Source organism: Pelobates fuscus, chromosome 1, assembly GCF_036172605.1.
Source record: "Pelobates fuscus isolate aPelFus1 chromosome 1, aPelFus1.pri, whole genome shotgun sequence".
In the NCBI taxonomy this organism is placed as follows: Eukaryota; Metazoa; Chordata; class Amphibia; order Anura; family Pelobatidae; genus Pelobates; species Pelobates fuscus.
Window position 1 is genome coordinate 395380039 of NC_086317.1, and position 144179 is coordinate 395524217.

General features: G+C 41.7%; 1 long non-coding RNA gene across 1 annotated transcript; it reads right to left on the reverse strand.

Annotated features, from left to right (window-relative positions):
* Positions 1–46501: 46501 nt before the first annotated feature.
* LOC134596433 (uncharacterized) lies at positions 46502–97799 on the reverse strand. The gene is made up of 4 exons (XR_010090334.1): positions 97698–97799; positions 57390–57478; positions 56645–56740; positions 46502–50026 (listed from the first exon to the last, which is right to left on the reverse strand). It is a non-coding gene; the product is annotated as an uncharacterized LOC134596433 (long non-coding RNA).
* Positions 97800–144179: the final 46380 nt, after the last annotated feature.

Consider the following 144179-nt stretch of genomic DNA (forward strand, 5'->3'; position numbering starts at 1 on the left):
TGGATCAAGAAGTTATTACCATACATTGAAATATGATAACCTTGAATATTCTGTTTTTGCAAGTATGCATCAAGTAGCTGTTTGAACATCTGTATGGACTCTGATAAAACCACTTCTTCAGGCAGAGAATGCCACATCCTGATTGTTCTTACAGTAAAAAAAAAACCTTTTCTCTGCCTTAGACGAAATCTTCTTTCTTCCAATCTAAAAGCATGACCTCGTGTCCTATGTAAAGTCCGGTTTGTGAATAGATTTACACATAATATGCCTAAGAAATATTTCAGTTTTATATTTTTAAGATGGTTGCTCAATGTATACCTAAATATAGACAACTTTGTTTTTATTGTGATTTTTTTAAAAATACATATTCTATTTACGTACTATATAGATTGAGGTGAGACCAAACGTGATAAAACTTCCTGCCGGATGATGTAAATTAAACACGTACTATTTTGCATAATCAACATATCTCAAGAAAATTTCTCATCGGCCACAGAAATTACAATAAATCCTGTTTCCACAATTCTCCCAGCATTCCCAGCTTGATATGCAAATGAGCGCAAGCATGCAACATATTACATAGTTACATAGTTACATAGCTGAAAAGAGACTTGCGTCCATCAAGTTCAGCCTTCCTCACATATGCTTTTGCTGTTGATCCAAAAGAAGGCAAAAAACCCAGTCTGAAGCGCTTCCAATTTTGCAACAAAGTAGGAAAAAATTCCTTCTTGACCCCAAAATAGTAGTCAGATGTCTCCTTGGATCAAGCAGCTATTAGCCCACTAATTAGAAATTATATCCCTGTATGTTATGTTTTTGCAAGTATTTATCCAATTGCAATTTAAACATCTGTATGGACTCTGATAAAACCACCTCTTCTGGCAATGAATTCCATTTCCTTATTGCTCTTACTGTAAAAAAAAAACATTTTCTTTGCCTTAGATGAAATCTCCTTTCTTCAAGCCTAAATGTGTGACCTCATGTCCTATGTATAGCCTTGTTTATGAATAGATTTCCAGATAATGGTTTGTACTGGCCCCGAATATATTTGTATAATGTTATCATATCCCCTCTAAGGCGCCATTTTTCCAAACTGAAGAGATTTAAATTTTTTAACATTTCTTCATAACTAAAATGCTCCATTCCTTTTATCAATTTTGTAGCTCGTCTCTGCACTTTTTCTAGTGCCATGATATCCTTCTTTAGAACAGGTGCCCAAAATTGCACAGCATATTCAAGGTGTGGTCTTACCAGCGATTTATAAAGAGGCTAAATTATATTTTCATCTCGAGAATTTATGCCCCTATTTATACATGACAAAACCTTACTGGCCTTAGCAACGGCAGATTGACATTGCATATTGCTACCTAATTTTTGTCTATAACAATTCACAAATCCTTCTCGTGTGTGGTTATCCCTAGTTCACTACCATTTAGGGTGTAAATTGCTTGTGCATTCTTAACCCCGAAGTGCATAACTTTGCATTTTTCTACGTTAAATTTCATCTGCCATTTTAGTGCCCAGTCCCCCAATCTATCCAAATCCCTCTGCAGCAAGGCAATATCCTGCTCACATTTTATTACTTTACAAAGTTTTGTGTCATCTGCAAACACTGATACATGGCTTTCAATGCCCATTTCAAGATCATTTATAAATATGTTAAATAGAAGCGGCCCCAAAACAGAACCCTGAGGGACACCACTTACCACTTTTGTCCAGGTTGAAAATTTACCATTTATGACAACTCGCTGTACTCTATCCTTAAGCCAATGTTCTACCCAAGAACAAGAATATTCATCTAGACCAATTTCTTTTAGTTTGAAGACTAACCTATTGTGAGGAACCGTATCAAATGCCTTGGCAAAATCCAAGTAGATCACATCCACTGCAGCACCCTAACCTATATTTCTACTTACTTCTTCGTAGAATGCATTTTAAGTGTATCTTTTTAACTAAGGAATATGTTTTGTGTATATATGTATCAGACATGGAATACAAATTCCCAAATTGCAACTAGAAATAGCCAAGCTTGGAATAATATATTTAATAAATCGGTATGTAAAATATAATCATGATAACAATATAGGATATTATAATAATATAATTGTTCATTAGTGCATATAAAAAGAAGTAGATATATTTACATTATTTATGTATGTATATTATTTTCTAGAGTAGTTATTAATTTTTTTGCCACAGCTCTCTGAGGTTTCAAAAAGCTTCAAAATGAATGTCCGATTTCATAAATCTTCTGGAATGATTGTCATTGTTTTCTTTTTTTCATTTGAGCATTTTTGATTGTAAGAGATCAGATAATAACACTTCAGCTAATCAATCTAATTCCGTTTGCCTGGTGTTTGTGCACCTTGTGAGCCTTTCTGGTGTTACCGGGTATTTGACATTTAGATCCATCTCTTGTTTTGGAGAAGATACCAGTACTTGGCACAGAGCCTCTGCTAATAGCTAAACGCCCAGATCTTATTTTACTGCACACATCTGGAAATAAAGTCACCTTGCTATAGTTCCAAAATGTTGAAAGTTTCATCTTCTTTAATATATAGAGAATGTCATGTATTCTCTTGCATAATGATGCAAGCAGTGATTAGTGTATAAGGATGCTGGTTTACAAATTGAAAATATGCTTATTAGGCACAGGCTTATGTTTTGAATCTGCAAAGCATAACAAACTGCTATTTTAATATTAAAGGAGCACTCTAAACCCTTTAAGCGGTTAAGCTTGCTGAAGTGCTATAGGGGTTAAAAGAGTGTCCCCGTCTCTCACACTCGGCATTTTTATAAAGCTGCTAAGTTGCAGTCTAGCAATTGAGTCCTTTCTCACATCTGCCATGCCTGTGTTGTTGGTTGCCAAGTCTGCTGGAGTCATCCAATATTTCCCCAATGTTAAGGAAATCCCACTGGTATGACGATAGTGACATGGCAAGATATTGCTTGTTTACCCATAAGAAAACAGATGACTGTAAATTGATGTAATAGCTGGATTCAAGCCATGCCACATTCATCCCTGTTTCATTTCCTTTCTATTCCTGTTATTATTAGGACATTTGAAGGTTTGTTGTGGGGCACAGGATCGAAGTATACAAAGCAGACACAGTATTGTTCTGTTAATATTATGCACAACACGGAATGGAACAACTGTAGTGGCAGGGATGATGGCAACTTTACCAATAGCAATGAAATAAGGTTAATTGAATTTGGTCAAATAATTGCTGCCAATCAGTTAAGATTAATCCCAGCAATATCACTGCTGCGTATTGATCTCCTATGGGACACACACTTCTGATCATTGGCTCTTTCCATCAATTCCAATAACAACATTAATCTTAATAATCTTAATAATTAGTGGTGAAAGGAATAAGGGAAAGAAATAAGATTCAGCTAGATGTACGCTTTGTTAAATGTGTACATACATGTATAGAGACACCTGGTGCAAGCAAGTAATGCAAGCTTTTTTTTATGCAAACTTTGTAGAATGACAGAGAATAGAAACGTTACAAAAAGAAAATTATATTTTCCACAGTGCCATAAAGAGCTTTTGTCTAAGCACCAAAATGACTTCCTCTTACTGAACGAGTTATCTCGTCCATGCTGATATCTTTTACTAGCCCAGCCTCCCTTGTTGTCAATCAGACAGCCACACTATATTCTTCCTAGCATTACATATCAGTTGTACCCATATTTTAAATTCATTGTCAACTCACATGGCAATTCCCTTCCTGCTCAAAGGCTCTTAATATCTCACATGAAAATGAGCTCTTTGTCATCTTGTGACGCACACTTGGACTTCTGTACGAGAAGTACTGGATTGTTCAATAATGTTGATCTCGTTGAATTGAAGGATGCTGCCAGGGAACTCCAGACATTATAAGCACTTCAGTGAGATGAATCAGTCAAAGTTTCTCCAGTGTCCATTTAACAGCTTTAGTAATTTGGTGCTATTTTCTAAATGAGAATATTCTTTAGAGGTCCATTTTGAAATTTTTTATTAATGAAATTGTATGCATATCTGGAAGGAAGAGTTTTAATCTATAGCCCAATGATAGATCATGTAGAAGTTTTTGCTCCGTAAACTGGCTCATCACGATTAGCCTTCCTCCTGCCGGACCCCAAGCTGATGAGCGGGTTGTTGATCCTGCAGCCCCTCAGGTCAGTCTGGTGGGGCTGAAGGAAGAATAGGAAGACGGTGACTACCACAGTCACAGGGGTCGCAGTTGCGACTGGGCTTGTCACTTAAAAGGGCCCAGCCTCCCTGTCAACCCCTGCTGATGAGTGAGGAATGTACAACTCCTGAACACACTGGGCACTCTCCCAGAAACTCTACTACACCCTGTTACCAGGAAAGATGGAGTGGAGTCCTCTGTGGATAGGGAGGGGGTCCCGTGTCCAGGGCCGGATTTTCCTAAAGGCTAACTAGGCTTCAGCCTAGGGCCTTAAAATCAAGATGGGCCTACATTCAAATTGTTAGCAAAATTAAAATTACACTATTCTAAAAACAGTGAACACTAAAACACTGAACCGAAAATAAGGAGAAATTCTACGCATATGATATGACCAGTGGCGTACTAAACAGGGGGTGGTCCGCCCCTGGGTGCCACTAGGGGGGTGCCTGGGCAGACTGCAATGCCCCTCCTGCCGCGATCGCCGAGACCGGCGGTCTGCAGCTCCACTGGACCACCAGGGATTTAAGGTAATTTTTTTAGTCACCCCCCCTCTCCTCATCACCCCCTCCCTCTCACAATCACACCCCTCTCCTCATCACCCCCCTCTCCTCATCACCCCTCCTCTCCTCATCACCCCCTCCCTCTTACAATCACCCCCTCTCTTACAATCACCCCCTCTCCTCATCACCCCCTCCCTCTCACAATCACCCCCACTCTCACAATCACCTCCCCTCTCCTCATCACCCCCTCCCTCTCACAATCACCCCCACTCTCACAATCACCTCCACTCTCCTCATCACCCCCTCCCTCTCACAATCACGCCCCCCCCCACCCCATCTCGACTTTTTTTTAATTTATTATCCGTGCCACAATTTATAAAGGTAAGTACCAATCACAAAATGTTTAATTTAACATATTGATATATATCACAGTAATGATGTATTTTATTGTCTCTCATGTAATTTACAAACTTAAAAATGGGAGGTGAAAGGGCCTCATAAGTGGAATAGCCTGGGGCCTTTTTTTCATCTAAATCCTGCCCTGCCTGTGTCCCAGGCTACTGTTGGGCCCCGCATGCAGAAATCTGTCTATCTTCTTCCTGCAGGACCCCAAGCTGATGAGCAGGCTGTTGATCCTGCAGCCCCTCAGGTCAGTCTGGTGGGGCTGGAGGAAGAACAGGAAGACGGTGGCGGCTGGAAGAAGCACCTAAGAACAGCGGCTGGGGGAACCTGGCCCCAGGGATTTCACTGCCTCCGAGAAGGAGAAGGACCCAGAGGATCAACATGTCAAACAGAAGAAGGACATGATCAAAGAGGTGGGCATTATAAACTGCTGTTACTTGTGTGTGCTGAGTGAGGACTGCACTTGTATAAAGTTATAAAGAGTATGTGTGTGTCAGTGTGAGTGTTTGTCAGTGTGTGTATCTGTCACTGACTGAGTGGGTGTCTCTCAGTCAGAGTGTGTCTGTCATTGAGTGTGTGTGACTGTCAGTGGGTGTGACTGTCAGTGAGTGTGACTGTCAGTGAGTGTATGTGACTGTCAGTGAGTGTGTGTGTGTCTTGTCAAAGTGTGTGTCTGTCAGTGAGTGTTTGTGCGTCTGTCAGTGAGTGTGTGTGTGTTCTCAGTGAGAGAGAGTGTATGTCAGTGAGTGTGTGTTTCTTGTCGAGAGTTTGTCAGTTGGAGTGTGTGTCTGTCAGCAATAGTGTGTATCTTGTCAGTGAGTGTGTGTGTGTGTGTCTGTCTGTGAGTGTGCGTGTCTTGTCAGTATGTGTGTCAGTGAGTGTATGTGTCTGTCAGTGTATGTTTGTATGTCAGTGTATGTCCGTCAGTAAGTGTGTGTGTTTCTGTCACTGAAAATGTGTGTTGGTTAAACATTTTGTGTGTCAATGAATCTGTCAGTGAGTGTATATCAGTGCATTTGTATTAGTGAGGGCATAAAAGGGGCCCTTCTAGGATTCTTGCACCGGGGCCCTGTGATTCCTTGTTACGCCCCTGTCCGTAAGCAGTGATGTATTCTGTCTTAGACTGACAAGGCGTATGGCTAGGACGGCAGCACAGATGGGAAAGGCAGAGTTTTCTTTATAATCAGCTGAAAAATTGTTTATTAAACTTTGCACCCCTTTGCCTTATCTCATTAGCAATACAGGCAGCTGGTGTGGAGTGATATCTCAGCTCTCGTTGCTTGTTATACAACCTGCTGCCCAGAGGAAGCATATAGGAGCATCTCCTGCTTCCTCACAACCAGACACCAGAGAGTTTAAAGGGAATCTCCAGTGCCAGGAAAACAATCAGTTTTCCTGGCACTGAAGGTTCCCTCTCCCTCCCACCCCCCAATTCCTGGTTACTGAAGGGGTGACAACCCCTTCAGTAACTTACCTGACGCTCCTCCTACTGACTCCGTCGGCCGGTGGGCAAGACTGATCCCGCCCACTGGCCGGGGAGACCTAATGCCGCGCATGCACATTAGCGCTCCCCATAGGAAAGCATTGAAAAAGATTTTCAATGCTTTCCTATAGGGAAATGAGCGACGCTGGAGGTCCTCACACAGCGTGAGGACGTCCAGCGACGCTCTAGCACAGATAATCTGTGCTATAATCCAGGAACTTCCCTCTAGTGGCTGTCTAGTAGACAGCCACTAGAGGTGGAGTTAACCCTGCAAGGTAATTATTGCAGTTTATAGAAAACTGCAATAATTACACTTGCAGGGTTAGGAGTAGTGGGAGTTGGCACCCAGACCACTCCAATGGGCAGAAGTAGTCCGGGTGCCTGGAGTGTCCCTTTAACAGCAGCTTTACCATATCCTTAAGTATCGGCAAGCATGTACGCTTTAGAGGAGAAGAGGGATCTTTAAATGTATTCTATATGTCTGTGAGTGGATGTATCTAACTGTGCTCTATTTTATATAAATGTAAATGTGCGTATGTGTATTTATGTTATTGGTCTGTGTGTGTGGTTGTGTGACAATACAGGTTTGTAGCTGTGTGTGATTTGGGTCTATGTTACTTTTTAACTTTTTGTGATTGTGTCTTTGTGCAGTGATTATCCACAATATTAAAACTACTGACAGGTGAAGTGAATAACATTGATTATAATGTTACAATAGCACCTGTCAAGGGGTGAGATATATTAGACAGCAAGTGAAAAGTCAGTCCTTGAATTTCATATGTTGGAAACAGGGAAAATGTGCAAGCAAAAAGGTCTGAGTGACTTTGACAAGGTCCAAATAGAAATGGCTACCCAATTGGGTCACAGCATTTCCAAAATGGAGAATATTGTGGGTTGTTCCTGGTATGTAGTGGTTAGTACCTACCAAAGGTGGTGCAAGGCAGGACAACCGGTGAACCAGTGTCATGGTCATGGGCACCCAAGACTCATTAATGTATATGGGGAATGAAGGCTAGCCCGTCTGGTCTGATTACTCAGAAGAACTACTGTAACTCATATTGCTGAAAATCTTAATGCTGGCCATGATAGAAAGGTATAGAACATATAGTACATCACCGTTTGCTGCATGGGTTTGTGCAGTGCTGCAGCCTCACCCAAGTGCCTATGGTGAACCCTGTCCACCGATGAAAACGCCTTTCATGTGACTATCAGAACTGGACAATGGAGCAATGGAAGAAGGTTGCCTGGTCTGTTGAATCATGCTTTCTATAAGATCAAGTAGATGGCTGGATGGGTGTGCGCTGTTTACCTGGGGAAGAGATGGCAGCAGGATTCACTGTGGGAAGAATGTATGCCGGTGGAGGCAGTGTTATGCTCTGGGCAATGTGCTGTTGGCAAACCTTGGGTCCTGGCATTCATGTGGATGCTACTTTGACATGTACCACCTACCTAGAGATTGTAGCAGACCACATATTTCTGTATGGCAATGGTGTTCCCTGATTGCAATGACCTCTTTCAGCAGGATAATACTGGATTATACACTCTGCCACACAGCAAAAATTATTCAGGATTGGTTTGAGGAACATGACAAAGAGTTTAAGGTGTTGCCTTTGCTTCCAAATTCTCCAGACCTCAGTCTGATTTAGCATCTATGGGACGTGCTGCAATAACAAGTTCAATACACGGAGGCCCCACCTTGCAACTTGCAGGATATAAAAGATCTGTTGCCAATGTCTTGTTGCCAAATACCACAGGACACGCCCAGAGGTTTTGTGGAGTCTATTCTTCGATGCATCCAAGCTGAATGAGGCAAAACAAGGGGGACATACACGATATTAGGCAGATGGTTTTAATGTTGTGGCTGATCAGTGTGTGTCTCTGTGTGCTTGGGTTTATGTATGTGACTGAGTGTGTTACTGTGCCTATGTGTATAATTCTGTATCTATGTATGACTCTGTGAGTGACTGTGTGTCTAGATATGTATGTGTCTGTGTGTATATATAGTCTGTGTGTGTCTATACATGTATTGATGTGAGGCATAAGGGAACAATATGTCTAGCCTTCACTGCCCTAGGGCAGTCAAAAACCTAAATACAACTCTGCCCCTAGGAGATCCTCTATGATGACAGTAACACTGAATCACTCACTCCGTGGAGAAGCCTAATATAAATCATTGCTAAGTAATAGTCATGAAAGGGTGATAAAGACAAACTTTTCCCACTAAAGCGGCAGCATGCACGAAGGCACGTTTCAAGGATCTTCACCATCTGCTTTGTGTCACTAACCTCTCCAGCTCTTTGAGTGGATTTAGCTCCCCTCCTGCCCTGAGCTCACTGTTTCAACATGGACAGCTGTTTGGAGCCTTCTGAGCCTTTGAGGTTCCTGGAATTATGGAAAGATTTTCATTGAATCCTTCCTTTAACTGTTTCCCCACCAGCCATTTTATATATATTTATGTAATATTGATGTATCCATGACGAAAGCATCCTTGGTTTTCTCACTAGTTATCTTCAAAGTTTATATAAATGTTTATATAAATAATTACAGGGTCTGAGACTTTATGTAGCTAGCAATAAAAGTCAACAAAGTAAAACAAATAATGGAATGAAATGGAATCAATAATAAAGCAAGAATTACACAGGAGAACTGCTAAATAAGTTGCAGCTAAAACTCCCAATAAAAGCAAGAATAATGAAAACAGTGATTTATGGAGTAGGTCGCAGACTCACAGTACCTTTTAGCATTCCTATGCTGCATATGGGATTTGTAATACAGAAATACGTTCTATGCCAGAGTTCCTGGTTCCCAGGCTCAGCAGGAACATCTCGTGTTTTTTTTTCTTTTTAATATAATTGTCCTTTTTTTATTTTTGTTTGGATGAAAAGCATACCAGGCTCTTATTTCCTTAAGAGGTCACAAAGTATTTTGTTTTGTCATGGGAAGCACAATTTGTACATAAATGGTTCGCTCATAAGGGAATACAATGTGTTCTGCTTGATAGGCAATATACGAAGACTATTCATGGGTCAAAAACCCTTCTGCTGTAAGAGTATTCACCATATGTTGCCCGTGGCAGATACAGATTGGTCCTGTTCCAGGCTAAAATCTTTTAGCTCTCTCAGGGACACACGTTTACAGACTTGTTCACTTTCTGTCACTATTATAGTCTGTTAACAATTGCTGCAAAGGGGGCACACCGTCACCATTTAAATCTGAATATCCACAAAGTTAAGGTGTTCACTATGGAAACTGTGAATCCCACAGGGTCTAACGCACACACTGACAATCTTAACGCAAGAGATTTTTTTTCTAATTCAATCCTCTTTTGGAAAATGCTGATTGCCGAAATGTGGGTGGGCTTTTTGTTTGGTATTAATTTTGCTCTACTCTAAATATTATTTGGTGTCCTAGCTTGCTGGTATGTATGCTTGCTGGTATGTCGACATACCAGCAAGATAGCAAGCATATATATTACAGATCTTCATACCAGTCAAGCCATACAATTTGCTTTTGCCACAGAAATCATATATTTCTTTTGTGCTTCGGAGAATTGGTAATATACATACCATTTTTAAAGAAAACATGGATGGGCAGGCAAAACACATTTATTTTATTTCTTATGGAATTTATATTCAACTGTAGGTTATAACAGCATGGCACAATCATAAAACAAAACATGGCAACAAAGAAAAATATTAAATGACTCCTGTTCAAAAGTCTGCATTCCCATAGTTCTTAATACTGTGTATTGACCGTCAAAGACAGCGTGCAGTTTTTTGCAATAGTTGTCTATGAGGCCCCTAATTCTTGAAGGCCGTATAGCTGCCCATTCTTCTTGGCAAAATTCCTCCAGGTCATGCAAGTCTTTTGTCGTCTTGCATGAACCGCACGTTTGAGATCTTCCCAGAGTGACTCGATGTTATTAAGGTCAGGTTACTGTAATGGCCACTCCAGAACCTTCACCTTTTTCTGCGGTAACCACTGGAGGGTCAACTTGGCCTTGTGCTTAGGGTTATTGTCATGCTGGAAAGTCAAAGAGCGTCCCATGCAAAGCCTTTGTGTAAAAGAATGTAAATTGTCTGACAGCATTTTCTGATAACATGCTGCATTCATCTTGCCATCAATTTTCACAAGATTTCCCAATGCGTTTAGAGGTCACACCTCCCCAAAACATTAGTGATCCACCACCATGCTTCACAGTGGGAAACCCTGTAACTATGTCCCATGTGTTAAAAAATACTGTTTGTGAAGCAGCACTTCGAACTCCCAAAGCGTTTCGAAGCAGCACTTCGAGCACGTGGCAGCGGCAATCTTAAGCCGAGTGTACAATGAGCAGTGTTTTGTCGTCGAGTTCATGGAACTCAAATCGAACACGCGACGGCACGAAAACCCCTAAATGTTTACCTTCCATGGATGTTCGGCTATTGGTACGGGAGTTGAACGGTGTTCGGTAAGAATAAACTCCCGAACAAGAGACATACACTGACTTCACTCATGAACAGCTATGTTCGGTATTTTGAATATTATTTCGAATTCCCGAAATAGACCGACCGCACAGCCTAATTCTCTGGAACTGTTTTGGGCATGGAACCATGCATGCAGTTGGTCAAAATGTGACTTCCATAAAATTCCTGAACCCCTGAACTGATCTGGGTGATATTTTGATATGCTAGTCACCCAGATTGGGGCTATAAGAGGATGTAACAGTTGTGGGGATTTTATGTATTTTGGGGTACTTTTGGGGTTCTATAAAAATATGTTTTTTTTTTGCCTGGAGATAATTGGGTTAATACAGTATCTGAAGACAAGAAAGGAGAAATTCAAGATGGAACAAGTCTATCTCAAAAAATACTCCCAATGGGTTACAGAGATATCAGAAGGGCATGAACCCCATATATGTTAAACGAAAAAAGACTAAAAGTGAAGTCGGGTGTTCCATTCAAGTTGGAAAAGAAATGGACCCCTGTTTCACTGAAAGATATCTCTATAAAAATTAAATAAATGTACGGTATAACCTTTATTTGGCCGCTTACGGACAACACACAAAAAAATATGTACAGTGAAGTGATAGTGACACACTCGTGAAAATACAAGTGAATTAAAAGCTGAGTAACTGCAATGTGGATATTGTCCACAGGTATTGGGAATGGCAGTGGTATCTAGATTGTAGTTAGAGTATAGAGTACAGTATATAGTACAATATAAATTTAAATCAGATGTCACATACACCAAATTCCTCTAGAGTTAAATATCCACAGTCTGTAAGACTTAACAAATATTTCGGCTAGAAGAGGTGGGATTGCACCGTTAGGCTGAGGTGAATTGTCTATCAGTACTATTGTTTGTTACAATCAAAAGTAGTACATAGGAGACTGTTTGGTCACTGAAGACCGTGATAGCAGCCCCTATGTATATACTCATATATACACAATCACACAAACTAGGTCAGTGAATACTGTCTAATATCCAAAGTTCTCCTTGTAATAGTATACACTAGACGGGAGATACATTTGGTAGTAGGTAGATAGCGTTACACTGGGTCAGCACAGTAGTGAGGGGGAGTATCTCAGAACAGACAGTAGGGGTATATCGTGCATAGGTATAAGTTTAGGGGTAAAGGGATGGTATAGCCAGGTCTATCCAAAAATAAGTTCAAGTAACTGGTTAGGCAGAGAGTCCCATACACAGGCTGAAACTTGCCAGCCACCCCACTAATCCCCAGATATAAAGGTCATATAGTCACATAAACCACCTAGATAAGTTATAAATAATACAAAAATAAGTTCCTCACATACTGCTGCTTCAAGGCAGCCTAGCGCTTATAAAGACAGCTATCTAGCTAACTAAAGAAAGTAGCTAATTATAAGGCATCCAGTATCAAAAAGGCTTGCATTAATACTGCTGTTAAAAGGAGTATCTCGTTCTGTCTCCTGTCAGTATTCAGTGTTACTGCTATAACCAGCACTGAAAGGGTGTAGATCTAGTGCTGAGCTGGCTCCAAGGCACAGTTCAATCTGTCTCCCCTATTCCCTCAGTGCTGCTGCTGCAAGCCCTATCGTGCAGGCAGTATAATACTGCATATATCTGAATGTCCAAATGAAAAGATAGCTATAAACAGTGTTAAATCCCCCACAACCCCCAAAGGGTAGCCGTTTGCATTTCTCAGCATTAAAATAACCGGCAAACGCTCGACGCGCGTTTCGGCGTGATCACACGCCTTTATCAAGAGCTCCTGGTACAGCTGTAGGGAGGTGAGTATATACCGGGTGGAAGTCCGCCCAGCGCCAGTTTACTCCAATCGGCGTTAGCTGGGGAGTGGCTAAGGGCGGGATTACAGCCCGGTCAGATCTGTTCAGGGACAGTTATCCGGATGTCGGGTAGCTCGTTATTGTTTGGCCATCACCATGGTGATGTAGCCGGTCGTACACTGTGCGCGCGCAGAATAAATCATGCGCCTGTGCAGGGACTTAAGTTCAGCAGCCCGATCTATGAACTGAATACAATGGAACAACACAAATCAGCATACTATGCATATGTCATAAGTAAATGTATAACTAAATGCTATATAGATTTACTGACTTTTTTATATATATATGATATATATTTCCTTAGATGCAGGGGGTCCGTCCATTTAAAGGGACAGGAGGGTATATGGAAAAACAAACATATATAGTTTCATACAGAACCTAGTCATTCCACTAAACCCTCCCTAATTGTTGTCAAATCGTCCCTGTTTGGACCGATGTTCTATCGTTGAATAGTATACACGATATTTATGATTATACCTTGATCCTTTTTGTAATATTTTTATGGTATTTATACCTTAACCTGGTACTGGTCTAATCCAATGGGGATTATGACCATAGAATTAAGGTGTACATTCCTCTGTTCATTAATGAAATTAGTGTGTCCGGATGGTCTACTTTAAGACTATACATGGTGGATCCGTGATCTATTGGGTCCCCTTCAACCGAATCAACTTCATGGAACATACAAAAACTGGGGGCCATACTATACTATTCAACGATAGAACATCGGTCCAAACAGGGACGATTTGACAACAATTAGGGAGGGTTTAGTGGAATGACTAGGTTCTGTATGAAACTATATATGTTTGTTTTTCCATATACCCTCCTGTCCCTTTAAATGGACGGACCCCCTGCATCTAAGGAAATATATATCATATATATATAAAAAAGTCAGTAAATCTATATAGCATTTAGTTATACATTTACTTATGACATATGCATAGTATGCTGATTTGTGTTGTTCCATTGTATTCAGTTCATAGATCGGGCTGCTGAACTTAAGTCTCTGCACAGGCGCATGATTTATTCTGCGCGCGCACAGTGTACGACCGGCTACATCACCATGGTGATGGCCAAACAATAACGAGCTACCCGACATCCGGATAACTGTCCCTGAACAGATCTGACCGGGCTGTAATCCCGCCCTTAGCCACTCCCCAGCTAACGCCGATTGGAGTAAACTGGCGCTGGGCGGACTTCCACCCGGTATATACTCACCTCCCTACAGCTGTACCAGGAGCTCTTGATAAAGGCGTGTGATCACGCCGAAACGCGCGTCGAGCGTTTGCCGGTTATTTTAATGCTGAGAAATGCAAACGGCTACCCTTTGGGGGTTGTGGGGGATTTAACACTGTTTATAGCTATCTTTTCATTTGGACATTCAGATATATGCAGTATTATACTGCCTGCACGATAGGGCTTGCAGCAGCAGCACTGAGGGAATAGGGGAGACAGATTGAACTGTGCCTTGGAGCCAGCTCAGCACTAGATCTACACCCTTTCAGTGCTGGTTATAGCAGTAACACTGAATACTGACAGGAGACAGAACGAGATACTCCTTTTAACAGCAGTATTAATGCAAGCCTTTTTGATACTGGATGCCTTATAATTAGCTACTTTCTTTAGTTAGCTAGATAGCTGTCTTTATAAGCGCTAGGCTGCCTTGAAGCAGCAGTATGTGAGGAACTTATTTTTGTATTATTTATAACTTATCTAGGTGGTTTATGTGACTATATGACCTTTATATCTGGGGATTAGTGGGGTGGCTGGCAAGTTTCAGCCTGTGTATGGGACTCTCTGCCTAACCAGTTACTTGAACTTATTTTTGGATAGACCTGGCTATACCATCCCTTTACCCCTAAACTTATACCTATGCACGATATACCCCTACTGTCTGTTCTGAGATACTCCCCCTCACTACTGTGCTGACCCAGTGTAACGCTATCTACCTACTACCAAATGTATCTCCCGTCTAGTGTATACTATTACAAGGAGAACTTTGGATATTAGACAGTATTCACTGACCTAGTTTGTGTGATTGTGTATATATGAGTATATACATAGGGGCTGCTATCACGGTCTTCAGTGACCAAACAGTCTCCTATGTACTACTTTTGATTGTAACAAACAATAGTACTGATAGACAATTCACCTCAGCCTAACGGTGCAATCCCACCTCTTCTAGCCGAAATATTTGTTAAGTCTTACAGACTGTGGATATTTAACTCTAGAGGAATTTGGTGTATGTGACATCTGATTTAAATTTATATTGTACTATATACTGTACTCTATACTCTAACTACAATCTAGATACCACTGCCATTCCCAATACCTGTGGACAATATCCACATTGCAGTTACTCAGCTTTTAATTCACTTGTATTTTCACGAGTGTGTCACTATCACTTCACTGTACATATTTTTTTGTGTGTTGTCCGTAAGCGGCCAAATAAAGGTTATACCGTACATTTATTTAATTTTTATAGAGATATCTTTCAGTGAAACAGGGGTCCATTTCTTTTCCAACTTGAATGGAACACCCGACTTCACTTTTAGTCTTTTTTCGTAATACAGTATCTGGTTCAATTATCTCCCAGGCAGAGGGGAGGGATTGTATGTTTGTTATGGGAGTGTCATGCGTTTAAACACTGTTATGATTGGTCTGTGACTTTGTGTTGCAGTGCCCAACAAGGTCCATGTTGACGTACCCCTTGCATGGGGATTGTCATATAAAGGCCAAGTGTGACACCATTAAAACCAGTTCCTGTTTACACTCCACACAGAGACTCGTCTCGTGCTTGTAGGGGAAATCTTTACAAGCTCTAAACCCTGCTCTTGGGATTGATATTTGGATTACTATAATCACTAGCTCGTTTAAGAGCTGTTGCTTCTCTGCTCTACAGCATCCCTCCTACTAGGGGGAAAAGAACATCTCTGGCGGAGATGGTATTCTTTTCACTATAAGCCTTGTTGACCCCTCTCCAAACTTAGCACTTATAGTTGTGACCGTAAGGCTCTATTTTGGTCTTGTCACTCCAAATTACAGTGTGCCAGAAGCAGTGAGGCATTTCAAGGTGTTGTCGGGCATATTGTAACCAGACATTTTTTGTGGCATTGGTGCAGTAAAGGCTTCTTTCTGGCAACTCGACCATGCAGCTGATTTGTGTTCAAGTATCGTCGTATTGTGCTCCTTGAAACAACCACACCATCTTTTTCCAGAGCAGCCTGTATTTCTCCTGAGGTTACCTGTGGGTTTTTCTTTGTATCTTGAACAATTCCTCTGGCAGTTGTGGCTAAAATCTTTCTTGGTCTACCTGACCTTGGCTTGGTATCATGAGATCCCTGTATTTTCCACTTCTTAAGGGATTGAACAGTACTGACTGGCATTTTCAAGGCTTTGAATATATTTTGTATATCATTTTCCATCTTTATAAAGCTCTTGTTATGCAGGTCTTTTTTTTAATTATTTTTTATTGATGTGCATGAAAATAACAGAGTGTCTTGCTATGCCTCATCAGCTACAGCAAGGTGTTGTAAATACACAGTATAAGAACAAAAAGGTATACACGAATAACTGCACTTTTTAAAAATAAGATAGATCAATCGCAGCACCGGCTAACAGATTACTAGAGATAGACTGTCATAGATTTACTGATATGTAGAGTGAGAATCATGCTTAAAAACAATTATGGTATATATTGTTGTGTACGGAGCAAGGCAAGAGAAACTGAACATAACATAAAGTATAAAATATGAATGGCAATCTTACACGACAATACTTCCTAGGATAATAAACCTAGGTAAACCTACACCGTGCACATTAAGGACACCACCCTGGCACTCAGAGTGACCCATGTCTCACTTGTCTGTACCCCACCAGCCCCAGGCCTCAACGCAGCCCAGAACACCAAGCGTACAAGTCCTAGCATGGGTTCCGACCAGGACATGGTCTTTATGGTCTCCACCAGGCTGCTTGTGCACAATAGTAGTAGTGGCCTTCTGTGGGAGTGAGTGGCGGGTAGGGGAATGTCCCTGCCCAGGCTGCTTCCCAGTAAGATGATGGTCCCTAGCAGGACTGAGACTCCGCCACGAAGCACTTTCTGAATCACCTGCCTCCGTTTCTTGACCTTTGCTGTCAGCCACTAGGTGTTGTTCCTCTGTCTCATTTGTTCTTATGTCGAGTCCAGTCAAATAATCAGACAGTGGTGGCTGATAGATTGTCATCGGTCTCTGGGCCTTCAACCTAGCTATGCCTCCCAGTAGCATCCTGTTTGCCCGTTCCCCTTAGTCTGTGGGGTATGTGCGATCGCAAGGGCTATCTGAGTCATGCGCTATTTCGACTGTTCGGGTGTTAAGTTTACGTTACGGTGCTTAGGTGCGGTCCGCCCCAGGCTTATATTGATATAGCGGCCGGAAGTGGGGGAGAGAAGAAAGAAAAAAGGAGGGGGTAAGAGGGGGTGGGGGTAGAAAGGGGAGGGTTGGGTCGTTTCAGTGTTTCTGTTTTAAGGGGCACGGCGTCTTCCCTCCATGGTGTCTGGGCGAGGCTACCTGTGCTCTGTCTTTAATTTTTGTAATTTGGCACAGTCGGCGTTGCTTTTGAAGCGTCCGGGCCAGAAGGCGGCCACATTTGCCCGAGTATTCGTAAAAAAAAGATGTGATTTACGTATAGTGTATTGCAGTTTATGGTGCAGGATGTCTCTCAGTGCTTGTCTGGCTTCCAGTAGAGCTTTGTAGTCGCCGTCTGACTGGGTGGACTTGTGAGTGTTTTCCAGCGCTGAGATCTGCATGGTCAGTTCAGTCACTCGATGTCGCTGTATTTTCTGCCGATGGGTACATATCTTAATCAGTTGCCCTCGGATAACGCATTTATGTGTTTCCCATATCGTCAGGGCTGGTATCTCCGCGGTTTCGTTCTCCTTAAAAAATGTGGTTAGCGTCGGAGTTCCATCGTCACCGGTGCATCATTGAGTACTGACTCGTTCATCCGCCATTGGTGGTCTCTCGGTCGATACAGGGGGATCTAAGTGTTGCTGACACCAGGGAGTGGTCAGACCATCCCATGGGTCATATCTCTGCTGAGAGTAGCAGAGGTAGAAATTCTTGGGCCACAAATATATAGTCCAGCCTGCTGTAAGATTTGTGTAATGTGGAATAGTAGGTGAAGTCTTTATCACCTGGGTGAAGCACCCTCCAGCTATCCATGAGACCGGAGCCTCGTAGCGCCACTCGTATGGCCTCAGGACGGGAAGGAGTTAGTCCCCCTAGAGGTGTCAGTTCTTGGTTCTAGGGCAACATCCAGGTTGCCTGCCACTATGAGGAAGCCTTCCCGGAATGCCTCAAGCTTATGTAGTGTCTTTCTGATGAATCTAGATTGCCGGGTGTTGGGCGCATATATGCTAGCGAAGGTGTAAGAGCAGCCAGCTATAGTGCCTTTTACAAACAGATAACGTCCCATGGTGTCCGCCATAGTAGCTGAGCATTCAAACGGTATCGTGTTCGCGAACAGGATCGCCACTCCAGCCTTCTTGGCCGTCTGGTGATTTGAAAAAAAAAAACATCGGGTATCGTGTGTCTTTCAGTTGTGGGCTCACGTCGCCTCGGAAGTGGGTCTCCTGTAGGAATGCCACTGACACCCGTTCGGCCCATAAGGAGTGCAACAGATGGGATCTTCGCTCGGGCATATTCAGTCCCCGGACGTTATTCGACCAGGCATGGAGGGGCGCAGGCGCGAACCCCGTCCCCATGGTATCGTATGACCAGAGGAGGGAAAGGGAGGGGAGTGGGGAGAGGGGGCACTTCATCCACTCGCTGCTCTAGCGCTGTCAGATCAGAGCGGAGGCCACCAAGTTCTCGGAGTTCCTGCACCAGGGAGCCCGTGTCCGCCTTGGATAACATATTGGCAGAAATTTGGGTAAGTTCTGCTCGAATTTGGGCTAAGTCACTTGCCTGGGTATCCCCTGCCAGGGATTCTCCCGCGCTCTCCGCGCTCGGAGATGCGGACGCCATCTTGGACACATGCTGCGGTCCTCTGAAATCTGACGGTGTGGCTATAAAATCGTCCATCGGTCCCATGCACCGGCGAGAGTAGCTGACTCCTGCTGATTCTGGGGCTGAGTGCCTTTTAGTCCGGACCATTATCGCTCGGTTTGTAGATATTTTCTTGCTATATTTCGGCCAGGGGTGTAGAGCTCGTTCACTATGCGTCCTGCACCATGCTCGTCCAGGCCACGCCCCCCGGTATGCAAACTTTTGAGCATAACTATATATATACACATGTTTATATATATTTCTCCTATGACACTATTGTAATGGATCCCCTATACTCCGACTGAGTATATCCGCTGTAGTTCTCCCAAGTCCCAAGTGAAGCAGTGATTAAAGCTCTGAGCTACCCAAACATCAGCCTAGACTTGATGAAGGGTACAACAGGAATAATTGATTCTGGACAGATGGCCTGCTTTTATACACATCAGGGTTACAGTCAAAGACGTCCATAACACACCCATAACACTCCCACAACACGCCCATGAATTTCTGAGTCAAAATTACTAAGCATAAAACATAAAAATGTCCAAAAACATCATACAAATATATAATAACCCCACAAAAATTGCATCCTTAAATAGAACTGATCTGAGCACCCAAGTTCTCCAACTAGTGCTCACATCCATGCAGTATAGGGGAAACACCACTGTGTCAAAGTTCTGACTGGCCATACACATGGTCCTATGCCCAAAACAGTTCCAGGGCATTTGGTGCTTTGGCTGGTCAACTTTCGGGAGCTCCTGTGGCCGCAATACGGGGTGCTCCGCCTGGGTCTCTGAAAGCGTTTGTTCTACTTAGTCTCAGGCACCTTCCCTCCATAAAGCACTCTCCTGGCGGATTTTAAAGTTGTTCAAAACCCCGGACCAAGTTGTCCGGGAGCCACGCGGTCACCTCATGCCGAAAACAGTTCCATAACATTAGCGGCTAAGTCCCGCTGAGAAGACCGGGAACCCACAAAGTCCTCATGCCAGCTAGTGTTCGGTTCCATTCAATGAAGGGAAAGTGCCGAAGCAAGGGCACCCAGCTAATGGAGGCTGGGGAGATTTAACTCCCGAACAGGTTCTTTGTATGTGGCCCATAGTCCTTGGGCAGGAGGCTAGCTAGCAGGCTCCTCCAGGAGTTTGTGACAAACGTCCAGGGTAAGGAGCGTTTGTCACAACTATATTTCAAGTATTGTCTTGATTTTTCTGATATGCTTAATTTAATTGTAAATTAAATATCAGATCATGTATTTTTTTTCTATAATATTTAGTTTGGTCTTGTATATGTTATATTGATAGCTATTTTTAAAAGTGTGTTCCTGTGTTTAGATTGTCACTTTAATAACTGTTGTCCACGGGGGATAGAAGCCATATGCCATTAAGACAAGTTACTACCAACGGATACATTTTCTTTTGATTTGTATTATTGTGGTTATAGTATTGCATGGTGTATAAAAATTATGGAACATTATTTTATGTATTTCTGAAAAATTTATTTTTGTCTAGGTGTATTTTGCTTACTAAAGGAAAATATCTATTTTCTATTTATAAAGCTTTCAGGTTGATGGAAATGAGGCAATCTCGCATAGGGCTCCATTATAGTGCAACTGATGTACAATAAATTTCATCTAAATTATCATCTGTTTTACTATTCGGTTGATTCTGTTGTGACCAATAAAATCATTTATATTTATCCCATATAGAAACCTATGGGAGCAGTAAAAAAAATTACTATCCTATTGCTAGTCATAAGATTTCATGCACAGAATAAAGGTATATTAATGATGATAATTTTTATGAGCAGATGTATCCGATGCTTAGCAGGTTTAAAATCTTTGTATTAAATGTGTCTAACCCTGAATGTTTTAGTTAATTCAACTAATTAGTTATTAATAAGGAATTAACATAGACTTGTATGATGACTGATGTATTTATAAAAAAATATCCATAAAATGATTACGTTCCCAATGAAATAATTAGTTAAAAAATAAATTGTTTTAAAAAGGGTGTTCAAGGATGCCCAGTTACAAAAGGGACCCATTGATATGTCTCCTATTTTGTTGAACAGTCTTAAGTAGAATTTAATCTTGATAATTTGTTAAATCAGGAAATGCCACCATAGTGGTGGAGAATGGCTTTGGTGAAATGGAGAGAACCCATGCAATGGTCCTCTTCTTCCTTTCACACATGAGCAGTAAGTGAAATGCTAATAGTCCAATTGAGCCGTGGAATTGAACAGGGAGAACAGATTACTACGTCACTCTTCTTAATAGAGCCTTTTTATAGGTAAGGTAAGTTTCTCATGATACGATCAGTGTAGATTAGAAAGGCAAAGAACTCAGAATTAGTGAGCTCTGGTGAAAGGGACAGTCAATCAGACAACTAGCTCTGTTACTTCCTGGTTTTAACTCAGTGAAGCTAAACTCAAGAGGCAGCAATTTGATAAAATTGTACATTTTTAATTTAGCTTCACAAGCTCTTGTTTTGTGCAGAGAGAATTAAGTATTGAAACTTGAGAGAGATGTAGGGGTACAAAACGTGTGTGGACAGGCTGAATATGAAATTAGTTAAGCTAAAACTGACCTTGCATGCTATGCAAATGCTTGTGCTGCTTATATCTCTCACAACACTGTAGCATGTCCACTTTCTTGTACACTCACTACATCCACCTTTTCTCTGTTCCAGACTGCCTGCGGATGAAGTAAATAATTAGTCGGATTTGCACCAAGCTCATGGTTCTGAAACAGCCAAGTCCCCTAGTTGGCCAGCCTGCATGATTGGCAGGCATCCTTATTTGAACCCGCGCCAGGCTGACCTTCCAATTCTTCGGGCAGACATGCCCTCTTGCATCAGTGCCCCATCCTTTTACTCCACCCACCAACGTCTTGCTTCACTGGACGCTACTGTTAGGAGGTATAGATTTGCTAAAGAGATGAAAGCAATAAATTGGCTATGGAGGATGCTCAGGTCTTGCCAGATCCTCAATAGACACCAGTTTTACACTATCAATACTGATTGGACCTTGGCATTTGCTTGTGCCCTCTGGACCCTGCACCTGCACCTGCCACCCCCGCCTCACTCCCTGGCATGCAATAAAGCCCTCCACCCAACGCAGTGACTGACTAAACTACAAATAGCCCAGGTGCTAGAATTTTTTTGGGCCCCTTAATTGCAAGGGTGGCCAGAAGGTAGATCCTGTTTGAATGCAAGCATGCATTTATGTGTAGTGTTGGTTTTTGAATGTAGGGGTGTGTTTATATATTATTGGTGTTTGACACCAAAATGTGTGTGTTTGTATGTAGTGTTGATGTTTCAATGCAGGAGTGCGTTTGTATGTTTTGTTGAAGTTTGAATGCAGCGGTGTATTTGTATGTTGTGTTGGTGTATCAATGCTGAAATGTATGCACATATGCACATACACACTGTGATACACATACACACAGATACACACTGATACACTGAAACACATGCAGATACGCAGATATACACACTGACACACTTGCAGATATACAGGCACATATGCACACACTGACACACATGCAGAAACAGACAAATAAACTGAAGCGGATACAGACATCAGATACACAACCTGACACACATGCAGATGCTCAGACACTCAGGTATACACACTGACTACATACAGATACTACAGATACACACATTGATAACATACAGATACACACACATAAAGATGCACAGACACATACAGATACAGAGACACATATACTGTCAGACATAGAAACACACAGACACATACACTGATACATACAATGCAGACATACTGACAAACACACATACACTGACAGACATACTGGCACACACACATACACTGACAGACATACCGTCTGTCAGTGTATGTATATGTGTATGTGTATCTGACACACATGCAGATACACACACTGACTACATACAGATACATACACTGACAACATACTGACACACACAAATACATACACTGACAGACATACTGACACACACAGATACATACACTGACAGACATACTGATACTTACTGACTTACACACACACAGGCCCTCTGACATACACAGATACACTGACAGACATACTGACACACACACAGACACATACACTGATAGACATACAGACACACACTGATAGACATGCTGACACAAACACACACACACAATGCTTTCCTATGCACTGTTTGAATGCGCGCGCAGCACTTGTCGCGCATGCGCATTTCGCTCCACTCTGGAGCTGACGTTGGCAGGGGAGGAGAGGTCACCAGCACCGAGGGAGCCTGGCGCTGGATTAAGGTAAGTAGCTGAAGGGGTTTTAACCTTCAGCCCCAAGGGAGGGGGACCCTGAGGGTGGGGGCACCCTTAGGGCACTATAGTGTCAGAAAAAATGGTCTGTTTTCCTGACACTATAGTCAGGGCCGGCCTTAGGGGTGTGCGAGCTGTGCGGCCGCACAGGGCGCCATGGAGCAGGGGGCGCCGTGCGGCCGCACAGCCAGCCGGGATTTTTTTTTAATTTGCAGCGGGGGCGGAGCTTACCGTGCGGCGGGGGCGGAGCTAAAAGCACCGGAAAACTGCTGCAGGGGAAGCAGGAAGGAGTCCCTGCTTCCCCACCAAACAGTCACCAGGAGCTGCACTGCCTCCACAATGAACTCCACAGGTAACTGTGTGCTTGTCATGTGAGTGTGACTCTCTGCCTGTGTGTATTACTGTCTGTGTGTGTGTATATGACTGTCTGCCTCTGTGTGTCTGTGTGTATTACTGTCTGTGTGTGTGTATATGACTGTCTGCCTCTGTGTGTCTGTGTGTATTACTGTCTGTGTGTGTGTGTATATGACTGTCTGTCTCTGTGTGTCTGTGTGTATTACTGTCTGTGTGTGTGTGTATATGACTCTCTGCCTGTGTGTATTACTGTCTGTGTGTATCACTGTCTGCCTATGTGTGTCTGTGTGTATGACTGTCTGCCTGTGTGTGTGTATTACTGTCTGTGTATGTGTGTGTGTCACTGTCTGCCTCTGTGTGTCTGTGTGTATTACTGTCTGTGTGTGTGTATATGACTGTCTGCCTCTGTGTGTCTGTGTGTATTACTGTCTGTGTGTGTGTGTATATGACTGTCTGTCTCTGTGTGTCTGTGTGTATTACTGTCTGTGTGTGTGTGTATATGACTCTCTGCCTGTGTGTATTACTGTCTGTGTGTATCACTGTCTGCCTATGTGTGTCTGTGTGTATGACTGTCTGCCTGTGTGTGTGTATTACTGTCTGTGTGTGTGTGTATGACTGTCTGCCTCTGTGTGTATGACTGTCTGCCTGTGTGTGTGTATTACTGTCTGCCTGTGTGTGTGTATTACTGTCTGTGTGTGTATGACTGTCTGCCTGTGTGTGTGTATTACTGTCTGTGTGTGTATGACTGTCTGCCTGTGTGTGTGTGTGGATGTCTTCCTGTGTGTGTGTGTATGGCCGTCTGACTCTGTGTGTGTGTGTGTGTGTCACATACAACCAATACACGCATATCACACACTGTTAATACACCCATTACAAATATCACACATAGCATACATATCACACACAGTCATCACACCTACTATCACATATACAGACAACACAAACATTACAGCATACATGGATGACGAGGGAAGGGGGGGGGGTGGCGCTGTGAAGATTTTTCGCACAGGGCGTCTAAATGCCTAAGGCCGGCCCTGACTATAGTGATCCTTTAAAGGAATCCAGGAGATTGGGAATTCCAGGAACGGAATAAAGGAATGAACCCAGAAAACCCAGCATAAAGAACACCAGACATAAAATAGAAAACCAGAAAAACCAAGAAAAATTAAACAAGAATTGTAAAAAGAGTACTGGATACCAGAAGCCAGAACAGGATGTGACAATATCTTAAAATACACTTATAATGAAATCATATATATGCATTATATATGTGTAATATATTATAAAATGCTTTACTTATATTATATTATATATATATATATATATATATATATATATATATATATATATATATATATATATACACACACGTATTATATACACACGTATTATATAATATTATATTATTATATTATTCCATCCTTGTGTTTAAGGACTTTTCAGGGAAGTTCCCACCCTACCTGAGCAGAATGCTCTCCTCGGCTGGTCCCACCTCCTATAACCTCCGATCCAGTACCAGCACTTTATTTAGTCTACCACATAATTATTTGATTTTATGAATTATAATTAGAGGGACCTGTCTGACAACCCAGGCAGACAGTTTTTAATTGGCAAGCCCTATATTTAACCTCGTAACTTTCCAAAACACCATTTAACCTTTACATGGGGGGTATTGTTATACTTGGGAGACTTCGCTGAACACAAATTTGAGTATTTTAAAATGTAAAAATCATGACGATGATATCACCAGTAAAAGCGCAGTTTTTGTTTAAAAAAATGCAAAAAACTAATAAAAACACTAACTTTGGCCAGTATTTGTAACTAAGTGGCTACTACAAAAGACTGGAAATACCACATTTTGAATACCCTGGGTTGTCTACATTTGAAAATGATATGCAATGATGGGATTAATTCACATTCCTGGGCTACCATCAAAAGGCAACACAGACCCAGCAAATCAATCTGGCAAACTGAATTGAGCAAGCCCTATATTGACCCTGTAACTTTTCAAAACACCATAAAACCTGTACATGGGGGGTATTGTTATACTCGGGAGACTTCGCTGAACACAAATATTAGTGTTAACAAATGGAGATTTGGTATCAGATATTACTGTAGGTGAAAGTTTAGGATCCAGTGATCATCAGTCAGTGTGGTTTAATATAAGAACAGTGACTGAGTCACACCACACAAAAACAAAAGTTTTAAAAGTTTTAGACTTTAGAAAAACAGACTTTTCTAAAATTAGAATATGTGTAAAGGAGTCATTATCAGACTGGAGCAATTTAAATGGAGTCCAAAAGAAATGTGATTATTTAAAAGTTGCACTACTGAAGGCAACAGAAAATTGCATTAGGCTTGTCAGTAAAAGCAAAAAATTCAAGAAACCACTGTGGTACTCCGCAGATGTGGCCAAAATAGTAAAAAACAAAAAGTTAGCATTTAGTAATTATAAAAAAAAAACAGAGTGAGGAAGACAGAATGACCTATAAGATTAGGCAGAAAGAGGCTAAGCAAGTTATAAGAGCTTCCAAATCACACACAGAAGAGAAAATAGCACAGTCAGTAAAAAAGGGGGACAAAACTTTTTTTAGATACATAAATGAGAAAAGAAAAGTAAAACAAGGATTAGTTAGATTAAAAACAAAAGAAGGAAGGTATATAGATGAGGATAAAGGTCTAGCTGACTGCCTCAATGAATATTTTTGTTCGGTATTTATGAAAATGAAGGAAAGGGACCTCAGTTAAGAAAAAGGATAAATGAGTCATTTATTACACGTGAGTTTACAGAGGAAGAGGTTCTATTTCAACTGTCAAAAGTAAAGACAAATAAGTCAATGGGACCTGATGGAATACACCCAAAGCTATCAAAAGAGATTAGTGGTGTACTAGCAAAACCATTAACATATTTATTTAACCAATCATTGATAACAGGAGTAGTCCCAGAAGATTGGAAGTTAGCGAATGTTGTGCCCATTCACAAGAAAGGTAATAAGGAGGAGTCGGGCAACTATAGGCCAGTAAGCCTTACTTCAGTAGTGGGGAAAGTGATGGAAACCATGTTAAAGGATAGGATTGTTGAACATCTAAAAACACATGGATTTTAAGATCATGGGTTTACTTCAGGGAGATCATGCCAAACTAATCTTATTGATTTTTTTGATTGGGTAACTAAAATTATAGATCAGGGTGGTGCAGTAGACATTGCTTACCTAGATTTCAGTAAGGCTTTTGACACTGTTGCACATAGAAGGCTTATCAATAAACTACAATCTTTGAGTTTGGATTCCAATATTGTTGAATGGGTAAGGCAGTGGCTGAGTGACAGGCAACAGAGGGTTGTAGTCAATGGAGTATATTCGAAGCTTGGGCTTGTCACCAGTGGGGTACCTCAGGGATCTGTACTTGGACCCATTCTCTTTATTATTTTTATTAGTGATATTGCAGAAGGTCTTGGTGGTAAGGTGTGTATTTTTGCGGATGATACTAAGATATGTAACAGGGTTGATGTTCCAGGAGGGATAAGCCAAATGGAAAATGATTTAGGTAAACTAGAAAAATGGTCAGAGTTGTGGCAACTGACATTTAATGTGGATAAGTGCAAGATAATGCATCTTGGACGTAAAAACCCAAGGGCAGAGTACAGAATATTTGATAGAGTCCTAACCTCAACATCTGAGGAAAGGGATTTAGGGGTGATTATATCTGATGACTTAAAGGTAGGCAGACAATGTAATAGAGCAGCAGGAAATGCTAGCAGAATGCTTGGTTGTATAGGGAGAGGTATTAGCAGTAGAAAGAGGGAAGTGCTCATGCCATTGTACAGAACACTGGTGAGACCTCACTTGGAGTACTGTACACAGTACTGGAGACCCTATCTTCAGAAGGATATTGATACCTTAGAGAGAGTTCAAAGAAGGGCTACTAAACTGGTTCATGGATTACAGGATAAAACTTACCATGAAAGGTTAAAGGATCTTAACATGTATAGCTTGGAGGAAAGACGAGACAGGGGGGATATGATAGAAACATTTAAATACATAAAGGGAATCAACACAGTAAAGGAGGAGACTATATTTAAAAGAAGAAAAACTACTACAACAAGAGGACATAGTCTTAAATTAGAGGGACAAAGGTTTAAAAATAATATCAGGAAGTATTACTTTACTGAGAGGGTAGTGGATGCATGGAATAGCCTTCCAGCTGAAGTGGTAGAGGTTAACACAGTAAAGGAGTTTAAGCATGCGTGGGATAGGCATAAGGCTATCCTAACTATAAGATAAGGCCAGGGACTAATGAAAGAATTTAGAAAACTGGGCAGACTAGATGGGCCGAATGGTTCTTATCTGCCGTCACATTCTATGTTTCTATGTTTCTAAATATGAGTGTTTAAAACAGTAAAACTTATCGACAATGAAATCACCAGTAAAAGTGCAATTTTTGTGTTAAAAAAAACAAATATGAACGCTAACTTTAGGAAGCATTTGTGACTAAGTGGCTACAACAAAGGACTGGACATACCCCATTTTGAATACCCTGAGTTGTCTACTTTTCAAATGGTAAAAACAAAAGAAAGCTAGACATGTGTTTCGGCGTGTCAGCACGCGGTCGTCATGAGCATATAACTGTTGGCAGCTTGTCTGTCAGTTTATATGTCATTATCATTAACTAACAAGTCCCATCAGCTTTTCTCCATGGGAGGACACGGAGAAGGGCATACCGACAGGGCCGGCGCGTCCATAAGGCGGCACAGGCGGCCGCATTAGGGCGCCAGAGGAGGGGGGGCGCAAAAATCCGAATCCCCTGCCTCTGGCTGGAGACTCTGATTTGTAAACTCACCTCTCTCCCTGCATCCAGCACAGGGCAGTAAAGTCAGCCGTCCTCCTCTGATGATGTCAGAAGGGGGCGGGACTTCTACTGCTCCCAGACTCCCCAGCGGTCCTGACTCTATCTGCAGCTCCAGCCTCCAGTGCAGCCTGTCCCAGCCGACCACCAGGGGTAAGGCTCTCCCTCCTGGCCCAAGGTAAGCCCCTGGGAGTGGAGGAGGAGGGGAAGGGGAATAACTTTCAGTATGTTTACTTTTATTTTATTTTTTAAATCAAAACGTTTTTTTTTTTTGCAGCCCCTCTCTACTGCCCCTGCCCCCACTATACTACCCCTGCCCCCACTATACTACCCCTGCCCCTACCATACTACCCCTGCCCCCACCATACTGCCCCTGCCCCACTATACTGCCCCTGCCCCACTATACTGCCCCTGCCCCACTATACTGCCCCTGCCCCTACCATACTATCCCTGCCCCCACCATACTGCCCCTGCCCCACAATACTGCCCCTGCCCCACTATACTGCCCCTGCCCCACTATACTGCCCCTGCCCCACCATACTACCCCTGCCCCCACTATACACTATACTGCCCCCACCATACTGCCCCTGCCCCCACCATACTACCCCTGCCCCCACCATACTACCCCTGCCCCCACCATACTACCCCTGCCCCACCATACTACCCCTGCCCCCACCTTACTACCCCTACCCCCACCATACTACCCCTGCCCCCACCATACTACCCCTGCCCCCACTATACACTATACTGCCCCTGCCCCACTATACTACCCCTGCCCCCACTATACTACCCCTGCCCCACCATACTACCCCTGCCCCCACTATACACTAAACTGCCCCTGCCCCCACCATACTGCCCCTGCCCCCACCATACTGCCCCTGCCCCACCATACTACCCCTGCCCCCACCATACTGCCCCTGCCCCAATCATACTGCCCCTGCCCCACCATACTGCCCCTGCCCCTGCCATACTCCCCCTGCCCCCGCTATATTCCCCCTCCCCCCATAGTGCCCCTGCCCCTCTACAGCACTTCTATTTCCCTCTATAGCCCCTGCCCCCACCATACTGCCCCCTTTACAGCCCTTCTATAGCCCCTGCCCCACCATACTGCCCCTGCCCCCTCTACAGCCCCTCTATGCGTCTGCCCCCACTATACTGCCCCTGCCCCCTCTATAGCCCCTGCCCCACCATACTACCCCTGCCCCCTCTACAGCCCCTCTATGCTCCTGCCCCCTCTATAGCCCCTGCCCCACCATACTGCCCCTGCCCCCACCATACTACCCCTGCCCCCTCTACAGCCCCTGCCCCACCATACTACCCCTGCCCCCTCTACAGCCCCTGCCCCACCATACTACCCCTGCCCCTTAACAGCCCCTCTATAGCCTCTGTCCCCACCATACTGCCCCAGCCCCCCCTCTACTGCCCCATGTGCCCCTCTCCAGCACTTCTACTTCTCTCTATAGCCCCTGCCCCCACCATTCTGCCCATGCCCCCTCTACGTCCCTCTATAGCACCTGCCCCCACCATACTGCCCCATGTGCCCCTCTACAGCACCTCTAAAGCCCCTGCCCCCACCATACTGACCCTGTCCTCCTCTACTGCCCCATGTGCCACTCTACAGCACCTCTATTTACCTCCATAACCCCTGCCCCACCATACTGCCCCTCTACAGTCCCTCTATTTCCATCTACAGCCCCTGCCCTGTCTACAGCCCCTCTATTTCCCTCTAAAGCCTCTACCCCACCATACTGCCCATGCGCCCCCTATACAGCCCATGCCCCCTCTACAGCCCCTGTCCCCACTATACTGCCCATGTCCCCCTCTATTGCTTCTGTGACCCCCTCTTTATCCCCTGTGCCTCCTCTATTTCCCTCTACAGACCCTGCCTCTGCCCCCCTTTCACACGCCTCTACTGCCCCTGTCTCCCCCCTCTACTTCCCCTACCCCCTATACAGCCCCTGTTCCCCCCTGTCCCCCCCTCTAATTCCCATTTACCCCCACCATACTGTTCCTGTGACACCACTTTATTGCCTCAGTGTCCCTCGTTACAGCCTGTGCCCACACCATACTGCCCCTGTGTCCCCCTCTACTGCCCGTTTCCAACCACATTGCCCATTTGCTCCCACCACAGCCCCTATACTCCCTTCTACAGCCCCTAACTCCCTTACTTCACATCCCTTCCACTCCCTTGTACAGCCCCTATTCCCTTACTACAGTCCTTACCCCCACTAGAGCCCCTCTCCTCCAATTGCTGCCCATATCCCCCACACTACAGCCCCTGTTCCCACTTGCAGCCATCAACCTACTTCAGTCCCTAACCCCCTACTACAGCCCCAATTCCCCACTACATTTACTAAGCCCCCAATTACATCCCCTAACTCTCAACTACAGCCCCTGTCCCCCTACTACAGCCCCTAACTACTCAATTGCTACTCAAATGCTGTAGAGGTTGAAGGGGTGGGGGCTCAGCCTGTCAGTGCTCAGACCATACGCTGCACACGGCATCAAATTGATCTGCATGGCTGTCATTCCAGAAGGAAGCCACTTCGAAAGATGATGCACAAAAAAGCCTGCAAACAGTTTGCTGAAGACAAGCAGACTAAGGACATGGATTACTGGAACTACGTCCTGTGGTCCGATTAGACCAAGATAAACTTATTTGGTTCAAAAGTTGTCAAGCGTGTGGGGTGGCAACCAGATGAGGAGTGCAAAGACAAGTGTGTCTTGCCTACAGTCAAGCATGGTGGTGCGAATGTCATGGTCTGGGCCTACATGAGTGCTGCGGCACTGGGGAGCTGCAGTTCATTGAGGGAACCATAAATGCCAACATTTTCGGTTTGGTTCGGCATTCTGAAATTCTGAATTTTCGCAATTCGGGACTTCGGCAATTCGGCACTTCGGCAACTTCGGAAACTTCGGAAACTTCGGAACTTCGGCACTTCAGCACTTCGGGACTTTGGCACTTCGGCAGTTCAACACTTCGGAAATTTGGCATCTTCGGAACTTCGCAACTTCGACACTTCGGAACTTCGACACTTCGGAACTTCGGCATTTCGGAACTTCGGCATTTCGGGACTTCGGCACTTTTATTGCAGCCGCTTAGTAGATAACTCCCTAATTCCCACGGTATTAGGGAGTTATCTACCAAAAGGCTGAAAGACCTAAATTGGTCTTTCAGACAAATTTACTAATACTAAGTAAAAATGACTTCGTATTAGTAAATTATGCCCCTACTCGCTATACCGCAAGTAGGGGCATGTCTAGTAAACAGTGAGCAGCCTGTGGCTGCTCACTGTTTAAAAAAAAAATCAGGCCCCCCCCGGCGGGGAGGGGGGCCCTAAAGTAAAACGATGGGGGGGACCTATTGTCCTCCCCCCCGGCCCCCACCCCTGAGCGATGGGTGGGGGCCCTAAATTAGTATAAGGGGGACCAAATGTCCTCCCCCCTGGCCCCCACCCCTGAGCGGCGGGTGGGGGCCCTAAATACTAATAAGGGGGGGACCTAATGTCCTCCCACCTGGCCCCCACCCCTGAGTGTCGGGTGGGGGCCCTAAATTGGTATAAGGGGGGGACCTAATATCCTCCCCCCTGGCCCCCACCCCTGAGCGGCGGGTGGGGGCCCTAAATACTAATAAGGGGGGGGACCTAATGTCCTCCCCCCTGGCCCCCACCCCTGAGCAGTGGGTGGAGGCCCTAAATAGTAATAGGGAAGGGGGACCTAATGTCTTCCCCCCTGGCCCCCACCCCTGAGCAGTGGGTGGGGGCCCTACAGTAAAATAAGGGGGGGACCTAATGTCCTCCCCCCTGACTGTTTAAAAAAAAAAAATCAGGCCCCCCCCGGTGAGCGGTGGGTGGGGGCCCTAAATTAGTATAAGGGGGACCAAATGTCCTCCCCCCTGGCCCCCACCCCTGAGCGGTGGGTGGGGGCCCTAAATCCTAAAAAGGGGAGGGACCTAAGGTCCTAGCCCCCACCCCTGAGCGGTGGGTGGGGGCCCTAAATACTAATAAAGGGGGGGGGGACCTAATGTCCTCTCCCCTGGCCCCCACCCCTGAGCGGCGGGTGTGGGCCCTAAATACCAATAGGGGGGGGACCTATTGTCCTCCCCCACGGCCCCCACCCCTGAGCGGCGGGTGGGGGCCCTAAATACTAATAAAGGGGGGACCTAATGTCCTCCCCCTGGCCCCCACCCCTGAGTAGCGGGTGGGGGCCCTAAAAAAAATGCCCCCCAGGTGACTAGGGGTCACCCCTCCCCCCCCCAAAAAAAATTATCCCCCTACCTACCCCCATCACCCTAAAAATAATGAGGGGGGGACATTTAACTAAGAACTAGTGATGTCGCGAACATAAAATTTTCCGTTCGCGAATGGCGAACGCGAACTTCCGCAAATGTTCGCGACGGGCGAACCTGGCGAACCGCCATAGACTTCAATGGGCAGGCGAATTTTAAAACCCACAGGGACTCTTTCTGGCCACAATAGTGATGGAAAAGTTGTTTCAATTGGACTAACACCTGGACTGTGGCATGCAAAACTCCCATGGAAAATTACATAGTTGATGCAGAGTCTGGTTTTAATCCATAAAGGGCATAAATCACCTAACATTCCTAAATTGTTTGGAATGACGTGCTTTAAAAGATCAGGTATGATGTTGTATCGATCAGGTAGTGTAAGGGTTACGCCCGCTTCACAGTGACAGACCAAACTCCCCGTTTAGCGCACCGCAAACAACCGCAAACAGTCCATTTGCACAACCGCAAACTCCCCATTTGCACAAGGTTGGATACCAAGCTAGCCATGTCCCGTTCCTTGTCCTCACTGATGTCATTGAAGGTCTCTTCCTCCACCCAGCCACGTACAACACCAAGGGTCCCCGAAAGGTGACAACAAGCCCCATGTGTTTTTTTTTTAAATGTACACTACTGTTACACCAGATATGAGATGCACTGGTGTGACACTGTGCCCTGGCAGGCCCTGAAACGCACACGTGTGAAGGAAACTGACTGCTATTATATTACAGTCAAAATTGTTTGTTTGTTTTTTAAATGCAAGCTATTGTGACACCAGATATGAGTGGTGGCACTGGGACCACCTTAAAAATATTGGATATCGCTAAAAGTCATGATCCCTATATACTTTCTCTACAAACCTCTAAAACGTACTCATCCATCCGCCATACCACTTTATCCCACCTAGAACTAGTGCCCAGTTAAAATACTTGACTCTTACTTACCCACACTCAGTCATGCCACACACATTTCACCACTACTCTCACTGAATCCCTCTGACTACGGCTAAATTCATCTTCTACATCAGAACACTACTTCTAAGATTGGGTTGTATCAATGTCTCGGGTCTTTCATTTAGAATAGGGGCAGCTTCGGTCTCCTTTAACACTGACACTCCAGTGCATATTATTAAAAGATTGGGCAGATGGAAATCCTCAGTCTACAACCAATATATTCTTCATCCCGAGAAAGAAATGAGGAAAGCTTTTAAAAGTTTGGCTTTGTAAATTTGATGCAATAAGTGTGTTTTTCTTTAATACCTTTTCACCCTCTTTGCATGAACCCGATTTACATATATTACTAATATGTTTCTGAACATATATATTATATTATTCACTCACTCACTCTCTGGGCCGGCCTAAGACATCATGCTGCCTAGGTCCAACGATAAATGACTATGGGGGATAATGTATAATAAACACAGGTTACTGGTTGTGGGGGGATAATGTATAATAAACACAGGTTACTGGTTGTGGGGGGATAATGTATAATAAACACAGGTTACTGGTTGTGGGGGGATAATGTATAATAAACACAGGTTACTGGCTATGGGAGGATCATGTATAATAAACACAGGTTACTGGCTATGGGGGATAATATATAATAAACACAGGTTACTGGCTATGGGAGGATAATGTATAATAAACACAGTTTACTGGCTATGGGAGGATAATGTATAATAAACACAGTTTACTGGCTATGGGAGGGATAATGTATAATAAACACAGGTTACTGCAGTGATGGCGAACCTATGGCATGCGTGCCACAGGTGGCACGCCGGGCTCTTTCTGTGGGCACGCGGCCATAGGTTTGCCATCATGCAGAGTAGGCACCTGCCTGCCCAAAAGGGCAGGCGCCTACTCTGCTTCCGGGTCGGGAGGACTGGGGAAGGGATCTGTGAAGCAGCTCCCCTGTCCTCCCGCGCGATGCTGTGTGGAGCACACAGCATCGCGCGGGAGGACAGGGGAGCTGCTTCACAGATCCCTGCCCCAGTCCTCCCGACCCGGAAGCAGTGCTTGCCACCACCGGACCACCAGGATGGCTGTGTCCCCCCCCCCTCCTTCATTAAAGGTAAGAAGGAGGGAGGGAGGGAGGGAGGGGGGGGGGAAATACTGATTTACCATATTTTTTTATTTTTAAACACCTTTACCCCTGCACCCCTACCCCCCACAGCACCCCTACCCCCCACACACAGTACCCCTACCCCCACAGCAACCCTACACCCACACACAGTACCCCTACCCCCCACATCACCCCTACCCCCACACAGTACCCCTACCCCCCACAGCACCCCTACCCCCCACACAGTAGCCCTACCCCCCACAGCACCATTACCCCTCACAGCACCCCTACCCCCACACACAGTACCCCTACCCCCCACAGTACCCCTTACCCCCACACACAGTACCCCTACCCCCCACAGCACCCCTACCCCCACACACAGTACCCCTACCCCCACAGCACCCCTTCCCCCCACACAGTACCCCTACCCCCCCACACAGTACCCCTACCCCCCCACACAGCACCCCTACCCCCCCCACACAGCACCCCTACCCCCCACACACAGCACTCCTACCCCCCACACACAGCACCCCTCCCCCCACCAGCTTCCCTTCCCCCCTACACCCAGCATCCCTCCCCACCCCTACACCCACACACACAGCAGCCCTACCCCCCACACAGCACCCCCACAACACACAGCACCCCCATCACACACACACACACACCACCCTTCATACACACACACACCACCCCTCATACACACACACACACCACCCCTCATACACACACACACCACCCCTCATACACAATCACCACCCCAAACACACACACACACACACCACCCCAAACACACACAGCACCCCTCACACACACACAGCACCCCTCACACACACACAGCAACCCTCACACACACACAGCAACTATCACACACACAGCAACCCTCAGACACACAGCAACCCTCAGACACACACAGCACCCCACACACAAACACATACACTACGCCCCTCAATGCAGTATGTGTGTGTATTCAGCAGTCTGTGTGTGCGCGCGTGTATTCAGCAGTCTGTGTGTGTGTGTACTCAGCAGTGTGTGTATTCAGCGGACTGTATGTGTGTGTGTATTCAGCGGACTGTATGTGTGTGTGTGTATTCAGCGGACTGTATGTGTGTGTATTCAGTGGACTATGTGTGTGTGTGTACTCAGCAGTCTGTGTGTGTGTACTCAGCAGTCTGTGTGTGTGTACTCAGCAGTCTGTGTGTGTATGTATTCAGCGGACTGTGTGCTGAGTACACACACACAGTCTGCTGAATACACATACAGACAGACTGCTGAGTACACACACACAGACTGCTGAGTACACAGTCTGTCTGTATGTGTATTCAGCAGACTGTGTGTATGTATTCAGCAGTCTGTGTGTGTATGTATTGCATTTGTTGGAGATACTTGTAAATATAAGCTTAATTTTATCTATTTATATAATTATTTAAAATTTGTATCATTGAAATCTCTGTTGTTGTGTTCTTTTAAAACAAAAGTTGTTAATTAGTTCGGACAACAGTACGAGTTGTTTTTTCTAAACTTAAACCTCAGTATTAAGGTTTAATTGCCGTGTTGGCACTTTAAGGAAAAAAAAGTTGGCATGTATTGCGGTTTGGGCACTCGGACTCAAAAAGGTTCGCCATCACTGGGTTACTGGCTATGGGAGGATAATGTATAATAAACACAGGTTACTGGCTATGGAGGATAATGTATAATAAACACAGGTTACTAGCTATGGGGGGATAATGTATAATAAACGCAGGTTACTGGCTATGGAAGGATAATGTAAATAAGCACAGGTTACTGGCTATGGGGGGATAATGTATAATAAACACAGGTTACTGGTTGTGGGGGGATAATGTATAATAAACACAGGTTACTGGCTATGGGAGGGATAATGTATAATAAACACAGGTTACTGGCTATGGGAGGATAATGTATAATAAACACAGGTTACTGGCTATGGGAGAGATAATGTATAATAAACATAGGTTACTGGCTATGGGGGATAATGTATAATAAACACAGGTTACTGGCTAGGGAGGATAATGTATAATAAACACAAACACAAAAAAAATAAAAAAAAAATAAATGCAGCTTCAGAATTAAGCTAAATTGTATGCTGTCTAGGAGGTGGGATTGCAGGGAGGGAGGGTCTGCTGTTGATTGGCTGGGATGTGTCTGCTGACTGTGAGGTACAGGGTCAAAGTTTACTCAATGATGACGAATAGGGGGCGGACCGAACATCGCATATGTTCGCCATCTGTGGCGAACGCGAACAAGCTATGTTCGCCTGGAACTATTTGCCAGCGAACCGTTCGGGACATCACTACTAAGAACCTGTAAAAAAAATAAAAAATAACTTACCATTCGATGTTTTCTTTCTTCTAAAATCTTCTTTTTTCAGCCCCAAAAAAGGGCAAATAAAAAACCATAATAACCGACGCAATAAAAAAAAAAAAAAAACGAGCGCCAAAATAAAATCCTTCTTCACCCATGGAGGGCTCCGCGCAGACTGAGCTCTGCAGGGTGGGGGAAGGCTTATAAAGCCTTGCCCCGCCCTGCAATTAGGTTTAGAGCACTCTGATTGGTGGGTTTAAGCCATCCAATCAGAGTGCTCTGACAGGTAAATGAAGAGACTGACAGGTAAGTCTCTACATTTACCTGTCACAGCACTCTGATTGGTTGGTTTGAAATCCACCAATCGGAGTGCTCTGTGTCATTTTACACAGCGTGGGAAAGTTCTTTGGAATTTTCCCACGCTGTGTAATTTGACTCATAACTCTCTGATTGGTGGATTAAGTAACCAATCAGAGAGTTATGAGTCAAATTACACAGCGTGGGTGGGGGCCAGGGGGGAGGACATTAGGTCGCCCCCCCGTATTATAATTTAGGGCCTCCACCCGCCACTCAGGGGTGGGGGCTCGGGAAGGGGGACTTTTTTTTTTTTTACAGTGAGAAGCCACAGGCTGCTCACTGTTTAATAGACATGCCCCTACTCGCGGTATAGAGAGTAGGGGCATAATTTACAAATACTAAGTAATCTTTACTTAGTATTAGTAAATTTGGCTGAAAGTCCAATTTAGGTCTTTCAGCCTTTTAGTAGATAGATCATTACATTGACTGGCCAACTAACTTACATTTTATATGAATGTATGTTACTTGATTGTTGTAAGTGTTGCAAATGCTTACAGCTGAATCCTGGCTATGTTTGTATACTTTTTATTTAAAATTGTATTCAATGTAAAATTTTTCTTCTTTCACTGGGTAAGTATATTAGTACTTAGGCAATACTGTGCTTCAGAACTTCGGCACTTTGACACTTCGGCAACTTCGGAACTTCGACACTTCGGAAATTTGGTAATTTCGGAACTTCGGGACCTCGGCAATTCGGCACTTCGGCAATTCAGCACTTCAGCAATTCGGACATTGGGAAGTACCCGAATGTCCGAATTGCCCGAAAATCGTCTGAATTCATATTCGGACCGAAATGAATTGCACATGTCTATACTTTACATTGTAGCAGAGTGTAATTTCCTCAGTGTTGTCACTTGAAAAGATATAATAAAATATTTTAAAAAATGTGAGAGGTGTACTCACTTTTGTGAGATATGACAAAGTTAGATAGCTGAAAAGAGACTTGCGTCCATCAAGTTCAGCCTTCCTCACATTTGTTTTTTGCTGTTGATACAAAAGAAGGGAAAAAAATCCTTCTTGACCCCAGAATGGCAGCCAGATTTGTCCTTGGATCAAGCAGTTATTACCCTACATTGAAAGATTATATCCTTGCATATTCTGTTTTTGCAAGTATGCATCTAGTAGCTGTTTGAACATCTGTATGGACTCTGATAAAACCACTTCTTCAGGCAGAGAATTCCACATCCTTATTGTTCTTACAGTAAAACAAACCTTTCCTTTGCCTTAGACAAAATCTTCTTTCTTCCAGTCTAAACACATGACCTTGTGTCCTATGTAAAGTCCGGTTTGTGAATAGATTTCCACACAATGGTTTGTATTGGCCCCGAATATATTTGTATAATGTTATCATATCCCCTCTCAGACGACGTTTTTCTAAACTAAATAGGTTTAAATTTGTTAACCTTTCTTCATAGCTGAAATGTTCCATTCCTTTTATTAATTTTGTAGCCCGCCTCTGCACTTTTTCTAGTGCCATAATATCCTTCTTTAGAACAGGTGCTCAAAATTGCACAGCATATTCAATATGTGGTCTTACCAGTGATTTATAAAGAGGCAAAATGATATTCTCATCCCGAGAATGAATGCCCTTTTTCATGCATGACAATACCTTACTGGCTTTGGCCACTGCTGATTGACATTGCACATTGTTGCATAGTTTGTTGTCTATAACAATTCCCAAGTCCTTTTCGTGTGTTAGATACTGTATATAGATTTGCAATATTCCTTCTCAATCAACCAAATAAACAGATTTAGGGATCTCCTAAATGCATATGATTAGTGTTTTCATTTCTTGTACTACAAAATTAAATGATAAGCTTTTACTTTTTATGTGGCTTTATTCACATTATTTCTGCTTGATGTTGGTTTTGAAAGAAATGTCTTGTTTGCCTCATGAAAGGTTAACTTATTTTCCCATAATTTACCAGTTCTTTCTACAGGTTGGGAAGTTAGAGATAATATATCATTATTGCCCCAAGAATGTCATCTGCAAATAAATGTATATATGTATGTATTTATTTTGATGAACTAATCCTTGAACTTCTTTACTCAGGTTATATAGTTTCTCATCCTATGTTTTTGTATTGTTCTCTATTAACAAGTATATTGCAAGTTTTGAGCCAAAAGGTGGTCGGCCTTGTTACTTTTAGCATATTTAGCTTTTTTAGCTATTTAATCACATATTATGTTTTTGCTAGTTGCAGTGTGCATAATTCTTCTCTAATTATTTTAATATTGGCTCTTAATTCTCTTGTTGTCTTGAGATTATTCAATTTTATTATATTGTCTAACACCACATGTAGCTTATTAAAGGGACTCTCCAGTGCCAGCAAAACAAACCCGTTTTCCTGGCACTGCAGTGCCCCCTCCCTCCCATCCCCCATTCCCTGTTGCTGAAGGGGTTAAGACCCCTTCAGTTACTTACCTGAATCCAGCGCCAATGTCCCTCGGAGCTAAGTCAGACTCCGTTCCACACTCCTCCAACGTCAGCTGGCGGGGGTGAGCTAATGCAAATGGCCGGTGATGACAGCAGCCGCATTAGACCTCCCCTTAGGAATGCTTTATTCAATGCTTTCCTATGGGGATTCCGGCGACACTGGAGGTCCTCACGCATAGTGTGAAGACGTCCAGCGTCATTTAAAACACTTTTCGTGTTCTAACAAGCTGGACGTCCCTCTAGTGTCTGTCTGATAGACAGCCACTAGAGGAGGACTTAACTCTGCATGGTAATTATTGCAGTTCATAAAAACTGCAATAATTACACTTGCAGGGTTAAGGGTGATGGGAGTTGGCACCCAGACCACTCCATTGGGCAGAAATGGTCTGGGTGCCTGGAGGGTCCCTTTAAATTTTGTATTGTTTATTTTCTTTAAGTGTTAGTGTTGTGTCCCCTGATTACGGCCTTATTGGTTGTTTTCATACCTTGTCATTCATTATCCACACTCCTGTAACCCTAGATAGGTAATGTTTTGCTAGTGTTAAAAAACACTCCACTACCCAATAAAAAATAAGTAAATACATTTAGTAGACATACCCCAAATATAAACATGCATGCCTTTCATTATGCATTTTGTCATTGATGTTTTCTTCTAAAAGTTCATAATTTGTCTTAAAAGGCATCCACACATTGTTGGTTCAATATGTACGCTAGGTTACAGTTAGTCCTACTGTGTGTTTTTTTATTATTCTTCTATAGATTTTTTTTATTAATAATAATAATTAGTTGTACTACATAAGCTCAATCTATCTGTAAATACCCCTCAACTTCTTTCGATATGATCCTTCTTGCAACAAAAACACTGCTGTACTTAATGTCATGTCTAGGGTCAGGGGTAGACAACATTTGACACTCCAGGTGTTGTGGACTTCATCACCCATAATGCTCTTACAGCCATAATGCTTTGTTTGTTTTCAGGATAGATGTAGTTCACAAAATCTTGAGTATCAAAGGTTGCCTACCCCTGTTTTAGGATGAACTAATTAATATATATTTTTTAAATAGAGTGGTTTTGGGGGCTAGATTTGTGACTAAATTTACCCTAAAGCTGCCTCCTCACCAATAATTGCAATGAGTGAGAAAGAGACGTGACGACACACGTTGCTCATTGACAAAGATGTTAAAGATGAGGTTGAAAGTATTTATTGCAGCGAATTGGAGCCCATCAAAATATAAATAAACCACTTGATCATTGTCTGATACAGTGAGTATTTTTTATAAAGAGTGTCTCTCTCTATAATAGGCTTAAAGCCCCCCTTCTCACTTGCAGTCATACAATTACTAATGCTGTTTGTCATGTCCATGCATTGCTCTCTCAGAGTGATTTCATTTTCGGAAATAGAGTGTAAGTGGTTGATACCAACGGTCCTAGTCCCAGATTTGTCAGTATCATTGTTTATTATAAAACTAGCATATTTTCATGCTACAATCTACATGCACTGAGTGACATGTCAGGACAGTCACTTATTCGCTAACGACATTTTTTGACTGTCACTGAAATGTCTCTCATTGTGAATGAGTTCAAGTATAAAAGGTGTAAAATCTACAGGCAACTGTATAGGATCTCAAGAGCATGTGACCCCCACTTCACTGTTATCCGAACAGCAATCTCTACAGATCCTCAATATAAACACTATACCATCTTTCAACTTTAAACCCACGGGAGCCTCTGTGGCTGCATCCGTAATCTTACCTAACAGAGAGATAAGCTTTTTTAATATATAAAGAAGGAAAGTTGAATATTGTGAATTTATGTTTGGCTGTTGAGTTTTATTAGAAATGAGCAGGTATGCTTTTGAACTTATTACATGTTTTTATTTCCTTAGTTTTCCTATCTAACACACAATCAGATCATAATACACTTGGCATTTGCATTTATTGGCCTTATTCTTGCAGCTGTGAAAAGTTAATGCATGTGGTTGATATCCTGGACTAGTATATGTGAGATCATCACAGCAGCAAAAACATTTTCATAGATATTAAAATATGTCACTTTGGTGTTATACCTTCAATGCATTTTATACGTATTATAGTGAAAAATACCTAATTGTGTAACAAAAATAAAAAACAAGAGAGGAAAATGGAATGAAAAGGGAAATGTCATTTCTAGCATTGAATAAAACATTTAAATTACATTCATGAGATGCTTAATTTTCTTGGAGACTTACATACATTTAATTTAGAAGATATAGCAAGTGGCATCGCAATTGAGATAAGCCATGGCAAAGTCAGTGCAAAGATTGCAAATGAGGAGGAGACACAGATAACAATTTCACTCCACCTTTTCTCCTATTCTTTTAGTTAGCCATTGCAAGATAGAAATGTCAAGAATAGATCTTGCCAGCAGTCATATTGGAACAAGTCAAAATTCAAACCAACAAACAACAATATGCTGAATATTTTCCATATGTTAACAGTTACGAGTAAGCATTGCTAGCCCCTTAAAGACACATGACAGAAATATTCCCTTTTATTTCAGTGGTTGGGTCCTTAAGGTGTTGATAACTGAACTTTGTTGTTATTCAATTATTGCGCTAACAGTGTGAAACGCAGAAAGTCGAGTTTTGTTTGTCGATTTGTATTGTACTACTAATAATAAATACCCAATATATATTTTCAAAGGAAAACACAAAAAATATGTTCAACTTCTTGAAATCTTGTAAACTTTTTCCATTTACACCCACATGTTTTTTTTTGTTTTTTGTTTTTATCAAACATCCACTTTCCATCTCATATACACTCTTTCCTTTACAAACCCTATTCATGTTCTCCTTCCTTCTCACTTTCTGTTGCTAATAGCCCCTCTTATTTCCTGAGACCACTATATTTTACATTAACACCTTCCCCTTATTACACTCACCTCTTTAACTGGTTTTCTTTCACAAATCCTTAAACTGGACTTTTCTTTACCAGCTCTTTTCATGATCAGACCCAGCCTAGCGTCTTTCCCAGATATTCTTCATCTTTACCCTTTTTCCACCCAGATTACCATTTTTTTGTCTGGACACATGTAGATTATACTAGGCTATTCATTGAGCACTTTTCTTCCTGGTTTCCCCACTTCCTCTCATCTAGCACTCCTGCCCTTATACTTGGGGATTTCAATATCCCAATCAACATCCCCAACTGTACTGATGCCTCTCGTCTGCACTTTGTAACCTCGTCCTTTGGCCTTACGCAATGGTCCAATTTAGCAACCCATACAGTGGGAAACAGTCTTGATTCTTTCCTTCACCAATCTCTGTACCGCCTCTAATTTCTCCAATATTCTTTTTCCTGTATCTGACCACCAACTGCTGACTTTTTACATCGGCATACCTAAGACCTTATTGACACCACCATCTGAACATCAATCTCACAGAAATCTCCCATGTCTTGACCTAAAGCATTTCTCCACTAATCTCTAAACTCTCCTTTTACCTATCTCAAACCTCACCTGTCCTAGCTCTGCAACCTCCTTCTACAATTCCACCCTCTCCTCTCAACTAGACATCATGGCACCTCCTACATTTAAATGCAGCAAGCGCAGCCAAACACACACATTGGCACACCAAGCTGACTCGATACCTCCAAAAATGCCCCAGAACTGCTGAATGCTGTTGGAGAAAGTCTGACTTTATCAACTATAAATTTATGCTGCGCTCATACAGCTTGACTCTTTCCTCTGCAAAGTAAATTACTTCAATACCCTCATAACCACACTCCCCTGTGAACCCAAATTACTATTTCACACATTTAACTCTCTTCTTTAACCTATTGTTCCTCATCCACATACTAACTTGACCGCCTCAGACTTTGCAACTCACTTCACTGACAAGATCTCTACAATCAGGGATCTTCTTCCCCTTACGATACTTCCCCTAGCCTCACTCCCTCTGCTGTTCTATGTTCATTCGCACCCGCTACAGTGGAAGAGGTTTCTGCTCTGCTCCACCTGCTCCCTAGATCCAATTCCCTTGCATGTCATCCGTACTCTGTCTTCTTCTCTTTTCTCTACCTCTCACTAAAATTCTTAATCTCTCTCTCTTCTCTGGCATATTTCCATCGCCCTTCAAATATGCACCTATAACCCCAATTCTAAAGAAGCCCAACCTTGACCCTAACTCCCCATCCAACTACCGTCCTATCTTGCTACTACCTTTTGCATACAAGATCCTTGAAAGAGTTGTGTATGCGAGACTGACAGACTTCCTCGAGTACAACTCTCTGCTAGAACCACTTCAGTCTGGTTTCCGCGCAAAGCAGTCTGTGGAAATGGCACTGACCAAAGTATCCAATGATCTACTCGCTGCAAAATCTCATTGTCACTACTCTATCCTAATTCTCCTTGACCTTTCTGCAACTTTTGACACTGTTGATCATCAACAGCTTTTTCTCATCCTACAAGATTCTCATATCTTCTACAAGATATGTCTCTCTCCTCCTACCTCCCAGTGCTCTTTCAGGGTTTCTTTCTCTGGTTCTGCTTCTTCTCCCCAACTCCACTCTGTTGGTGTCCCCCAAGGTTTAGTCCTTGGTCCCCTACTGTTCTCCATCTATACTGCCTCCCTTGGTAAACTCATTAGCTTCTTTGGCTTCCAATATAATTTCTAAGCGGATGAAACGCAAATCTATCTGTCCTCTCCTGATCTCTCCCCGTTCCTATTGACTAGTGTCTCTGACTGCCTCTTTGCTATTTCTAACTGGATGGCTGCCCACTTCATTAAACTCAACTTAACCAAAACTGAAATTATGGTCTTTCCTCCCTCAAGTGTTGCTACTCCTGTGTCTGTCTCCCTCCAAGTCAACGGTGCTACCATCAACTCCAGCACTTAGTCTCGCAGCCTAGGTGTTCTCTTTGACTCCGACCTCTCTTTCATGCCTCATGTTCTGTCTATAGCCAAATCCTGCCGCTTCTATCTCAAAAATATTGTATGCATCCGACCCTACTTAACGCTAAAAGCAAATAAGTTGCTGGTCCATTCCACTGTCCTTTCTTGCTATTTGACTACTGTAATCCGCTTCTCGGTGGTCGTATGTGTTCCCAACTTGCACCGTTACAGTCCATAATGAATGCGGAGGCGAGGCTCATCTTCCTGTCCGCCCACACCTCCCACGCCTCTCCCTTCTGTCAGTCCCTACATTGGCTTCCTGTAAGATATAGAGCTCAATTTAAAATTCTGGTTCTTGCTTTCAAATCTCTACATAATGCTCCTCCCACTATCTATCCTCCCTAATACACAAGTATGTCCCGTCTAGGCCCTTACGCTCTGCTGAAGACTTTCGTCTATCTTCTGTCCGTACTCCCACCTCTGATGCTTGCCTTCAAGACTTCTCAAGGGCTGCACTGTTCCTGTGGAACTCACTTCCCTCCTCCGTTAGATGCTCACCCAGTCACCACTCCTTCAAAAAATCATTAAAAACCAACTTATTCATAAAAACATATCAATTAAACTTGTAATAGCGCCCGAATGATTTCTCTCTTGCAACTGTCATTAGTGTAATACTATCCTTACCTTTTGTGTCACTTTACCCCACTCCCTCTAGCATGTAAGCTCATTGAGCAGGGCCCTCAACCCATCTGTTCCTGTGTGTCCAACTTGTCTGGTTACAACTACATGCTTGTTCGTCCACCCACTGTAAAGCGCTGCGGAATTTGTTGGGGCTATATAAATAATAACATAATTACATACTAATAATACTACTGAATAAAATATTTTTAAAAAAACACCTATTATTTGTCTTTACTATTGTTTCATGTGATGCTCCATTTTCTTTTAAATGCATATTACATATTTGGCATTTAACATCAGAAGCAGAGCTTATAGCATTAATATACAAGAAGCTAAGCTGGAGCTGTATAGCAAAGTAAAGTGGTTTGGACTTCTACATTTCATGTTATTGTTTAGTCCTCATAAACACATATTTGTTAAATATAGGATATATGTTACATCCCCTTCAACTTAAAGAAATACAGTATTAACATCATAAAGTAGTAAAAGCCATAAAGCTCCTCTGGGTTCCAATACATCACTGTAGTATGCACTTTATTTGTCCTGCAAATGGCTAGCCCTTTAACTCAAACTACATGTAGGCCCATTATCTATGTATATTCAACAACTTGTTTTCTACATTAAAGCTTATAAAATATGAATGAATTTTTTTTTAGCATTTAAGATATAACTAATAAAGTGTTGAGCTAGTACACCTTTGTCCCATTATGTCATTCTTATATTGTTAGATCTTTTCATGAGGCTTTTCCCTTATTATCATCTCTTCTATCTAATTACATTCACAAAACTCAGCCCTGAGATGGTGACTGGAGAACAATGTAAATGTCATCCTGTGCTAGTGAAAAACACCAACCCTTGGTCCTCGTGAAGATCAGGGCACAGTCCATACTCAAACATTGAAAAATAAGAGAAAGCTTTACGTTTTTTTTATTAAGAGTGTATATACAAACAGAGACATAAATAACAGTACATAAACTACAACTGTTTTTTTTTTTTTAATAACTGCTATAATCTTAAATAAAGGTTTCATATACGGAACATGGAGACAAATTCTTCATATTTGACTTCCTGATGTTTTAGACTTATGGATGTCACCTTACATTTGGTGTCTTTCTTGGTGATGGTTTGCCAGACTTATGCTACAGTAATCTTCAGCTCCTGTTCCTTTTGGGTCACTTTAGTTGTGTCTTCAACGAGGAAAACACAGACTCAGCTAACATGTGGTTGGATGATTGATACTCAGACACAGTCAATGTATAGCCTTTCCTGGATGCTTAAGCAACATGTATGCTACTGGCCTGTTCAAACATGACATGCCTCCCAATAGACTTGGATTTTTTTTGTTAAATCTAAGCTGATAAAATGTTTCTGGAGGCCTCAGAGTTCATCCTGGTGCTGCTGCGAGAAGCCATATAAAAAATAAATGACATTGAGTCATTTATAGTCTCTAACACATCCATGACCCATAACATTACCCACAACATATTTCATAGATCTCATCACACATTCGTTTTTTCTTTACCAAGGTTCAAACAAATCTCAATCTAAACTGTCCATAACACATGTCCCTGTATGCATTGGATCAAGTGCATTTCATTCCTTTCATAAATTTTTGTCGTTCCATTACTATGGTACAGGTCAATATTCATTTTGTTGATCCATACTTTGTTCCAAAACATCTTTTGTTTTCAACTGTAACTTGTCAGGTCGCTTTTAAGGTTCACCAATGGGCTGCATCTTGAAGTAACACCTCTATAATATAGCACTTGTGTTCATGTCTCTAATGTTATGATAGCATAGGAGCTGTTTTCTAAAACGTCTATGCCTTCTATACAGTCTTTAGAGGATCCTTAATCTGTCTGACATTTGAAAAGGGTTTCTACCTTCACAACCACAAGTATTTTCCCATTATCAGCTACAGTGAATTCCACATTCTAACACTGCACAGTCCATTTTGTTCTACTCAGTGGTTTTGCTATGTCTCTGATCAATTTGTATAAATTTCTAGCAATATGATAGCCATCTTTACTGATATGCTCCTTGCGTTAAGATACAATACACAATGGTCCAAGTTCGATTACTTTTTGTCTCCTAAAATTGAAGAACTATACATACACTAACTAAGCTGTTATTTGTACATGATTTATGGTTTATGAACGCAAAACACCCTCAATTTAAAGGTGACAGCCTGCACTTTAATTGTGCCACTGTCAAAATACTCATAGACTCTGCTGCAAATAATGTTTATTGTTGAATTAGTTTAGTCTGCAAATCTCACATTATATCTCATATGTATTACAATTTCACGTGTTACTGCTCTTTGTGAATCAAAATCAATAGATCTCTCTGGTGGTGGAACTAGAGAGAGCCCTGGTTCAATAATTTTTGGGAGCCCCCATATTGCAAGGATGTCCAAAAGATAGATGCTCATCTCTTGTACAACTCCCACAAAGTTTTGTCAGCTGACACACACTGACACACATCCAGATACACAGACACATAGATACACACACTGACACACATACAGACACAAACACTGAGACACATACAGATACACTGGTACAGTCATGCAGATACTCATAGAGATACATAGACACACAGACTCACATTGACATATATGCAAATACACAGACACACTCACACAGATACAGATACACATACACACAAATACACACATGCATAAACACAGATACACACACTAACACACATAGAGATAGAAACACTGACAGATACAAAGACGCTCACGGTGAAACTCATACAGGTACACTGATACCCGTAGAGATACACAGGGGCACACAATGACATACATGCAGATACACAGATAAATGCACAGATACACAAACTGACACTTATACAGATACACAGACACACGGGGGCACACACATGTGTCAAAATTTAAATTTTTTAGCCACAGTCCTGTTTCCTACCATTTGGGTACAGGAGCGTGGCTTCTGCTGGCTGAGGTTGTTGGAAGTTAGGAGCTGGCTCTCCTATTCTGTGCTCCCTCCTGGCTGTCCTCTCTTCCTCCTATATGGCTCTGTATTAGGGAGAAATTTACCAGCTCTCACTTCCTCCTAGCACTGGCAGCCATTATTAAAGGGGCAGGATCTTGTTGTGCAGGTGCCGCAGCGCATGACCACACCCCTAAGGATTGCCTTCAGCTGGCTCTAGTTGCATAGGTCACCCCATTCGTCCCCTCAGCATGTGCATGATTTAAAAAAAGACAGTTGCCTTGCCACCTCTCGGGCTCCATATCTAAAAACTAGATCCCTGCCGGGCTTACTTAATGGTAGCACATTTAAAAAATATATATCTCACACAATGGAATATGTATTTTCTTCCAGGTGATGAAGAAGATCTGATCATGTGGAGAAGTATATCTTATTTCATGGCAGAGCTTTGATTTTGTGTGAGAATTTTCCCAATGTTGGTGTTTTGGATTTGTTTTGAATCTCCTTATAATACATAATTCCCAACACTGGGAGGTAAGAAACACAAGAAAGGTGGGCAGGCCTAAAAGCATGCCAATTACACCACATGGGTGATGAGAGCCTCCAAAAGAAAGGTGCATGTCAGTCTGGATGACAGCCTCTCTTCTCTGCCTGGCCACACACAGTGCAGACCTTGCACAGAGTGCTGCTGAAGTGCTGCATCGTCCTAAGGTCCTGAGCATAGAATGAGTGTGTCCAATGTGTGTGCTTGGGATAGTTCCCTGGTTTCCTCAGATGTGGTACATGAAGAAACCAACCAAAGATGGTGGTCTAGGAGCTCGGAATCAGACAATCTTGCCAGATCAGGCACCGTTTGGGGGTATCTAATCAATTCTGATTAGTGATCAATTCTAGTGTAAAGAACAGTCTTATTATGTTTGATAGAAATTAATAGAATAGATGTTTATACTTTTTTTATGTACTTAAGGTCCAAGTGATTTGAATTGCAAAATAATGATCTATGATGAAGATGTTAATGGTCCAATGAATGTATAATGTCCTGAGGTTATTATGCTTCTGTTAAATCTAATAACAATGCTTCATATGTAGGTGCTTCTAATGCTTCTAATGCTTCATATGCAGGTAGCACATAGATAGTACACCACATTGCTCATGTCCATGTATACCAGCTATACAATATCATGTGATTAAAATGATACACACTAAATTAGTTTGGGCTTTCTTGCTACAATTTCATTACAGAAAAATTGAGGCAACATCAATTCATATTGTCACATCAAACATGTTGCTGAAAAAATAATCACAGAGATGTCACTCATCCAAAACAGCTTATTCTGTATATATATAGATATATCCAAAATGTCAAGCTCGAGGACAAAAAAAAAGAAGCAATATCTAAAGAAAACAATGATAAGTATTACTCCCTAATTAAACCCCCGTGAATTGCTCCAGGCATCGTGCAACTGGTAAGAAACTTTACTACTCTGCATGTAATATCCGTAAATAAATGTTGGGCAGTTCTTTAGAACACTCAGACCTTTGTAGCATAGAAGGGAACGAAACGATAAAAACATTTTGAGGCAAACTACAGATAATCAGAGAGTGACATTGATATATGGTAAATATACAGTCCTGCACCGTGATAGGAATGGTCCAATCCTTAATCTGGAAAAGTTTTCATACTCTGAAAAAGTAAAAGAGGAAATTTAGATTACACAAAATAAAGCAGCAACATCTAAAAAAGAGAGGTTGAAAATTTAGAAATGTGAACTGTTCAGGAACAACTGTTACTCGACAGTTGTATAGTAAGTACGTAGTGTTGTCTACACTTGCTGATGTAGAAAAAACAGCAACCATGCCATTCCAACAAAGAGCAAGTCATTTATTGTTCCAGTATAAATACCAATCTGGATACCGCACTCTCCTGGATCCCAGGGTGCAAACGGGCCTGAGGTTGGCCAACCCTCACAATGTGAGTTGCAAAAAAGTTCAATCTAGTGGGCAGATTTATTGGAGCTAAGTAGAAACAAGCTTGACAAAAGCCCTGTTGTGGGCCAAAATGTTGTTTCTACTTTGCTCCAATACATTTTTTGCAAATTAATTGTCCCAGTGTCCTGCATGGGAAGACAGTGTTTACACTAATATAATATATATCATTCATTTGCCTTTATGGGTATGAATTAAATCTGTTGAAAATCATTCACCACCAGATTCTGTTTTAATATTTTGAAAAGAAAGGACAAAACTGTTTGTATTAGCAGTCAATTGAATTTTATTTGTGTTGATTTTTTCATTTTATTTGCTTCTAGCATAAATGTTATTTCATTTTGTCTCCAGGTAATACAATGCCCTTTTTCTGTGTTTTTCTGCTATTCAAGGGACAGTAGGGAGCCATGTTAACTATTAATGCAAAGCATCAGTAAGTCTGATGACTATTTACACAATGTTCTTCACATTTTCCCTCACGATCATTGTTGATTGGGAATGTTACACTGCTTGACCATTCTGGATCATGTGTTTAAGGTGAGATCAGAACAATGTTGTCATTGCTTGGTATATAAAAAAAATAAAAATCACTATTCAGACAAAAAACTTTTCTATAATTGTTTTTATCAAAATACAATTATAAGTCAATAGTCAAATGTAGCAATTTTGTACAAGTTTATATCAAACTTATTGGTAGTTCAACATGTTGATATTACTTTTTATTGTATTTATACCATAAAATATATCTATTCATTTAATACTTATACTTTTAATATATTTCTTTGTTGTGATTGTCCTTTTTTTTGTAAATATGGCCACTTTACAAGGCACTTTTTTATATCGTAATGTTTTACATTTCATAAATATTTGCATTTTCTTTTTTTAACTTGTTCTTTATTAAGTTCTTTGTAATATTAAGACAACAACAACATATCAAAAATTTAACGTTACAAGATACAGTGTTTTCTTTTTTTATATTGCAGTTACAAAATTGTTTCACAGATCTAATGTATGCATTTTCCACATTGTTAGGAAAACCATCTATATTTCATTGTTAAATATCATGTTTAGTATTGCATAGCATATACTGACAGATGCAACAATTAATATTGTGAAATACAAGAACAATCCATGTACAATTCCAGCAACACAATAACACTAAGAGGGTTATTCACTCCCATTCATCATTGACCCCATGTGGGACACAAAGTATACTTACAGTAGCACTGAAGCCTGTTAAACAGACTATAGGGCTGCTTCTTAGATAGAGACAGATTGAGCCACCTGGGAATACGATGTATTTTCATCTATGGATAGTCACTTTAGAGTATCTTTAAGGCTAAATGTGCTGGATTACGTGCAGAATTGTACATATTTCTTACAAAAATGATATAGGATATGCTTGTAAATATTCATTTCCTTTCCAGTATAAAAATGATTGTTGTGTATTTTTTATAGATGTTGATGTATTGTTTAATGATTGTTTTACTTAACAAATGTCAATCCTTATTTTACATATGTTGACCTTTATCTGCCATGTAATGTCACATGTCACTGATGAGTATAAACATCCTGCTAAGCTTTGCACTATTTACTGTAGACTTTTAGACTTATTTGCAAAACATCAGACATAGTTTACATTACGATTCTACTTTAAAATGGCGCTGTCATAGGGAAATGTATTTACATTTATTCAATAAAAATATTTCAAAATTAATTTATACGATTTCTATCAAACCGATATATTTATGGGGAGTTACCATTGAAACTGCTTAATGAAAACATCCAAAACATCTGAATATATTAGCATCAATGTCCATCCATGCTAAAACACTTCTATAACAAGAAGCAGGGCAAATGGTGACCAACTAGTCTCATCGAATAGAGCATGAGAAAGGACTGTGCATGTCTACTGTAATGCCTAGTGTTGATGTTATTTGCAAAAATGAAAAGCTTTGTTGTTTCAGTATTCCAAGTGACAAAGTCTAATAATGATGTACTGTAACATCTTAATTACAAAATTCCTAAATGATAAACATAGTTTTTATTTGAAACATTGGATGAATATTTACAATATAAAATTGGGACAATCCAGAAAATCTGCAGACTGCTGTTCAGGGATAGCTAAAGCTAAAATTGCACATAGTGACAGGATTTTTTTTTCATCTATTTTCCTTTGACTATATATAGTGATTCAAACTATGTGAGATTCTATGGCATCCCTGTCTATTCTTCAAATCAGTGGTTCCCATCCTAGTTCTCCAAAAAGCACAAACTGTGTTTCGTAAGTATCCTCAAAACAACAAAACTGGGTATGGGAACTGCTTCTTTAGATAACACATAGCCCATACGGCCATGTTTATTGCACCGTGTAGAGGGTTCTCATCTTTAAGACTAGATAGGTTCGACTCGGAATCCTGTCATTAGACAGTTTCCTCTTCATGACTTTTGGAAAAATTCCCATATTATTTTATTATTTATATAGCACCATCAGATTCCGTAGCGCTGTACAATGGGATATATACCGTATATACTAGAGTATAAGCCGACCCGAATATAAGCCGAGGCCCCTAATTTTAACCAAAAAAACTGGGAAAACTTATTGACTTGAGTATAAGACTAGGGTGAGAAATGCAGCAGCTACTGGTAAATTTCTAAATAAAATTAGATCTTAAAAAAAATATATTAATTGAATATTTATTTACAGTGTGTGTATAATGAATGCAGTGTGTGTATATGAATGCAGTGTGTGTATATGAATGAAGTGTGTGTGTATGAGTGCAGCGTGTGTGTGTATGAGTGCAGCGTGTGTGTATGAGTGCAGCGTGTGTGTATGAGTGCAGCGTGTGTGTATGAGTGCAGCGTGTGTGTATGAGTGCAGCGTGTGTGTGTATGAATGCAGCGTGTGTGTGTATGAGTGCAGCGTGTGTGTGTATCAGTGCAGTGTGTGTGTGTATGAGTGCAGTGTGTGTGTATGAATGTGGTGTGTGTGTGTGTGTGTGTGTGTGTGTTGCAGAGCCTTGGTGGGGGTGGGCAATTTTTTTTTATTATTTTAAATTTGTTGTATTATTATTTTTTATTTTTTTTATTTAATTTAATTATTATTATTTTTGTATTATTATTTATTATTTAATTAATATTTGTTTTTATTATTACTAATTATTTTGTTTTCGTCCCCCCTCCCTGCTTGCTAGCTGGCCAGGGAGGGGGGCTCTCCTTCCCTGGTGGTCCAGTGGCATTGGCAGTTCAGTGGGGGGAGAGGGGGGCTGGCAGAGCTGTAACTTACCTGTCCTGCAGCTCCTGTCAGCTCTCTCCTCCTCCGCGCCGTCCGTGCAGCTCCCTCGGTCAGCTCACAGTGTAAGTCTCGCGAGAGCCGCGGCTCTCGCTAGACTTACACTGGGAGCTGACCGAGGTGCTGAACGGACGGTGCGGAGGAGGAGAGAGCTGACAGGAGCTGCAGGACAGGTAAGTAACGCTCTCTGCAGCCTCCACAGCCCCTGTCTGTATTATGGCAATGCAAATTGCCATAATACAGACTATTGACTCGAGTATAAGCCGAGTTGGGGTTTTTTAGCACAAAAAATGTGCTGAAAAACTCGGCTTATACTCGAGTATATACGGTAGGTATAACTCCCAAACCAGCATCAGTAACTGAGCAATCAGGTGTTTTTTGACATTCGGACAGTATCATGTGACAGTTGTCAAAGCAATCTCATTCCAAAAGTCACTAACCTGTGTTCTGCTGGTAACACCACTAAAGGAAACATTGTCTTGAAAAACTGAACTTAAATCATAGTTTTATCATTAAACAAGAACTGACACTTCTTTACAAATTATACTAATGTATAAAACAGTGAAAATAAGCTATAACGTGTGTGAATTTTTTTTTTTCATGTAACACTGCTCTTTTTTTTAACGTTATACTAAAGCTTAAGCAAATTACATCACAGTACACAGTGCAAATTAGGAAAATAAAGAGTGACAGATTTCTACGTTAATTTTATTTTTCACTCAAATACATTGTACCTAAATACAAGGGACAATTAAACATTAAACACAAATATAAAAAATCTTGGAAAATATCAGTTCCCATTTAATATTGTGATGTCAAGCTTGACTGGCCAGTATAGTAAGTTTAGCATCAGCCAAAAAAAAATAAATTTAATTGCTCCTTCTGAAGTTTTCCACTCTATTACATATTGAAGGTTATGGAGAGCCAGGTGCTCTGATTAAGTTATTCTGTTTCAGATGGACATTGCTTTGTGTGTGTTTCTGTTAATAACTTCAACCGTCATTAGATTGGTGATGAATTGTTATTTAAAGTTGCTTATTCAAGCCATCTAAGATGTTTGTGGTGTTCGTTCTGTTCATGTGTAAACACTTACAAATATTTTAATGCATTGATTATTTGTTAGAAAAGTATTTTCAGGTCAATGGAGTTCTCTAATTTTTTTATGGTCTTTTTAAAGTATTGCTAGCTCTAAAACTTGAGTTCTTAGCATAAGGTAAATGGCTACGTTTTACAGATACAATAATGGTAAATGTGCTGGCAAGTATTGGAACAGTGGGATTATAATTGTTTTGACATGGGTTAGGGTTGCCAGAATTGTCTTCCTAAAAATCGGGATAGGTATACATATTGAGTTGTGTCTCTTTTCAGTACCCCAGTCCCCTAGTAGCAAATCTCTCCATTATCACAGCCTCAAATTGTGTCTCTTCCCTGTACTGCAGTCTCCCCATTGTGTCACTGACCTTTTATCCAAGTCTCTTAGTTCTCTCCCTTTTATCATAGTTCTTAAATTGTACCTCTCTCCCCTTTTTTCTCTTCCCTTATCTTTGCTCCAGTCGATCGGGGGATCGGCGGGGACCTGGTATGTCCCCTGGACGGCGGGGACGTTCTATGCCGCCCTCTGGCATTTAGATCCATCCTAAAAAGGACGGCATAGAACGCACGCCATCCTTAAGGGGTTAAATTGGAGAAAATGGGACATACTCTTCACACATAAAAATTTTCAGCAATCTGAAGTGATTTAGGGGTCCAGAGTGTCCCTTTAATTCTGAGAAACCCTTGTTCTCTTTGTACATACCACCACAAAGTGTATAAATTAACCACATTACAGACCAAAAAAAATTACCATTTGTTGAAATACTTGGATTGTGAATATCCTTATATTTGAAAGCAAATGATGACGATATGTTATGCAGAATCTTCATGTAATACAGGGCAGAATGAAGTTATAGTATAACTAAGACAACAAATGCATGGGAATAAATGCACTAAGAGTAAGTACAAGTCACTAAAAGTCAGTAAAAATATGAATTATCGCTGAACACGGAATTGTGTTGAACTGGTTGAATATTGAACTGAAAACTGTATTGCAAAATTAAGTCCAAAGTAGCTGCTTTTGGTGAAATTCTCCAACTCAGCTTTACTCACAGTTTGGCTATTTTTGTCTAAAGTTTGCAATTTGGTTTGCAGTACACTATAGTAAAATGTTAACTAAAAAACATCAATCTAATCAATTTGTGTCACTTGCACTTTTCTGATTAAAATGACCTATATTTGTGACATTTTCCATGCAAAAAATAATAATTGCAAGAGTTTATCACTAAAATATAACACTTATTTGTAATTAAATGTTGTTCTTGAGTCAATTGCATTAATCCCTTGAGAATGACATCCTTTTATTTCAATGAATTAGTTATAAAATCTAGAGTTGTATTTATTGGCAATATCTGTTGGCAAATCGAAGCAAACTAAATATGTACTTGTTACCTACCACTACATGAAATATTGATACCGAAAGCAAATTTTCCGTAAAAAAATCAATTTCTTTTATTGCTCTCAAGAGTGCGTTGTGAGTATTACTGTTGTCATCCTAAACTTTAAAAAATAATTATGCGGAATATGTCATTCAAAATACGTCGGTTGTTTTTTTTGTAGCAGCAGATAGTTTTTTCGTTTTTTTTTCACCCATAACTACTTATAAAAGAGGCATGAAACAGAGATTCCTGCTGTAACCAAATGGTTAAACAGATTTCAGATTCCTCTACAGAATTTTTTTTTTTTTTTTTTTTTAGATCAGCAAGGTTAATCTCTATCACGATGAGTAAAAACAAAGAAGAAAACACAGAGATTACTAGTTGCCAGTAATGTGCCCTTGCTTGGTAAAACAGCATCATAACGACATCTTCTTAAACTGCTTGGCAGCCACTCAGCTCCAAATGCACAGATTGTATCCCCTCTGGTGACCTCTGTGGAATCTAGAACAACAGTTTATATAGCTATCATAATTGGGAATTGAAGGTTTTGTACCTGTCTCATTATCAAAACATCCTTTGGTGTTAACCTCTTCTCTAGAGGTCTGGATCTCATTTATACCATGGCTCTGGCTCTTTCTTCTTTGCCCAACTGTTTGAGAAAAAAAGAAATACAATTAGAGCATTATTTAGAACATTGTGGAAAGTGAAAGTGATGTCTCTTGGTTTATTCTACAGTGCTTGGAATGCTAATTACAGCATCGTCATTCAATACCCTACCTTTATATACATATAATTGAAAGGATGTATAGAAGTATATACAGTTCAGTCTAGTTCTGATTCTTAACTCATGTTGCATACTATGATATTTTAATATGATTTTATATATAAGGTTTATCTGATTTATCTGAATGTAACAAACTATAAAGATAAACTTTTCAAAGTGACTGCCTATCACTCGTTCTTTATAATACCAATTATAGAAACAGTAGAAATACAGTAGACTACTCTGTATAGGGGGGCCCAATTTATTTGAAAATTTATGGCTAGATAGGAGATGAAAAAACAGGTTCATAAATGTTTGGCAATTAATTAAATTGGAATATTTGGGACAGTATGGCAATTTATTCATTCTCATGCCTTTCAACCAATAGGAGCACAGGAAAACACTTTAAGACAATTTCAGTGTTTTTCAGAAGAAATTAGACATGTTTGCTAATTTTTTGTTCCAATTCACCCCCTAAACTTACCACGTTATCATCCTTGCTGCGTTAGTTCCTCACGTAAAATTGCTTCCTTACCTTACTTCTGGGTTGAAAAGAGTAAGCTTCACCAGGTAGATGGTAGCATTAGTAATTCCCAGTCCAGTAAAGCCAATCAGAGGTACCAGCTGTAGCAATTAAAGAAAAGTATTAAGACTTTTCAATTAAAAAGTGCTAATTGCATTTTAAACTTAAAATGTTCATGTATCACCCTCAGTTCCATGCAGTACTTTGCTCAATCTCACCATTTAGGTGAAAATAAACTTAGTTACTAAAATGAAAACTGTTGGGAATTCAAAGTGAATTTCAGATTTATGGCCAAAACAGAAAGTGTTCTCCAAATCAGCACTGCTTCCAGTGCGCCTTCTTTGGCCTTAAATTAGAAATTTACTTAGAATTGACTTTGAATTCCCAGCAATTTTTACTTTAGTAAACAATCCTGTTAAAGGGACAGTCTAGGCAGCATAAGGCACTATAACTATGCCATCTAAATTATGTTGTTATGGTGCAAGGAGGCACCCGGATGCATTCTTTCCTTCAGAGGTTTTACAGTTTTTGAATGGTTTAACCCCAAAGTTGCTTCCAGCACTGATTTCAACTTCCCCTGTCAGACCAGGGGAAATTTCTAGACATGTGTAATTCGTTTAGTTCCAAATGTCAATTCGGACAAATTTCAGGCAATTCGGACATTCGGATACTTCCGTATTTCTGAATTGCCGAATTGGCGAAGTTCAGAATTGCCGAAGTTCTGAAATTGCTGAAGTGCCGTAGATCCGAAGCACAGAATTGCCGAAATACTAATATACCCAGTGGAAAAATGAAGAATGTTACAATGTATATGAGTTTAAAAAAAAGTATACAAACATAGTCAGTTTTCAGCTGTAAGCATTTGCAACACTTACAACAATCAAGTAATACATTCATATAAAATGTAAGTTACTTAGCCAGTCAATGGATGGGAATGAGTAAGTAGATAACTACCTAATTCCCACGGTATTAGGGAGTTATCTACTAAAAAGCTGAAAGACCTAAATTGGTCTTTCAGCCAAATTTACTAATATTAAGTAAAGATTACTTAGTATTAGTAAATTCGGCCCCTACTTGCTATACCGCGAGTAGAGGCATGTCTGGTAAAAAAAAAAAAAAAAAAGATTGACTCATAACAACACTCTGATTGGTTGATTGAAAGTAACCAATCAGAGAGTTATGAGTCAGTCAAATTACACTGCGTGGGAAAATTCCAAAGAACATTCCCATGCTGTGTAAAATGACACAGAGCACTCTGATTGGCTGGATTTCAAGCTAACCAATCAGAGTTTTGTGACCGGTAAATATAGAGACTTATCGGTCAGTCCCATCATTTACCTGTAAGAGCACTCTGATTAGATTGTTTAAACCAACCAACCAGGGTGCTCTGAGCCTAATTGCAGAGCAGGACAAGGCTTTTTAAGCCTTCCCCCACCCTGGGGAGCTCAGTCTGCGTGGTGCCCTCCATGGGTGAAGATGGATTACTTTTTTTGCGGTCGGGTTTTTTTTTTCAAAGTGCAACGGTTATTATGGATTTTTATTTGGCCTTTTTTTGCGGCTGAAAAAATAACATTTTAGAAAAAAGAAGACATCAAATGGTAAGTTTTTTTTTTTACAGGCACCTAGTTATTGGTCCCCCTCACTATTTTAAGGGTGATGGGGCTAGGTAGGGGTTCATTCATTTTTTGTGAGGGGGGCTACTAGGGGTTTGGGTGGTAACAGTTTTTATTTAGGGCCCACACCCACCACTCAGGGGTGGGGGCCAGGGGGAGGACAATAGGTCCCCCCTTATTCTAATTTAGGGCCCCCACCCACTGCTCAGGGTTGGGGGCAAGGGGGGAGGACAATAGGTCACCCCCCCTTGAAATTTCAGAAACCGGATGCTGCTTGAGGTGGAGTTGAGATCAGTGCTGGATGCAACTTTGGTGTTATCCTCTGAAGGAAAAAGTGTGATTAAGTTGTTTTTGTGCCTGGAGTGTTCCTCTAATGTTTGCTTGATTTCCTCAATACTATATTTCCATGGGAAGGCCCATACATTTTGACTCCATAGTGGAGTTCCAGACTCCATAGTGGAGTTCCAATTCAGATATAAACATTACAATATTCCTTCTTACAAACAATGGTATCAGTTCTTTGGCGAAGAACTGACACTTATTGTGCCTATTATTTTAACTGTTACATGTTGTCACTTTATTCAACATCTTTGGTTCAACAGAAAATTCTTTAATTTTAAATCCGCATTCTCCACGAGCAGTAAGCAGACCTGGATATTGCCATCATCCAGCTGTTACTGGAGAACAATTCTCTCCTACAAAATAAATCTAGCTGTAGACGCTGAGATTTTTATGATAGTAACAGCTGTACAGCCACTGGTTCATAAACTCTTGGTTATTCCATCTTATTGACTGTCTTGAGAAAAATAGTCCGAATTGCCAAGCTACTATTACTTTTTGTTAGTATGGTTGTGCAATGTCCTAATTAATTTTTTTATTTTTTTGTTATGTTTATTTTTAGGTTTTTATTTTTAATCTATTATTCAGTCTTACGTATACTGTTTTTAAATAAAATTGCAATAACTAATGGTAAACTACAAACAGTTGATAAATTTAAACACATGACACTCTTTTCAGTAGACATATTTACTAGACTTGGAGATTTGATCATTACAAACCCCAGTTTATCCGAAATTGTTGCAAACTGGGTGATTGTACAAATTCACAATTCCTAAACTACCATTTGGACTGATCAAAAAACAAACAACTTGATCAATGGACGAGCTTGTTCGTTTGATCCATCATATCAAATTCGGTGCCTGTCAGTGGTGCCAAAAAAGAAAAGATTAAGGGGATAAAAAGATGATTGATAGCTAGGAGACAGCCACTAAAAGTTGATTTTATTCACAGATCAAGTGATAATTTTTTGTACCCTTTCGGTTTGTCTGATTTGTTTTCTCAAATCTTTTTCGTTTAGCGAAATTCAGAGGAACCAAACCGCCATCTGGCTTAAGTTTGGCTGTCCCAAAAATTTTATTTTTTTCAGGCAAAGTTGTTCAGACTAAATTATGTTTGATCACTGAAGATGGGGCACCAGTGGTAACATTTTCCCATCCAAATCTACAATTCTGAAACTTCTCTATCTTTGAAATGATAGAAAATTTAAAGGATATTAAATTTATACAGAACCTTCCAATCTGCAATATATTTTAAAACATTTTTTGTTCCCATAAATGACAAAGTTCTAACTACTGTTACCAGGGGAATCTCTGTTAGAGAATTACAACAGTCAAATGTGTGATGAGATTAAAAAAAAAAGCTTAAATAAATACATAAGATCAAACATGCAAAATGTGAAAAATAAATAGTCGATAAAAGAGTAACCAAAATTATAAATAGTGTAAAGATTGCAACAACAAAGGACTTAATGCCTGTAAGCTCTAATTTACCCTTTCTAATTAGAATCTGCTGTAGGCATTTGCCTGTACAGTATTGAAGAGGAAATAAAAAATAATTTAAATTGCACAATCAGATTCCCTGGCATCAGGAATATGTGCCTATAACCTTTAGAAAAGTATGTTCTTTTTGATGAAACTCTGCTGCTCTGTGGGAAGGCTAATATTAATTTTCTTCCCACTGCGTGACCCAAGTAATTGTGATACTCATTGTCATGATGTCACATTTTTGAATACTAATTTTGCAAAGCCATAGGTGTTAAAATAACTACATATGACCTCTACTATGATATGGGATGTTGGAGATTGGAAATCTCACTATTTGAACTCTCCAGGAAGACAATGAACTGATTTTGTATAAGAACAAGAATATTGTACCAGCACCGAATTAAAATGATTAAAACAGATAGCAACTATAATTTTAATTTGTAGTTAAGATGTTTTTAGATTTTTTTTTGTCTTTTATGCTTTATAGGTAAGTGGTATACATGTTTTATAGTGTGTATTTAAGATATGATATAGCTGTATTTAAAGGGTCACTTTTATCTACATAGCGCACATTGACTGTTCCAAGAGTAGCTTTAACTTAAGTACTTTGTCAAAAATTGATGTAGCTACGAAACAGCCTTTTGAGCTATACATAAGGCGGACAGACTTCTTACAAGGTTATTTACTAAAGTGAGAATTCAAAGTGAATTAAAAATTTAAGTCCAGTGTAGTAGAACTGAAACCCATAGCTGACTTATAGATTTTGTTCAGTTTTGGCTACTTTGACCTTAAATACGAAATGCACTTTTAATTCACCTTGGATTCTCATTTTAGTGAATAGCCTTTTTTATACTTTTGCAAACGCTTTTCAAATTATTTAATGTTTGAATAATTCTTTAAAAAATTTCCTTTTTCCAAAATATTAAAAAATCATGTACAAAAACATCAATATTTGAAAAAAAAAAGCTTGTCTAAAAATATTAAAACAAACAAGGCCTATGTTGATCAATACAAAGACCAGGGACTTGATGGTCTTATCTCTGATTATTAAAAATGACTTTTACTTCTGCTCACTCCATAGCTTCATGAGCTTAATAAAAAAAAATTGTCATTAGAGTCCTCACTGTCAGATGTAAGGTAATGGGAATTAAAGTTCTTCCCAAGACCAGAACTACTGTCCTCCTACAGAACAATCACACTTCTCAATGCTGATTTTAAAATTCTGTCCAAATGTATGGAACCAGACTACAGATGTCAGTACAGCTTACTTCATATTTAGTCAACCATCACTACTTATAATGGTCAAGTATTCCTCAATTTAGGTGAAGAGTGTTACTAAACCTGAGGATTTCTGAATAATGGCATACTCTAAGTCTCTCCCATTTCTTTTAGAGAGGGATTGGAGTGTTTTCTATCCACCTAATGCTTTTAAATTTCAACTGAAGCCATTGACAATATTATTTGCAGTTGAAGTATTGCATTTTTTTATATTAGATCCTACATTTTTCTATTACTGATGCTCCTAGACCTGACATATTACTCACAATTAACTAGAATGAAACTGAAATCCCCCCAACAAAAACTAAAACCAAAAGTATAACAAAACAAAATCTTATTTGGGGTAACATTATTTCCCTCCCACACAAAGGCACAGGGAAACTGTCACCACTAACATGGCCATTTTCTCTTTTCAGAGGTTAGTGTTACACTTCTGTAACAAACACGTTCAGTCTACCTGAGCAACACCTTTGCTGTTTGCAGATTTGCCCTGCTTGGTTCTGTTGGTTTAACCCTGCAATGGTAATTATTGCAGCTATTGAGAAACTGCAATATTCATCTTGCAGTGTTAGCTTCACCTACCAGACAGCCACTAGAGGCGCTTCTGGGAGGTTAGGTAACTTTTGGTAATCACACTATGCATGAGGACATCCAGAGGCAGCTAAAATCCCATAGGAAAGCTTTGAATCAATGGAGTTGACTTCATGCGATTGTGGTGCTCGCTGTGCATGCGCATTAGGTCTTTGACCGACATCAAGAATAAGCAAAGGCGCAGCCTGACCTAGCGCCGAGAGATATCGGCATTGGATTTAGGCTAGTGACAAAATATTTTTTTTAACCCTTTCTGTGCTGCGGGGATGGGGAGTGAGAGTGAAGAGGGTACTATTGGCTAGGAATTCAATTTTGTATTCTGAGCTTATAGTTTCTTTTTAAGCAATGTGTTCTCTTTAAATACATCTCCATTACTAATTCAAACCTCCAACGCTCTTCAAAAATTAAAGAAGTCCCATTCTGTTTTATAGAATGCTCTCCATATCCCAAAATGGAATTGTTCAGTAAATTACTTCACCTAATTTAAACACTCCCTTAATCTTAAAGTGCAAGGATGTTAAACTGCTAAAGAGATCTGTTCCTTTATAATGGGTGTATGTAAGATTGACACAGATTTTTTTTGTTTCACAAACTATTAGATCAGGAAAATGCTGTGTATGGGTGGTAGAGAGGGCCTTTATTACATCGTGGAGAAGACAGAGCTTGGTCACAACTCACCTTTTGTATTCCGTAGAAGGCCATTGAAATGTCGGATCATTGTGTTAGCTTATTAAGTAAAATTATTAAAATATTTGGTTCAGTGCTTAACAAAATAAAATTATCCAGCCTCAAATAAATTTCCCAAATGTTTTCTACACAATTTCGACAATATTTTACTAATGTAGTATACACTGAGTAACTAAATGACCTCCATTTGTTTAAAAATACACAGGGATTTAGGAGAGAGCACAGGTCACTTTTTCTTTGGTTTTTACTGTATATATTGGGCCTGATGTGTACTGTGGTCGTTGCTGCCACCCAGGAGTGATGGGAGTGAGCGCAGGACTTATCTTTTTATATTTGTATTCACTTTTTGTATCACACAGCTTTGTTACAATGCTGCCGCCCATCCCATGTGTTCCCTATTAAGGGTTAATAATTATATAGGGGTGTGTATAAAAAATACTCCTCTCTGTCTCATTAGAGATATGCCTTTGCCAGAAGTTTAACCCCTTAAGGACACATGACATGTGTGACATGTCATGATTCCCTTTTATTCCAGAAGTTTGGTCCTTAAGGGGTTAAGGAAGCAAGGTGAAGGGTCAGTGTAGGACCCGCCAAAGGGGGTCTGCCTTGACGTTGGCAGGTGGGCAATCCTTCCAATGGCTTTTGGAGTAACTAAATGACCTCCATTTGTTTAAATATATATAGGGATTTAGGAGAGAGTGCCGGTCACTTTTTCTTTGGTTTTTATAGTATCCACAGGGACAAAAAACTTTCTTACACTAAATATGGTTCATACCATTCCAATATTGAAAATGATAACAGTATAAAAATGCCAGTGTGTTCAAATTAGATGCAACTGTCTTATTCCTTGAGACCTAGGGCAATGGTAGAATGGAAAAAAAGGAGGTGTGAATCAACGCTATTAACTTAACAATTTAGGCAGCAATGCTTTAAAAAGGGGAATCCCTCCTAACCTTTCAGAAGATAAAACAGAAATATAGAAAACAAAAGCTGTGCCAAGTACAAGTATAAAATTAACAATATGTATAATAGTCCCAATAATAGTCCCAAAAATAGTTGATACCTCTGAAAACAGAGGTAGATATTGTATAGGTAGGTATACTTTACAACTGGGGTTGTCTTCTTGGTTCCTTTTAGATGTATATGGGATACAAAAAATAAAAGGAAATCAAATGGTACAGTATATCAAGCAGGATAGGTGCAATAAAATAAATAATAAAATTCCCACTCACAATTTGTAGAGCTTAAGCCAGCTCTAGCGTGTAGCGCCTGAAGTGATACAATCCCCACTCAAGGATATAACGTGAGTGTTCCTCAATTATGAGATGGTATCAGGAGCTCAATGGGAAAAATATAAAAAGGCAAGAATAGTGCTCTCGGTATAATCCACATATGGCGAAACCGACCTCGCCACTGGGCATTGGAGAAGACTGTTTGCCAGCCTCCTGCCATGTGACTATGGCCCCTGGGATGTATTGCCCTTTAAAGACATTATTTGGGCTTATTGGATTTTGAAACACTTTTCTGCCCCTTTGAATACATGAGAAGGTGTGCCCCTCCCCCGTTTCCTGTCTATTGTTCTCCAGCAGGGCGTTGTCCCAGGGACACTGCCAGACTAGTTGGAACTTGTTGCTATGGTTTAACCCCATGGCGATTTGACCGTGTTTGTGGTATCTGATCGCTGTTCGGATATAGTGAGCACTCAGATCCAAGCTATCTGGGGATAGGTTGAATGTGGGGGTTCTGTTAAGTATAATAGGAATTATGTATTATGATTGCCAGCCTCCTGCCATGTGACTATGGCCACTGGGATGTATTGCCCTTTAAAGACATTATTTGGGCTTATTGGATTTTGAAACACTTTTTCTGCCCCTTTGAATACATGAGAAGGTGTACCCCTCCCCCGTTTCCTGTCTATTGTTCTCCAGCAGGGCGTTGTCCCAGGGACACTGCCAGACCAGTTGGAACTTGTTGCTATGGTTTAACCCCATGACGATTTGACTGTGTTTGTGGTATCTGATCGCTGTTCGGATATAGTGAGCGCTCAGACCAAGCTATCTGGGGATAGGTGGGGGTTCTGTTAAGTATAATAGGAATTATGAAACATTATACAAATATATTCGGGGCCAATAAAAACCATTGTGTGGAAATCTATTCACAAACCGGACTTTACATAGGACACAAGGCCATGCGTTTAGACTGGAAGAAAGAAGATTTTGTCGAAGGCAAAGGAAAGGATTTTTTACTGTAAGAACAATCAGGATGTGGAATTCTCTGCCTGAAGAAGTGGTTTTATCAGAGTCCATACAGATGTTCAGCTACTAGATGCATACTTGCAAAAACAGAATATTCAAGGATATAATCTTTCAATGTAGGGTAATAACTGCTTGATCCAAGGATAAATCTGACTGCCATTCTGGGGTCAAGAAGGATTCTTTTTCCTAGCTTGTTGCAAAATTGTGCTTCAAACTGTTTTGTTTTTTTGCCTTCTTTTGGATCAACAGCAAAAAAACAAATGTGAGGAAGGCTGAACTTGATGGACGCAAGTCTCTTTTCAGCTATGTAACTAAGTAACTATGTATTTGTTTTTACTGTTGTTGTGAATATAGCTATTTTCTGTATGCTGGAGGTAATTGGCTTACCACACCCAAGCCATGCTTGCAGTTGGTCACAAAGGGACTTCCAACTAATTTTTGACCCCCTGGACCAATTTGTATGATTTTTGACGTATGTTTGTATTTGGAGTATGCTGATTCTGAAAATGTAAGTTTTATGTGAATGTGATGTATACTTTTAGCGTTATGAATATTGTGTAAAACTGTGTATTTTCACGCCTGTGCTAATTACATTAGACCATTGTGTTCAGTAATTATATCACAGGCAGAGGGGAGGATTTTGTGTGGGAGTGTATTGTACGTATTGATGTTTTTTTCTGCAAAACCCTGTGGGCAGTACTATGTGTGTAAAATGTGGATAAAAGCAGAGTGTTTGATTAAAAGCTACAGCGTTGGTGGAATAATCACCACCTAGGATTTCTTTGGAGTAAAGATGTTTAAAATAGATGTAGACAGGAAGTAGTTGAAATGATAATAAAGGTGATAATAAAGGTAACTGGCACGAATACAAGTGTCAAAAATGTAAATCCTTTATTACTAAAAATCAATTTATATTTATAACGCGTTTCGTCTGATCAGACTTTTTCAAATGGAATGTGACATACTACCTGGCTAACAGGCTTTATATAGGAGTAAAATCAATTAAAATTGGCAACAAAATGTGTCCACCAATCAGAAACAGGCATCTATATATAATAATAAAATCATTAAATCAATCTAATTTATTGCTCTATAATACTTGGCAAGTCATTTATGTTTAAAATACTTTAAAAACGAGGGTGGAAAGGGGATGAATAAAAATAAATTTAGTAAGCACGTGACACGCGGTGCTCATATGGCCACCCGACGTCGGCTTGTGTGTATTATAAGCTGACGTAGATGAAAACTACATTTCCCATAAGGCTAAGGTCCGATGACGCGGAAATGCCACGTGTCACATGCTTACTAATTTATTACTTTGCCACTACGGGGTTAAAATATTTTAGATTGCATCTTGTTATACGCCATAATATTATGTACAATGCATAATTATTTTATTTTAAAAATCCCCTTATTTTTTTTATTCTCTGATGTCCTGTATAGTTTGTTACTAATACTTAGAAAAAAAATCTATGTTTTAGAGGGCAAGAATAGGATCCTATTAAATGAATAGCTGTGTCTCTCTATCTTGGTATCATTGAATTACAATGACAGATTCCATTCATTTGAAAGTAACCAGTGACAGATGTAACTATGTAACAACATTGCATTAATCCATGCTTAGAAGAAAACAGGGGTTTGCTGCTAGATTTGCTATGCACTTTAGAACTTGGTGTCCAGAGAGGCTTTATCTGATGAAAGTTTCTGCTGCAGAAGCTATCAGCATATGCAATTTACAAAGGTCAGTCTTGATAAGCTTGCTATAGTGTGGAGTCTAGATAAAGCCTTGTAAGCTGAGATCTCGTTCTTGTTAGCCAGCTGCCTACCATCAGGAAAGAGCAGTTCATTAACTTTAAAATGCGTCAGGGAAAGATAAAATTAAACCATGGTGAGGATTTTCTGTAATATAAAATAATAAGCAATCAATTCCAAACTAAAGTAAAAAAGAAAGACTGTATTATTATTATTACAATTAACATTTTATCTAGCAAATCATTTCTTTTTTTTTTTTTTTAAGTTAGCATAGCGTTTGTTTGAAAACATGGATGAATAGGTGGTGCCTATAAATGTATAAATTGCTGTATACGAGATACAGGGAATACATTGCGGTACATAGATGCCTGCAATACGATACGGTATATAAATGTGGTGGTTAAATTAATAAATTGAGTCTTTTATCTTGCCGTACTTGAGGCAGGGTCTGAATTATTAGCACAAAGAAGAAATACAATTGTTCTCACATTGTGGATATTTTACCAAAGTTAAACGAACACTATAGGCACCAAACAACTTAAGCTTATTAATGCAGTTTTGGTGTACATATTATGCTCCTGTAGCCTCACTGCTCAGTTCTCAGCCATTTAGGAGTTAAATCAGTTTATACATTCCTAATCACACCTCCCTGCATGTGACTTGCACATCATTCTTAAAGGGACACTCCAGGCACCCAGACCACTTCTGCCCATTGGAGTGGTCTGGGTGCCATCTCCCACTACTCTTAACCCTGAAAGTGTAATTATTGCAGTTTTTATAAACTGCAATAAATACCTTGCAGGGTTAACTCCAACTCTAGTGGCTGTCTACTAGACAGCCACTAGAGGGCACTTCCTGGTTCCGAGCACAGGAAACCTGTGCTAGAGCGTCGCTGGACGTCCTCACGCTGTGTGAGGACCTCCAGCGTCGCTCATTTCCCCATAGGAAAGCATTGAAATGCATTTTCAATGCTTTCCTATGGGGAGAGCTAATGCGCATGCGCATTAGGTCTCCCCGGCCGGTGGGCGGGATCAGTCTCGCCCACCGGCCAACACAGTCAGAAGGAGGAGCGGCGATGTGGGACATCGTCGCTGCCTCAGGTAAGTTACTGAAGGGTTTTTCACCCCTTCAGCAACCGGGGATTGAGGGGTGGGAGGGAGAGGGAACCTGCAGTGCCAGGAAAACGGATTGTTTTCCTGGCACTGGAGTTTCCCTTTAAACATTTCCTGTAAAATGACATCTAATGTTTAAACGTCCTTTATTGCACATTCTGTTTCATTAAAATTGTCTTATCCCTTGCTTTGTTAATAACCTTCTAGACCCTGCAGGAGCTTCCTGTCTTTGATTAAACTTAATTTTGCAAAGCAGGACAAACAAATATATAAAGCAAGTTAACATCTAATTGAAAATAGAACCATATTTTCATGCAGGCTGTGTGAGTCACAGCCACGGGAGGTGTGGCTAGGGCTCCACAAAGAGAAACAAAAGTGATTTAACTCCTAAATGACAGAACAATGTGCAGTGAGACTGCAGGGGCATGATCTGTACATTAAAACTGCTTCATTAAGTTAAAGCAGCACTATAGGGCAGGGATAGGCATCCTTTGGCACCCCAGGTGTTGTGGACTATATTCCCCATAATGCTCTTACAACCATAATGCTGGCAAAGCATCATGGTAGATGTAGTCCAAAACATCTGGAGTGCTGAAGGTTGCCTATGCCTGCTATAGGGTCAGGAACACAAACATGTATTCCTGACCCTATAGTGTTAAAAACACTATCTACCCCTCTAAATATATTACAATCTTGCCTTATTCCAGTCTGCCAGCACTGGCTCTGCTCCTGATCTTCTCCTTGACTGACATAATCTGAAGTGATAATCTCAGCCAATCCCAATGCTTTCCCATAGGAAAGCATTGCATTAGCTGAAATTGTCAATTCTATTTCTGATGATCTCAATAAAGGAGGAGGGTCGGGGCTGAGCCAAATGCCGCCCTGGCCAATTACCATCTCCTAATAGAAATGCAGTGTGTCAATGCATTTCTATGAGGGGTGTTCAGTGTCTTCATGCAGAGAGTGGAGATACTGTGCAGCACTGCCCCAGAAAACACCTCTAGTAACCATCTAAGGATGGGCCACTGGAGGTGTCCCTAGGCTGTAATGTAAACACTGCCTTTTCTCTGAAACAAACAATGTTTACAACAAAAAGCCTGCAAGGACTGCCTATACTGACCAGAAAAAAACTACATTAAGCTGCAGCTGTTCTGGTGACTATAGTGTCCCTTTAAAGTTGTTTTGATGTATCCATTTAATGGTATTAGTGGTAATGCATGTAGTTCACAGAGTTTCAATTCACTACAAGTCACTTACCAAACTCTAGTAAATACTAGAATATTCATACGAAGACCTAATTGTGAAGCTTAGCGTAAAACCCAATTTCTTTTCACTTGCCCAACAAAATGTGCTCCTTGTTTGAATCATACTCTTTATTTTACGAATGCAAATGTCAAATTGTAAATATATTTATGTGGTTCATTACGTCGTACAGACAGGTGCAGATGAAATGTATTGTTCCTGTGGCTATGAGAACTCTATTCACTAAAGAAGGTTTTTAATTACAGTAAACAAATAAGGCTTGTTTTCCATTCATGAATATTAACGAGCTTGATGAACCCATTGTAGGCAGGCAAAGTGTTTGTAGTCTGCCGTAAGTGAAAAATCTGCTTATTTTGGGGATAAAATACTCCAAAGTATTGTTTTGCAAACTTCCTCCTCTGCAAATGTACTCTTAAAGTGAACCTGTCATTACAGTTTCACTTCAACTGATATTATCTTATACAATTAATATATCAGCTATCATAGTGAATACTATATATTTTACTGAGAATGACATATCCTTTTCCAGCATGTGCAGACATACCTGCGGCTTTGTGGGTCATCTAGGGTTGCCCTACTTGGGAGACTTCTGCAACTATCAGAATGAAGTGTCATCTGTCACTCCATTCCTATATGTCCCCAATGAGTACAAGGTGTGCATGAGAAATAACACTAAGATTTAGAGCAGGCGACCTGCAAGTAATAGGGTTCTCCTGTTCACTCCTGTCATTTACCTTGACATATAAGTCATTTTGATAGTGTCTTTACCTCCTCTAAATATACTAGGCAGTGAGTAAGAGCCATTTGCAAAGGCACAGGAAGGCATATTATGTAGACACACTGTTACTCCGATTACTCTTTGTGTGGGTAAGTTTAAAGTTCTTCACTGGAATAATAAGCATTAAAGGAACACTATAGTCACCTAAATTACTTTAGCTAAATAAAGCAGTTTTAGTGTATAGATCATTCCTCTGCTATTTCACTGCTCAATTCACAGTCATTTAGGAGTTAAATCACTTTGTTTCTGTTTATGCAGCCCTAGCCACACCTCCCCTGGCTATGATTGACAGAGCCTGCATGAAAAAAAACTGGTTTCACTTTCAAACAGATGTAATTTACCTTAAATAATTGTATCTCAATCTCTAAATTGAACTTTAATCACATACAGGAGGCTCTTGCAGGGTCTAGCAAGCTATCAACATAGCTGGGGATAAGAAAATCTTAATTTAACAGAACTTGCAATAAGGAAAGCCTAAATAGGGCTCTCTTTACAGGAAGTGTTTATGGAAAGCTGTGCAAGTCATATGCAGGGAGGTGTGACTAGGGTTCATAAACAAAGGGATTTAACTCCTAAATGGCAGAGGATTGAGCAGTGAGGCTGCAGGGGCATGTTCTATACACCAAAACTGCTTCATTAAGCTAAAGTTGTTCAGGTGACTATAGTGTCCCTTTAACTCAATTATAAGTTAAGCATGATCACACATTATGGCGGTGTCTAAAATATGCAGATTTTTATATATATACCTCTGCAGCCTTTTAATATCTAATTATACGTACACTCCATCTGACAGTTTATAGATCCCAGATTCCAAAAACCATGGACTTTTAAGCAGAATTCTATAATATTTTCTGTTTTTGTAAAAAGTGTGCACTGGTTTACAGGAGGTTATAGGTAGAGTTAGACTTTCGAGGGTTTTGATGTTAAAGGGTTTCAGGTTAGAATTGGGTTAAATCGGAGAGTTAGCAGGAGTTAAGAAGTTTTCTGGGTTACAGAGTGATTAAAGTTAGGGTATCGGGATGTTCAGGATTAAAGGGGATAAGACTAGTGGGGTATAGGGATTGCTTAAAATTCACTCTGCATTTGTTGTGATTTTGGTACAGAGCTATCACTGCTGCTCCTTCCCACATCGCATTTGCTGCTTGAGAGATGGTCTAAGATATGGGTTGCCTTTAAACATTTTATTTTCTGTTTAATATATAGACATATGCATTTGTGGAGGTTTAGTGTGTAATAAACTCTCTGGTTTCACAATGAAATGTCATTTACATATCAAAAGAGGTTGTCATCAAGGGGTACAGCATAGATGACAAGCCTTTCCAGTATTAAAGATATGTAAGAAATATTGTGTACATCATTACTTTCATAGGCGTGCGCACGGGGTGTGCCGGGTGTGCCTGGGCACACCCTAATCACACCTCCGTGCTGCACTGCCTCTGGGCAGACTGACATGTCGGGTCCTCGGTCTATGACCGAGGACCCGACACAGGAGGGGGCCGGCGGCGTGCACACAATGTCGCCGGGTGAGAGGCCCCTCCTGTCCGTCTGCCCTAATCCTCAGTCTGCAGCTCCGCTGGGAGTGAGCTGCAGACTGAAGTATCTCGCGATCTCCAGCCTGTCAGAGTGTTGCCCCGGCAACGCTCTGCCTGGAGATCGCGAGACTCACCATGTGGTCTGCAGCTCACTCCCGGCGGAGCTGCAGACTGAAGAGAGAGGGCGCCCACTGGACCACCAGGGCAGGTATTTAAACCCCCCTCTGCCCCCTGTCACTCACTGCCCCCCCACCCTGCCTCTGCACCCATACCCCCCTAACCCCTGTCCCTAGCCCTCTAACCCCCTAACCCCTGTCACTCACTGCCCCCACCCCCCTAACCCCTGTCCCTACCCCTCTAACCCCTGTCACTACCCCTCTAACCCCTGCCACTACCCCTCTAACCCCTGTCCCTAACCCCTGTCACTACCCCCAACCCCATGTCCCTAACCCCTGTCACTACCCCCCAACCCCTGTCACTACCCCTCTAACCCCCTAACCCCTGTCACTACCCCCTTAACCCCTGTCACTACCCCTCTAACCCCTTTCACTACCCCTAACCCCTTTCACTACCCCTCTAACCCCTGTCACTACCCCTCTACCTCCCTAACCCCTGTCACTACCCCCCTAACACCTGTCACTACACCTCTAACCCCCTAACCCCTGTCACTACCCCCTAACCCCTGTCACTACCCCCTAACCCCCTAACCCCTGTCACTACCCCCTAACCCCGTCACTACCCCCCTAACCCCGTCACTACTCCCTCTAACCCCTGTCACTACCCCCCCAACCCCTGTCACTACCCCTCTACCCCCCTAACCCTTGTCACTACCCCCCTAACCCCTGTCACTACCCCCTAACTCCTGTCACTACCCCCTAACTCCTGTCACTACCCCCCTAACTCCTGTCACTACCCCCTAACTCCTGTCACTACCCCCTAACCCCTGTCACTTTCCCTCTACTCCCCTAACCCATGTCACTGCCTCTCCACCCCCCAACCCCTGTCACCGCCCCTCTACCCCCTAACTCCTGTCTCTATCCCCCCAACCCCTGTCACTACCCCTCTACCCCAACCCCGTTCACTGCCCCTCTACCCCCTAACCCCTGTCACTACCCCTCTACCCCGCAACCCCTGTCACACCACTCTACCCCCTAACCCCTGTCACTGCTCCTTTACCCCCCTAACCCATGTCACTGCCTCTCCAACCCCCTTAACCCCTGTTACTGCCCATCCACTCCCCCACCCCCTGTCACTGCCCCTCTACCCCAACCCCTGTCATTACCCCTCTATCCCCCTAACCCGTCACTACCCCTCTACCACCCCTAACCCCTGTTACTACCCCCTAACCCCTGTCACTAACCGTCTACCCCCGCTACCTCCTGTCACTGCCCCTCCACCCCCCCACCTCCTGTCCCTCTACCCCCCCAACCCCTGTTGCTGCCCCTCCACCCTCCTAACCCCTGTCACCCACACAGTGCACCCCTCACAATCATACACACTGTACCCAACACACACACTTAATCCCTCACAATTACACAAACTGTACCCCTTACAATCACACACACTGCACCCTTCACAATTACACCACACTGTACCCCTCGCAATCACACACACTGTACCCCTTACACACTGCACCTACGTATACTTGTATTTGTGTGTGTGTGTATATATATATATATATATATATATATGCGGCGTGTGTGTTTGTGCTTTAGGGTGCACACCCTAATGCAACAGGCTGTGCACGCCTATGATTACTTTAAAAGGTTGCAAGAGTCATGTTATCAGATAATCAGAACATCAGAGTAATTAACATCTAGGTGAAACCATGCAAGTATGCGTTTTCCCAAGCCATCCTGTCTCTAAATCAGCCGAGGTCTGCTCCCAACATATAAAAAAAACATCCTCCCCCAGAGCTATATTGGTTGAGCACAAATCAGAAGCTAGAGTAATTCTTATAAGCAAAACAACGTACCTGCACAAACAGGCACGACAATAACTAAAGTGGCAGAAGGAACTGTACCACCTGAATGCCCAAAACCAGATTAACTCATCACAAGACTTAAAATCTAAAATTGTCCACGTATCTAGGAATCTGCATCAACATGCCATAGATAGAACAGGGCTCTACCTACGAAAACTAAAAGCTACCTCGAAATAAGGCTGGCAAATTGCTCACGCAAAGCCTCAAAGCAAAACAAGTACAAGAAAAAATAGTGCACATTGTATAAAAAAAACGGGGACAAAAATCATGATCCCCACAAAGATTAGTGACAATATCTCTAGTTATTATGCCAACCTCTACAACTTAAAAGATAACCCTAACACACATCAACCAATAACAGACACCATTGACGCTTATATGGACACCGTCAATCTACCTGAACTAACACTGCAACACCGTGCAAAACTAACTAACGAAATCACAGAGGATGAGGTGTCAACAGTGATAAACACCATGTGCTTGCGGCACATATTATAACTTTACCAAAGCCAGACAAACCCCCTACCCACCCCCAAAACTTTAGAACCATATCATTACTGAACACTGATGCCAATTTTTTGCATAAATACTGGCCACAAGATTAGGAGCCCTCATTCCTCACATAATCCATAATGACCAGATTGGCTTTGTGGCTGAGAGACAAGCACCAGAAAACACAGGCAAAGTTCTAGACATAATGTATAGCCTTAACCAGCTCAATATTGTCACAATAGTGACCCCTTCTCACAGAGTGTAACCCAGAACAGAACATGTACCAGACCTTAGAATGGCCGGACTAACGTTTAGAGTAGGAATAGCCAGAGATCAAGGGAGTACGGAAGATGGATAAACGATAACCTAGCCAAAGTATGGGGAACCAGAGGATAGAGTAGTCAATAAGGAAAGCCAATAGTCAAAAACCAGGAAACAATCAATAAAGTAGCTTAAGAGCACTAGAGTGTAACGAAAATATACCCCAACTCGCAGGATTCAACTCGACAAAAGACAACACAGAGGAGAGGTACGTCTACCGGACCTTAGAATGGCCGGACTCGACGTATGTGAGAGGAGACAGAGTCAGAAACAATCCAAGGTCAAGGGCACGGAGAGACAGCATAAACTAGGACTAGCCGGGGTCTGGTACACAGTAAACAGCAAGCCGGCAAACAGAACAGATAAGGATAAAGAGATAATGCAGTCAGAAACAGAGCCAAGGTCAATACGAAGGAACACAACTGAACACAACAAGCGCTAAAGGGAACTAAAACAGAAACCACGATAGGGTAGGGAGTAAAGGGAGAGGTAAGTTTAAATAGCTTCTAAACTAATGTGATTGGCTCCTGTCATATCCACACCCCCAAAAGGTAAGTGTATGGGGAGTGTGGCATGACATGGGCCAATGGGAGCCTTTTGACAATTTAGGCTCCCACTGTCTCTTTAAGAGCGCGCCCGAGACCCGCGGCGCGCTCTTAGATTCAGGCGGGACACGTGACCGCCTCTCGCGGTCACTGCCCGCCTTCCTATTGAAGCCGTCGGATGAGCCGCGCGCGGCTCGTGCAGCAGCAGGACTGCGCGCGGCTCGAAGAGAGGACCGCGGCCGGCCCCTGGATAAGGTAAGTAACGCTACATAGAGGAACCAACAAGAACCACACTAGGGCCCCTTACCACTGTCAGGGGCTCCCTTTTATAGTGTGGGGTATATTGCTTTAAAACCACGCCCCCAAAAGGTCCGGGGGCGTGGCCACGTACAAATCACGTCGGCATTTACTTGCCGGCTATGGTGCGCATGCGCCGTATCATAAGAAGACGAGCGGTGTGAACGGCCGGCGTCAGAAGGGCTGTGCTGCTCACCGGAAGAGAATGCCTTGCTGCGCGGGTCCGAGGAGGAAAGGTAAGGTATCGTTACAGTACCCCCCCCCTAGAACCGCCCCCAAGGCGGGCAGAACGTCTCCTTTTAAATAAACGAACCAGGTGAGAGGCGTGAACATCAGATGCATTCACCCATGAACGCTCTTCTGGACCGTAACCCTTCCAATCCAAGAGATATTGAAGTTTCCCTCTAGAAATACGGGAATCTAAAATGGCCTTCACCTCGTATTCGTTTTGCTCCTCGACAACAGCAGGAAGAGGTGTCGAGGGTCTTCGAGTAAAACAAATACATATTAAAGGTTTGAGAAGGGAAACATGAAAGGAATTAGGAATCTTCATGGTAGATGGCAAACGCAGTCTATAACATACAGGGTTGATGCGTTTAACCACCTGGAATGGTTCAAGAAAACGTGGTGCAAACTTCATGGACGGGACCTTAAGTTTTATGTTACGAGTACTCAGCCATACTCTATCTCCGACCACAAATGTGGGGGCAGCCCTTCGATGCCTGTCCGCATTAATTTTTTGAATCTTGGCCCTTTGAATCAAAATATGTTTAACCCCTAACCAAGTCTCCTTCATATTCCGGACAGTGTTGTCAACACTTGGCACTCCCGTAGAAGAAAAAGAACTCGGAAGGGTTACTACACTACAACACTGTCAACACTGTCACTGTCAATTAAAACCGTAATTGATAAAAAAAAAAAGGGGCTATGTTGAGTAGACTCGTGCACCTGATGGTCTGGGCAAATTCTGCCCATGGTAGCAACTCCACCCAATCATCTTGATGAATTGAAGTAAAACAGTGGATATACTGTTCTAGACATTGATTCATCCTTTCCGTAAACCCATTAGATTGGGGATGGTAGGAAGATGAAAAATTAAGGTTGATACCTAATTTTATTACAAAATGCTTTCCAAAACCGTGAAACAAATTGAGGGCCTCTGTCAGAAACAATATCTTGGGGTATGCCATGTAAACGGACAACCGCCCTTATAAACACAGAATCCAGTTCGGAAGAAGAAGGTAATTTGGTAACTGGGACCAGATGGGACATTTTAGAAAATCTGTCTATAACAGTCAATATGACGCTGTGATTCTTAAAACGAGGCAGGTCCACTACAAAATCCAGGGCAATACTCGACCAGGTGTATCTGGAATAGGCAATGGCATGAGAAGACCAAAAGGTCGGCCTTTGGGAGATTTAGTCGAGGAACAGATATTACAGGCAAGAACGAATTCACAAACATCCTTCTTGTATGAAGGCCACCAGAATTGCTCTTCAAGCAACGATTCAGTTTTATGTATTCCTGGATGCCCTGCCAATTTGGAATCATGCATAAGGGATAGGACTCTATTCCGATAGGCCAAGGGCACGTACAATTTACCTTGGGGAACAGTCAATGAAGTCCGATCCTGGAATTTAGAAAGTTCTTCCATCAACCACGAAGAGATTTTAGCATGTAAAGTGGCTACTATGAGATCAGTAGGGATTATGGAGGACAATACGTCTTCGGGGGGATGATAAGTGTTCATATTAGCGATTTAGTATTTTTCGCCCCCGGTCTATATGTTACAATGTAATTGAAATGGGTTAGAAATAGGGACCATCGGATTTGCCTGTCGGACATTTTTTTTGCTTCTCCGAAATAAGAAAGGTTCTTATGGTCAGTAAGAATGGTAATAGGGTTGGGTGACCCCTCGAGCAAATGACGCCATTCCTTAAGAGCAGAAATAATAGCCAACAATTCCGTATCCCCTATATAATCTTTTTTCCGTTTCAGTTAACTTTTTCGAAAAGAATCCACAGGGGTGTAGAGGTCTTTGAGATAGTACAGCTCCTATACCTGTTTCGGATTCATCTACCTCGAGTAGAAAAGTACGGGAAGGATTAGGATGTCTTTACACCGGGGCTGGAGAAAAAGCCTCTTTTAACCTCTCAAAAGCTCTTTTAGCATCTAGACCCCATTCCATATGATTCCTTCCTTTTTTAGTCATGGCAGTAATAGGGGCGGTTATGGAGGAAAACCCCTTAATAAATTTCCGGTAATAATTAGCAAACCCCAGGAAGCGTTGGATGGCTTTAAGTCCAACGGGTAAGGGCCATTGCTGAATGGCTTCTAGCTTGTTTGGTTCAATTTGAAAACCAGTTCCTGATATGATGTAACCCAGGAAATGCACTTCGTCTTTGTGAAACAAGCATTTCTCCAGCTTACAATAGAGTCTATTTTTTTATAATTTAGAAAGAACTAACCTGACGTGTGTATAGTGTTCTTTCATGTTTTTAGAGTAGATCAGTATATCATCCAAATAGACTATTACAAACATCTGTAAATAATATCTTAAAACATCATTAATGAAGTCTTGGAAGACTGCAGGGGTGTTACATAACCCGAAGGGCATAACCCGGTACTCGTAGTGACCATAGCGAGTATTAAATGCAGTCTTCCATTCATGCCCTTTCTTAATCCTGATTAAATTATATGCTCCCCGCAAGTCCAATTTAGAAAAGACAGTTGCTCCTTTCAACCTGTCAAAGAGTTCTGTAACTAAGGGTATAGGATAAACGTTCCGTATAGTTATCTTATTTAATCCCCTGTAATCAATACAGGGTCTTAAATCTCCCTCCTTTTTGGAAACAAAGAAAAAACCAGCGCCCGCTGGAGATGAAGATTTAGTAATAAACCCTTTTCTTAAATTTTCTGTAATGTATTCCTCTAATACCTTATTCTCAGCTATAGAAAGGGGATATACAGTGCCTCGAGGGGGCATAGTGCCGGGTAACAAGTCGATAGCGCAATCATATGCACGGTGAGTAGGTAATTTTTCTGCCTCTCGTGGTTCAAAGACAGCTTTAAGATCAGAATATTGTTTGGGTATCTGGGTGGTCAAAGTTCCATAGTAGGTATATTAATCAGACCTACTGGTTTGATTGGGGGGATACATTTTCTGAGACAAGAATCTCCCCATTTTAGAATTTCTTTTCTTTCCCAGTCTATTGAAGGATTATGCTGGGAGAGCCAAGGGAAACCAAGAATAACAGGAAAGATTGGAGGAATTATCTGTTGCAGGGTAATAACCTCCTTATGAAGGAAACCTATGGACAATACCAGTGGAATAGTTTCCTGAGTAATTAGAGGTACCGACAGTGGTCTACCATCTATGGCCTCAACGGCCAAGTGTGCGGCTCTATTTTGAAATGGGAGAGCATGTTTCTGACCGAATTTGTGATCCACAAAATTCTCGGCTGCCCCAGAATCTATTAAAGCAATGGTTGATACCTTTTTTCTTTCCCATTCTATAGTCACAGGTAGAAGAAGCCCAAGATCTTTCTTATCATTGAAGGAGGACATACACATAACACCCAAGGCCTGTCCTCCTTGAGGGCTTAGGTGCGGGAGTTTTCTGGCCGGTTAGGACATGTAAAGCGGGAATGTCCTTTCTTGCCACAATACAAGCATAAGCCCTCCCTTCTACGGTATTGTCTCTCTGTCTTAGACAATCATGTAACTCCCAATTGCATTGGCTCTGGAGGAGTAACTGTTGCTGTCTCAGACGAGGGGAATGCAGTACATTAGTCCACGATATCCGTTGGTATCCTCAGGAAATCCACAGTCAGAACAGAAAGCACGGCAATATTCCCCATCCTCCCAATAACCGGACGAAACACAGTTTGGGAGTCAACTAACTTGCTTTATTCACAGACTTCCATATTTATGCAGTTCCCCTTGTAAGGGGTTTCCGTACAGAGTTTACAGGGGATTTCTCCCATCAGGCATTGTAATTATCCCAACAGGCATTGCTACACGAGAGGGATACTCCCACTAAAATGGACGATTAAGTGGATTATCCCCTCGTGGAGCAAAACCGACAATTTACACAGAAATCCATATTTTATACAGTTTTACTCGCTTTTAGACGAATGACCGTTCGGTAGATAGCTGGGGTCGGCGGGCACAATTAGTGAGAATACCGCTCTGATCCCAGCTAAACTAACCGAACGCCGCACAAAATACATTAAAACATTGAGTTCGGTTTAAAAGTACCGAACATCTATGGGGAACAGAATGTGCCGAACGCGGAACTCCCGAACGCTCTGGAAGTCCAGCGGTGTTCGGATCATTGAGTAGCCGTTTTCAGTTCCAGGCTCTCGATGACCGAACACCGCTGCAGAGACAAAGGATCCAAGATGGCCGACCGCCGCATGGTCGGTAGCCGAACGGCGGCCACCTAGGAGAGCCCTTAATTACCGATTGCAACATTGTTGCAATCGGTTAATTGGTGCCACACGACTGGTGAGTGGGTGGTCTACCTGGGGAGTCCTCATTCGTATGGCGAACGGCCTGGATAGCCGGGTTTCGTCAAACGAAAGGGATTTGTATGCTGGCAGCGTACGGCTGCCAGCATGCGAACGGCCACAATACGGTACATACACAGGTTAAAATACACAGTACATATTCAGCCTGTAGACAACCTTTAATAACTACAGTCCAGAAGTGGCTAGGTTTGCCACAGAGGGATAAGTCAAGGCTAGGCGTTCCGGCACCCTTCTAGGTCTCTCCCTAGTGTTTTGCTTATGCCGGAGACGTTCGTCAATGTGAGCCAGATAAGTGATTAATTCCTCCAGAGTATTAGGTAAATCTCTGGTGGCTACTTCATCTAAGAGTTTGTCAGATAATCCATTCATAAATACATCTACGAACGCTTGTTTGTTCCATCTAACCTCAGCAGCAAGAATACGGAATTCCAGAGCATAGTCAACTAGGGAACGTGGGCCTTGTCTCAAACGTAACAAAGTTTTGGCAGCGTTAGTCCTTCTCCCTGGGGGATCAAAGGTTCTCCTAAAAGCTGCGACAAATTCAGTATAGTAAAAAACTATCGGGTTGTCGTTTTCCCACAAGGGATTAGCCCAGACTAATGCTCGATCTACTAATAGGGTGATTATATAACCAATTTTAGCCCTGTCCGTAGGATATGCTCTTGGATGGAGATCAAAATAAATGCTGACTTGGTTAAAGAAACCTCGACATCCCTTAGGATCACTCCCATATCGAAGAGGAGACGAAGCCTGATTGGAAGTGCTTGCAGCAAGCAGTTCCATAGGGTTTTCCTGAGGTCTGTGGGTAGGGATTTGCTCCTCCGGTTGGAGATGAGCAGTACGGGTTAGTAAAGTTTGTACGGCTAGAGCAATCTGGTTCATACGATGATCCAGTTCCTCGAACCGATTGTCAGGTACTGGCCCAAGAGGGATAACACCTGCAGGGTCCATGGCACTAGTGTAATGTCAGGATAGTGACCCCTTCTCCCAGAGTGTAACCCAGAATAGAACGTATACCGGACCTTAGAATGGCCGGACTAACGTTTAGAGTAGTCAAAAGGAATAGCCAGATATCAAGGGAGTACGGAAGATGGATAAACGATAACCTAGCCAAAGTATGGGGAACCAGAGGGTAGAGTAGTCAATAAGGAAAGCCAATAGTCAATAACCAGGAAACAATCAATAAAGTAGCTTAAGAGCACTAGAGGAACCAACAAGAACCACACTAGGGTGCCTTACCACTGTCAGGGGCTCCCTTTTATAGTGTGGGGTATATTGCTTTAAAACCACGCCCCCAAAAGGTCCGGGGGTGTGGCTGCGTACGAATCACGTCGGCATTTACTTGCCGGCTATGGCGCGCATGAGCCGTATCATAAGAAGACGAGCGGTGTGAGCGGCCGGAGTCAGAAGGGCTGTGCCACTCACCGGAAGAGGATGCCCTGCTGCGCGGGTCCGAGGAGGAAAGGTAAGGTATCGTTACAAATATAGGGGCAGGTCTCCTTGTATCCCAAGATGCTGAGAAAGCATTTGACCTCCTGCATTGGAAATTCCTGGAGGTGGTCATGCGCAGATTCAGTATAGCTCACCGAGGGCCCAAGTACTGAACACCAGGTTTCTCTCAGAAACACTCCAAATAACTAACAGACAGGGATGTCCACTCTCACCACTGTTGTACGTAATGGCACACCACATTAGATATAATGAATCCATACAGGGTATACGTAGTGGAGACAAGGAATATAACGAAAACCTCTTTGTCGATGACATACTGCTAAACCTAACACAGCCCAAAATATCCCTCCCAAATCTACTAAATGAAATTGCGGTTTCATATTATAAACTAAACTTGATAAAAACCCAGGCCATGGGGGTTGGAATGAAAGCGGACACCCTAAAAAACCTAAAACAAGCCTTTTCTTCAGACTGGAGGGATGACTACATCACCTTCCTGGGAATAAAAGTTACAAAAAATTTAGACAACCTATACCAATCTAACTATGAAGCATAAAAAACAGAGCTGACTAACACATTACAAAACTGGGAAGACAAATACTTGACATGGAGAGGCAGAATTGCGGCAGTAAAAATGCCTCTTTTGCCAAAACTCTAATACCTCTTCAGAACCTTACAAATTAAACTACCCATAACTTTTCTAGACAATGTTCAGAGGCAGATAGTACAATTAATCTGGGCCAATAAGAAAATTAGTGTAGTGACGAAAATTTTACATAGCCCGGTTGACAAGGGAAGACTGGGATTACCCAACATTAGATTATACTAAAGGGCTGCCATACTGTCCTCTATCCTGACATCCCATAACGAGCAGCGACCACCACAATGGGTGGTGATAGAGTCTCATTGGACACGACGAACAGAGCTGAAATATCTGTTCTGGATTCCAAAGCAGCAAAGACCAAAGTTGGAATCAATACTACCAACCACAGACTTGTTGCTTAAAACCTGGGACTCGGTTCGAGACTTGATGGGCTGTAGCACACCCTGGTCACACGCAACACCTATTTAAAGTGAACAGATAGCACATACAACATTTGACCACCGCCTGTGGGGAAAGGGAGGATGTAAACACATACAACAATTGTACTCAAGGTGGACATTGTTACAATTGCCAGATTTAGTAACTTTATCTAATTTCCCACAAAGAGCAATCTTTCCCTAAATCAATATTACACAACCAAACCAATTGGCGACCCAACTGGTACCATAACTCCCTTTGAAAAATTATGTATGGCCCACGCTACTCCAAAGAAGGCAAGGTCCCTCTGCTACAACACGCTACTTAACTGCACCACAACCCCACCATACGCACATCAACAGGCCTGGCAGGCGGACCTCCAGTGCACTATTGACAAAAGGCAATAAAGACAGTCCTTCATAGCCCAAAGAGGTAGGACAACATGCACCACACACTTAGAACAAATCAGGAAAATAGGCTACAGATGGTACATGGTGCCTGAAAGGCTGACATGCATATACCCTGAAACAACAGACAGGTCTTGGAGATGCAGCATAGCCAGGGGTACGATGCACCACATTTGGTGGATGTGCACACACCTCCAACCAAACTGGCATAAGGTGGAGGAACTAATCGCAGACCTAGTACAGACAGACTTTACACTTAAACCTGAACTCGGACTCCTATTTATGGGACTTCCAACATGATGACTCCATATTGGTATTCCATATCTTAATAGCAGACATCACATTAATAGCAAGACCATGGAGAGAGGCAGATACCCCATCGTGGAGCGCCCTTATACAGCAAATCACAGTTAACTTAGATTATAAACATATGGCAAGAACGCATCTTAGATCGGGGAAACATATATTAAACGTTAAAGTGAAATGGGGACATTACCTAGCACAACCCAGGACCCACGAACCAACTGGAAGTTGAAAAAAAAATACCCTACGCCTGTAGACACCCTCTCCGCAGTGGAAATGCACAGCATATTTCTGCTTATAAAACTTTTCGCTGATACTCATAAGTCTCAGGAGCTTAAGTTCTACGATAATCCCACGTTGTTATTAGTGTACATAGTTAAAGTTAGCCCTGATTTAGGAGGAAGCAGGTTATCCCACAAAACCACCAAACATTGATAGAAAAGTCAATACCCACAACTAGACACAGAGTTGTATACATCCATAACTACCAGCGGTGATACTCAGCCCTACACTGTACGATACCTAACTGAATAATCATACCTGCTACTCAACCAAGTTCCCAATGGGACGGGACGCATTGGGGGAGATAAAGGATGACGCCACCATGACCAACTCGAAGACCAACTAGAGAAGGTAAGTCATATGTAGAGGTACTCTACCCCTTCCCCCCACCCAATTCCCCTTGCCTCCTTTATACCAGGAGCTTAACATAAAAGGCTACTGTTAGGTGGGGGAATCAACAAACATAAGATGGGCAGGCCCACGATAGACGCCAAGACTGGGGGACGAGCTGGTTTTCACCTTTTAATTCGACTTGAACTCTTAAAAGTTAACATGGTTTTTCAATCATGGTATGATACTACTCACTGAATGAATAGGTCATCTAATTTCTAAAAAGTGTCACATATGCTGTACTCATTACAATGGCCACACTGGCGAGTATGTTACCGATTGACTATACGTATGTAACGGATGACTTTTTCCCCCTGGCAAAAAAACTTTCCTTTTCTGTACCCTCCTACTTTGACTTTGATGGAAAAAAAATAAAAAAATTGTTGAACTGAAAAAAAAAGAAACCCACCCTAACTGGTCACTTCTTACAGAATGTTCTAGTATAGATGGGGAGAAGATACCAAATGGACAAAATTGTGTAAAGGAAAAAAGGGGGTTGGATAAACTACTTTTGGGAGGATTGTGGGATATATAGTTAAGGACTGCAAGAATCAGTCTGTGAAAAGAGATCAGCCAAGGAAAATCAGTCTTGAGGAGAAGATCTTCAAGTATTGCCCTTTTTCTATGTATCTATTGGTTATGGACTGGATATGTTTATAATGTGTTCTGTGTATATTCCTTGAAATCTGTAACAGTATTTTTCTATACACTTGTATTTGTGTCTTATTTGTCACACATTTCCTAAAGAATAACCTTGTAAGAGGGTCCTCATTTCTTACAATGGTATTGGTAGGAAATGGAAATGTAACACCTCACTTCCAACCAATGCTCCCTCTAATTTTTCCTAGTTGGTGTGCGCAGACATTTTCTCTGGTGCAAAATTGTTTCCTGATCCAAAGTTTTGTGCAAACTGAATGTTTGTGCAAATGTAAACCTGCAATTGTTTCTTGATAATTTTGATACAGCCTCTCTGTCTCATGGTTAATAACGCTACATTATTGCTACATGATAATGTAGTATTAGTAGTTACACAACAGAATTACTGTAATGTCAGCCATTCAAACAGACAAGCCTCTTTGCTAATGCCTGTTTTGGTCTTTCAGACCAAAACAGGCATTTCCAGAAAAATATTTCAGCTTAATTTCCAATATACTTCACCATGAAGTTTCAACCCCACCTTTACCACAGTAAATAGAAAAGTAATCCATAAAAAATTACCTTTCATTCAGCCGAAAAATAATATTGATAGCTTGTTGACTGTATTTTGGCAAGCATGTTAATTCCCCAACTTGCGCAAAAACAGCGAATGCGGCTCAATAAATGGCGATATATACATGATAAATGCTTCTTACACATAAATCAAATTTCGCAGACACAATTATAGCAAACATTACATGGAGAGGAGGAGAGATGTCATGTCACCCATTGAGTTAGCGAAACAAGCTATTTGCCAAATAAATTTTGAGATATACATTAATGCTTTAAAAAAAAACATTAAAAAAAAAGAATCTTGATATGATGGGATATGTCCAAATCACAAAGGACAAACATATAAATCAGTTCAGCAGAAACCAATAGCAAACAATATATGAAGAAATATCACCCATTAGATATTTCAAAAGGAGCTCTTTGGTGACAAACATTAATGCTTCTTAAACACACAGACAGACACTCTCAAAGACAGACACACTAACTAACAGAAACACTCACTGACAGACACACTCACTGATACACACTCTCACTGACAGACACACTGACATACACTCTCAATGACATACACACAATCTCACTGATTTGAAACACTCACTGACATACACACTCACTGATACACACTCTCACTGACAGACACACTGACATACACTCTCAATGACAGATACACAATCTCACTGATTTAAAACACTCACTGACAGACACAATCCCCCCTGCCTACTCCCTGGTATATATGGGCCTCCTGTGACAGACCATCGACCCGCTCCTCACAGCACCCTCTATCCTTTGGCGCAGGTGATAATGAAAAAAAAAAGTTAACTAATAAAAAAATGTGTGCATTCCCTCAAAAAGGTGTGTGCACATGAACAGTGCTTACAACCCCTGTACCCATCACAGAGGGAGAGAATGCATGTTGGAGCCGTGACAGCTGGCCCCTGCTACTCCTAAAACAAAATAATTACTCTTAGCAAGGTGAATGTATTGCAGGTGGACTCCTAATGTAAGGAAACTTCACATGGTCCTGGTCTGGTAACATGAAAATATATTTGTCTGGCCACCAGCTGAGGCTCCTGGTACTTCATACTCCTGGCACTTCATCTTTCGGATGATACTAATCAACTCTGACCCCAAACAAGTGCAAATCAACCTTTTCAATCTGAGTTTGTGCCACAGGACAAAGTGGCTACTTGCAGCATTATCCATAATTACATTCACATACAGAAACATATATAATTTTTTTATGTAAGGAAAGGTGAGCCAACAGGAAATAAACATGTAAGCACCTTAACGGCAAATCATATATTTATTACCTGTTATGTATTAAATTTATATATGTGTGTATGTGTATATATATTTATAGTTTGTATATTGTATTTTTTGTAATATTGTACCCTATTGTATCAATGCAATGTTTTGTGGACCCAGGACATACTTGAAAACGAGAGAAATCTCAACGGATCTATCTTGGTAAAATGTTTTATAAATAAATAAATAAAATCCAGGCCTGGTCTCATTGTTGCAAGAGGAAACATTTCCCATGATCAAAGCTGTGGTATAGGAACACCAATTCACTCACTGGAAACCCATTCATCAGTGTAGAATAGTATACTCATGGATGATGGGAGTTCTAGTCTAACAGCTGTCGGATGCTGCTAAATTTAAACATCCTTGGTCTACGTGCATTATACTGTTTGTATTCACAACTCTTACACAAGCAGTATAAACATTTGTCTATGTGTGATCACGTATATCTAATTATCTATCCACTTATTACACTCAAAGGGAAAAGCAAACAATACCCATCCATCCATTAGCTATACAGTATGTAATTAACCAGGTGTTAAAAACAATCAGACATGTGTAACACTAATCACTTTACCAATATCTGAGATCTCTAGTTTCCTTCAATGCTCTGACTCTGCACTTCTCACCAGCAGTGACAGAGTCAAAATTCTGCCTCCGTATTCACAATCACTAATAACAGTTTTGTTTTTCCATCTCTCAAAATAAATGACTTTTGTTGCTGTCTCCTGGCTGCTTTGCCTGGATTTATCCCAAGGGAAAAAGAGCTTTGCCCTCAATCGGATACTGTACACAAGCACTTGACCTTAAGTAAGCTAAAGTCCCCAGCCAGAGTCTGTGCAGATACTGATTGCCTCATTTAAAATGGACCAATTGCACAGTGTACAGAACACGCTGGGAATAATAGAAGAAATAGCGAGGGTGTTAGGCAATTTGGGACAGGTGGCGTTCCTAAGTAAGTAATCATCAAGACTAAACTTTAAGTGTAAGGAAATGTACTTGCAGAGTTGTGTCTACTGATAGACTGGGATACTGATACGTCAGACTCAATGCCTAAGCCGTCATCCTGTGACTAAATTTTGGCACTGCAAGATTTGTGGTACATTTCCATCGAAGTCCATCCATAAAATAACTCTCCCCTTTACATCCTCAGTACTCCCTGCTGTAAATGGGGGAGTAATCACGAAATTGTAGAGAAATAAAAACCAAACTGCAACATTTTTGCAGAGTATGCAATTCTCCAACCTGTTTATAATCACAGAGAAAAAAAACACATACACGAAAATATATGACAATGGCATACCTTTTGTTTAAAAAATAGTAGCATAGCAGTTATTTGAACTGAAATAAAAGAGTGGTACAAAAAGGGAATACTTGTTTTATTGGGGTACAACACCCCTCTCCCAAACTAGTTTGTAAATAAGGAACGATTTCCCAGTCTCCAATATGTGATCTGTGATCCTCACTTATTCCAATGCATCCCTGTTCTACCAAAAGTCCTTAATAGGTGGATAATGGCTCATAATAGGCCAGAAGAATATAGGGATTTATTCATAATTAAGCACGTTTTGTCCTAGAAATGAACTTCGTGAGAGGCATAAAATGTAAAGTAAAATAACCTTACTTTGTAAAATCCCTCCTCAGGGGGAAGTTTTTAATGAAAGCGCACAACTACATCAATAAACGAATGTAATGTTAGACCAAAATAAATAAATATATATTTTAAAATCCTATATGCTTTCAATTTTTTTTAGGAGTGACATTGTTATGGCCTGGCACAAAAAAATACATGACATTCATTAAAGGGACACTATTGCACTTAGTGCTGCAATGTAAACATTGCAGTTTCAGAGAAACTTCAATGTTTACATTGCAGCACTAAGTCTGCCTCCAGTGGCCGTCTTCTAGTCAGCCACTGGAGGCGCTTCCTGCATCCAAACGGACCTTTGGTCTGGTAATTGACACTGGATGCCCTCAGGCTCTGAATGAGGACACCCAACATCAGATTTTTCCCCGTAGGAGAGCATGGATTCAATGCTTTCCTTTGGGGAGGTCTAAGGTGCGTGTGGCATTTGGCACTCATGAGCCATAGCTCCCACTTGTCGCGGGTCGTCGGTAGAGGCTGAGCTGTGACCCAGCACCCAGGCACATTGGCGCTGGGATCAGGTAAGTAAATAAAGGTTTTTTTTTAACACTTAATTTACCACGGTGGGGAAGGAGCAGGAGGGGGGAGGAATACAGCTTTGTATTACTGGCAGTTATAGTATCCCTTTAATTAGTGTGTCTGGCACTCATGAGCCATAGCTCCCACTTGTCGCGGGTCGTCGGAAGAGGCTGAGCTGTGACCCAGCACCCAGGCACATTGGCGCTGGGATCAGGTAAGTAAATAAAGGTTTTTTTTTAACACTTAATTTACCACGGTGGGGAAGGAGCAGGAGGGGGGAGGAATACAGCTTTGTATTACTGGCAGTTATAGTATCCCTTTAATTAGTGTGTCTGGACCCATTTCTCTTCTAATTGTTGTGTCCTGGAACCTCTGTTCAGGAATAGTTTGGGGCATAATAGTACACGCTTCTTCTGAGCCAGGGCCTTTCTCTGCAGGCTGATTAATGGTGGATTGAAGAACTTTGTAAATGGCAAACACAACATGTATGGGAGGCCAATGGGTATTACAGCAAGGCAGGAACAGGCCTAAGGCCCAAGTCGGCAACTAGACATAAGACACAAAGACACTGGGCCAAGCTAAATAGCAAAAGCAAAATTTCATGAGGGGCACCTTGTAATATTTAGGAACAGTGTGTGATGTCACACCTCGCTATTTGGCTTCAATAAAATGTTAATAACCTTGAGCATAAACAAGGCTGTGCCAGAAATCAGAGTAAAGAGATGATGCCAGGAACGTTGGAAAGTGAGCTATAAACTGCTAGGGAAGTATGACACATAGGTCATAAATAATTATGAATTGATTATTCAGCAACAATAGGTATTTGGTCAAGGTTAACATTTGAAATAATGAAAGGGGGCGAAAATTCTCCATATGGGGTCCTGTCCATTTTTTATTTTAACCATATCCCCTCCAATTCAGTCACTCCTATCATATGGACTTGTTTTAAATTGTTCCCCAATTCTATCTACTCAGGTTCACCTTTTATCGTCCATTATCCTTCCATTTTTGCTCCCTCTCTCTCTCTGGCTCCCATGTTCGTATCTGTTTTCACACTCATATGTCCACAATTTGATGATCAAGACCAATGGGCAATACACGTATGAAGCTCATAGATCTAGACAAGATAGTTCTACTTTAATCTGAGTTTATTACACCTCAATATATTAAGCCATTCAATAGAATACCTATATGGTATGTTTTAATGCTATTTTTAATTAAAGGAATCTATAGTTCAAGACAGAAAGAACTCCACTGGGAAGAGCATTTTGAGACAAATAAAAAACATGTTGCCTTAGCAAAAATTCCAATTCTCAGTAGTACTTAATTTGCTGTTCAGCTGTTGCCACTGTATCACTAGATAAACTAACTAGAAGAGCAAAGGGTCTACAGATGGTGAGAACAGAACAATTTAAACGTAATGGGATATCTGAAAGGTTACAAAATGATGCTTAATAATAGCTTAAATGGAAAGAAAATAGTTCAGAGTAGGAACAGTAGGATGGATCTGGTGGGATAAAGGGCCTGGGAAGTGTTCTTTTATATTGGATATGATCCATATGAAGGACCTTTCACCCTGGGGTGTTAAGCGAAGCATTCCCAAGCAGCACAACATGCATAGATCAAGGCTTGTTTACAACTTTGCCAGGATGTAAAATATATACAAAATACTGCAAACTGACAATAACTAAGACCTATTCGCATGAGCTCACTGTAATATCTAAAAATGGTGTGGACAAGATGATAAATAATAGATACTTATAACGAGTTTAATATTTTGCAGGCAGTGATCTTGCTTTCTCGGACAGTACAGTTACAAACTGATTTCATGCATTTTTGTATGGCTCTGCTAAAGAACTTAGGTGCATAACTCTTTTCTAGTGATGAACCGTACTGTTCGCTGGCGAATAGTTCCTGGCAAACATAGCGTGTTCGCGTTCGCCACGGTGGGCGAACACATGCGCGGTTCGATCCGCCCCCTATTCGTCATCATTGAGGAAACTTTGACCCTGTGCCTCACGGTCAGCAGACACATTCCAGCAAATCAGCAGCAGACCCTCCCTTCCAGACCCTCCTACCTCCTGTACAGCATCCATTTTAAATTCATTCTGAAGCTGCATTCTTAGAAAGAGGAGGGAAAGTGTAGCTGCTGCTGATTAGATAGGGAAATTGATAGCTAGGCAAGGGTATTCAGTGTCCACTACAGTCCTGAAGGACTCATCTGATCTCTGCTGTAAGAACAGCACCCCAAAAAGCCATTTTTAGGGCTAGAACATCAGTCTGTTTTTTTTTCCTGTGTAATCTAATTGCAGTTGCCTGCCTGCCAGCTTCTGTGTCAGGCTCACAGTGGATACTTAAATAGGAAAGCAATATATTGAATCCCGTCGTCCCTGATCCACAAACTGTTGGATTAGAGACTTGGGTAAAGGGTCAGGGTGGTGATACCAGTTCCACCTAACTGTGGGCTTGAACCCTAATATTTACATAAGAATTGCAGAGAGATGTACAGATTGGATAACTCCCCTTTAAAAAGAAAAAAGGGGGAAAGCTCCCAATCAACCTGGTGTTTAACCCCTTAAGGACACATGGCATGTGTGACATGTCATGATTCCCTTTTATTCCAGAAGTTTGGTCCTTAAGGGGTTAAAAAAGAACACTAATTAATGCAGACATATACCTTTAGATATGTCCAAAAAGGAAAAAGGTATCTCTGGGGAAAAGCATATAAATATTGGAAACACTAGATAGACATGTATCCAAACATAAACAGTGATACACTGTAAATTTATTAAACAAACTGTAGAGAGGATACAATGTGTCAGTGTCCAAAGAATGCTTAATCTTGAAAAGACCCAAGTGGATATATCTCAATACCCAAATAACAATTGCGGCAAATTAAATGCTAAAATATGAAATGTATTGCAGTTGAGTAATCCAAAGAGGAAAGAAAAAGTAAATGTGATACCTTTGAATCTTATAGAAGTTGGACAGGTGGAGCAGTGGAAGCAGTATAGCATAGTATAAGGAAGGACACAGACTGTCCGTTATTCAGTAGCTTTAAAGTTGCTTATTACATACTTAGGAGTGATAGGATAAAATATATATAGTGGTATGATTAATGAGATAACGGACGAAATTTCCTAGTAATCCACTATTCTAAACTCCTATAAGCTCCCCCCAACACCTTCATGGGTGTTCTATCCTTGTTAGATCGCTATGCTCTGTCCCCTTGAACTGCTATCACTAAACTAGTCCAGCTTCTGAAGAAAAGTACACAGACATTTAAGCTAACGAAAATAGGAAAAAATAAACAAATAAACAAGTGTCAATAAAGGATTCCCTCGTGCATCGTGATGTGCTTAGTGAGTGAGGGAGATCCAAAAGAAAAACCCGACGCGCGTTTCAGAGTACAAGACTCCTTCGTCAGGGGCTGAGTGGATACTGTGCCCACTTGCCTAGTGCCACCACTCATATCTGGTGTCACAATAGCTTAAGCTTGACATTTAAAAATAAATTATTTTTTTCACTGTAATAGATAGAATAGCAGTTAGTTGTCTGCAAGTGTCTGGGTGTCAGGCCTTCAGCATGTACTCTGCCAACCTCCGCCAGTGTACTTTGCCACTCATATCTGGTGTCTCTATAGCGTGCCTTTACAAAGAAAAAAAGTTTTTCACTGTAAGCTAATAGCAGTTAGTTGTCTGCAAGCATCTGGGTGTCAGGCCTTCAGCGTGTGCTCTGCCAACCTCTGCAAGTGTACTTTGCCACTCATATCTGGTGTCTCTATAGCGTGCCTTTAAAAAGAAAAAAGTTTTTAACTGTAAGCTAATAGCAGTCAGTGTCCTTAAAGCGGGTGTCAGGCCTTCAGCGTGTGCTCTGCCAACCTCTGCAAGTGTACTTTGTCACTCATATCTGGTGTCTCTATAGCGTGCCTTTACAAAGAAAAAAAGTTTTTCACTGTAAGCTAATAGCAGTTAGTTGTCTGCAAGCGTCTGGGTGTCAGGCCTTCAGCGTGCGCTCTGCCAACCTCTGCAAGTGTACTTTGCCACTCATATCTGGTGTCTCTATAGCGTCCCATTAAAAAGAAAAATAGTTTTTCATTGTAAGCTAATAGCAGTCAGTGTCCTTAAAGCGGGTGTCAGGCCTTCAGCGTGTGCTCTGCCAACCTCTGCAAGTGCACTTTGCCACTCATATCTGGTGTCACTATAGCGTGCCTTTAAAAAGAAAAAACGTTTTTCACTGTAAGCTAATAGCAGTTAGTTGTCTGCAAGCGTCTGGGTGTCAGGCCTTCAGCGTGTGCTCTGCCAACCTCTGCAAGTGTACTTTGCCACTCATATCTGGTGTCTCTATAGCGTGCCATTAAAAAGAAAAAAAGTTTTTCACTGTAAGCTAATAGCAGTCAGTGTCCTTAAAGCGGGTGTCAGGCCTTCAGCGTGTGCTCTGCCAACCTCTGCAAGTGCACTTTGCCACTCATATCTGGTGTCACTATAGCGTGCCTTTAAAAAGAAAAAAGTTTTTCACTGTAAGCTAATAGCAGTTAGTTGTCTGCAAGCGTCTGGGTGTCAGGCCTTCAGCGTGTGCTCTGCCAACCTCTGCAAGTGTACTTTGCCACTCATATCTGGTGTCTCTATAGCGTGCCTTTACAAAGAAAAAAGTTTTTCACTGTAAGCTAATAGCAGTCAGTGTCCTTAAAGCGGGTGTCAGGCCTTCAGCGTGTGCTCTGCCAACCTCTGCAAGTGCGCTTTGCCACTCATATCTGGTGTCACTATAGCGTGCCTTTAAAAAGAAAAAAGTTTTTCACTGTAAGCTAATAGCAGTCAGTGTCCTTAAAGCGGGTGTCAGGCCTTCAGCGTGTACTCTGCCAACCTCTGCAAGTGCACAGTGCCACTCATATCTGGTGTCACAATAGCATTGATTTAAAAACAAAAAATGTTTTTTCACTGTTATAGATTGAATAGCAGTTAGTTGTCTTCAAGCGGGTGTGTCAGGCCTACAGCGTGTACTCTGCCATCCTCTGCCACTGCACAGTGCCACTCATATCTGGTTTCACAATAGCGTGCATTTAAAAACAAAAAACTTTTTTCACTGTTATAGATTGAATAGCAGTTAGTTGTCTTCAAGCGGGTGTGACAGGCCTACAGCGTGTACTCTGCCAACCTCTGCCACTGCACAGTGCCACTCATATCTGGTCTGACAGTAGCTTGCATGCATAGTACCACTAATACAAAAAAAAATGACAGGCAGGGGCAGGCCACCCCGCAGGGGCCATCGTGGTCGTGGTGCTGTTATTCCCTTTGGCCCTAGAATAATGCCCAGTTTTCAGAGGCCACGTACCCACTTAAATTTAATTGTGTTAGACATTTTTAATGCGGGCCTGCAGACAGGTATTGAAGCTGTGCTGTCAGCAGGGGGCGCGACGGCGACTGGGTAGGAAGTAGGTCATCATCATAATGGTGGGAGTCTTGGCCAGCAAAGTACAGTGGAAGAAGGTGCCGAGAAGTTGTAGCCTGCTGAGAGCTGATGGCGGGGGCAGACTGCTCCAGCCTCTTGGATTATCTCATAATAGAGCTGTCTGTTGGGGAAGCATTCCAATAGCTGACAGGGTGATATGTTTGCTAGCATTTGGTGTGTAAAATAAATAAAGCTGTGGCTGTTGCCCTTACCCAACAAACCTAGGTGTCACGTGTGTTATTGGGCAACGGGATGTTGGGGGTCAGCAGTCATGACAATGCATCATGAAAGCTATAGTGTTAAAATGTTTGGGGATCTACCTTTTGAGGAACCTCTACAATTGAGCAACTCATTCCGCTGCAGACAAGCCACTAGACAGTGCCATTTATGGCAAAACAACCAAAATATGTTTTATCTCCTCTTTCAGAGCATTCTCCCCTGCTTGTCAGTAACTTTGAAAGAGATATTGATAAAAAAAATCAAAACAGCCAGACAATGTCAAACTACTGAGCCCTAAAATGTTCAGTGGGCTCTCATACAACCTTTATTGTACTGATGTGTTTTCTTGGACACCTGTTTGAATTATTTATTGGGTACCTACTTGATTATTTGCTTATCCTTGACTAAAGAGTTACGGTATATATAAAATAAAATGTCTCGGTGTGTTTTATGTCCTGTTTTGCCAACTGTTTGTCACTTAACACAATTCACTATCCAGACAGCAGACTCCATATGTGTGTATGTGTATTATCACTTTTGTGAAAACAGCTGCAGATGCAGTTTTGGTAGTAGAATTATTGCTTAATTTGTGTTATTTTATATATTTTATATATTATTTCTATATTTGGTTTCAACCTATATGTATACAGTCCCATTTATAAATATATTGAGATATAATTTAAAAAAAAAATGAATATATAAAGATTAAAAAAAAAATCACATTTTCAAATGAATTTGCAAATTGTGCTGCATTATATAGAATTAGTGTAATGGTTTAATAAATACATTTTAGAGCAGAAAGTTATAAGAGCAGACCACTCAAGTTCACCCATTCTGTATTAATAAGTGTACATTATATTTATGACTATGGCATATGTGAGATCTCATTTTTTTCGTATACTTTGTGAGATCTCGTTTTTTACATATACTTAATTTAAATCTATTTCCTTTCCAAATTTGATAAAAGGATTATTATAATAAAGAACTGATTTAATTGCCTGTTAAAGCAGCCACTGTATGACTGCAGTCTGTTTACAGAGCCTTTACACTTGTCTTATAAATCTCTGTTGGAGGTGTACATTGAGTATGTTGCACTTGGGATTTCTTTGTTGGCACCTGTTTCATCCTCGAATTTTAAAATGTAATGGTGTTAAGTGCAGGCTCCTTGTTTTTTCTCAAATAATTTTTAAGTGGTTTAAAGAAAACAAACTGAGATTTATCTAGCATCCAAATCCTACCCACTCTAATTGTCATTAATTGACCATCTAAAATATTTGCACATAGAAGGGTGAGATTCTAGTGCACTGATTTGCTATGGCCTTCTCAAAATACATCAACCATAACATATATTAAAGCCACTGACTTAAAACAAAGTCCATTATTTGTACATTGTGCCAGAGTATATGGAAAGTGTGTGGTTCTGATTGTACTTTGTAATTCTTAGCATCCTCATTTTCCCCACTGCTGGTTCTTTTGCACATCTTTGAAATGTTTCTCCCTCTTCTGTTCCCCCACTTTTACCTCCCACCCCAATATATCACAAACTACTCTCTGCCCCCCTATTCTCCTCAGTTGTGTGACCCACTACATATGCCTCTATTTTCCCTTTCTTCTCTATTTATGTTTATTTTCCAGGACATACTTGAAAACGAGAGAAATCTCAATGTATCTTTCCTGGTAAAATATTTTATAAATAAATAAATACATTTCCATTACTTTTGTCTCTCTAGTTCTCAATCTTTTTGTGTGTCCCCTATGTGACATTTTAGTTTCTACCTCCTAGTGTCTTTCTTCATCCTCCATCCTCCTCTAATATCCATCTCTCCATCCTCTATCACCAATGTATGTCTCTAAGCCCCCATCCACCTGTATGTGTCTCTGTAGCTGCCTTTGTCTTTCTTTTAACCCAAAACCACTTTGTTTGTCTTTCCACCACTTCACATTCCAGTTTTCTGACCCTCCACTTCAACCATGGTATTGTAGCCTGGCTTAGCATGATGGAGGCAGAGGCTCTACTTTGGTATCTCAGTGGATTTTTTTAGAATTTAGCATCTAAAGTAAGTCGATAGAGAGGGAATATGATGTGACACCATCCTACTAGGCCACACTACAGTTCAGTGAGGGTATAGTTGGGAGAGACCTACTGGCGGTCACTCATGGTGGACCTGTGTCTCCACCCTTAGTACACCACTGTATACTTATATTATAACCAGCATTCTGGTAAGATAAAACTGCACATATGAATAGCTGTGCATGCTTCTCCCCACTCCAAACATTTTTAGTCATGTATTTTCGGATCCCTATATGCATTATTTGAGGAAAGCAAAGATAAGTATGTTTTTAAAAACAAAAAAATCTATATATTTTGATTGCGATTTTCAAAGCACAATGCATAGACCAGGGGTCGTCAACCTTCGGCACTCCAGATTTCATGGACTACATCTCCCTTGATGCCCTGGCAGCATTATGGGTGTAAAAGCATTATGGGAGATGTAGTCCACAATATATTGAGTGTCAACGATAGCCTACCACTGGTAAAGACTGGGTTTATTTAGTAGATGACTATTATTTGCGTGCATTAAGACAGAATACCTTTCGCAGCACAGGCTGATCTCAAAAGTCTACTTTATTACATTTTGCTAACTAGTCAAAATATTTTTTTAAATCCTTTTATTTCAAATAAATATATTTAATCACATTACCCTTACTATGACAAGGCGCTGTACATGCTAATGTGCAGATTTGCTATCTTAAACTGTGATTTTGGCAAAAGATTTAAAAGTGGAGCAATCACCATGGAGACCAACTAAATATTACCTTTGACTACTCCACTTTTAGAACTTTTCCCCCAAATTGTTCTTTATTCATAACATCCATTACTGTTTTATTAGATACGTATGATAAAGTTATCAAAAGAAACTTGCCCTGCCTGACACCAGGATTATGCTTGTTACATAATACTGTTCTAAAGATAATTTTTTCCAGACATACAGAGGATGTAACTCACTTAAACAAGTCAAACAATTTAATATTGTAAATGCCTAATGAGGGAAAAAAGAACAAAACTTCTTAATTCCCAATACCTCTTCATTTGCCAACAACTCTGGTATTAAAAGCTGATGGTAGATTCTTACACCCAGTTTGAAGGTATCACCAGGTATTCAGAGACAGCACACTCCCACTGTAAAGTGACCCTGGTTTGTAACACAGGTTACAGGGTACTGTCAAAAAATTAAGATGAAGCAGCAAATAAAGCACAACACTTACCCCAGGATGCTTTTTAACTTGCTTTGATATTGCTGAAAGTATCCACCACATTTTGTTTAAATGTGTTCCTTTCCTATTTTTCCGTCCTCTGTATGCAACAGGTCCTAGTTTGTGAGTTGAGAGATATTTAAAGAAGAGGAAAGGGAGTACACAGGATATTCTCACGCTGCCCCTTTTAAACACCCCTTCCTCACTCCCTAACATAATTTTGTGTGATATGCCTGAAGGGGACATAATGAGATTATGTGTACACTGCCTCTGTGATATGGTCCTTTTTTTCATTAGCTTAGCATATCTTGATCTCATTCTATCAATTCTCACAAGTAATTCACTTTTGAAGTTTCTATTGCCAATATTCATCAAATGATGTTATTTTATCTCACGTGAGATCATCTAATTTAAGATACACAATTGTGTGATTTAAGTATGGAATATCAAAGTATGTTAATAAACTCAAAACAACAAACAAAAGCATCAACAGATGTTTGCATTTAATAAATCAGTCGTATAAAGAGGAATGAGATATTTGATGTGTACCATAAAATACGACAATTTGATGAATGCATTGTGTATCACTTTCTATCATAAACAGAAATTGGGCTCTGATTTGTGCACCAGAATTGCTACATTTATTTGCAATAACTAAATAATAATAAAAAAAAAAAAAAAATCACAGCCAGTTTTGCAATTCTCACATGTTCCAGTTCTTCATATGCAGGTTGGTTTAAAACTAAGTCAGCCATTAATTAATTGGTATAAAAACTGTAGCATGTCATTGATTTATCACTTCCAAATCATAAATTAATGTCCATAAAACAGATCAGATAAGTCATATTCAAGGAGAGATTCAGTTAAGGTTTAATGTAACCATCGATTCCCCGGACTTCATAAACGAAAAAAATAAAATGCAATATCTAATAACTAAGAAAGAGAGATATATTAATACCCTCCACCACTAATACGCCAAGTGTAAAAGAAATGGAAGATGGAGAGAAAGCATATAGCTTATATGTTATACAGTAATGGGAAAAATAAAGTATGCCCTCTTTGAATTCTGAGGTTTTACACATCAGGACATAATAACAATCATCTGTTCCTTAGCAGATCTGAAAATTAGGTAAAAAGAACCTCAGATGAACGACAACACATGACATATTACACTGTGATAGATTTATTTTATAAAAATTAATCCAAAATGGAGAAGCCATTTGTGGAAAAACTGATGAATAGTGACTAGAACAGCTTACAGATTCTAAAGCTCTGCACTGGCCATTCCAAGAGAATTGGAGCCTGATGGGAACCCTGGTAAGAGACCCGAAGGATTATAATGCTTGGAGTAACTGTAAAGGGATCCCAAACTAAACAGTTGTCTGGAGATCACTTTATGGTTGAAAACTGCAGACTATTCAATATGTTCCTCTCAATATTGAAGGACCCCCATTTCACATTTTGCTAAAAAAAAGTCAAGAATTGAAAAAAATGCAATCCCAGTGGCAAGCTGAGGATAAGTGTTAATAACAATAATAATTTATTAAAAGCAACTTTTTCTTACTGTGTCAGTCAATACAATAAAACAAACGTGTCAAGGTTTTCCAAAATCTGAGCAATGTCATCTAAAATATGCAGATCTGTGGTGGAAGACGATATCGATATCATTATAATCCTTTTGCTTCTGAGTATTAGCACAAAAATACAGTATAAGGGGGGCCGGAGCCAAGAACCCAAGCTGAGCAGACAGGATCCGAGAAAGCTCTGTGCAATTGGGGATATTTCAATTCTTTTCACGGCTCAAAGACCCAACTTACTGGCCCTGACGGTCTTTTCTAAAGTCGGGGAATTGAGATAGGCCGCAAAAACAAAAAGCTGAAGCCATATAACCCGCGATCATGACTGCACGTAGGGGATTTTCTCTGCCAAACACACGGCTGGGTCCAAGATTGTCACGGTCTTACCTTGAGTGGAGTCTGAAGTGCAGAGGTGTTTGCTCACCCTTGCAGATAAACACAATCGGTAAGAAGCTACCTGGGGTGTGAATCTGTGCACAGGGGCTTGGCAGGTACAATAACTGGGTATGAGGAAAACAGACAAGGGCAAATCCAGGAGAGTAGTCAGACAAGGTTCCAAAGGTCAGGGCAGGGAGCAAAAAGGCAATAACGAAGTACTAGAAGCATGGGTCACAAGCCAGTCTTAAGCAACAGGAACAGGATACAGAATACAATGGACTGACACTGCTGTCAGGGAGAGGCAGTGTTATATAGCTGGAAACCGAGCAGTCAATTTGCAATATGCCACAGGTGGACTTAAAGAGACAGGTAGTAATCAAAGGAGTAGTCCAACCCCCTAGTGCTGCAGACAAGGCCAGGTAAACCGGGCTAGAACCGTAAGTTCAGAAGTGTCTCAGAGACAGGAGAGCATACAGAAGGATACAGAAGGACCCATGATCAATTACCCTGTAAGGCTCCTGTGGGGTGGCCACATCTAGCCGTCTGGATGGCATGGAGAGAAACGTGACAAAGATGGCCACCTACCCTGAGGCCTACAGTTGGAGTAATCCTCTACAGCTAAAGGGTTACTCCAAGCATTATAAGGCCTACTCGGAGTAATCCAAAGATTTTTCTCTAGATGAGGATGCGGAAGAGCTTCCCGTTACGCGGTCTCCGGACCCAGCACCTGTGAACCCCTGACTCCACTCCGGTGACCACAACGGTCCAGAAGACACTACTGGCTGAACTCCAGGCCACTATTCTGTTGGATACATGCCTTGTATTGTAGCCCATTCCAGCCTTGTCTAGGTCTACAATATTGTCCCTGACATCCTTGGACAGCTCTTTGGTCTTGGCCATGGTGGAGAGTTTGGAACCTGATTAATTGATTGCTTCTGTGCACAGGTGTCGTTTATAGAGGTTACAAGCTGAGATTAGGAGTACTCCCTTTAAGAGTTACCTGTATTAAAGAGTTACCTTTATAAAAGACACCTGGGAGCCAGAAATCATGCTGATTGATAGGGGATCAAATACTTATTTCACACATTGACATGCAAATCAATTTATAACTTTTTTGACATGCGTGTTTCTGGATTTTTTTTGTTTTGTTATTCTGTCTCTCACTTTTTAAATACACCTACCATTAAAATTATAGACTGATCATGTCTTTGTCACCGGGCAGACGTTCAAAATTAGCAGGAGATCAAATACTTTTTTCCCCTCATTGTACCTTACCTTATATACTCTGTTTTCGCTTTTAATCTCCAATATTTATCATCATTGCAGGGGTGTCAAATATAAGGCCTGATCGGGTCTTCTAAGTACTTTTATCTGGTCTGCTATGAACCAGTACTATGGGAATGGTGCATATCATTGCCTGGGAGATCAGAGGAAATTAAACCACTCAGTTATTTCTGATTCTTTGAACTATATGGCTTCATGATGGAAAATTCTGATCGGGTTATTCACTAAACTCTGAATTGTAGTAAATGTAAAACTGAGAGGCAAAATCTTGAAAAAAAATCACCAGCTTTGACATAGTCAAAACCTGGCTAGTATATGTTTGGGCTAAAACATACAAAGTAGTCTTGCAGGGGCAATGATACGTTCCAAAAACATCTGGAGCCCAGAATAAAACTTGATGACCCTTACACTGACAGAGATGTGGAGATATGACTTATCCTGTTATGTCCTCTCCCCTCACCCCCATCCACCATATTAACAGCATGCTGCTGATGCTCTCCATCATCTCAATGAAAGCAAAGCCAGAAACAAGCACATGCTGCACAGCCAGCTATTCAAGGTGAACCCACCTTGCCACTTAACAAATAGATGGTGTTCAGCAAACTTCTGTTCTCCAGCACCAAACAGTCACCTGGGGGGGCACTATGCTACTAATCTTTGTTTTTATAATAGATGGCTGCTTTAGAAATTAAGGCAACCACAACCCCTCTCCCCCCCACCACTAACTGTAGAGATATGGGGCTTAATGTCTATGGGGGCCTGGCTAACAGATTCAAACATAAAGGGGGAGTTATAGAGACAAATGTAAAGGGAAGCAAATAGACATGCTTTGACAGATATGAGAAAAGTCTACGAAGAAAAGACAAACATAAAACAAAGAGTGTTATGAAGACAAATGGAGAATGGGTTGAAAGAGACAGACATAAAAAGGGGACTGAAAGAGACATACATACCATGGAAATAAGGGAGACACATGGAGAGGGAGGCAGAAGAAGGATGGGTTATAAAATACACAGAGAGGAGTTGAGAGTGAAAGAGGAAAACGATGGGGCTATGAAATTGAGATTAGGAACTAGTGTGAGTTTTGTCTCCAATGTGGCTTATCAAAAGGTTTTAGTTCCTCTTTTTCTAGCTTAAATTTCAACTATTGTTTGTCTAGTTGAATTGTGGAATTCATTGGAACCATATCTGCCAACAGATACTGGCCTGTTCTGTCTAATTATTACTGTAGTTAGGCATTCGTTGAGTATTTTCATCAAGCAGTTTGGGATTTTTAGCTGTTCGATTGCATTTGCACAGGCTGCAATCCGGTCCACATTCTCTGTAATTTAGAATCTATATTGCAAAATCTGGGTAAACAATGTCTGGATTTCTACAGACGGTCCTGGATTACTTTTGCTAACCCAGACTGGGTACATTAGTGAATAAAGACTTGTGGTTTGGTTTTTTGGTCAATAATTTTTTTTTAAATTGATATATTTTTTCTTTTAAACCTCGTCTGTATTTCTTCCTATCTCTTGTTGTTTTATTTATTCTTCCGTCCTTTACAGACTTTGCTTGTCACCAGCTCTCATTGCTAACAGTACTTTTACATAAACTGGGCCTGGCAGCAGCAACCAGCGTGCGCAATTCAAGACTTGTGTTATCAGTGCACAGGAGACTGCGACTTGCATTTGTCATAGATTAAATTGCTGAAGCACACGATGTGGGCTAGTACATGTGCATTTAAAAATAACCCTTTTCTCCTTTTGCTTGTAAAGAAAAATCACAATTTGTAGCAATTTCACTGTCTTTTGACCAAAGAAAAAGTTACCTGTGCTCTCTCCTAAATCCCTATGTATATTTAAACAAATCAAGGTAATTTAGTTACTCCAATGACCATTGGAGGGAATGCCCACCTGCCAACGTCAAGGCAGACGGGAGTAAGCGTATTTTTGTATTTGTATTCATGTTTTGTATCACACTGCTTTGTTACAATGCTGCTGCCCATCCCTTGTGTTCCCTATTACAGGTTAAGAAGTATATAAGGGTGTAAATAAAAAATACCCCTCTCTGTCTCATTAGAGATATCTTTGCCAGAAGCTCAAAGAAACAAGGTGAAAGGTCAGTGTAGGACCCGCCTGGGGGGAGTCTGCCTTGACGTTGGCAGGCTGGCATTCCCTCCAATGGCCATTGGAGTAACTAAATGACCTCCATTTGTTTAACTATACATAGGTATTTAGGAGAGAGAGCGCAAGTAACTTTTTCTTTGGTTTTTACTGTATGTATTGGGGCTGATGTGTACTGTGGTTGTTGCTGCCGCTCAGGAGTGATGGGAGTGAGCGCAGGACTTATCTTTTTGTATTTGTGTATACTTTTTTGAGATTTTTTTTGGGGGGAGGGCATAATATTTATTTGAAATACGGTATTAAGAAGAATTCTTATATAAATATACAAATATGTCTGTCATCATAAAATGTGATAAATGAATATGAGAATTTAAACATTTATGCCAAAATAACCGAACTGGTGATAATTTCCAAACAGCTTGACCAGCCCTGTTACCTAGGTCACGTTTTTGACATTTAGTTAAATTTCACCACAATGCACTATTTAGTGAATGCACCTCTAGTGCTACATTTAACAAGGATAAGGGCATCCAGACCATGGGATATTATGAAGTAGCTAATTTAATTCCACTGTCCACACCCAAAGCACTGTCAATATTCTCTAAAAATACAATCAATATTCTAAACCTCTCATCCTAAGTGTGTGCAAAATCTAGTTTGTCGACGCAGAAGAAAAATATATTTATTTTTAAACACATTGATAAAACTTGCTTTAAATGGTATTAGCAGAAAACAATGTTTGTGAAATGAGCCTGCAGTAATATTCCCTGGTCAATACAGAACAAGAAGCGTGTTTTCTCCAGGGAGACAAAGCAGTAATCCAGTTACCAAAAAACGCTGATCTCAGCTTATTTTGTACCCTAGAAATGAAAAATGACTTGATGAAAATATAACGTTATGGCAAAAAAAAAAAAAAATATGACTGAAAATAATGTCACATTTCATATTAACCCTTTTTATGCTTTTTGTAGTACACACAGTAAAAGGCGATGAAAGGCAATGATGAATGAATTAAATAAACCTTGGATGCATTATACTCTTTCTGATATGATTATTGTGTGTCCACAGATGATTCTAAAAGGGTGAAGGTCAAGCGCACGTAGTTTCAAGGCCAATGTGACAGGATACATTCCAAACACACTCTGAAATGGAGTGATACAGTGCTTTCCAAATCCAAAAAACATTAACATGCATTCAACAATTAGCATTTTATCAGGAAGATGGAGCTTTGAGAATTTGCTCACTTGCTCTGGTGACCATTTGATGTTATGAAACACACAGCTTTTTTCAGTATTGGTACAAGGAAGGAATTAATCAAAAATAAGGAGGCAGCAACTTTAAATGATGCCGCTCTGCAGTATTCATTCTACAGATAACTAGATGCCCAAATATTTTACGCTTTCACTTTGTCAAAGTCTACTGAGAACATCAAGCACAAGCTTCAAAGTGTACATTATTCGGTCAGCAAGATATCCCCTTTTTTATACTTTTAATATGAATCTAGCTGCTCTTTTTTGATGATGTGTTTTTAGTATTTCATAAAACTATAGATAAATAGACAAGCTCCATGTACTTGGGTGCGGATTAAGGTGAGCAGAATTATATTTAATTAATTTTTCCTGCAGGAGCATTGCTTGCATTGCAATAGAGGTTCTTAAAACTTGGGTTGGAGTCAAGGATTGGAAACCGACTCGTTTTACCTGGGTCCTCACTGTCTACAAAAAATTATTGTAAACTGTAGGGATGACTTCCCCAATACACTGGAGAACACTCTGACACTAGGAAAAGTGTAGTGACAGTGATTTGCAGAATCCATTTTTTACATACATACTAATACCACCTATTTAGAGTTCTAACTCTCTGTGTTGGGGTTTGATACCATGAAATCACAACAGAGCCATGGACACTGCAGGTCCTCAGTTAGCATCTCATGAAGCTCTCAGAGGATCTGCACCATAGAATGGACCAGTTTACCCAAGCATTACTAATGCTGCTCAATTTGCAACCTGAAGGGAAAACCACTCCAGTAGTTCCTACCGCTACTGCTGGTTTAGAGACGTCTAACACAAATAATTATTCTTCTAACAGGACAGCCACTATGCGTTATAGAGGAGATCCATCTGCTGGTTGTGGTTTTCTCAGTCAGGTCAGCTCTTTACTCATGCCTATCATATGGACAGAACCAAAGTTTGATTTATTATTAACCAACTCTTATCTGGGCAAATTAATTATGGGAAAATAATACACTCTTGCTGTATTGCTACACTGACTTTGTTGCTGCCTTTAAAAGAGTTTTTGATGTCCCCAGTCAAAGAGCCAATGCTGCCAAATCCTTGCTTAGATTAAGACTGGATACCCATTTGTTTGACTTGCATTCTGAAAATTGGCCTCTGACGTACAATTGAACAACCAAGCATTCATTGATGTTTTCCTCAATGGGATGTCTGATACCTGGCTTAATGGAGTAGCCACCAAGGATGTGCTGGAAGATCTAGAGACACTTATAAACTTATAACATATTTTTGCTATATAGATAAATGCCTCAGACATAGGCAAAACACTGAGGACACACCAAAAACAACACATGTAAAATTGACATCCACGTTTAGTACAGTGGAGACTCCATCTTTTTTCTCCTTTTGAGCCACTGCAGTTAGGCTTGACTAAACTCAAAAAGAGTATAGGAGGGGGAGCGTGACTGACCAAGCGAACAGATGTGCTTTTGTGGAGCTCTGTTTCACTCCAACGAAAATACATACAAATTCCACCGGCATTTTCACCCGGAGAGGAACTTCCACAATCCCACCCCCCAGAGACAACATGGGGCGCAAGCACCATAAATTTCAAGTACCAGAACCCCCTACACCAAGAGACATAAGGCTATTGTTTGAGCAGCCTACCCCGCCAGTGCCGCCAAAAATGGTGCCCGCAGTAAAGCACACAGAAGATACATTGGAAGAATCCCTAGAGGAGGAAGAGGAACCACTCACCTCTCCAAAACAGGGCGACTTGCACCAGGAAGCTGAATCTGACGCCAACTCATATCCAGCAACCAAGGAGGATATTAAACAGATGCTCCTGTGCCAAATTTGGAAGTCGGATCTCCGAGAGATAAGACAGGATATGGGGGCAATACAAAACAAACTCCAAGAGGTAGAGGAGAGAGGAAATGCCCGGGACACTCGGCTGCAAGCCACTGAAAATACCCTGGATGGCTTAACACAGCAGGTACAGAGACTACACCACTCTGTGGCAACCCTGGAAGCCAGACACAGATGCCATAATATACGCCTGAGGGGAATACCTGAAGCAATCACAGGGGATGCACTACTCCCATACACCCAAAAGCTGATTACTACCATTGGCCTGAAGGGAGAAGCTACAATGATACTCACAGCGTTCAGGGTCAGGAAGGCAATGTCAGCACCAGAGGCGGCCCCACGTGACACTATAATATGATCGGCTATCATGGCACACTCCAGAGCGATGGGGAGCGTGAAATTTGAAGGCGCCACTATCCTGGTCTTCAGCGACATCCCCTTTTCCGCACTACTAGAAAAAAGAAGACTGGCCCAAGTTGCCAAGGAACTGAGAGACCACTCGGTGCGGTAACGCTGGGGAGCTGACGGAACCCTGATGGCGTCCCACGGCGACCAAATCCTCACACTTACCTCAATCGAGGACCCAGAGATACTACGTAGCTGCATGGCATGGAGTGATACACTGGCAAGAGCAGGCACAAGCAACTGCAACGGGGGAGAGCGGGGAATAGCCGGGGAAGGCACATTAGGATCAACAGCCTGGGATTCCGCAGACTTTGACTATCGGAACGTCAGGAAGAGCAGTGTATACCTAAGCCACTATCATAGACCAAACCCCTGGGACTGCCCTGACCCCCGACCCCTACCACCAGGTACCACCACTTTCACACAGCCTTGTCAACATCCCTAGCATGCTTTAGATGGTAGAACCACCCGGACTCCGATACACACCACCAGCAGCAAATAACATGAGCCGCTGTAGTACGCACAGAGTACCTAATCTGCAATTTCCATACACTATGTTATGTTATGTTACGTGTCTTATCCTAACACCAATACACTGAGGTGAATGTTTGCCTATGTGCATAAAATTCAATAAAATACAAATTAAATAAAAATAAAAAAAGAGTATAGGAGAAAAGAGGGTCCCTGCCAAGACACCCTCAATCAAATTATTCATTCATCTTCAATACAAAGAAATATAATTTAATTCTATCACACTAGCAGCATTACTGGACATCCTGGTGTTAATAAGACAGTTGACCAAATAGGAAGACCGTTTAAGTGGCCTTTCATTCACAGAGATATAAAGGAATAGGCTTGTCACATTTATGATCATGCAAAAACATGTTGTACCTTGCCATGAGGACTACTTCAGCCATTACCCATATCAAAACAACCGTGGTCAAGTTGTTATTTTGACTTTTTGTTTGAGTTCCCCCATTCTAACAGTTGCACAACTATACTGAAGTTGACTGACAGAGTAAAAAATAAAAAAATAAAAAATAATTTAATTCCCTTGGAAAAAGCTTCCCACTGCTCTCAAACCCTATCATCCCCACCATATAAAAAAAAAATAATAATTACAAGCAGATATGGCACTATCACAAAACTTTTTACCATTTTAAACAAATTAGTTAGCAGCACCTTATCAGTGTATTTGGCTCTTTTGTACACTAACAGAGTCTAAAATCAGAAAAAATAAAGTGTGCTGTGCCTTTAAATCGTGACTTCAAGTTTTTTTGTGCAATATACAAAAGTGCTTAAACAACAGCAAAAAAACTGCTTTTGCAATACTGTGAAAACACATTTACTTGTGTTTAGATTAAGTGCAAAAACCGATGTGTGCAAACCAACAACGTGTTTAGTCCGAGGTCCGGTATTCTGAGCTCTCAATTGACATTTATTTACAAGATTTGGTGAGAGTGATGCCGTCCTCAGCCGGTCTGGAACTCTGTAACCCGGAACCGGAAAAGGTTTTTTTTCCCCTCTGTAGCAGTTCAGGGAGGAAGGGATCTTATGTCATTAAATGTAGTAGTTTAAAGTTGCATGTTATTAATTGTTTCTACAAATCTGTTATACAAATACAGGGAGTGCAGAATTATTAGGCAAATTAGTATTTTGACCACATCATCCTCTTTATGCATGTTGTCTTACTCCAAGCTGTATAGGCTCGAAAGCCTACTACCAATTAAGCATATTAGGTGATGTGCATCTCTGTAATGAGAAGGGGTGTGGTCTAATGACATCAACACCCTATATCAGGTGTGCATAATTATTAGGCAACTTCCTTTCCTTTGGCAAAATGGATCAAAAGAAGGACTTGACAGGCTCAGAAAAGTCAAAAATAGTGAGATATCTTGCAGAGGGATGCAGCACTCTTAAAATTGCAAAGCTTCTGAAGCGTGATCATCGAACAATCAAGCGTTTCATTCAAAATAGTCAACAGGGTCGCAAGAAGCGTGTGGAAAAACCAAGGCGCAAAATAACTGCCCATGAACTGAGAAAAGTCAAGCGTGCAGCTGCCAAGATGCCACTTGCCACCAGTTTGGCCATATTTCAGAGCTGCAACATCACTGGAGTGCCCAAAAGCACAAGGTGTGCAATACTCAAAGACATGGCCAAGGTAAGAAAGGCTGAAAGACGACCACCACTGAACAATACACACAAGCTGAAACGTCAAGACTGGGCCAAGAAATATCTCAAGACTGATTTTTCTAAGGTTTTATGGACTGATGAAATGAGAGTGAGTCTTGATGGGCCAGATGGATGTGCCCGTGGCTGGATTGGTAAAGGGCAGAGAGCTCCAGTCCGACTCAGACGCCAGCAAGGTGGAGGTGGAGTACTGGTTTGGGCTGGTATCATCAAAGATGAGCTTGTGGGGCCTTTTCGGGTTGAGGATGGAGTCAAGCTCAACTCCCAGTCCTACTGCCAGTTTCTGGAAGACACCTTCTTCAAGCAGTGGTACAGGAAGAAGTCTGCATCCTTCAAGAAAAACATGATTTTCATGCAGGACAATGCTCCATCACACGCGTCCAAGTACTCCACAGCGTGGCTGGCAAGAAAGGGTATGAAAGAAGAAAATCTAATGACATGGCCTCCTTGTTCACCTGATCTGAACCCCATTGAGAACCTGTGGTCCATCATCAAATGTGAGATTTACAAGGAGGGAAAACAGTGCACCTCTCTGAACAGTGTCTGGGAGGCTGTGGTTGCTTCTGCACGCAATGTTGATGGTGAACAGATCAAAACACTGACAGAATCCATGGATGGCAGGCTTTTGAGTGTCCTTGCAAAGAAAGGTGGCTATATTGGTCACTGATTTGTTTTTGTTTTGTTTTTGAATGTCAGAAATGTATATTTGTGAATGTTGAGATGTAATATTGGTTTCACTGGTAAAAATAAATAATTGAAATGGGTATATATTTGTTTTTTGTTAAGTTGCCTAATAATTATGCACAGTAATAGTCACCTGCACACACAGATATCCCCCTAAAATAACAAAAACTAAAAACAAACTAAAAACTACTTCCAAAAATATTCAGCTTTGATATTAATGAGTTTTTTGGGTTCATTGAGAACATGGTTGTTGTTCAATAATAAAATTAATCCTCAAAAATACAACTTGCCTAATAATTCTGCACTCCCTGTATAAATAGTTATAAAAAAATATAAATATAAATAAATATAAAAAGTTAGTAATTTGGGGATTTTTGGGGGGGGTTGAGAGGAGACAAAGTGGGTGCAAGTAAGTGGTCTTGCCTAGGGTGCAAAATTGTGTAGCATTGGCCCTGGGTGTTATTATTTATATTACAACAAAAGCTGAGCTGTCATAAATACTTTAAAAAAGCAAGATAGCTGCTCTAGTTAACCTTACTGATACATTTGTTTCTAATGCAAATGTACATGAATTAAGATATTACCACTAGTAAATATTTAAGTATAATTAATCGTTTACTTATTTTGTTTGAATACTTTATTTATATCGGAAATATGATACTTTAGAGCTGAAATGCATATGCTTTATTTTTTAACATTTTTCAATCAAACCCTTTTCTTGTTCTTAAAAATCATTTTATATTGTCAAATAATTCTGTGTATAAAATAGATTTCAGGAAGTAAAATGATAACACTTGTGTCAAAGCTTGAGGCCATTTCAGATCAAATAATGCACATACAATAAAAATATGTAACACTTTTTGTCTATATCATTTATTTTCCATCAAAAGCGAATTTGGGTTCTCCTGGCATAAACATCATGACTGATGTTTGATACTGAGGCTCCAGAGAATTTAGCATGGGAATTAGATTAAAAATCATGACAGCAAAGAGATTAGTTATCCGATTAAACCAGTAATGAGATTTTGGGTGCTATCTACCAATTATTGCCTGAAGTCAAAGTGGACCATAAAAGCTTTGTAAGAAAGCACATTTTAGAAGGTGTACAACTGCTGTCATATATCCAGTGAAAGAGATTATTACCATCTGCAGTTGCTCAATGCCATCATGAAAGTGTGGGCTGCTATTGGTTCTGCAAATTGATTTTATTAAAGACACGGAGGCTCCTATTATGCATTCTCTTTCTTTATTATACTCCCAGCAGCAAGAAAAGGGAAGTATGAGAGAATCATAGAAAAAAGAAAACCATAACAATAGCCTGGTAACAGTAGGGCCAATCAGCATACAGTATAGTCCATATAGGTGTAGTGTTCCTTGACTCCTCCTCTCTTTCTTGCTGCTCCCTCAGACAAGTTAAGTACCTCATCTTGCTACTCCTGAAATTTTATACATTTACTTGTATTTAATTTTACACATTAATTGGTTTTTTCACTAAATTGTGTGTAATACTTATATTGTGTTATATTGTGTTATCATTATCGTTGCTACTGTGGTGTATCCCCTTCTGGTGTCGGGAGAGTGCTGCTTGCCTGCTTCAGGGAGTGATTCCTCCCTGCCCTCACCTATCGTTTTCCCTGTTAGGTGTCTGGGGCTTTTATTTACCTTCTGGTGCTCGGCTTGCGCCTCCGGTTTATGTCCGCGGTCTTTCCGCGGTGTTGCGGGCGGCCGCGCATGCGCGGTCCCTGAAATTAATTTTCCCCTTTCAGCCCGGTCGCGCATGCGCAGTTGGTAGCGCGGCGGCCATCTTTTTGGTTTTTATGTCGCCGGGAATGTAACTTTCACTCGCGGCGGCCATTTTAACGCGATTTCGGCGGGAATCTGCTGAATTGTAGCTCCTACCGGCTTCTCCTACTCGGCAAGCACTCTCCTAAGACCCAGACTGGGATATACTACAGGTTATTGGCTGTCATACCTCTAACTAACTGTAAGTGTGGTGTGGAGGATTAATCTATCCTGACACCCTTCTTTTGTGCTGTTTCTTTCCTCAAGCTAGTTCCTTTACAGGCTATATTTATTGGCTACGTACCTAGTGTATAGAGGATTTTACTGGGCCCAATATTTTCCACTATTTGAACTAGGGTATATATATTCCCTGTAAAGATTTCTCTGCTATGCAGGATCAGAGTGACAGACCCTCAGGGTCTATGTGCCCCACATCAGGCGTTTCCCCCTCTAACAAGGGAGGTTTAAATGACGCCAGCCTTATGGCATCCGAGGAGTTTCAATCCCTCCTGGACGCTACCATGGCACAATCCATCAACAGAGCTCTAACCTCTGCGATGGGGGTAATGTCGTCCTCTATCACTCAGTCTATAACAGAGGCACTGATACAGACACAGACTAGTGGAATGCAAAACACACGCAACCCAATACCCACTAACGTGGCACAACCGGGTCGTAAGGCGTTGGCAAAGAGCAGACATGTGACCTCCCCTCCTGAACTGCAGGCTCAGCCTGCATTGAATGACACGCCTCAGGCTGTCAAAGATGGCGCGATACCACCGCGCACTAGAGCCCCTGGCCGGGCAAAATCGTCCAGAACTTGGAAACGGGCACGTGCCCATGGGGATTCGTCCGATTCGGACCGGAGTGTGGAGGAGGAGTATGAAGACTCCTATATGGATCACTACAGCGCGGAACTTTCAGATTCCGGGTCTGACATCCAAACAGGCGTTGCTACCCAAAAGAGTATGGCTCAGGGCACTGCGCCTCCTGACTCTGGCGAGGGCGACCTTTTGCGGGACCCACTGGGCAACCTGTTATTTGACCCAGATGACCTCCGTCACCCTCGCTCGGCAGCATGGGAGCCGCCTACTCACATTGCCAAGTATCTCGCACTTCGGGTGCGAAAGCCCTTATCCAAGGAGGGGCGTAATAAGTTACGGGCAGAATGCCCACGTCCCATCCTCCCAGACTCGGTGGAAAAGACACCTGACGTGGACCCTCAGCTGGTCCAATTCTTGAACAAATCTGGTTGGAAACCAAGGAAGGGATTGGATTTTTCCCTCAGAAATTGTCAAGACAAACTCCTTGATACTTTGGGACCCATAACTAAACTATACGAGCTAGTGGAGTCCGCCCAATCGGGCGAAAGCGAATTTGATTTTGAAGTAGCGATAGGCTGGTTGCAGAGATTAGTCTGCATGGTGGGTAACGCCAATGCGGCTATGGCTACCGAACGCCGAAAGGCGATTCTCCTAAAAATTGAGCCCAAACTGACCAGCATGGCGACCAACGAGCCGGGCCCAGCGGCTAAAGGCTTATTATTTGGCGAATCCTTTATTAAGGATCTGGGGCTGTACGTTAAGACGTTCACGGCAATTGATAAGGCTCAGACATCTCTTAAGAGAGTATTTGCACCACGGGTTTTTGGAGGGGCCGGCAGAGGAAGGAGCCGTCTACCCGGCCGTGGATTTCGAGGCTCAACCAGAGCCGGCAGAGGCTCCTTTAATAATCAGAGACCAGTACCAGAGAGGCACTATACCCCTTTCTTCCCATCTCGGGGTCGGCCCTGGAGTTCCCGTGGACCACGGGGGTCTGTTTCAAGCAGACGACCTTATGGTGAGTACCGAATATCTCCGTTTTTCCCAAGTAAAAGTGGGGGGCAGACTGGCATTGTTTCAGCATGCTTGGAAGATTTTAACCGCAGATGTTTGGGTTTTAAATACGATACAAGGGTACATGCTGGAGTTAACCTCCTACCCGGTTCAGACACAGTCCCCTCGAGAACTAAATATGGCCAGCCAACACCAGATGATGATCTCTACAGAGATCGCAGAATTAGCGTCCAAGAACGCTATTCAACAAATCCCATGGGACACAGAAGGTTTCGTGAGCAACTTGTTTCTGGTCCCCAAGAAAGGTGGCGGGGTACGTCCGGTAATAAATCTCCGGCCCCTAAATGCGTATGTCCAGTACCACCATTTCAAAATGGAGGGTATTCATTGCCTTCGGGACCTCCTCATACCATCGGATTGGATGGTCAAAATAGACTTACGGGACGCTTATCTGTCAATCCCGATCGCAGAAGCGCACCGAAACTTACTACAGTTTCAATGGCGGGGAACGAAGTGGAGGTTTGTATGTCTGCCGTTCGGCCTATCCTCCGCTCCATGGTGCTTCACAAAAGTGCTAAAACCAGTGATTGCTTTCTTGCGCACACGAGGGGTCAGATTAATAATTTATCTGGACGACATCCTGCTTCTGTCCCAATCTCAGTCCCAACTTCGCATTCACCTATCCTGGACGATCCACCTTATCCAAAACTTAGGATTCTTGGTGAATTGGGAAAAATCAATTCTACAACCCTCCAGGCAGATGGAATTTCTGGGTTTCCAAGTCGACTCTGTTCAACAGAGATTATGTCTACCCAAAGACAAAATGATTTCGATCAAGAAGGAGATCAGACGGCTTATGCACCGTACAACTATCTCCCTCCGACAACTTGCGAGGATCATAGGACTCTTGGCATCGTCCATACAGGCGATCTTTCCAGGACCGCTACACTATCGTGCCCTACAACGACTCAAAGCCTCATATCTACGCTCTGGTCACTCATACGAAACCTGCGTCACACTGGACGAAGACTCCAGGGAGGAACTAGACTGGTGGCTAGCACACATGGAGGCATGGAACGGACGGGCAATATTTGGATCGACGCCGGACCTGGTCATAGAGTCAGACGCCAGCTTACACGGTTGGGGCGCGCATTGCGGGTCAGTTTCCACCGGTGGCAGATGGTCGAACGAAGAGTCTCTGTTACACATCAACTGCCTGGAACTACTAGCAGCGTCATTTGCCATTCGCAGTATGACCCCCACAGGCATTTCATGCTCAATCTTAATCAAGATGGACAACGTCTCAGCAGTACGTTATATCAACCATCTAGGGGGTACAAAATCGAAGGTTCTCGCTTTGATGGCTCGAGATTTTTGGCACTATTGCCTGAAGCACAGCATTTCGGTAATAGCGGAATACATTCCGGGGCAGGACAATACAATGGCGGACTGGAATTCCCGATACCTTCGGGACGCAGGAGACTGGCATCTCCATCCAATGATTTTCCAGCGCCTCTCGCAGCGCTGGGGACCTTTCAGTATAGACCTCTTCGCGTCTCGACTGAACACCCAGCTTCCTCGGTTCTTCAGTTGGAGACCGGATCCAGATGCTCTGGCAACAGATGCATTCCTGCAGGACTGGACCAAGGACAGGAACTACGCGTTCCCCCCGTTCAACCTCATCTCTCGGACCCTGGCGGTCCTTCGATATTCCAAGGGGACGCTAGCACTGATAACCCCGTTATGGAGGTCACAACCTTGGTTTCCTCAATTATTGGAAATGTCGATAGATTTCCCACAATTGTTGCCGGACATTCCATACCTCTTAACCAACCCAGAGGGAATGAGTCACGAACTGGTCAACCAAGGCCTACTACAACTGATGGCATGGCTCATTTCAGGAGATCATGGAATCTCGAGGAGGTTTCGCAGACGACACTCAGTCTCTTGGCAGAGTCATGGGCACCAGGTACCAGACGTGCCTACGAATCGGCTTGGAAAAAATGGTCTGATTGGTGCATGGGACAGTCAATGGATCCCATATCAGCTTCTACAGAAGCAGTCCTACAATTTCTGACTCTACTCTTTGAGACAGGGAAAGCCTTTCGTACTATAAATCTGTACAGGTCAGCTATATCGGCGAGACATATGGGGTTGGATGGCACCCCAATAGGTAAGCATGCCCTTATCTGTCGTTTACTCAAAGGCATCCGTCTTACTCGACCTCCTCAAACTCGATATTCTTCCTTTTGGGATGTCAATGTGATGTTGCGATTGATCGAATCGTGGCCAATGAACCAGGAACTTTCACTGAAACAATTGTCGGGCAAACTGTTGATGCTGTTTTGTTTACTTTCTTGTAAACGAGTCGCTGATGTCAGGGCGCTAGACTGGCATGCACGTGTCTTTACCCCAAACGGAGTATCCTTCAATATTTCACGTAGAACGAAATCCTCGACTAAGGAAGTTTTCTACCCATCATTGCCAGACAACCCAAATTTGTGCCCGGTGTTATGTCTAAAGGAATATGAGCATCGCACGGCTTCACTCCGTCCAGGACAGATCCATCCACTGTTCATCTCATTCAAACGACCTCACCTACCAGTATCTACTGCTACTTTAGCTCGTTGGATCAAGTGGTTGCTGTCTATGGCAGGCATAGACACCTCGATTTTTTCCGCACATTCCGTTCGCGGAGCTATGGCCTCTAAAGCGTCCATGTTGGGTTGTAAATTGGAAGATATACTACGGGCAGCCGACTGGTCGAATGAGTCTACATTTCGTAATTTCTATTTACGCCCAGTGCAACACATTTCGAATACAGTGGTTGCTCAGCTTTGAAATAGCATAATAGGAGCCTCCGTGTCTTTAATAAAATTAACAGATTTTACTATTAACATGACGTAAAGTCATGATTTTATTAATGACACGGAGGCGAGTATTATTCCCACCCGCCCTACCCAGGGTGGTGAGTATATTACAACCCAGAACATGAAGCATTTCGGATACCTTAATACGGTAGGTACAAGATCATTCATGACACAGGTGAGTAGTCCACGAATATGACTTATGTGATACATTCTTGATCTAGCTAGATGGCTGACAAATTGATATATTTACATCGTTTGATTAAATGGTTTACGAGTTGTTGATTGCGGAAAACAGTCACGAGATTTCGATATTACCATATTTCTCCTCTCTTTTAGCTTGAATACAACTGGAGAGTTCACGGTTGAAACGGTTCTAGATTGAAGTTCCAGTTATGGTTTTTTGTTCGTGGATTCGTATTTATGGTTGGAATACTTGAATTTGCACTATTGGTCTTCAGGATCTACGCAGAAAGAGGAGGAGTCAAGGAACACTACACCTATATGGACTATACTGTATGCTGATTGGCCCTACTGTTACCAGGCTATTGTTATGGTTTTCTTTTTTCTATGATTCTCTCATACTTCCCTTTTCTTGCTGCTGGGAGTATAATAAAGAAAGAGAATGCATAATACTCGCCTCCGTGTCATTAATAAAATCATGACTTTACGTCATGTTAATAGTAAAATCTGTTAATTTTCTATCGCAAAGAGCAATTGTTTAGAAGGGGAATTAAATGTAAATTATTGCTACAATTTAGGTTGGACAGATATAAACAAAAAGGACCGTTTTGGAAGTTTTACAAATGGGTAAATGGTTAAATGGGTAAAGCATCCAATAACATGATAAAACCTATCATATTTTAAACTGTGGATTAAACACATCCACTTATGTATGGAAACCTATTCCCATGTGTAATGCAATATTGTCTTAAAATGGTTTTGCTGTACCTGGCCAGCATAAGGATTTCAGACAATCAACAAGGCACAGGGGTTCTACTGTTCAATCTTCTATAGTTTAGCATATCTCACAGTGAAATTGTTGATAGTGGTTTGTGTAGCTTGAGGTGGTTGTATCTGTATTTGTAAGGCAGTTGTGTAAAAAAATTGCATGTGCACCAAGAACTCTAAAGAATCAGGTTATGATTGGTAACATTCCTACGGTGAATTCTAAAGCAATATTAAGGATCAGGTTTTGGCTATGAGCACAGAAGATCTGCTTACTCTGACCCTGCCACTGCCCAAGATGCAAATCCAGTACAGGATACACTGTGTAACATTAGGACAATAATTCCTAGTGTCCCCCAAAATAATACTTCAGAGCAAAACTTCTCCAAGTACCAAAGTATCTGTAAGTCGAACAAACTGTTTGTAACAGAATTTCATTCTAATGAAAGTTAAAATTCATACAAGTTTGGATTGATGCTTTGAAAGCATTGCTAGATGTCATTATTCCCTAAGTGCAGCATGAATCTTGTATGATTATGTAACACATTTTGTTACATTCTTGTTCTCCGGGACAGGGTTTCAGTGGTTTCATACCCAGCTAGCATATCATTGGATATTAACTCCACTAATTGTTAGTCACCTTTCTTTTTTGATGCTCATAACATATATCTTTAAAGTTGTACCATGTAATACAAGTCATTTTCTAAGAAGGATACAGTGAAATGTTCAATTATCTCCAAACATTGCCCTGGGGTTCAGAAGTTATTACTACTCAGCTGAATTAATTTTATCAACCACTGAAGGATGAAAGACTGAGATGATCCTGCTAGAAGTAAAATATGCAGACAGAGGATTTAAAAGGACCTATTGTTGGTGTATTAAATGGACATTATAGGAACCAGCACAACGTATGCTTATTTGATAAGAGTTGTTCTTGTAGATCTATTATTTTTTTGTCATTGCTCAATTCGGTTTAGTTTCAATTAAAAAAAAACAACAAAAAAACAAAAGCTCAACAAATGCCTGCCTCCTTATCCGTTCCCCCATTTTTAACACAATGTCTTCCTGGACTGCCTTCTGCCTTACAGTGTCTACTGAACCACTGAGAACACTGTGAGTTGAACTGTTGGGAGACAAACTGCAGAGTTGGCAAATAAATCCTAAAGTAGTCATATACTGAGCATTGCTGTGTCATCTATGGCTGTCTGGTTAACTATTTGTCTGTCTATTTTATTTTGTTTTGATTCCGCCCTAGAGAATGTCTCCTACACAAGACGCACGCATGATGTGTTTGGCGTATGGTGTGGAACCAAGGAGGAGCTTGATATCTTCTTTACACACATGAAAACCGTGTGTGGTGAGATTCAGTTTACAATGGAGAGCAGTGAGACTGCCATCAATTTCTTGGACTTGAGAATGGCTTCACCACGGATATATTCTCCAAGCCAAAAGACAGAAATAATTTATTGCAATACACTAGCTGCCATCCTAAGTGAACTGTTCAGTCACTACCTCGTAGTCAATATGCATGGAGGCCAGAAATGTGTCAGATCTTGATACACGTTTACGCTGGTTTGGAAAAATGGGCAAAAAGTTTTGGAGTCGTGGTTATCCAACCACATTCCTTAAGAAAGAAAAGGAGAGAATACTTGGTCTAGAGAGACTCTCTCCTGGTACCAAAAAATAAAAGTAATCAATGATTCATCAAGGATACCATTTGTATCCAAATTTAATCCAGTCATAGAATAGCACAGATCATTCGTCGACAGTGGGGCAACCTAAAGAAATCTTTCCCAGAAATTCCTGAATTGCAATCTTCCCTGTTGTTTTCCTATAAAAGACCACAGAATATAAGGGATATTCTTGTCCGAGCAGAGATTGGTCCATTGAAATAAAAGTGTAAATAAAAGTGTAAAGTAGTAAAAATTAAAGGACGTCCGTGGTAGCACACAGCGTCTGTTTAACCAACTAAACTAATGAATGTAACTTGCAATTGTTAAGGATATTAAATATGACATGTGGTTGTTAGTCCTACAATAAAAACTATCCTGCAGTTTGTAGTCCTCATAAGGAAATATGTCCTGGATGAATTGGTGGCATGTACTTAGTTCTATGAAAAGCAGTTCAAGAGAAATGATAGCAGAATGCCCAAATAAGGGTCAGGGTGTTCTTATAACCTTTTCATTGCTAAATGCCCTATTATAAAAATACAGGGAAGACTTAAAGTGTTGTGGTCGTGATCTTGCTCAGTTCAGATAGGAGGCTTTGGCCAGAGTTAAATAAAGAGGCTTTATTGGTAGGTTTTGACGTATCAGCAGGTTAACTTATAGAATGAAATAGGGAGAAAGGAAGTGAGAAATAAGCAATATGCCCTATAAAGATAAAACAGGTTTTCAAATAATAAGAAAGCTAGAGATAACAGTATAGGAAGAATAATAAGACAGGTATAAAGAACAATGAGGTTTCAAGGAAGGAAAATAACACCTTGTAAATAAAAGTAAGCAGCAATGTCCAGATAGGGGTTATGCAGGTTTGTATAAACCAGGTTGGCAGGATAAAGCAGAGTTGTAAGCAATCCAGGTGGGTATGGAGCAGGGTTGGAAGTAAATCAGGTTGGCAGGATAAAGCAGAGTTGCAGGCAATCCAGGTTGGTATGACGCAGGGTTGGGAGTAATCCAGGTTGGTATGAAGCAGGGTTGGAAGTAATCCAGGTGGGTATGGAGCAGGGTTGGAAGTAATCCAGGTTGGTAGGATAAAGCAGAGTTGCAGGCAATCCAGGTTGGTATGAAGCAGGGTTGGAAGGATAAAGCAGTGTTGCAGGCAATCCAGGTTGGTATGAAGCAGGGTTGGAAGGATAAAGCAGAGTTGCAGGCAATCCAGGACGGTATGAAGCAGAGTTGGAAGGATAAAGCAGAGTTGCAGGCAATCCAGGACGGTATGAAGCAGAGTTGGAAGGATAAAGCAGAGTTGCAGGCAATCCAGGTTGGTATGAAGAATGGTTGGAAGTAATCCAGGTTGGCAGGATAAAGCAAAGTTGCAGGCAATCCAGGTTGGTATGAAGCAGGGTTGGCAGGATAAAGCAAAGTTGCAGGCAATCCAGGTTGGTATGAAGCAGGGTTGGAAGGATAAAGCAGAGTTGCAGGCAATCCAGGATGGTATGAAGCAGGGTTGGTAGTGAATCAGGTTGGAAGCAATGAAGGCAAATCACAGGTTGCTTCTCAGGAGCCAGGATCTGAAGTCTTTCAGTAAGAACATCAACTTCAATGTAAAGGCCACTGGTATTCTCGAGTGTGGCCTTTTGTAGGATCTGTAATTAGTCCTAGGCTGGTGAGGACTGAGGTGACTAGTGGCTAGGGAGACCACTAGTGGTGGAGAGCTGGAACTTCTTTTAAAGGAACAGAAATTAATGAAGATAAAACATAATTGTCAGGATACAATCCTGACAGTTGCAAACACTTTTTGGCAAATGTTTATACCATAAAAATCAAAGAGAAAAGTTACTTGCTCCCAAATCCCAAATCCCTATGTCCATTTAAATTAATGGAAGTTTTTTTTTATTATACTCCAATGGCCAGTGAAGTGTAAGGCACATTTGTAGTGTTGCGTGCTGGTGAGAGCCTCCATTTTTGTCAGACAGTTTCCAAAAGGTTTGACAAAAAAAAAATCTGTGAATGATGCTCACAGAATCCTGTAGTGATTATATTGCTTCAAACACATCATTTTAAATCTAAATACAATTTTTGTTTTATTTATTTAATCAGCATTTGTCATGTAGTTAAGTGTTTGCTTGTTAAACCCTTCTATTCAACAGAAACAAATCAGTTATTTAGCACTGCACAGGAACAGCACAGTCTCATATGTTACTTTGGCAACCATATGTATCAGGGGTTCTCAACCCAGTCCTCAAGGACCCCCTACCAGTCCAGGATTTAGGGATTACCTAGGTGTGTCTAAGGTGTTTAGAAAAAGAAAAGGTGTTTTGTTTTTTTTCTATACACCTTAGGCACACCCAGGTAATCCCTAAATCCTGGACTGGTAGGGGGTCCTTGAGGACTAGGCTGAGAACCCCTGGTATAGATGGCTATTGCCAACCACTGATAACAACTATATGTCAAAACCATACAAAGCAAGAAACAAATACAGCATTTCTATATAACACAATAAAAACACATTGGTTTGATTTAAGAAACACATACTACACTGCTTTAAAATATATTTCTACATATTAGAATGGTTGTGACTTAAATACAAATGAAGGCATGCAGATGCTTTAAGCCCACTGTGCTATTTAAATATTTTGCACTAATTCTGACAACAGTCCTCTACATTGTAAATGCCCTGCCAGGTTTATATAGCGTATATGCCAGCTTATTTTGGTTCAAGATAAAGGTATCACAATTCCAGTAGAACATCAGCCAGATCTAGTACCAGAATTAGATGACACTGATAGTCAATGCAAGGACAATATATCAAAAAAGAAAATGTTTAAAGCGTTCAGCATCGTCTAAGCCTGAGGTATGTGACAAAAAGAGTAACTGGTGTCAGAACAGGTCGTGGTGAAATGTGCCATTATTTCAACTAAATTGGAACATTCTATGGCAAGAGAAAATAAAATACAATTTTATACACTAAAATGCTTGCCAGAAATAACTGCCCAAAAGTTATCATGTAATAGAAATAAAGGTGTAGTGTGAGTATTTTATCTGCTGAATGTGATTCGGGTTTATGGAATGTAAAGGTTAATGTATTCAATTTTTCTTTAGTGCGCTTTGCTTTTTGTGAACATATATCCATTAAAAGATATTTTGCTATGTATTTTAAATATTTACCCTTTCTGGTTTTACATGAAATGCGGAGACAAAGGGTCACTTAGATTACTTATATTAAAAAAAGATCACTTAGTAAAGATTCTAAAACTAGTTTTTTTCCTTTTGGCTTATGGTCTAATATCCCTCCAATATATCTGTAGTAAACTGATTGAATCTATAAAAAACAAATTAGTCTGTGTGCTCAGCCTATTTTTATTGGGTTTTCCTGAATGCATCTTTATTCAACTTTGCTTTAACTTATTAATATATTTTTTAGCCATTGCTTTACATCACAGGTAGGCCATCTTTTAGCTTAAATGTGCCAAAACAAGACTTTGAAACCACTTGGCATGTCAGTCCTATTTTTTTTAAATTAATGTGTGTGTGTCTGTTGACATAATCTGCTTGTGTTATGTATTGGTGCTGCAGTTGTTTTGTAGGGTTGTATTTGGGCATATGTGGACTGTGTTCTTTAGTATATGTGCATGAGCAGTTTGCTGTATTCTGTGTGATACATATTAATGCGGCTGTGTATCATGATATGTGTGTGAATGTGGGCTGAATATAGGGAGCTGCATGTGGATTGTGTGTGTGGTGCTATGTTGCTATATGTGTATGGATATGTGCATATGTAAAGACTGCTTGGGGGGTTGTGTGCGTGTTGGTTGTAGGTGGTGTTTTGTGCCTTAGGGGGTGTGTGTTTGCCTGTGGGTTGTTTACATGTGGGGGAGACTTCTTCTGCAGCTGTATGTTTATGTCTGACTGGGTCCATCAGGGATTGGGCTGGCCAGGTACTGCTCAAAAGCGGCCCTGCAATGGCTGCTGCAATTTGCTCTCTTTTAGTGAGGATTCTCCTTCACAATTGATGGGAGGAAGTGGTCTGAGATCGCTTCCTCCAAGAGCTGCAATGAGTAAATTGAGCACTGCCTCTTATCACCTCTTGCTATCATCGATAGTGCAGTTCATTGCAGTTGGCACAACCAGATATCTGAAGAAGTCCTACTGAGACCCCTTATAGACCAACTCTAGAGGAGATCCTTATATCTCCCACACTTATTTGGGATTGGCAGCCTTGTGTGTTGTGCAAAAGTACCTTGAGTGCCATGCATGGCATTAATGCTGTGGCGAAACCGACCTCGCCACGTGTCCTTGGAGGGGGCTGCTTGCCCGCCTCTTACCTGCTGACTATGGCCCCTGGGAGATTTAGCTCTTTAAATACTTGGGAGCAGTGTTACAACTTTTAAACTGGCACTTCGAATGCAGTCGAAGTGCCGAAGTCGTCGAAGTGCCGAAGTCGTCGAAGTGGCCGCCATTTTAACTTAGCCGAACGCGGTCAGCGGTGTGTGCAGCCAAATCTATGGAACTGTTTGCGGCTACCCAATTGCACAAACACCGCTGACCCGGACCTTCTTCGACACCACGGCTGGAGACTAAGTCCTTTTTGAAGATTCGAATGCCCGTTCAAATGGGACTTAGTTGTTTTCTCGGTGTAAAATAGACCGACCGCACAGCCCAAATCCATGGAACTGTTTTGGGCATGAAAATGTGCCTGCGGTCGGTCAAGAGTGACTTATACTTATCTCCCAAATGGCTGGACGGATTCGTATGATTTTTGGGTATGTTTGTATTTGGAATGTGCTGATTAATAATATGTATTATTAATATTGGATGTATGGTTTTAGAGTTATGAAAGTTGGGTACAATGTATGTTTAAATTGAACGGATAATTGGGTTACCTCTCTGGCTAAGGGGAGGGAATCTGTGGGATGTAACCATTGTGTGATTGGATAATGTATAATTGTATGTGGGCGTCTCTCTTGCAGGGGAGAATTGCATAAAAGCAGAGTGTGTGTAATTAAACCTGAGTTCCTGCTTAACCCTCAAAGTGAAGTGTTGTCTCATTATTGGGGGAGGATTTATTGTATGCTGTTCCAGTTTGACTGCTAGGAGTGTAAACCTTTTCGCATGGTTTGTCCTATTCGGCTGTATACAGCATTCATATGCTTGAGATAATTTATGTGTTTCTCCGGTTCGGTGGTTGTGTAGTCTGCTGCAGTGCTTGGAGTCCTCAGGAAGTGCTAGGAGCATCCTTCAACTGAGGTACCCAGTCGGGGTGTAATCCGTTACAAATGCTATAGGTTGTTTATCCCTGCTTTACTTGGTACCTTTTTATTGAGTGGAAGAAGCAAGAGAAGTACAGTATAGTTGCTAGTAAATGAGTCAATAAATACACTTACTAAACTACTACATTCATTTGCTGTGTGCCACCCTTTTTTTCTTATGGAAAGACTAACCCTGTGTGCAACAAGAACATAAAATATTGTTATATAGCAATCTTTTAGCCGGGAAAGGATCTGTTTTCAATGATTCTGGATGTTAGCAAAAATAGATTCTGGTGCTGATCTTTAAGCTAATTCTGAAGAAACTTCAATTCTGATCAAGGTTTTGCCAATAGCACAATTTGACCAAAATGGGAAAATTGCTAGATGACTGTTGCTTGTTGTGTCCATGGTTTGCAACCAAAGAGAAATTTTAAAAGAAATATAATTTAGAGTCCATATCCATGTGGAAGGAACTTTGTATCAGTTTATTTTACTTTCATGTTTTAAGTGTTTTAGCCACTTGGGACTTTTGTTTATGTTTTCACAAATGAATACATTCCATTAAAGTTTCTATGGGAATTTGACTAACAAGAACCCAATGTTTCTGCTTGCTTTTGTAAGTAACCACAATCCAGCAAGTATGAACAGCTGACTATAAATATTTGCATGTCTGAAAATCCATGCCTTTGTATTGATTTGTGGGCTTATCTTAACCCTTAAAATCTATATTTGTGATCTCATATATATTCCATTGAACATATGTGTGTGTTATCCAGTTTTTGAAAGAACTGTCTTTGACCCCCTTTCTATTTTTTAACTAATCTTATTTGTCTAAGCCAAAAGAACATCACATTCTTAGACACAAAACCAAATAAAGGTTGACCATTCCAGATTTCATAATCATATTTATAAGTGCTGTATTAAATACAGCAAGGTATTCTGTATTTTTGCTAACTGGCACAAGGATCCTTGAAGAACAAGATCTCATGTACTTGCTAGGGAAGCCTAAACTCCCTACTAATCACAACCAGTCCATATTTAAGTAAGATGCCTGAGTTTTCATCTGAACTATTGATACATTTACTTAAATTAACATAAAGTTAATCTGGTATTAAACATATCACTGCTAAAATACTATAAAGGGATTAATATTTGCTCCACTCTATGAGGGTTATAGAGAGTCCAGTTCTTAATCGATTCTCACATGAGTTACATTAGATGTCCGAGGACCACGGGGTTCTCCTTGTCCATAGTGTCTACTCTTTTTAATAAAATAAAATATTTATTTTCTATTTTTTATTATATATCTTTGCACTAGGGCAAGGACCATTGGTTGATACATTCTACGCATCATCAACTGATGTTATAGCCCTCCATATAAAATACTGCTCTGGGCAGGATTTTGTAAAGGACATGCCTACTACATTTCATTTTGTAAGTTGGGTCAAGGAGAAAGAGGAGACTGCCTCATGCTACTTACTCCACCTGGAAAAGTGAGCTCTCTCCATGAGAACCTGATAGTCAGCTGCCAAACCCTTTGGGACCCATCAAAACATACTCATTTTTTAAACAAGAAAGTATATCAGGGAATGGCGTTCTTTCTATTAACATTTATTGCAGAAAACATGTTTTTATTTTATTGTGATACATTCATGTAGATCAGAAAACATATTAAAAGAGTTTTTTTCCATGTTTATTTTGTGTACTCATGTAAATGAGTATGACTTTTAGCAGCTTATTAAGCAATTCCTCTCATCAAATTTAATGAGTGAAACTGCTACTGGGCCTAAATACATATCTCATAAAGTATTCATGTGCAGGGTTATATGGGAAAGTTCATAACTCATAGCGCAGCAAGAGAAGCCCCTAATTGTATGGGGCTCTCTGCTGCCATTGTTTCTCTAAGGATTAGGAATAGCAGTAGGAATTGCACATTCTTTTACATTTTTTATCTCAAAGCAGTGTACCATTTATTTTCTTTCCAATTGGTTCAGACCTCCCAACAGACCAAAGGTCCATCCTGTCTTTGTTCACTGATGTCCCACTTTTGGGGACACCAAGGTACTGTCCTGAAGAAGTGCAGCATTCGTGCTACACCCATTGCATGCTCTCTGCATGGTCCACCCTTAGTACATCACTGGAAGCTGCTTCAGGGGGGTTATGCATTGTTTTGTATGGTTTTATGTAGTGAAGTGTTTAAATCTTTGTGGGAATACAAGCACTGCTTGTTTTCTCCTTGTGACAGCATTAAATCCCACAAGACAAATGTAATATATTTCAGAGATTATTATTTAAATTATACACATATGATACCGCACTCAAAAATAATGCAAAAATAATTATGTATTGATTGCAAAAAAAATCCTCAATATTTAGATAGTCTGTTACTTCACAGTCTATATCTCATTTTAGGCATACATGCATAAACAAAACACATAAATAAAAACAATGTCCACAATTGAATGCAAGTGTGCATTACAACCCACAGAAAATGGTGGGCTCGCCATTAATGGGGGCAATAAAAGCCGGAAATGTTTTTTAAAATCTAATCAGGGCCTTCGAAGGGATGGACAAGTTCCTGAGCCCACAGGCTTTTGCCTACAGCTTCAACTTGCACTATACTTGGACACCCTTGGACAATAAGTATAGTTATTGCTGAAGATTTGATCACATCTGTGACAGCATTTTTCCTACTACTTGGGTGAGATCTGTCCATTAGGACCTATCTATGGATCAAGATTGTTTTTTGCTTTTGATTTCTTAGTGTGCACACACTTGGACTGCGTATTTAAAATTTTTGAATTTTTTCACATTGTTTATTTTTTTCTAGTTTTTTTTCACAGATATATTTTTGTACCAAGTATACATGCTCTATTTTTTATTACAAAAAGGCATAGTAAATAGAGATACTATAGGAAGCATATGGACAAGGGACATTAAATTCCACTGTCTTCTAGATATCACCAGCTGTAATGTACAGTTACATTTACGTCTATGTATCACCAGCTGTAATGCACACTTGCATTCAATTGTGGACATTATTTTGATTTATGTGTTTTGTTTTTGCATCTATGCCTATAATGAGATATATATTGTGAAGTAACAGACTATCTAAATAGTGAGGAATTTCATTGCAATAAATACATAATTATTTTTGCATTATATTTGAGTGTGGTATCATATGTGTATAATATATATTATTAAGGTATTTTGATGAGGGCTACCTTGAAACCAGCACCACCCCGGATATGAGAGTGCTAATACATTCTGAATTTTCGAATTATTATTTAAAAGCATTGGAATATTGCTTATTTTATTTTGCAAACCAATATTGTAGTTAAAAATACATGTTAGTAACTGGAACCAAATATTTAAGCACTGGTTTTATTGAGACTATAATGTAGGCACAGAAATCACCAGAGGGATTGTTGTTCCACTGACTCAATATCAGTTGCTTTGCAGTAATTACGGAGGTATAATAGGGCAATTCCATACCTATCGGACTTTTGTCTTATCTCCAGTATATTACACAGTCAACAAAGATGGATAGCTTACATTTATTACTGTTTAGGCCTTGAAGGATATTCACTTGTAGGCCTCATTTATTTACCTTGTTCTAATCTTCTTTCTCTGACCTCTTATTAAACCTTTAACCCTTCCACGTTGCATTTGATTTTGGGTTCCTAAGCAACTGATTTTCTAGAAGTCTAACCCAGAGTTTCTCAGCTCGTGGTACTGTGTCCCATGTGTGTAGCAGAGCCAGAGGGTTCTTTATTTGCCATTTCATTTCAGTAGTTGAGTGTTTTTTTTGTGTGAAATAGTTTCCGCAATAGTACTTATTGACCTACTAGGTGTTAATAACTGTATCTGACTGCAAAAAAAATAAATAAATGGAAACTCAACACAAGTGGTAAACTTCCACACCAGTAGAATCTGCTTCGGTCAATTCCAAACACCAGTTGCTACGCAACCGTTTTTTTTATTTCTGTGGGTGTACACTAGTATTCCAGCCAATCCTAGTCTTCCCTTTGATTTCAATAGGAGTGCTGGAGCATCACATAACCCTGTACTGCACATCTGTCTTGGTTGTCTTCTCTAGCCCATCGTAAAAGCTCTGTAACAGATATTGAACCCTGCACAGAGTATTCTGGCAGATGTCAATGTGCAGGATGCATTCTTAATAAAATTAAGTGAAACACAAGCAATACAGAGCAAAATGAATACTTCTTGTTAGCACTATGACGGTGGATGGAAAGGACCACTGGGAAGTATATATTATTACTATGAGTCCTGCAGGGCTAGGGACAAGTATGTAACATTGGAGTTTGGTAAACTCTGGTTCCTGAATTCAGGTTGAAAGGATATCTTATTCAATTTTGAACACTGGAATGTTAGCAGACACAGCAGACTTCAAATGAGGTTTATTGAGTGTAAATCTTATGAGATGGTTTTAGGTCAGTACACAAAAAAAGTATGTAAAATCATTTAATCTAAACAGAACCCAATGTGTCTCTTGAGAGAATATTGCTTGAATTTACGAGGCAATTGCTTCTGAATTGACAGCTACAATAGCAATATCTTGAGCATAAAGAGGATGTCTGAGAAATCAACGAGAGACCGAAAATCAGAAGACGTGAAACATCTCAGGACTAGCAAGACCCCATTGAGAAGCTGGACACGATGGACTATTTGACGTTCTGTGATAAGGTACCAAGAGCTTGTCAGAGCAAAAATTGCTAAGATCTGGAAAATTAAGCTAACATTAGCCACTGATGATTTTGGAAGTCTATGACATGGGTTAATGATGCAGAGAATTTGCAATTATGGAAAGACACAAATGTGTTGTTTTAGCTGAAACAATAGTAAGCAATTAAATTAGTTCAAATTGTTTAAATAAAACATATTTACATAATGCAAATTGTGTTCAACTAATATATTTGATGAGGAGTTACATAAAATAAAAGGACGTAAAAGCTAACATCTGAGATATTTCACACCTTAAAGGGAACTCAATCAGCAACTATAGAAAGGTCCGACAGAAGTAGCATTTAAAGAGGCTCCTTGCAGCTATAACACATACAGATTTAGATTTACAGTACCTGTGCAATAGACGTCACAATTAAACACGAAGTGAGAAGATACTGTTCTTGAAATTTATCAGAAACAAGCATTTCTGAAAAAGGTGATTGATTACATAAGTAGAAATGTGCTTGCCCTTAATCAAAGAGAGTCTAAAAAATCTCCCCCCTTTGGTATATGCAAAAAAATCACAATGGAATGAATGGAACAAAGACAAATATAGGTTAAAAAACATTAGTGTAACATAATTTTCAGAAGTTGGATCTTGATAGATAACTACGTACATTTATGAATGTGCAGTAAAATATACAATAATAAATGTCTAAAAAAGAAAAGAGGAGACCTGAAACAATAAACATAAAAAATGTGTAACAAAACAAAAATGCATACTGCTTCCTAGATATTAAGGGAATTCTTAAAGAATTCTTAAAGACTCTCAGCACCTAATAAGGTTATTTTCTGAGTGTTCAAGGTAAATGCAAATTTAAGGTCAGAGTAGCTGAATGGAAAGCATAGCTGGCTTCAATAGTTTTTCCTGTTTGGCTACTTTGACCTTAAATTCAAAAATTATCTTTGAATTGATTTTGAATTCTCACTTTAGCAAATAAACCTGCTTGAGTATTTGAGATGTTGGGGGCATTATCACGCTTTTAGAAAATAGATAACATCTATTTTTGGGACCAAAATGTCTTTGATTTTTTCTATTTGTTTGCACCTATTTTTGTTACTGCCATTTATACAGCACCAACATATTCTGCAGCGCTGAATATTACTTAAAGAAACATTTAGTTCCACTTTTATATTGCTCTCTAAATAGACAACCATGTTGCTATTCAACCATAACTTTCTTATGAGGAGCGTTCATGTTGCATGTGGCAAAGAAGAAATTGTTAACACATTAACAAAAATGTATATCATTTCTACTCATCTACTCAGTTTAGGTTATATACCTTGCTGAGAGAGAGCTAAGCCAAATTATAGAGAGCTGATAGAAAATTGAATGGTAAGAGCAAAGGTGTGGTTAGTCCTGATTTCGTGCATCTTAGCAGATTTGCTCGTTTGAGTGAAGATGTTGGGAGCATCTGCTCTGAAGTGGTTGTACTGGAGGAAGCTGTTCCTTCTAACAGCTGAGTGAACAGTCCCTGTAGTACAGGTGGGATCAAGAATGTTAGGAAGGCTAAAAGGGTTGTGGTGGTAGGGGACTCTATTAATAAAAGAGTAGACTGAAGGCTGCCCATGAAGGAATGAAGGAAACAGAACTGAAATTCCCAATTCGGTTGGGCATATGTGTTATCAGCAATGACACAACACACCCTCTTTTGGGCCATGATTCCCCCCACCACAGTTGGTGCACACCTTCTGAATGCTTGAAATAAAAAAATAAAAACGTCCATCAATATCCTTCTGTCCCTTAGAAACAACTGTGGCAATCCAGAGCTTCAGCCCCCTAGCAACGACTATGCATTCATGCATTGCTCTAGTAGTAAATATAAACAAATATATAGATCAATAGATATTTTTACCTGAAGAATATTTCTGCTATTGCTTCTGTCAGCATGAACAAGCAAGTATGTATTCTCCCAACCTTTAATTATTTGCTATATACCATGTAGGATAGACAGTGCCAAATTGTGACATGTAGGACCAGTAAATATAACTGAAGTAAAATAAAATTGTGTCTATATAGGGAACTGGGGGAGGCGCGATGACGTAGGCGCACGTAGCTGGCGTCCTCGTGGTGTGTGACTGAGGAATGCTCGAGTCGAGGAGAAGGAGTACAGGAGAAATGTATGCTGGCGGCAGTTCCAAGGCTGATTGAGGGGAAAATCCGGCGGGTTCTTCGACCGAAAGGTCCTGCAGAAAAACAGACGTGCCCTAAGGGAGCAATTAAAAAAATAAAATAAAATAATAACGCCGAGCAACATGCAGGATATCTGTACATGATACACTGGAAAAACATCGAACCCACTCTAAAGCTAAGTACATTAAAGGATGTAATTGATACTAGCAAACTATCAAGCATGGCAAAAGGGGGTAGATCAACTAAGCAATAGTTTCTATCTGTCTCAACTGGGTGAAGCTGTATATTGCTTTTTTTTACATTTTTTGCCTGTTTGTTCTTTTTTTCCTCATTTCTCTTTTGGCTTCATGCTCATCCCTCTTCAACCCTTTCAATAGAGGAGACTTCACGTGGCTGTAGCTGGTTAACATCAGCCGGATAAAGGGGGCAAATTAACTTAATAGAGATCTCACGGAATAGAGATCTCATTAAATAGAGATCTTACTGAATAGAGCTCTTACTGAATGGAGATCTCCTTGGTCTTTCTTCATACTGGGTATTACTTAGTTGGTGTTTTTTTTTTTTTCTAGTTGGTTGGTTTTAATAATATAAAAGAAAAGAAAAAAGGGAAGAGGAATAGGGAAAGACAAAGAAGAGAATAGAGAAGAAAAAGGAAGGGAAAGAAAGAAGGGGAAAGAGGGGAGGAGGTGGGGAGATAAGGAGAAGAAAATATGGCCACCAAAAAGACGCAAAATGGCAAACACCTGAAGCAAGAAAAAAAATGGAAGGGCAGCTAGAAAAACGCTTGTCTTTTTTCTTAAGTCAACCGCCTGGGAATAAATTAAATTTAGATGTGTCACACCAGTAAACCAATCTGGCAGAAGGAGAAAAGAGTAGTACACAAACGGAGGCATATGATAACTTAAGACAGGAAGAAAATCTATATGAACGACTACTCAGTCACCTAAACACACAATTTGAGAAAATGAAGGAGGAAATGCAAGTGAATACACAGGACATCAAGAGAGACCTTTCCTTATTAATCCCAAGGATACAGAGTATTGAAGAAAAACAAGTGAGTAACTCCCACCAGGAAGAACATGTTACCCTGGAAAGAAAAATAAAGGATCTGGAAAAAAAAATTATAGATCTGGAGGACAGATCAAGGAGGAACAATCGAAGAATTAAAGGAGTGCCAGAACATATAAAGACAACCAAATTGGAAACATATATAGCAGAATTCTTCAACTGAATGTGGAATGGGATATCAAAAGCCCTATGATGGAACGGTGTCACCGAGTTAATAAGCCAAAAGGCGTGCCAGATCACCTTCCAAGGGACATATTGGTCTGCTGCTCCTCTTTTAAACTCAAATTACAGATCCTGAGATCACTGAAAAAAAACTAATCCTTCAGGAGAGTATGAAAAGCTGAAAGTCTACCAGGATCTGTCATGGAACACCAAACAGAAGAGGAAGACTTTTGCAGAGAGTACAACAGTACTTAGATCCAAGAATATAAAATACTGGTGGGGGTTCCCTACAATAAGCTTTATACTTCATGAAGGCAAGATCTTAAGATCTTAAAAGATGGATGAATCTAAGTAAAGATATATAAAGAAGAAATAATGAATATCTTGCTAGGGAACGGAAGGAGACAACGGAGAAAAGGGGGAGAAATAGGAAAATAAAGCAAAAAGAAAGGAAAGGAAAGGGGGAGAAGAGAGGAGGAAGAGAGGACAGAGGGAAATAAGGGCACCTGCAGACTTATTTACTTTTATTTTAACTTTTAAGGATGATAGATAGAGGTACACAACATAAAGAGGAAAACAGATACACTAGTAGAAAAAAAAATGAATACACTTAGAAATGGCAGTCAGCAGGTGTTTTGAAGAAATTAGAAATTAGCTGGGTTTAGTCATTTTCTTCCTTTCTTTTTTCCCCCTCTTCTCTGAGAAGACTCACAAGGTAAAAAACACTGACCAAAGTTAGAGGTGTTAAGTAATATACAATTATGACGAAACTGTCACACACATTTATTAACAAAAAAGGAGGGATTAATAGACTAATGAAGATTTAAGTAATGGGAAAAGTCTAAAGAATGTGGGTAAAAAGAAATAGCATTATGGGGGGGCGTGGCCTGAGCTCGGACCGAGATGGCCACATAATCGGAGAGCTCCGCTCCGCCGGCACGAAAACCGACCCCAAATAAGCACTAATAGGCGCTAATGGGACGCCACCGGCACACAGACACCCCCCAAACCCCCAGGGGATCCCAAGTAAGTCACCCGCACAGGCCGATGGCCGGGTTCCTCCAGCCTCCAGCTGACAACAGTGAGGAGGTGAGCGGATCCAAAATGCGGGAGCCGCATGGTGGGGCGCTGGAGAGGATTGGAGATGAACTCCGCTCTCTATCCTCCGCTATGGCCACCAAAGCAGACCTCCTGGTCCTCACCACCACAATCCAGGATGCTTTAAGAGCAGAAATGGCGGGCATCCGCACGGAAGTTGCGTCCCAGGCAGGCCGAATCCGGGAAGTTGAACACACGCTGGAGGCACATGCTATGAGACACACAGCAACCGACACGGCCCTAACACGCCAAGGTGAGCTTTTACTTACTATGAGACAGACGGTAGAGGACCTAGATAATCGGGGGCGCAGGTGCAACTTCAGGGTCCGCAGGTTCCCTGAACCGGACAGGGGGATAGAAAATGTGGAAGAAATCCTCACAGACCTATTTCAGCTGATACTGGGGGACGGCGCACCGTGCACCATTAAATTTGACAGAGCCCACAGAGCCCTGCGCCCCAGGTCGCCTGAGGACGGCCCCCGAGATCTGATCTGCTGCTTACACTCTTTCAAAGAGAAAGATGCCATAATGAAAGCCTCTCGCTCACGGCAGACCTGGGACTATAGGGGTGCATCGATCTCCCTCTACAATGACCTCTCACCTATTACATTGGAAGCACGAAGAGCGCTAAAGCCCCTGACAGCGGCCCTACAGGAAAGGAAAATACCCTACCGCTGGGGCTTCCCCTTTGCCCTCCTTGCCAGCCACCAAAATGGCTGGGCGACTGTTCGATGCCCCGAAGAGATTCAGGGATTTTTGGAGGAGCTGGGCCTCCCCCCAATCCCCGTACCAGACTGGGTGCTGGGTCCGCTGGGAGGCAGGCCCCGACCGCAGCGGGCACCCAGAAGATGCGGGGAAGACCCACCACGAGGACCGGAGCCCCGCAGGCGTAATGCCCCGGGAGCACCGGAACATTGAGCAGCCCCCCCTGTGAGGTCTTACACCCCTAACCTCTCACGCTCCAGCCCTGCTTTTCTAGTACTCTGCACCCAGGGGGCCCTCTTTGCCCGCTACCGAGGATATGCTTTGGACCTCACCTCCACTTTTTGTTCCAAGGTGCACTCCTTACGATATACAGGGTAAGGGGACAAGTGCTACTCAGATCCCTCTATTTCTCATGGGCTTCGGGTGGGAATGATGGGTGGAATCCATGACACTTATTGCTCCGGTGCATCCAAGATAGCACATGCCAACAGGAGATCCGATACGAACATTGGACTCACCCCACTAGATTTTGCACTGTTGGGAGGGGGAATGGCTGGGATTGGGACAGAGTGTCATACCACACACAAGGGCGTAAGGGTTTGGGGCATCTTACAATGGGTCTCCTGCACACCGGGTCAAGAGTCACCTCTGCCTGGAAAGAATGGCAGTACGGGGGGATTCCATGCCAGACCCCTGGAAGAAGCTCGAAGTGTACCCGATGAACGATCCGTATACGCCTCACGCACAATACTGGTCGTATCGCATCTATATCACTTTTGTCGTATGCTATAGTGTTGTTTAATGTACTTCTGTTACCTTGCCTATGTCAAATTCCCAGTTAGTAAGGTTCCCTAATAGCTATCCACCCTCCACGACACATGTAAGTAGCACGCCACCCAGCACACACGACTGGACACCATACTACTCAACCCCACCACGATGGTGACGGAAAGGGACATATCGAAGGAGGGGCTAGCAAGAGGGACGGGAGACTACCACTCATACGCATATCACCACCGCTGAGGCCGGGGATCGGGCACCCGGGAGACAGGCGGGAGGGGATCCGAAGGGGACACACTTGCCAGATAACCTATGTACACATTTAGCTAACAAGACCACAAAACAAGACACGACAGGGCGGGTGGGGACCTCACTGGGGCTCGACAACTGGCGGAGGGGGGAGGGGGCCCCCCAGAGGTAAGACGGGGACAAGATAGGTATGGGAAACAGAGCAGAGAGGATAACGTATACCCGACCTCACTGAAAGGTGCTCCCCCTTAGAGGTTACAGTTATTGTTATTGTACTTCATAAATGTTTCAATGTTGCTATGTAGTGATGTACCGAACTGTCCGCCGGCGAACAGTTCCCGGCGAACTTAGCGTGTTCGCGTTCGCCGCTGCGGGCGAACACATGGGCGGTTCGATCCGCCCCCTATTCGTCATCATTGGGCAAACTTTGACCCTGTGCCTCTCGGTCAGCAGACACATTCCAGCCAATCAGCAGCACTCCCTCCCTTCCACACCCTCCAACCTCCCTCCCAGCATCCATTTTCAATTCATTCTGAAGCTGCATGCTTAGTGAGAGGAGGGAAAGTTTAGCTGCTGCTGATTAGATAGGGAAATTGATAGCTAGGCTAGGGTATTCAGTGTCCACTACAATCCTGAAGGACTCATCTGATCTCTGCTGTAAGGACAGCACCCCAAAAAGCCCTTTTTAGGGCTATAACATCAGGCTGCTTTTTTTTTTTCCCTGTGTAATGTAATTGCAGGTGCCTGCCTGCCAGCTTCTGTGTGAGGTTCACATTGGATACTGTGCCTACTTGCCCAGTGCCACCACTCATATCTGTTTTAACAATTGGTTAAGCTTTAGATTTAAAATAAATAATTAGTTTTCACTGTAATAGAAGAGCAGTTGCCTGCCTGCCAGCTTCTGTGTCAGGTTGGATGCCTTGCCCATTTGCACAGTCAGTGCCACCACTCATATCTGTTTTAACAATAGCTTAAGCTTTAGATTTTAAAGAAATCATTTTTTTTCACTGTAATAGAAGAGCAGTTGCCTGCCTGCCAGCTTCTGTGTCAGGTTGGATGCCTTGCCCATTTGCACAGTCAGTGCCACCACTCATATCTGTTTTAACAATAGCTTAAGCTTTAGATTTTAAAGAAATCATTTTTTTTCACTGTAATAGAAGAGCAGTTGCCTGCCTGCCAGCTTCTGTGTCAGGTTGGATGCCTTGCCCATTTGCACAGTCAGTGCCACCACTCATATCTGTTTTAACAATAGCTTAAGCTTTAGATTTTAAAGAAATCATTTTTTTTCACTGTAATAGAAGAGCAGTTGCCTGCCTGCCAGCTTCTGTGTCAGGTTGGATGCCTTGCCCATTTGCACAGTCAGTGCCACCACTCATATCTGTTTTAACAATAGCTTAAGCTTAAGATTTTAAAGAAATCATTTTTTTTCACTGTAATAGAAGAGTAGTTGCCTGCCTGCCAGCTTCTTTGTCAGGTTGGATGCCTTGCCCATTTGCACAGTCAGTGCCACCACTCATATCTGTTTTAACAATTGGTTAAGCTTTAGATTTAAAATTATTAATTTGTTTTCACTGTAATAGAAGAGCAGTTGCCTGCCTGCCAGCTTCTGTGTCAGGTTGGATGCCTTGCCCATTTGCACAGTCAGTGCCACCACTCATATCTGTTTTAACAATAGCTTAAGCTTTAGATTTTAAAGAAATCATTTTTTTCACTGTAATAGAAGAGCAGTTGCCTGCCAGCTTCTGTGTCAGGTTGGATGCCTTGCCCATTTGCACAGTCAGTGCCACCACTCATATCTGTTTTAACAATAGCTTAAGCTTTAGATTTTAAAGAAATAATTTTTTTTCACTGTAATAGAAGATCAGTTAGTTGTCTGCAAGCGTCTGGGTGTCAGGCCTACTTCAGCGTGTGCTCTGCAGACCTGTGCCAGCGTGCTTTGACAGTTGCCAATCATATCTGGTGTTTCTTTAGCGTGCTTTTACAAAGAAAAAAGGTTTCCAGTGTAAGCTAATAGCAGCCAGTCAGTGTCCTTCAAGCGGCTCTGTCAGGCCTTCCTTCAGCGTGTGCCCTGCACAACCCTGCCAGCGTACTTTGACAATTGCCACTCATATCTGGTGTCTCTATAGCGTGCTTTTAAAACCAAAATTTTTTTTCACTGTTATAGATTGAATAGCAGTTACTTGTCTTCAAGCGGGTGTCTCAGGCCTACAGTGTGTGCTCTGCAGAACTGTTCAAGTGCACATTGCCAATCATATCTGGTGTCTCTATAGCGTGCTTTTAAAACCAAAATTTGTTTTTCACTGTTATAGATTGAATAGCAGTTACTTGTCTTCAAGCGGGTGTGTCAGGCCTACAGTGTGTGCTCTGCAGAACTGTTCCAGTGCACATTGCCAATCATATCTGGTGTCTCTATAGCGTGCTTTTAAAACCAAAATTTTTTTTTCACTGTTATAGATTGAATAGCAGTTACTTGTCTTCAAGCGGGTGTGTCAGGCCTACAGTGTGTGCTCTGCAGAACTGTTCCAGTGCACATTGCCAATCATATCTGGTGTCTCTATAGCGTGCTTTTAAAACCAAAATTTGTTTTTCACTGTTATAGATTGAATAGCAGTTACTTGTCTTCAAGCGGGTGTCTCAGGCCTACAGTGTGTGCTCTGCAGAACTGTTCCAGTGCACATTGCCAATCATATCTGGTGTCTCTATAGCGTGCTTTTAAAACCAAAATTTGTTTTTCACTGTTATAGATTGAATAGCAGTTACTTGTCTTCAAGCGGGTGTCTCAGGCCTACAGTGTGTGCTCTGCAGAACTGTTCCAGTGCACATTGCCAATCATATCTGGTGTCTCTATAGCGTGCTTTTAAAACCAAAATTTTTTTTCACTGTTATAGATTGAATAGCAGTTACTTGTCTTCAAGCGGGTGTCTCAGGCCTACAGTGTGTGCTCTGCAGAACTGTTCCAGTGCACATTGCCAATCATATCTGGTCTCACAGTAGCTTGCACTTATAGTACCACTAATCCCCCAAAAAATGACAGGCAGAGGCAGGCCACCCCGCAGGGGCCGTCGTGGTCGTGGTGCTGTGATTCCCTTTTGCCCTAGAATAATGCCCAGTTTTCAGAAGCCACGTACCCTGAACTTGAAAAGTTCTGAGGACATAGTTGACTGGCTAACACAGGACACCCAATCTTGTACAGCCTCCGCTCGGAACCTTGACGCACCATCCTCCTCCAGCTTAGCTTCAGGCACCTCTCAAGATACCACTCACCCGCCTGCCGCCACCACCAAAACTAGCACCACAGCCGCTTTACTTGGTATGTCAGAGGAGTTATTCACACACCCGTTTGAAGAAATGAGTGATGCGCAACCATTATTGCTAGAGGATGTAGATAACAGGGATATGTATCAGGCAGGCAGCATTCAACACATGGAGGTACGGTGTGATGATGATGATGTTGTACCCGCTGCTGCTTCCTTTTCTGAGTTGTCAGATACAAGCGAAGCGGTTGATGATGACGATGCGTCCATGGATGTCACGTGGGTGCCCGCTCGGCAAGAAGAAGAACAGGGCGAAAGTTCAGATGGGGAGACAGAGAGGAGGAGGAAACGAGTTGGAAGCAGGGGGGGTCGTCGCAAGGAGCTAGTGGCACAGTCAGACAGCATGCATTGGCACCCGGGGTCAGCCCGACAGCACGCCAATCAACGCATGCTGTGTCCACCACCAGAATGCCGTCATTGCAGAGCTCAGCAGTGTGGGATTTTTTTTGTGTGTCTGCCTCGGACAACAGCGATGCCATTTGCAACCTTTGCCAAAGGAAACTGAGTCGAGGGAGGTCCAACACCCACCTAGGTACAACTGCTTTGCGTAGGAACATGATCTCACATCACAAACGCCTATGGGATCAACACATGAGTACAAGCAGCACGCCTACTCTAAGCCGCCATCCTCCTCCTGGTCTAGCATCTTCAGCCACGTCAACCACTGCTGTCCTTCTTGCCCCCTCTCAACTATCCGCCACTCCGTCTCCCGCCTTGAGCAGTTCCCGCTCATCTGCCCACAGTCATGTGTCTGTCAAGGACATGTTTGAGCGTAAGAAGCCAATGTCACCAAGTCACCCCCTTGCCCAGCGTCTGATAGCTGGCTTGTCCGAACTATTAGCCCGCCAGCTTTTACCATACAATCTGGTTGAGTCTGAGGCATTCAAAAAATTTGTAGCTATTGGGACACCGCAGTGGAAGGTACCCGGCCGGAATTTCTTTTCACAAAAGGCAATCCCCAACTTGTACTCGATTGTGCAAAAGGAAGTCATGGCATGTCTGGCACACAGTGTTGGGGCAAGGGTCCATCTGACCACTGATACCTGGTCTGCAAAGCATGGTCAGGGCAGGTATATCACCTACACTGCGCATTGGGTAAACCTGCTGACGGCTGACAAGCAAGGAATGCGTGGCATTGCAGAGGAGTTGGTGACACCGCCACGAATTGCAGGCAGTCCTGCTGCCACCTCCTCTACTCCTCCTACTCCATCCTCTTCCATAACCTCCTCGGCTGAGTCCTCTTGTGCTGCTGCATCTTGCTCCACATCAACGGCACCCTCCCAGCTCCCCAGGTACTATTCCACATCCGGATACGGCAGTGTCACGCCGTCTTGGGTTTGACTTGCTTGAAAGCAGAGAGTCATACCGGACAAGCACTCCTGTCCGCCCTGAACGCACAGGTGGAAAAGTGGCTGACTCCGCAGCAACTGGATATCGGCAAAGTGGTGTGTGACAACGGAAAGAATTTGATAGCGGCATTGAAGTTGGGCAAGTTGACACATGTGCCGTGCATGGCACATGTGTGTAATCTGATCATACAACGCTTTGTGCATAAGTACACAGGCTTACAGGACGTCCTGAAGCAGGCCAGGAAGGTGTGTGGCCATTTCAGGCGTTCCTACGCGGCCATGGCTCACTTTGCCGATATCCAGCGGCGAAACAATATGCCAGTGAGGCGCTTGATTTGCGACAGCCCTACACGTTGGAATTCCACACTCCTAATGTTCGACCGCCTGCTCCAACAAGAAAAAGCCGTTAATGGATATTTGTATGACCGGGGTACTAGGACAGCCTCTGGGGAGCTGGGAATTTTTTTGCCACGTTACTGGACGCTCATGCGCAATGCCTGTAGGCTCATGCGTCCTTTTGAGGAGGTGACAAACCTAGTCAGTCGCAACGAAGGCACCATCAGCGACATCATACCATTTGTTTTCTTCCTGGAGCGTGCCCTGCGAAGAGTGCTGGATCAGGCTGTAGATGAGCGTGAAGAGGAAGAGGAAGAGTTGTGGTCACCATCACCACCAGAAACAGCCTTATCAGCATCGCTTGCTGGACCTGCGGCAACGCTGGAAGAGGATTGTGAGGAAGAGGAGTCAGAGGAGGAATGTAGCTTTGAGGAGGAGGAGGAGGAGGAGGAGGAGGAGCAAGACCAAACACAACAGGCATCCCAGGGTGCTCGTTGTCACCTATCTGGTACCCGTGGTGTTGTACGTGGCTGAGGGGAAGAACATACCTTCAATGACATCAGTGAGGAGGAGGAACGGGAAATGAGTAGCTCGGCATCCAACCTTGTGCAAATGGGGTCTTTCATGCTGTCCTGCCTGTTGAGGGACCCTCGTATAAAAAGGCTGAAGGAGAACGACCTGTACTGGGTGTCCACGCTACTAGACCCCCGGTATAAGCAGAAAGTGGCGGAAATGTTACCGAATTACAACAAGTCGGAAAGGATGCAGCATTTGCAAAATAAATTAAAAAGTATGCTTTACACAGCGTATAAGGGTGATGTCACAGCACAACGGGAATCTAACAGGGGGAGAGGTGGAAGTCATCCTCCTCCTCCTCCCACGACCACGCCGGCAAGGACAGGACGCTTTAAAGACGTGTTGTTGATGGAGGACATGCGGACCTTTTTAAGTCCTATGCATCGCCACAGCCCTTCGGGATCTACCCTCAGAGAGCGACTCGACCGACAGGTAGCAGACTACCTCGCCTTAACTGCAGATATCGACACTCTGAGGAGCGATGAACCCCTTGACTACTGGGTGTGCAGGCTTGACCTGTGGCCTGAGCTATCCCAATTTGCGATAGAACTTCTGGCCTGCCCCGCTTCAAGTGTCCTGTCAGAAAGGACCTTCAGTGCAGCAGGAGGTATTGTCACTGAGAAGAGAAGTCGCCTAGGTCAAAAAAGTCTAGATTACCTCACCTTTATTAAGATGAATGAGCGATGGATCCCGAAGGGACTGACACTGGGCGATACATTCGATTAAAAAAGGCCTGATGAGATGAGCTGCCTTGGGCTAAAAATGGTCCACACGCTGCTGTATTTTAGCTCTGAATGACGTTGACTTGCGTGACATCCGCCACCAACTAGGGTTCAAGCCGCCATGTTTTAGGGCACTTTCTGCCTGTGAAACAAACATAAATTTTTCTGGCCGCTGCTACAGCAGCGGCTGCAACAATACCACATTTTTCAGGCATGTGTACATGCCTAATTTTTAGGCCCACTGGTGCAGCACTGTGGCTTCAAAAACCAAACCCAAAAAAAAATCCTCCAAGATGGCACCAATATACCAGTGGTCTAAGCATCTTCCCACCTTGGCCTAAAAAGGGGAGGTGATTCAACAATTAAAAATCTCTGCCATTTACACGTCCACTGATAGGAGACGCGGAAGGTATTAAACTGATATGAACAATACTAAACTCACCACTCCTATCTGGTGGCACATTAGCTTGCCCACGCAGTGCCACAAATTTCAAGTAAGAGGACCGACCAAGCATCTTCTTCCATCTCCCTGTTACATAAATCAATGCCATATCCATAGAACTTGTAGAGAATATCCAGGATAGTTTTACAGGGCCAAATCATGTCGCCTGTTGAAAGAGGTGACCTTGCTCGGGTCCCAGGTGTGCGGTTTCTAAAATGGCTGCCATATACATGTCCTCTGATAGGAGACGCGGAAGGTATTAAACTGATATGAACAATACTAAACTCACCACTCCTATCTGGTGGCACATTAGCTTGCCCGCGCAGTGCCACAAATTTCAAGTAAGAGGACCGACCAAGCATCTTTTTCCATCTCCCTGTTACATAAATCAATGCCATATCCATAGAACTTGTAGAGAATATCCAGGATAGTTTTACAGGGCCAAATCATGTCGCCTGTTGAAAGAGGTGACCTTGCTCGGGTCCCAGGTGTGCGGTTCCTAAAATGGCTGCCATATACACGTCCACTGATAGGAGACGCGGAAGGTATTAAACTGATATGAACATTTACTAAACTCACCACTCCGAGTGCTGTTATTTATTTAATTTTTTTGTGGTGAGGCTTTACAGGACAGAGTGCTTCTCCACGGGACATGTTAACTCACGGGCAGCTGGCTCATCAAGGAACCAGAGCAGCTTGAACGAGGTGACCTTGCTCGGGTCCCAGGTGTGCGGTTCCTAAAATGGCTGCCATATACACGTCCACTGATAGGAGACGCGGAAGGTATTAAACTGATATGAACAATACTCCACTCCTATCTGTAGGTCCGTCCCATTGTGATTTATGCCCCCCACCCACCGCGCAGGGATGGGGGCCGGGGGGGAGGAAAGTAGGCCCCCCCATTGTGATTTATGGCCCCCACCCACCGCGCAGGGGTAGGGGGCCGAGGGGGGGAGGACAGTAAGTCCCCCCATTGTGATTTATGGCCCCCACCCACCGCGCAGTGGTTGGGGAGGACAGTAGCTCCCCCCAGTGTGTATCATGGGCTTTGAGGACAGGTGTAAATCCATACCTGCCAAGTGACCCTATGTAGGGGGAACAGTCCCTTTTCTGCTCTGTGTCAGTGTGTATCATGGTCTCTGTGGACGGTGAACAGTCTCTATTCTGCTCTGTGTCAGTGTGTATCATGGTCTCTGTGGACGGTTAACAGTCTCTATTCTGCTTTGTGTCAGTGTGTATCATGGTCTCTGTGGACGGTGAACAGTCTCTATTCTGCTCTGTGTCAGTGTGTATCATGGTCTCTGTGGACAGGGAACAGTCTCTATTCTGCTCTGTGTCAGTGTGTATCAGGGGCTTTGAGGACAGGTGTCAATCCATACCTGCCAAGTGACCCTATGTAGGGGGGACAGTCTCTATTCTGCTCTGTGTCAGTGTGTATCATGGTCTCTGTGGACGGGGAACAGTCTCTATTCTGCTCTGTGTCAGTGTGTATCATGGTCTCTGAGGACAGGTGTCAATCCATATCTGCCAAGTGACCCTATGTAGGGGGAACAGTCTCTATTCTGCTCTGTGTCAGTGTGTATCAGGGGTTTTGAGGACAGGTGTCAATCCATATCTGCCAAGTGACCCTATGTAGGGGGAACAGTCTCTATTCCGCTCTGTGTCAGTGTGTATCAGGAATTTGACTATCTTTATTCAGATTCAAAAATTACAATTCCAGGAAAAATTTAACAAACATTTACAAGAACATGTTAAGCACATCATAGAAACAACGTGAACCTCTTTAAAGCCACAAACTTAAGACAAAAAGTACGTACACACAATGTGTAAGGGTTTGAAAGAATATTCTGAATCCTTACATGTTTACTTTATCGTTTGTTTGATTTTTGTGAACCATATATAAACTACAAGCAGCGTGAAAACTATAAAAACTCAAGTGGCCATGCTGATCAAATTAAATAGTATGCTTTACACAGCGTATAAGGGTGATGTCACAGCACAACGAGAATCTAACAGGGGAAGAGGTGAAAGTCATCCTCCCCCTCCCACGACCCCGCCATATCTGCCAAGTGACCCTATGTAGGGGTAACAGTCTCTATTCTGCTCTGTGTCAGTGTGTATCATGGTCTCTGAGGACGGGGAACAGTCTCTATTCTGCTCTGTGTCAGTGTGTATCAGGGGCTTTGAGGACAGGTGTCAATGTTAGGTGATTTCTGCCCTTTATGGATTAAAAGCTCTGCATCAACTGTGTAATTTTCCATGGGAGTTTTGCCATGGATCCCCCTCCGGCATGCCACAGTCCAGGTGTTAGTCCCCTTGAAACAACTTTTCCATCACTTTTGTGGCCAGAAAGAGTCCCTGTTGGTTTTAAAATTTGCCTGCCCATTGAAGTCTATGGCGGTTCGCGCGGTTCGCAGGTTCGCGAACATTTGAGGAAGTTCGCGTTTGCCGTTCGCGAACCGAAAATTTCGGGTTCGCGACAACACTATTGCTATGTATATATGATGTTTCATGCTCGTTCTGCCAGGTGGCATCCTAGGGCATTTGGTTCACATGGGGTCGGGAGGACGGCTGAGCTGACCTAGTGATTATCACTTACACACCACACACATCTGTCGTACCCCTCCCGGTCTGGGACAGGACTACGGACCCCAACTAAGGGTCATGCATCTCTCTCTGACAGCAGGACACCCGGGGACGCACGTCTCGGCCCGTTGCCAGGGTGACCCCCGGAGGCCCTAGCT